We start from the raw sequence: 144,179 nt of genomic DNA, 5'->3' as shown, positions 1-144,179 counted from the left end.
AAAGCCAGAAAACTGTTCTTCTTCCCCACCCCACCCTCTCCAAGGTTATTGTTTTAGTCATAAGCAAATTTGGGCAGATTCAGTTGATTAAAACTCATTTGACTAATCATGAAACGGCCCTCGCTGCAAAGGAAGTGAGAGCACGTGAAGCATGTACCCACTCCAACCTTTGGCTCTTAGAATCATAGAATAGTAGGGTTGGAAGGGGCCTACAAGGCCATCGAGTCCAACCCCCTGCTCAATGCAGGAATCCAAGTCAGAGCATCCCTGACAGATGGCTGTCCAGCCTCGTCTTGAATGCCTCCAGTGTGGGAGAGCCCATCACCTCCCTAGGTCATTGGTTCCGTTGTCGTCTTGCTCTAACAGTCAGGAAGTTTTTCCTGATGTTCATCCGGAATCTGGCTTCCTGTCACTTGAGCCCATTATCCCGTGTCCTGCACTCTGGGATGATCGAGAAGAGATCCTGGCCTTCCTCTCTATGACAACATTCAAGTGCTTGAAGAGCGCTATCCTATCTCCCCTCAGTCTTCTCTTCTCAAGGCTAAACATGCCCAGTTCTTTCAGTCTCTCTTCATAGGGCTTTGTTTCCAGTCCCATGATCATCTTTGTTGCCCTCCTCTGAACCGTCTCCAGTTTGATCAGATTCGTCTGGCAGGATTTGTTCTTGACAAATCCATGTTGGCTTCGAGTAATGACTGCATTGTTTTCAAGGTGCTTACAGATGGATTGCTTTATCATCTTGTCCAGAATTTTCCCAGGGATTGATGTCAGACTGACTGGTCTGTACTTCCCAGGTTCCTCCTATTTACCCTTTTTGAAGATAGGGACAACATTAGCCCTCCTCCAGCCATCTGGCACTTCACCCGTCCTCCATGATTTCTCAAAGAGAATGGACAGTGGTTCTGAGAGTTCTTCTGCCAGTTCCTTTATTACTGTAGGATGCAGTTCATCTGGCCCTGGAGATTTGAACTCATTCAAAGTAATTAGGTTTAAACCTAGGGAGGTGATGGGCTCTTCCACACTGGAGGCATTCAAGAGGCTGGACAGCCATCTGTCAGGTATGCTCTGACTTGGATTCCTGCATTGAGCAGGGGGTTGGACTCGATGGCCTTGTAGGCCCCTTCCAACCCTACTATTCTATGATTCTATGATTCTAGGTGTTCCTTGATCAATTAGGCTCTTCCTTTCTGTATATTTCATGCAGGACATGGAACACAAGACTGAAGCCCAAACCACATGTGATGTAGAAAATCCATGACCATGATCAGATCTCCTGACTTTAAAATAAAATTTCAAAAACTTGCCAGGAATAGAGCTGGGGGAAGGAATGTTTTCCATACTGAAATTGGCCCCACTCCAAACCTGCTATTCTAGGGTGGCCAAATGTCCTACTTTACAAAGGAGAGTCCTCCATTTTGGAGAGGTGGAAGAGGACAGTTCTCTCTTAAAGGTGTCTTCTGTTTGATGGGCTGTCCAGTGCAAGTCTGATTTAAAGATAAAGAATCATGAGGAGGGAGAGCACGGAGGCGCCTTGATGCTGCTGATCAACCATTAGCACCTGGACAGAAGACTGAGCGGGCACACAGCTCACCTAGTCAATCTTCTCCACTATGGTGAGATGTCTTGTATTCCTATTTAAATGATAGTTATTATTCTAAATCTGCACCTATACATATAACTTCGCATATGAAGATATTATGCGAATCAGTGTCCTTTTTTGTCCTCTTTTAGGGTGATGCATTTCCTCTTTTTTCATGATGTCTAAGTGGCCACCCTATGCTATTTGTCCATTGAGGGGGGGTAGAAAGACAGATATAACTGTACCACATTACCAGGCCTGTCTTTTTCTCCCATTGGGGCTAACTGCTCGGTGAGGTGGGGTGAATTTAGACTGAAGAAACAGCACAGAAAGAAAGAGTTAAATACCACTTCTCCCCATGCCGCTTTTGAAGTATGTCCCAGAATGGCTTTGAAATAAAGAAAAGACCATGGATTTTCCCATCTTGGATCTCCCACACCATGGTTAGTTTGGTCCCTAGCAGAAGGGAGGCTCAGCCCTTTATTTCCATAAGGAGACACACAGTAGCTTGCTGGCTGGACATCTCCTCGTGGGAAGTAGGGGAGCGGTCGTGGTAGACTTTTCAGGACCCAAGAACCATTCTCTGCCCTCTTACGACAGTAGACATCTGTCCACATGACACAGCCCTACCAGTCACAGGGTTTGTACGATATGCATAGGAACCTAGGAAGCTGCCTTATACCGAGTCAGACCATGGGTCCATCTAGCCCAGTACCATCCACACTGACCTGCAGCAACAATCCAGAGTTTCAGGCAGGAGTATTTCCAGGCCTACCTGGAGATGCCAGGGATTGAACCTGAGACGTTCTGCGTGCAATGCAGGTGCTCTATCACTGAGCCACAGCTCCTCTCCTTACTTCCATTGATACTTAAGTGGACTTGGTTTCCTAGTCATGTGCAGTCCCGATTCTTGCCTTGCTCACTCTGGTCCTGCATTCCGGTTCACCCTCTGATCCTCACTGATAGCCCTGGCAACTCACGCTAACATTTTAATCTGATGTCTCCCAAAACAGCAGACAGAGAGAGAGAGAGAGAGAGAGAGAGAGAGAGGCAGTGATTTAGCAGGAATAGGTCCCAGGAAATAAGGGTGTTCCCCTAGTAAACAAGGCAAGTTGGAGGGTATTTCATGGAATTTGAGAAGTTAACTATGGGCATTTCCAGTACAGCAGGACAGGCATTGCTCCCAAATGCCCAGCAGTGGTGGATTTGTTTGTTTGTTTATTGTTCTGGAGCAATTGCACCTCAGAAATGTGATAAGCAGGAGGGGGGAAAGGAACTGGATTTGGGAACGGTTAACTTGAAATGCTATACTTGAACAGCCAAGTCACACTGGCTGATAGTACATGCAGTTCTATACTGGGCCTGTTTATTTGGCTTTCCAAAAAAAAAGAAAAGGAAATAGCCTGCTTGGGTACTAGCATCATAAAACAATTCCATAAGCATTTCAGTCTATTAATCCCATGGTATCTGCACATTTTCCACAGTTAAATATAAAACTGTAATTAAAATCAAACAAAGGCATTTTAATTAAATTTAGCAGGCAGCAACGGCGTTTCTAGGCTGAGTTCGCATGTGCCTTTTCTACAGAACTTTCTAAGCAAAAGGTTAGCATGTGTTGGCATACTTCTCCCCAAACCAGGGCCCATTTCTGTAATAATGCCGCCATGTCTGCAAATTCATGGGTCTGTCTGCCTCCTCCGAGTGGTACAGTTAGCTCATTGTAGACTCTGGACTAAATGGTCTTGTGGGGCAGCTCTTAAGATGGTCATGTGTATTACTGCACAATGTGTTAACCCAGGCCTGCTGCATTCAGGACCCCGCCCATTCATTATGGGGCCCTGTTCATTATGGGGCAGTGACACTGCCTCCAACACCACCTCTTCCTCAATGAATTCACCAGCATGGACAGGGGAGGGATGCTCAGAAAGCTGAGAAGGAAGGGAAGATTATAGTCTGTGTTTGGGGACATCTGTACCTTTTCTCGAGGAAGAGTCTCTCCCCTATGCTCAATTGCCTTGCCTTGCAGCAGTAAGGCAAAGACCCTCTAGCATCAGCAACCAAAGACCAATCTTCTCCTTCTTCACCCACCCCCCTTTGAACATTCCATGTTTGGCCATACTTCAGAATTCAAACATTCACATAGGGCATCTTTTTGGTTATACAATGCACATGATCACGGAAGGGGTAAAAATAAGTGGTGCGGTGCTGAATCCTACCCCTTATTTTCAGGAACTTTCCCTGTGAAAGAGGCATTATTTTTTCTGTCTCTGTATTTGCAAGAAGTGGCAGACAATACCAGTGACCTGATTCAAAGCAAAACATAGCTAAATTGGATGCGAGGGCCCTTGGTTTCAGATCAGCACTGTGACTCATTCTGATTCATGGTTCCACATCAGTACAAAAAAATGCCAAGGATGCTGAAATCCTTGATCACTTTTAATCTTTCAACCTCATCTACTATGGTGAGTAAAATATTCCTTGAATACCTGTTTTATTCCCATATTGGTCATAGCAAAAATGCAAAACTACAATACATAATGATTGATGGCACAACTAATCTCTTACAGATGGTTACAGCAGGCAAGAAGATGGGGTGGGGGTGTCAAACAGAAATAGTTATCATTACAGCCATCTGTAACTGACAATATGAGGTTCAATCAAGATCCAAGCACAAGGTTTAAATAACACAAAAGCATAAGCTGCTGGCTTCAGTCATACTTCTAGATTTCCGTTAACTAAGAAAAAGTCAGTATTCTAATGATCTGACCAATTTTCCTTATCTAAGAACAACTAGAGAAGAAATTTGTTTCTGACTGATACATGAATGGGGCATAAGATCCTCAGTTTCAAGCATCATATGGAACATAGGCTAATCTGCTTTCCAGAACAACTATTCTCAAGCTCTTCTCAATATGTAGTAAACAATTTTGCCAAGATAAACCTCTAAGTATTTCTGGTATTTGTACATGGTGAGCTATGAGGAAGTTGTATTACTACCTCTTAAGACCACATCCCATTGGATGGCAGTGTCAAAGATGCTAGACCAGGGGTCCCCCAACTTTGGGGGGCCCATAGGCACATTTGGAATTTTGAAAGAATGTTGTGGGTGCAACATCACCACATGGCTACCATGGGCCATGCTCATTTGCAAAATGGCTGCTGTAGTGGGCGTCGCCAGGCACAAAACACCCATTTCTCAGAAGATGAACAGGTGAGGCTGAGTACAAGGCAGAGGTGGGGTCTGAACTCCAAAATACAAAAACATTCCTTTGAAGCTACAGTTTTCTTTTCCAACAGAATGCCCAGACGCCCGGAGAGAAGAGAAGGAAACACACACACACACAGAGAGAGAGAGAGAGAACATTCCAGAAAGAAGGGGGAGGATAAAAAATAACCCACAGACACACTAATCCAGAGAGGGAAAGACCACAAATATGTTCTGTCCTCTGCCTTTCTTCCTCAGCCCCCGAATCAGGTGGCTGCACCCTTTCCTCTCCCGTTTTCTCTCTGTATCTTTTTCTTTAAACAATTTCACAAGATGTTTTCCCTCCTGGATACTCTGCTTCCTGCTCAGGTGCTGATTTCAGTCTGGAAAAGTATACAGTTGAGAGGAGAACTGGGAAAGAGTGATATCCTTTCCCACTTCCTGTCTCAACTCTATATATTATCGCAGACTGGATGGGTAGTTCAGGTGGTGATTTTAGCTCGGAAAAGTACATCAACGGGTGAGAAGCAATGGAAAAGAGCAAGACTCTTAGATTAAAACTTCCGCACCCATCTGATGAGGTGGAAAGGGAGAAGGAAATTGGCATTAATGACAGTCATAATAACCATTATCATTATAGAACCATATATTCTATAAAAATAGAATAACACTGTTTTTAAAAAAGAAGTTATTTCAAGAGTAAGCTGTGATTACTTTTGCAGTTGCCTTTCTACAGTATGGCCATAAACTGTATGTAATGCCCTCGAAATAAAACACCCGCAATCCTACTCGAGGGGAGGGGGGTTGTCTCTTCTACTTCTGTGCCTCCAGATTCTTATCTTTTTTTTATTAAGTGGTCTATAATATCAATTATCTAACTGCAGAAAGAAATCCCCCGGGTGAGACATTTACATTGCTGCTACAGTAGGACTTGCTTCCTGTGGTGCAGTCCCATGCGACCCTGTTTGCCTGCCTGTCAAACTTTTACACTGTCTTCCTATGTCAAGCACACAGCATGGTATTCTATATCTAAATTAAGGGTGATATATCTCACAAAGCTACAGGCGCAGTGAATCACCACAAACCACAATCCCCAAACTTCTGTTTTAGACAAGAAGATATCCGTCATGAAAAAAAAACCACGCCAATGGCCATAATCAACTAAACATACGTCCCATTACTAAAGATGGCCGCCATTACTAGCAGTCTGAGTGCCAGGGGAATTACACCAGGATGCCAGGGACAACTAGTCTGACGTTATTCTTAAGAAGTGCTGTTGCCACCGAGATACGGTACCGAGTGCCAATCAACACTTTCCTGACTACCTGGCCACAGTGCCACCTCCAGGTTTTTCAGGGCCCTTGAGCCACCCTCAATGGGCCTCCTCCCTCAGTGAGTCCACCTTCTCACTGCCATTGTCACCAGCTGCTGTTGCTCCTCGTTGCTCCATGGGCAACTCCTGCTCCTCTTTCTCACCACCATGGTTGTCTGGGCCAGAGCGAGAGGCAGGTGAACAAGCAGGTTGCAGGGGTGGAGAGGAAAAACAAGTCCAGGCGGCTCTTGTCAATGGGCCCCTGGCCAGCTTGTAGGCCCTCTGCAGGTGCCTCCAAATGGCTAGATGCTGGCCTTGTCTGGCCACTTCAAGGCAATTTGTCCTCACCACAGGCAATTGGCTGCTTACAAACCTCACCCATTCCTGCAGCCTTGAGTCTCTCTAAAGCTGCATTTAGACCAGGGTTTGGCACTACGAGAATGAACCTGAAAGCACCCTGTGCCCACGTACCTGCACCGTGGTTTCAGATCCTGGTGCCTGGGCAAGCTACGGTTTGTGCAAAGCATAGTGTGCCGTGTTTTGATGTAGTGGCAAGCTACGGTTTGTCAACAAACAAGGAGTAAGCTGCACATGAGACAGGAGAGAATGTGCAGGCCTCTTCATGTAGGTTTGTGTGTCTTTCTTTGAAGAAGAAGCAATTCTTGGTTGTTACTGGTCGGTGTTGTTACTGAACCTCTTGATAGTGTTTCCGTTACTAAATGAAAAAGTATCAGCAAAGAATATTCTTCTGGGGGAATTAAATTTGGACCAGGGTGATTTCACAGGTTTATACATGCATGGTTGCCATGGAGTTTTCTTCAAGCTCGCCTGATTCATTGGTTTACCATGTATGGCAACACCACCTAAGACACTGTTATATATGTGCCACTATCTGAACTTCTGTATGATGATCCATAGTCTTAAAAATGTGACAGAGGTGGGAATTTGAGACAAAATGGTGGTATAGAGAACAGGCATACTGTATTTTCTATTGGTAAGCCAACGTTTTAAAAAGAGAAAATGTGGATTTCCTCATTGCTAATTGATTCTACTTGATGGACTATGACAGGCGTATAAATACTATAGAGCAGAGCTTTCCAAACTTTTCATGTTGGTGACACACTTTTTAGACATGCATCATTTCATGACACAGTAATTCAGTTTTACTAGCAAACTGGAGGTTAAACTAACCCGTTATAAGAGATACAGACACATACATAAATTGTAATAACGAAATGTATGGGGACACAACATATCTCATGAAAACCTTTCATTTATATTTTTAAAAATATATGATTTGTAAGATAATAACATACATTGTTGTCATTTATGAGTAACAGTGTGTAAATATGTGCAAGAATTAAAAAAAAGTTGAATAACACCAATAACTACTTACCATTTTAATGGGATGTATGAGGTTGATGGGATGAACACAGCTTTTCAATATTTGGTGGAAAATTAGATAAAGACACTCGCATTTAGTCATCAAGCATTTTTAAGCTTCCACGTTTCAGTGTCTTTAAGTTTGCCATCATTGAAAAGGATACTTCAGAAATGTATGTAGTAGAAAACTGCAAAAGAATTTTTAACGCTTTTTTAGCTATATTTGGATGCATTTTTGAAATGCGAATCCAAAAGCTGTCTAAGTCACTAGGTTTTAGCATTAACTAAATATGAAAATAACAGGACTGTTTTTAGCGCTTATCTTTCTGTTTTTTCTTATGAAAATAACAGCACCTGCGGTCCACTCCCACAGTGATAAAGTGAGATAAAGAAAGGAATCAGGACCAGGAGAAAATGTGAAAAATAAACAAAATTAACTAAAGTATTTACAATACATATAAGGACACATAGGTCCAGGTAGGAGCTCAGCTGCAAAAACACATGAAGTAGAGAAGCAAAAGTCCAACAAAAATGGTGTAAATATATATGTCTCACTACAAGGCTATATTGCTGCAAATATTTGCAATGTCCAGAGTCCAGTTCCAGCACTCTCCAGTGGTACACTGCCGGTGGGTGGTCAATCCACGATTACAGCAGAGTAAAAATAAAAATAAATGGCAGAAATCAAATTATAAGTGCCACGTGGTGGGTGGCTTGCTGTTTGCCACATTGGGTTTGGGAGGGTGGCCTCCCTTCAGCCAGCAGCAGGTGGGTTGACTGGGCGACAGCCTGCAGCTGCGCTCACCCGGGTGATTGGAGCACGCTGATTCCAAGGCTTCTGGCCTCCACTGAGCTCCGTTCTGATTGGCCAAGCTGGCGGACAGCCCACTCAGTGCTGTCGCAGTCCAGGACCTCCAGGGGACTCCTCCAATCAGAACAGCCGAGAGTTGGGGGTGGTGTAACTCAAAACTAATTGCTCCGTTAAAGGAGTCTCCAATGAGAATTCCGAATTCTCCACGCTCCTCGTGGAGCCAGCGTTACCACAGTCCTCGCCGTACCACTCCAACACTGCCAATCATGTGCGTCCTACGTCAAGACGCCACACAATCCTAAAACAATATTTTAAATTGTTTTATTGTGTGTTGTTTGGTTTTAATTTTTGTGAACCGCCCAGAGAGCTTCGGCTATTGGGCGGTATAGAAACAAACAAACAAACAAACAAATAAATAAATAAAGCAGCTAATGTTAAAGCAGCTACGCCTAGGCTGCTAAGGCTAAGCTGCTTTAACATTAGCTGCTTTAGGAAGTTCTGGGGGAGGGGCCAAGGGAAGGAAACGCAAGTAAGGGAGCTCCGCGGTGCCCTTCCGCACAATTTTCTGCATTTCGCGCGACACACCGACACACTGCCGCCGACACACTAATGTGTCGCAGCACACAGTGTGGAAAGCTCTGCTGTAGAGTTTGCTTAATGATGGGGGAGGGTTTCTAACTGGAACATTTCTTTATATGTGTGATCACACACACACCAACTCATTAGCTGGCAATGAAATAAGTTGCATAACAGCATAATATTGAAACTGCACCATTAAAGAAAAACCTTATGAAATCTACACCAACACATATACACACGAACAATTGTATATCCACTTCTAGAATGCCCAGATATTTCAGGAAAAGCACCAAAAAGGGACAGTGAGACAGTATCTTAGACAAACCCACGTTCAAAATGCTGAAAGTCATCTTCCAAGTTGCACAGTTCTCTTCTTCAGGCCTACAGCACCAAAAAAAAAAAAGAGTTTGGTGTTGCACAAAAGCTTACTTTCCTTATTTTGAACATCTTTTTAATTGGTTCAAATGGATCACCCCACTTGCTCTACATTTCTGTCACAGCTGGGGTTAGTCTCTGAGACCAATGTGGCTTCAGGGGAAAGTAATACCTTGGACATCCAGGCCAGACTACTACAATTGACTCTACATGGGACTGCCTTCAAAGACAGTTTGGGAACTTAGAATAGTCATAGAATAGTTGGGTTGGAAGGGGCATACAGGGCCATCGAGTCCAACTTCAACTCATGCAAAATGTAGCTACCCAAGTATTGGTTTAGGCTAGGTGGTTTGGTCATGGGTAAGGTGCCCATGTGTCCTACTTTACAGAGGACCATCCTCTATTTGAAGATGAGCTCTATTTAAAGGGCTGTGCTCTCCATATCTGCTTTGAAGATAAAGCTGCATAAGAAGGGAGAGCAACGGGGGCCTTAAACTTGCCCATCAGCAGGTATCACCTGGACAGCAAACTGAGCAGGCACACAGATCACCTGATCCCAGTCTTCCCCCACTATAGTGAGATTTACTGTATTTCTGTTGAAATTACCTTCATTATTTCTAAATTGGCATCTATACGTATCAGTTAACATATGCACATTTCATGAAAACCACATAACTGGCTATCCTAATCACGTGACACTTCTATTGTACAAGTTGCACTGGATGCCAATGTCAAAAATAGTTTAGGGCCAGGTTACCAAAATGTCCAAAACGGTTGGGGCCAGGTTACCTGAAGGACCACCTTCATATCAACCTGCCTGCGCTCTGAGATTGGTGGCCTTTGTAGCAGTGGCCCCACACCAAAGTAACTCTGTTCCAGTTGAGATACGCCAGTTTCCATCATTGCAGGCCTTCAGGCAAGTCCCCCAACCCCATTTGATCACTGTTCCTTTCTTAGGATGATTAAATAATAACTTATATAAGTCTTCTTGTATTTAATAAAATTTTACTTGTTTTACTATATATATAATCCCACATGTCAGTTTAATGTATGAATGCTACCAAATAGAAAAGTCGATTTTCCTGTTACTACTCCTGTTTTGGCTAAAGGAAACCAGTTAACCTATTGGATGTCTTCTTCACACGAAGTAAGAGGGGGCTGAAGCATTGGGATTCAGTGAAGACAATTGGCCAAAGCTGAGGCAGACATCCTGGGTTGTTGTTGTTGTTGTTTCAATTTCAACAGGTAGAAACTGGAGGAAGAATAATCCAGAGCAGCAACATCACAAGCTAAATTAATTCAGGATTTTTAATTGGGTCACTATGGTGATGGCTTAGTATGAATTATTTATATGATTTTATTGTTCTTATTGTGCCGAGAGAGTCATTTGTTAAGTGTGAATGCTGGATCTTATTATCTATATTATTATGGTGTCTTATTTGTGTTTTTCAGTTTATTGTTGACATATAATAAATGTATATGTTGGAAGCTGCCTTGGGAGAGTTGCATCCTAAAAAGCAGCCTACAGATATTTTAAATAAACAAACAAGTAAATAAAGATTAATTGCTGTGCTTTGATAAATTGTTGCTGTTCATTTTAAGGGAGGTGTAATGTGGTTTTTGATTTGATGGTTTTACATATTGTGGACTTTTTAATATATACACTGCCTTGTGAGGGCAACATGTCCTGAAAAGTGGTTTAGAAATCCCTTCCAGTGCAATCATATGCATGTGTACTCAAGAATAAGATGTATTGATTTCAATGGGGCTTACTCCCAAGTAATTGGCCATAGAACTTCAGCATTAATAACTAAATGTAAAAGGGGAGTTGTCCTTTCTGTCACCCTGAAATTTGACCACAACATTTTTCCTATTGAATGGGTTGCTGTCTCCAAAGTACCACTCTGGAGCCTTGCTATATGCATTTCTAATTTTTAAGTCCTCAAAAGCTATGCACTCTGGGTTACTCCTAATGAAGCCAATGTAAGCTATTAATGAGTCACTTAATCCCTTCTCTCTGAGTGGATGCTAATGTTCACTTCAGTAAGACAATCAATGATAATAAGTTTACATTCTCTCTGGGGTTACATTATTCAACCCCTCACCACTTTTGCCTTCCCCCCATCCCTACTGAATACGTGCACTGTTTGGCACGATCTCTCGGTACCTTATTAAATCCTATTTGCTTTCATGAGGCTGCAGGACCTATGAGAGATCCCCTGCTTGGAAATCAAAGTTTCTCTTCATGGAGCTGCAAGCGGTTGCTGTCATTTGAAATTAGATGTGTGTTGCTTACAATTTTGTTTTGTTTTTTCTAGAGAAACAATTTTGTTTTGTTCCGTTTTGGTGTTCTTCAGATTTTTGTAATGGGTTTCATCAGCTTTTTCAGGCCATGGTTACAGGAGGAGAAAGGCCTCAAGACGGTTGCTCTGACACTTCCCAATCTCAACTTGCGAGTCTTCTAAAATTGGGTGGTATTCTTTCTTTTTCTTTTTTACTTCTCCTTCCTTCCTTCCTTCATTCATTCATTTAGTCTGTCTAGCCCTCAAGCTTATGTGACACTTGCTCAAATGTCCTTGTCTCTTTTTAGCAGAGGCTGAAAACATCTGGAAAAGAACATCATGTACAGAAATGTTTTAATATTTGAAGTTTTGAGATTAGTCACCAAGGAGCCGAGAATAAACATGGGGGGTTGAAAGCCTGAACAAAAGGTGTAAGGCACTCATAGAAGCCAGAGCACTGGATAAAAATATCTTCCTCTTTAAAAGAAAGAAAGAAAGAAAGAAAGAAAGAAAGAAAGAAAGAAAGAAAAGATGAGAAGGTTTTAGTTGGGTAGTGTTTTTTTTCTTCTTCTTCCTCTTACTTTCTCCCTTTAGATCAGGTCTACAATGCAGCTTCCTCATGGTTTCTCAGAACTTTAGGTCACAAAACTTTCCATGAGTTTTGAACAGTGGAGGTTGGTGGTTCCGATGTCAGTGGGGCTGTGACTACACCCCGGGTTTCAGTCAGAACCAGCCAGAACTATAAAGGAGCTATCCAGGGTGCTGAACCCTAAACCAAAAACGGGCTCAGCCCCTTGGATAGCTCCTTTAGAGTTCTAACTGATTCTGACTGAAACCCAGAGTGGATTCACAGCCCCACTGACATCAGCGCCACCAGCCTCCACTGGTTTTAATGCCCCCAAGAAGTAGTCCTGAAATTGGGACCAAAATGGTCACCCTAGCTGAGCTAGGGCTTTGCAGCCCTCACCCCAATTAAAAATCATACCCCATTATCTAAACCCCTCTACTTTATACATGAGACCTGCATTTAAACACATGTGTTTGCCTTGAGTTATTAGGTCAGGGGAGGCATGGGACCCTTGATTTTCTTTATGCACTTGTTTAAGACACTTGAATCCCACCTTTTGCCCTCAAAGACTCCGAAGGGAGTACATAACAGCAGTTAAAACAGACTTTCACAATAAAGTAACAACATAAGGAAGAGCAATGAAAACCACCAAACGAAGCCAGTTAAGACCAAGCAAAACAGAAGGAGTAAAACTCCGTTCAGACCAAAGGCCTGCCAGAAAGGAAAAAAACATGTTTTCACACTGCTTTCATACTTTGCCTACAGGCCTGCAAAGAGGGAGCCAGGTGGCCTCTAGAATCCTGAACTAGAAATGGGTATACAGTATCTGTAAATTTCCATTTTTCTCAGTTTCTCATTTTTCCAGTCTTAAGTGTGGCTCATCCTGAACGTTGAGCATTTTTTCAAAAATGATTGCATGAAAATATTGTGGATTTTGTGCGTGTTTCTCCAAATACATGCATTGTTGCACACTATTTTGCTGAATGTACACATTTTTGCAAACAATTTTCCTAATATAATGCATTTTAAAATATGATTATCAGTAACATACACATTTGTGTGTGCACTTTTCCCAAATATATGCATTTTGTATGCTTTTTTTGTCTTGGAGAAAAGTGCAAATTTTGAAGAGTAAAGTGTGAAAATAGGTGAGTTCGTATTAAAATGGAACCTAAATAAATCCCCTCCCCCACCCTGAACCAAAACCATCATATTGTATCTACACACTGAAAGCTGAGTATAAACCAGGGATGCCAAAAATCATTTCGGGGGCCAAAGGACAAAAGGGGTGGAACCAAAGGCAAAAGGGCGGAGTCAAAGAAAACACTAGCTTAAGAGAGCAATCCTATGCCCCCCAGACAGCATCTGTGGGGTCATAGGATAGTTCGGTTTCCTGGCTCCAACCTCGGAGCCAGGAAACCACACTCCCTGCCCCTCCTCTTCCCCCTCCTAGCCAGCACAGAAAGAACTGCACCAGCTGTGTCTCTGTGCTTGAGACAGAAGTGCGGAGACAGGGAAAAGGGGTGTTCTCAGGGGAGGGGAGCAGAGGGGAGGGGAGGGGAAGAGACTGGGGTGGCGGTGATATGGCATATCCCAAGGTCTCCCCAAGTCTCCTTTCCTCCCCTGCCAAGACACCACCGCTGGACAGCCAAAATTGCCTGTGTAGGAGAAATGCAGGATGGCTGGAGTGTGGAGGCAACAATTTCCCCTTCCCACGCTGCACAGGATATTCAGCAGCCTCCAAGTGTGGAGGCTGCCAGCTCTCCAGATAGGATTGCACCCTAAACCTCTTATTGCCAGTATCTCTTAGAAGAGGCATTTGGACCTTTTAGGATGTGGGTGGGGTGTGTGCAAAAGCCAGAAAACCACCAAATGATCAATGGCCTGGGGAAAGGGGGCGTGGCCAGGGGAAGGGGCATGGCCATCTCTGGGACCCCAGAAAGCCAGACTGGAACCCCCAGGTGGGTGGATTTCACCCATGGGCCTAAGTGTTCAACACTTCTGGTATAAACTGATAGCATCAGTGCTTTGCAACCACCCTGTTCTTTGAAGGCAAGTGCAAGGAATCCATGAGTATGTATGCCAGCACCTTCCTCTCCATTCACAGGTGCTCCTAAGGGGTGTTGCCCCTTCTCCCTCTCATTCGCACCTTAACTGGGCATGGATCAACTTTTTTTTTTAGTGCCAAGTTAAGCTTTCAGCAACTGAATGCACTTTCTAACAGCAAAGCAATGCGGCATTATGCGCTCTGGCTGTTTAATCACAAAATCTCATTACTGAAGATAAACAGTGCATATTAATAGCAAACCCAACGATTTCTTAGGCGACGTATTACTCCAGCAGTAGAGTATTTTCATTTCCAAATTCTAGAAGAAATCATTAAAATTCAAGAGGTAATTAAAATAAAACTGTTTATTATTATTATTCAGCAGCATGTGATAGGATTGGAGTTATCAGAAGGGGCGGGTCACTTTTTCAACACACCAAGAGTTTAATGCCAAATGTAATATAAAGTTTATAGCCGAGCCAAATCTGTTTTGCTCTCCTTTCTTTGCCATTTTCACCACCGCAGTGGTGACACCAAGGAGAGCTTTTCCCAGTAATTAAGCTGCTGGCTAATGGCTGCCATTTTTTAAAATCCAGAATCCAGCCAGGACAAATCACCACGCTGCCTCTACCCATAAGCTCCTCCCATTTCACCTGCACTTCCAGCCCCCCAAACTCCTCCTCCCCCATTTGGGGGATGCAAAATGGGTAGGGGCATTTTGGATAAGCAATATATAGGTGATATAGATATAGATATAGATATAGATATAGATATAGATATAGATATAGATATAGATATAGATATGCATATGCAGAGAGTGGGGGGGTATAAAGCGGCACAACATCAAAGCAACAAGGAGGCCCTGGATCCACTGTGGAAGGCAACAGGCTAAGAAAGATAGAAAGACTATCAACAGAGTATGTGTGTGTGTGTGTGTGTATGTGTGTGTGTGTATATATATATATATATATATATACACACACACACTAACTGTTTCGACTTACACCCTCAGTTTAGCTTAAAACGTATATTTTTAATACTCTGTTGTTAGTCTTTCTATCTTTCTCATATCATATATGCATGCATGCCACCTTTCAGCACCATGGTCTTTCCCATGGCTGGCTTACAATATAAAAACAATTCAGTATCAAACAATTCTAAAACCCTTTAACATTTCAACAATTTTAAAATAAGCCAGTTGAAATAAAATATGATTTCAAATATCTAGTAATACAATTATCATTCACCCATACCTTCAACTCTCCGGGGTGGGGGGGACTATAGTCCAGACTTCCCCAACAGGGTACCCTCCAGATATTTTGGATTACAATTTCCATCAGCCTCAGCCAGCAAGGCCAATGCTTGGGAGTGATCATGTTACATGCTACTTATAGCTGATTTAAACATTACCCCATTGCACAGACCTTATTAGGAAGAATGAGATACCAACAAGTGTATTTGCAGTTAACACATGGACAGACCCTTATGCTATGTTTAGCATCCAAGGCCCTTCTCCAAGCGCCTCCGCCGAGGGTGGCATAAAGAAGAAGGCCTTCTCAGTGGTCCCCCCGCCCCAATTATGGAATGATCTCCCCGATGAGGCCCACCTGGTGCCAACACTGTTATCTTTTGGCACCAGATTAAAAAATGCCCTCTTCTCTTAGGCATTTGGCGGAATATAATGAGTTTTTAATCCGGTCCTGGATTGTCTTTGGCTGAATGTTTAAAAAATGTTTTTAGATATATGTTGTCTGTGTGTGTGCTGTCTGTTTATATGTTTTTATGTAAATAGTTTTTGTACTTTGTATGAAGTATTTTAATGTGTTTTTTAAAAAATTGTGAACTGGTCTGAGAGCTTCTGCTATGGGGCGGTATAGAAATATAACACATGAAATGAAATGAATGTAACTTTTATTGAAGAAATTTCACACAAAGGGATTTTTTTAAAAAAAACAGTGCAAAGGGAGGAAGGGGGTTGCCCAAACTCCCTGCAATATAGACAGGAACCAAATGATTAGTGATGTAGACCGCCACCACCCCTTACGTCCACCTTAGCCTGGGCCAGGGGACTCTCAGGCCTTATGGAACACCCCCAGGGCCTGGAAATAGGGGTCCAATGCCGCTATTTCAAGCTCTAGGCCTGAAACGTTAAACAGTAGCAAGTAACCAAGCAGAACAACACTCCAGATTTAGTATTAAGGCTTACTTGTGTTAGAAAAAGGAGACTCCATAACCATTGGCGTCTCAAGTTACGTAAGAGCCCGAGTGGCGGGAAAATATAGGCGGAGCAAAAAGGGAATCATACTGACGCACTCATGACTAACGGCTTGGTAAGCTGATAGTGACTGTTTATTGGATATTAACTTAGTGAGCCGATGTACTAACTGTTTCATTGGTTACTGGTGAGAACAATAGAAGCGATATGATATAAAAGGCTTTTGCACACGTGTCTCGGGGTCCAGACTGCTCTGCACCCGTTTTGCAAAACGTTCAATAAAATAGTGTTGGATCCACTGCTGCCTGCCTGGCATTCTTTTCTTCTAAACCGAAAGCAAGGACTTTTTATCTAACACTTGGAAGGAAGCACACACAACCATTGAGATAGAGATTAAGTTTATTTCCCTTATTTAAGGAGTCTCTTTGATTGTCTCTGGCTGGTTGTTTTAAATTGTTTTCCATATATGTTGTTGCTGTGTGCGCCACTTGTTCTGTCATTACAGGAATGTTTTTATGTGTTATATAATGTAGTTCTTGTTTTGAACTGTGGCAGCTCCTGTAGAGCTGGGAGTAGCAACCGTGGGTGTAGCTTCTGCTAAGTTCTACACTTCTGTGTGTGTGATGAAAGAACAGTTGTGTTTGAGGCCTGTTGATTCTTGCAGTCATTCCTACTACCTATGCAACAGTATTTTAATACTGTTACTGGTTTAAAAAAAGAAGAAGAAAAGAATTGTGAACAGCCCAGAGAGCTATGGGGCGGTATAGAAATATAATAAATGAAATTAATGAAATGAAAATGCAGATTTAAAAAGAAACATGTAATATTTTTTATTATGATGATTATGTAAAATGGTTCTTGGCTGCCTTTCAGGACAGAAGCCCTCCCAAGCAAACGTTCAACAATAAAACACGTAAAACTGATACAATATTAAAAGCGATTAAAAAAACCCAAAAAAACCTCAGTAGGAACACAATAAAAATAGCAATAAAAGCCAACAACAAAACCAGCGATAAAACCAGCCACAAAAACACCAACAAGAGCTATTTTTGTATCAAGAGAAGGCCAGAGTAAAATAAGATACAAACATCCTGCCCACAAAGGAAGCTTCTGCAGTCTCGAGCCATCACAATATTCTAGCACCCTTCTTCTGTTGCAGGGGCCTCAGAGATTCTGCAGTGAGGTATCTCTGGAGGTGCAGACTGAGTTAAGAATTGAGCCAGTGTGGTATTGGGGGGTGGGGGGCAGAAGCAAGACAGATCTGGTGGTACAGCTCTGGATGATGTGCAATGGATCAGCATGGAGCAACTCCTAATCAGCATGGATTGACTCCCAATGGATGGATCGATCCATGGATCGGCATGGATTGACTCCCAGTGGATCGGCATGGATTGACTCCTGTGGATCAACTCCCAATCGCTTAACAGTAGCAATTTCAACAATTCTGTGCCACAGCTGGCCTTGAGCATCTCTACACCAGCCTAAAATCCCGCATTTTAAACGGGGCTTTCTGCTTCCGTTTTAAATGCAGGATCATGATGGACTCCCTTTACATGTGCTTCCCTTTACACGCCCTTCCCCCTCTCCTTTTCCCCCTTATCTGAATCTTCCATATGTTTCATTGGTCTAGCTCCTCTTATTGTGGATTTTCCTCTTTTCTCTTTCCTCTTTTCATGGAGGGAACTCAAGCACAATAATTTGATAGCTCATTATCTCCGATTTTTTTAATAAAATCAATGGAATAAAGATCATTTAGACATCCTGGAGGTTGATGACATCATCTGAAGGGCCCACAAACTTCCGTGAGTAACCAGTCTCAATAGCAGGATAAAAGCTCCATGTGCAGAAGTCCCTTGTGTTCATCACAAGAGCAGTATTACTTGGTTGCCTTTGATCAGGGCTGGATCCAGATTTAGGCATGCGCTACTGGGCTGGCAGAAGCAGAACCTCCGCCTCCCCACAGTAGCTTCTGCAGCCCCCTGAAACTGTTACACAAAGGGTTGGGGGCTCTTGCTAAGCGGTGTTACAGAATGGAAGGGGGGAATCCCTGAAAATTGGCCAGAGGCACTTTTCATGAGCAGAGCCGCCTACTGCCCACAGAAGGCAGTTCCTGGATCCCTTCCCCAGTTCTTTATGCAGCTCTACTAGCCAGTTCTAGAGGCTGGTATAGGAAAGAATCTCTGAAATGTAGTAAGTCCAACATGGATTTGTGAAAGGGCTGATATTTTAGTTGATGGAATATGTGTTTTAATTGAGGAATGGATTAAATCTGCATGAATGTAATGCACATTCGCCTTGGGGGCCTGGAAAGTCCAAAGTGATCTAAAGGGAAGAGAATAGTGAGGTTAGAGGCTGGGAGGGAGGGGGAAACAACAAGGCAAAGGGGTAGAGAAAGAGCAAGGCTAGAGGCTAGGGGAGAAGAAACAGTGAACTAAAGAGCTGGGGGGAATAGTGAGGCTAGAAGCTGGGCGGGAAGGGGAAATAGCAAGGCACACAGGCAGAGGGGAGTGAGGGAACAAAGCTTGAGGCTGGAAAGGGAGAGAAAGACTTCCCTAACTTTTTCTAAGGTTTTTATTTTTAAACTTCTCCTGAAGTGGAAAGTTTTGTGGGCACTGTTGGAGGCCCCTGCAGGCACCATGTTGGAGCCTCCTTGTCTAAAGGTCAAGACTCTGCCAGCTGCCAGATGGAGAAGTGCCCACCTGAGGAATAGGGTTTCTCATGAGGAAAGGTCTATTCATGAGCAAAGCCTTGCTCATGAGCAGACCTTTCCTCTGCCTGCAGCTGTGCTCTGGGTGGGGCTCTGAAGGCTCAGGCTTAAAAGCCTTCAGGTCCAGATGCTTGGTGCTGGAACAATGTCTCAGTACTAGTTCCCTGGTTTCTACTTTGTATTTCTTGGCTCTTCTCTGGACCTCCCTGTGTTTGACTTTGGACTGCATGCTTACCTTGTTTTTGGACTTGACCCTGATTGGATCCCTGGAACTCTGTCCCAGTAACCTTGTAAGCAAGACAAATGATGTAAGCTCATATCACTACATCTAGAGGAAGCTTTCTATTTTGTGTGAGAAATAGGGCAAAAAATACCGTTATTATCATGTTGCCTGTTCCCATCATTTTTAACGCGTCTATTTAATGCGTTCAGTTTAAATAAAAAATGTCTGTCTGATCAATCAGGAACATTGTTTGAACTGCCCAAAAGGTTTTTTAAAATTGAATGAATCAAACCAGTTAATAACTAAACTTTCCAACCCTAATTATTAATAATCCTTGGAGTTACATGTGCCTTCAAAAGAGTGTATGTTTATGATGCTACATAAACAATAAGAAGAAGAAAAAGCTATGCTTCCTTCATTTTTGGCCCCAGACTATCACTCTTGGTCCCCATTTCTCATATTCTGCAAGGGATAAAGCAATCTAATTGGCTGCAAGCTACCACTACTTCTCATGATGGGCAAACTGGCCCTCTCAAAATGTTGCTTATGCTTTCCCTAAGTAACTGAGTTTAGACTGTGCTACAAGTATTCCCACCCTTCAAGGTAAAATTGACCAGACCTATCATATACTAATTACTCTTTGTGGAGATGGGGGGGTGCTCTTCCTGAATCCTAAAAAGGATGAATCCAAAAAAAAAAAAAATCCTTTAAAAATCCTAAAAAGTAGACTGGGGCTCACATGCTGAACCTTTTTTTTATCTGTACACCGCCCTGAGATCTTAATGATATAGGGCGGGATAGAGATGTTTAATTAAATAAATAAATAACCCTAGAATTCACACACTGAAATCCTAAAATTCACACACTGAATCCTAAAAAGGTATGCTTTCTTCATTTTTGGCCCCAGACTATTGGTCCACATTTCTCATATTCTGTATAGGATAAAGCAATGTAATTGGCCTCAAACTACCATCACTTAATGAGTTGCAAATTGTCCCTCTCAAAATGTTGCTTATACATCCCCTGAATAACCAAGTTTAGACTGTGCTACAAGTATTCCCACTGTTCAAGGTAAAATTGACCAGACCTATCGTATACTAATTATTCATTGCGTGTTGTGGGGGGGCAGGGGTTGCTCATTCTGAATCCTAAATATTAGAGGGGAAGGAAATTGCAGTTATCACCATTCTTCTTTGGAACATCGTATCCTCTTCTTTGTCTCTGTGATTGCCTTCATTGTTTGAAATATAGGCATCTCCATTTCCTTCCTTTCTTTCCACCTGTAACTCAGTGACCCTCCATGAGCTTAACAAAGCATCGGAGCCATGAGAAGAACTGGTATATGAGGAAGAGCCTTGAAACATAATCCAACATTACTGGAGGAAAAAGTGTTGGTTACCAATCGGTACGTTGACCTCCTTTCCTAGTCCCCCGCTGGAGTTGTGGAGTCCACTGGAGCAACATCCAGATGCAGAAACCTTGGTTTGAATCCAGAGATGCCCTTCCGTGAGTGGAAGGCCTCTTTGACAAACAAAATGGCTTTTCCTGACTTACCCCAAGACCTTTGCATGAGAACGGACTAAAACCCAGCACTGTGCTTCTCATAGGGTCAAACTACACCTTAAGTCAATTGTATAGCATGTAGATGAGCCTATTCATTTTTTATTTTTTTTTACTCAGGAGGAAGTTGACTCCAGTTGACACTTTTTGCTATGTTTGATTTTCATGCCAGGGGTGGGGGGAGTGGAATTTTGAGAAGCAAATGAAGGGGGGAAGGTTTAATTCTGCATTCCAGTTGTACACTGGTCCCAATCAGATCTGCAGGTACTTCCACATGAGTAAAAAAAAATAGAATCAGCAACATACTGCACAGTTAATGTAAGGTGCAGTTTGCCCTGTTTGCCCAAGGCATTGCAAAATCTCATGCACAACATCTCAAGATGCATTAGGCACTGTGTAATTCTTACACAAGGTCTTCTTGTACAAGATCTACTAGCGCAAGGCATTGGACAACTCAGGAACCAGGTCTTGCACAACATCTCTCAAGATATGCCTGTGCCTAGTCTGTGTTGTGCAAAGTCCTCTGCTCCATCTTGTGCAACGAGTTCTATGAAACAGCTTAGAATTTCTTCCAGCGGTGTATCTCTGGATCCAACCATTTACATCTGAAGTTGGGAAGAAAATGCTGTGTTAACCAGCTTAGGAGGAGGACACTGATGAGTGTCTGTTTAACACTGAAAAGCAAGAGGATTACTTTGCCAAGGGGAGATATTGTCCCTCCTCACTTTGGTGCACTTACTGCTCTTGCGTTTGTTCCCCATTTGCGGTGCTTCTGAAATGCACTACTGGGTCCCTCCTTTCTCTTACTGTTGTTTCTCCCCCAGTCCTTAGCAACTGTGTGCAAATTGGCCTACATGCAGCCTCGTCTTATCAATTTCCTTGTATGTTACCTACTCCACTTTGGCACTCCAGTTGACAGCTGCAACATGCAAGGACATTGACAAGGCAAAACTACACATATCGGAGAGACAAAAGTGCACTCTTGCGCACTTGTGAAAGGAGGAGGAAAATGTTGTGTTTTTTTAAACTTATGAACACATCTGTGAAGCACCAAGTTCTTTTTTCTTTTTCTTTTTTAAGGTGAAGAACAAAAAGGAGTAGTGATCAGAGCAAGGAAGGGGTTGGGGCTAGGAGACAAGATACATTATGCTGCAAAGGAGCCTGAGATATGTGCTGGAGCTGGCTGGAGGACTGAGGCAGAAGGAGGGGGGAAACACAGCAAGCCTGATCGTCTGTCAGGCATACTGTGGGTTGTTCAGCTAACAACCAACCCCCCATGGTTTATTCACATGACATGTGAACCAGCCAAATGTCATTACTGGAAGCCTGACCTACAACTCCTCCTCCCTCCCTTGGAAGGAACAGCCTGGAATCTGGATTATAGCACCAACTTCCAGGGACCAAAAAAGAAGGTCCCGCACCCACGTACATGCACACCAACATTATTTATTATTAAATCATAAAGCACTTAAGATATATGAAGTTCTGTATGCAGGTTAAAAACAAGAGAATCCCTATTCAAAGGCTTATATGCTAAAAGATACCACACAAAAGGAAAAAGCAATTGGGACGGAAAAGGAAAACAAAGAAACTCTGCTAATATCCAAGATTCCAGTTCACAATCTTGGGAAGCTACATATAAGAACAAAACCATCTGCATTTTCCCTACAGAATGATTTTCCATCATTTCCTGGAACACTGTACACTCAAACCGCAGCTGTTTTAGTTGAGAACTAGATGGCCTTTGCATCCATCTGCAACTGCCCATGCCCTAATGTACCTTGGAGATCGCAAATTCAAAAATTATTTACGTATCATAACAGCAAGGTGGACGGTAAGACTTGGGCTAGGAGGAGCCTGGGGATCAACAACCTGCTCACCCATGGCGCTCACCAACTCTCAGTCTAGCCTACCTCACAGGACTACTTCAGACGATGCCTCATTCAGTTGTGGAACTCTCCGCCACAAGATGCAAAGATGGCCATCAGCTTAAATGGCTATAAAACAGGGGTGTTGAACCTCTTTCAGACCAGGGGCTGTATTCTATTTCCGAGAAGCTCTCTGGGGCCATATTCCAGTGGTGGGAGAGGCAAAAGGCAAAAAGGGGTGGGGCCAACAATCCTAGCATATTTTCACTTAACGCTGTTATTTCTAGTACCTAAGCCTTAGGAGAGGCATTTGAAGTTTGAATCATTTCAGAATGGAGGGGAAAACTGTACAAAAACCTGCAGAGCACCACATGATCAGTGTTTGCTTGGAAGGGGGTCTAGTGGTGTTCTGACTTTCTGAATGGAGACTTGTGGCAGATTGGACTGTTGAATAGAATAAACTTACAAACGAGGCCTGCAAACCAGCTGCATGCTCTTGCAAAACATACAAATCAACTTACAAAACAAACACACATACTTACAAAATGAGGCCTGCCAGCCGGCTACATACTCCATTACATTCTAGCCAGCCACACCCAAAAGTCAGCTCTCCCAGGGGCTGGCCTCCTGGGTCATAGCTGTTCCTCTTAAAGGGCCCATGTACTAGATATTCAACTGGGTGCATACATTACATTCTCCCCTCAATTAAACATGAAATAAATGAGTAATGTTTCCTATAACTAAGGTGAGATACAGCTCCAGTTCTAAAATGTGACATAGTCTTTCCACTCTTTGGGCTTGAGTCTTCTTCCATATTTTGAGTGGGTATGGCTTGTATTTTCCAGTGCCTCTGGAGGATGGTATGATAACAGTTCTCTCTGTGATTCTGGGGCTATTTCTTCCTCCTGGCCATTGGAGGATTCTTCTGGGGCACTCAAGTTGGTTGTGGTTCCATCCATCTTGGCTGTTTCCTTCATCCCATTTACCAGTTCAGCTGCAGGGGCAAGTTTCAGGTGTCTGTAGTTTCACCTTGGGGACTATCCACTTTCAGTTTGTACTTTATATGACCTAGGCTGCTCTGGGGCATCAGTAACTCCTCCAAGGTGTCATTGCCCATGTTGGCTTCATATCATCACATTCAAACTCCCAAGTCAACACTTTGGCACTTTTGTCATAGTAAGATTTCTGTTTCCCCTTTTACTTACAGCTTTGTTTCACCCTGTGATGGTCAGGAGGGTTTGTTGGCTCTAGGAGGATATCTTTGGCAGGTATCCTGGAAGGGAATCCTTCTGCTCATTAACATTTAAGCAGGCGAGTACCCTGAATTCAATGGGTGTGTTGCGGTAGTTCAGCAACCCAACATAAGGGTTCTGGCCACCTTTCTTAGCCTTGGTTAATATTTGCTTTGCTATCTGTACATATTTCTCTGCTAGGCCAAAGGATTGTGGGTAATATGGACTGCTGGTGGTGTGGATGAAGTCCCAGTCATTTGGAAATCAGTGAGAGTCTTCTGATGTGCATTGGGGCCCATTTCCTAAAAATAATTTGTCATAAATGCCATGTCTTGATAGTGCTGCCTTCATTTGTTTTATTTCAGCACTGGATGAGGTGTCGTTCAGCTCTGTGATTTAAAAATAGCGACTGTAGTAATCAACTCTTAGCACATTATGCCTCCCAACCAGTTCAAATAGATCTGTGGCCAATTGTTGCCAAGCTTTGGTGGGTGATTCCTGAATTATCATGAGCTCTTGGCAATTTTGTTTTTGTTGGTCTGTCCTTATGGTTCCATAGGCCTCATTATTTTCTTTTTCTTTGCCCTGTATGGCAGCTATTAATATTGGTAGATCCTCAGTGCTGGGTTCTTCATTGTGCATGTGTTGTGCAACTGTGTGTACTGTATTTCCTCTGCCTCTTTGTGTATTTAGGCAGCATGTCTGTGCAAAGTGATTTGCTTTGCAGCAACTCATGCATATTTGTCCTTGAGCTGGGCACAGAACTCCCTTGGCATGTTGCAGTGCACATCTTCTACAGACCTGCAGGGCTTCTTTTCTTGCTGTATATTTTTCTTTTGCTACAACTTGTACAGTTATATCCTTGCCTCTCTGTTGTATTGCATCCATATTTGAGTGGTGGTTATTAAGCATTTTCATTTGTGCTTTAGATGTTTCATGTGCTCTGACTATTTTTATGGCTTTTTCTATTGTGAGCTTGTCCTCCATGAGTAGCATTTCCTATATGTCTCCTGAGAGTGATCCTATCAGTATTCTACCTTTTAGCATATCATCCCCCTCTATAAAGGCAAAGTCTTTGAGGATTGGTTGCAGCTGGGTTATCCATTCATCAATAGTTTTTCTTATGCCCTGGTTTCTCTCAGAAAAAAAACTTTCCTCAATATGGAGATGTGTTTTCTTGGCATGGATTCACAGCCCCACTGAAATCAGAGCCACTGGCCTCCGCTGATCAATGGCTACATGGAACTTCCATATTCAGAATCGGTCTACTTCTGAATAACAGTTATGGCGGGTAGGGGAGCAAACAACACACGTAGGTTGTTGTCTTCGTGCTTGCTCATTGGCTTCCTGGAAGTATCTACCTAGCAGCTGTATGAAACAATTTGCTAGATTAGATGAAGATTTGATCTCATCCAGTTATTGATATGACAAATTCATTTCAATTTGTTTTGACCATGATTTACACAGTTTGCACCTTCCAAACTGAATCTGCAGCTGAACCCAATACATTTCTAAGCTTGCAATGTGATTCATGGACCAAAAACGTTGTGTTCGACAACATTGCATACATATGAAAAATGCTCATTAAAACAATATAATTTTGGGGGATGCGCACAAACACACTTTAATCAGTGGGAGAAGAATGCATACATTTCAAAGACGCTCACAGTTTATGCATACATTTGGGGAAATATGCATGGATTTTCTCAGTTTAATATGGACCCAGGTCAGAACAAGCTTTGAGGAGAACTTCGGAGAATTTCAGCATGCTTGAGTTTTGCTGATTTGCACATCCCTAGAACCAGCAGGACTGCTCTTATGAAATGACAGGGCTGCTTTGGAGATATGATATGACAGGGCTGCTTTGAGATGTGATATGACATGGCTGCTTTCAGGGGGTGGGGTATAGAGAATTGTCTGCACTGCATGGAGATCCTTGAAATAATAATGCATTAAAATAAAAAGAGTAGGAGACCAGTGCATGACTGGGAGAAGAAGGGGACTAAGATCTCTTTTGGTGTCCTGTGTGCAAGCATGTACAACCCTGCAGGGCACATCCACCATTGGCACAGGACAAGACAATTGGACAAAGGTTTGGGGGCGAGGTGGGGGGGAACCACTTACCATTTTGTGGTGGTGGCTCCTTAACTTTTTAAGTGGTTTTTAAACATTAAAGTCCTTTAAAAAAAAATAGGAGCAACAAAAAGTGAGGATGGGTCTATTTACAAAAGGGGGGAAATGACAACTTTTTTTAAGGGGTTTTTGAAGTTAAAGAGTTGCTTCTGAAAAATAGGAAGACTCTCTCACCCTGAAACATTTGGAAACGTCCCACCCCGAATTCCTCCCCCCATCCCAAAGGAAAAAAATGTTGAAATGCCCATCTCCAAATGGGGTGGCAGATTTGGAAGGGTGATTTTGCAACATCCCTATAATAAACTTTAGCATTGAATGTATTCATCCATTCGCTAGTTAAAATGGCATGTGTATGCTTCTGAAAACCCAGATTCATCTGCATGGGAAGAGCCCAGGTAAACAACTATGTCATATATTGACAGTCCAATCTTGTGGCTTGTTCAGATCGAGACGATCCCAGGTTCAGGAGTTGCACTCTTCTGTTGGCTGCAGACCAAGTAGTGAAGCTTTAGGCCAGGGAGAGGAGTGCAAAGGGAAAACCCGCCATGTGGGGAAAGGGGTAAACATCCCGCCACCAGCTGCTGCTTCTCCCTTCCATATCATCCGGGCCTTTTAGGTGTGCAGTGACCTAGATCTCCTGCCGAATGTCTCACTTGTCCTGCCATCTTAGTATTTCTACCTCCCTGCAAAGCCTAAGTTTACTACAAGATCCGTTGGTGTAATTCTCATCTAAAAAATGTAGCTTCCTTGTTGATCCAGCTTGCAGTCCCTAGAAAGCTGTACCACTACTTCCTGCCAGCTTGTTTTCTCCACTTCCTCTCATTTCTTTCTCAGGACCTTGCTAGAACTATTTTGTTTCGGTGATCATGGAAACACAATGAGATTTCACCCTACCAAGCACATTTCACAGAGCAATACATTGTACTTTGACTGTATAAATAAGCAAGCCTGTTCTCAAAAGGCACTTTGCTGACATTTATTTTAATGTGCCAGGTTAAAAAAAAAAAACACCTTGCTGACATTTTTCCTCCCCAAACGAAACAAACAAAAACAGTTAACTGGAACCCTACTTTAAAGCCTAGCTTCCATGAATGGGCTGCAACCCAGGAACAGGGCCAGCATCATGAATAGGCATAGTCGGGCACCTGCCAAGGCCCCACGTCCCAGCAGGGGCCCACTGACAAGAGCTCCCTGGACTTGTTCCTCCTCCTCTTCACCCATGCAACCTGCTTGTTCACCTGCCTCTTGCTCTGGCCCTGACAATAGTGGTGGTGAAAAGGAGAAGCAAGAGATGGAGATACCATCTTCAATGGCTCTCTGCCTGTCAAGCAATAATGAGAAAGAAGAGAAGGAGCAACAGTAGTTGGAGACAATGGTGGTGAGAAGGTAGGCTCATTCAAAGAGGGGGCCCATTGAGGTTGTCGCGCCCCAGGGACCCTGCAAACCTAAAGCTGGCACTGCCTAGAAAACTGCAGGTGACTACCCATAGATTCTTATTGTAATCAGTGCCAGCTCCGGGTTTTTGAGTGCTGTTGGGCAAGACACCCTCAATGGGTCCCCTCCCTCAGTGAGTCCGCCTTCTCACTACCACTGTCTCCAACTGCTATTGCTCCTCATCCTCTCTCTTCATTGCTACCACTTGCTTGACAGGGAGAGAGTAAGTGAGTAAGTGGGCCATGGTATCTACTGCTCCTCTGTCAGGGTTGTATCTGAGCCCATAGAGTCCCAAGGCAGCTCTAATTCTGAGGAGGAGATACAATTCATGAGGGGGAGGAACTCTCTCAGACTTCAGAGGCACAGCTGGAGGGGGAGCCCCCCCCTGCTCACATCCCTGGGAGCGACAGTGACCCAGGCATGGAGAGGGAGGGACAACTTGAGCTTTTAGACGTGAGGTGCAGGCACAAGTGAGAGATTGCAGGAGCCAAGCTTAGGCACTCAGCCCGATTGGCTCGACGTCAACAGCTGCACCCAGAAGCATCACGGGAGAGGGGGAGATCTTCCCCTCCCACCCCTTAAGTTCAGAGAGTTGCTGCGTTTTTCCCAAACGGAGATCAACTGATGTCCTAACCCTAGAAAACCCTAGATGGCTGTTCCTTTGAGTCTCAGGCAATTAGCATCTGTATGCTTCATTAGGATGAATGGAATTAAAGCCTTGGAAAGCAGCCCTTTTGTCTGAGTGTTGATTCTGGCTATTGGAGGATTCAGTAGGCAACAGGGGCAATGTGACATCCTCCCACCTTCATTACTTGGGCCAGAGCGAGAGACAAGTGAGCAAGCAGGTTATAATAGTGAAGAAGAGAAGCAACGCCAGGCGGCCCTTACCAGTGGGCCCCTGCTGGGGTGTGAGCCCTTGGCAGGTGCCCATCCATACCTATCTTTGATGCCGACTCTGATTACAATGCCATGGAAGCATTCTGAATAGTCTCATTACAGAGAAGGGCATCAGCACATAGGAAACAACAGTATCCTAGGGTGGATGAGTGCCCTACTTTACAGAGGACCATCCTCTATTTGAAGGGCTGTCCAGGCCAAAGCCTATTTAAAGATAAAGACCTGCAAGAAAGGATGGAGCAAAATGGGCCTTGAAGTTGCCCATCAAGAGTGAGCACCTGGATAACAGCTGGCTAGCAGGCACAACCATCACCTGGTCACTGCCTTCCCCACTACAGTCAGATGTGCTGCATTTCTATTTAAGTTATAGTGCTTTACAGTAATTCTTTGCATCTATAAATATTAGCATATGGAGATGTTACGCAAGTCTGTGTCCTCTTCTGTCCTCTCTGTTGTTGTTGATGATGATGATGCCTAAGTGGCTATACTATATGCCTAAGAGGACCAGGTGTTTTGCTGGACCTGTAACTTAAGTGGCCTGAGCTTTTGTTCTGGATTGCTCTCTCTGTGTGTTAGAGAAACTCTCCTCTTGTCAGAGGCCTGAGTCATGGGGGCAGCTCTTCTGGGCAGTTTAGAGTCCACTCTAAGTGGATAATTTCAGCCTCTCATGCCTGTGAACTTGGATGAAACAGGGACGGCGATTTGAGAACGTTTTATGTTCTGGAAAATTTCACTGCCCTGTTCTGTTTCCATTGTCAACAAAGATCACCAACTCCCATTGTTTGCTCATGTTATTTCAGGGAGATGACAATCAAAGCGGTATTCCCAAACATACATCCTAAGGGTCCTATCGGGGCCAGTGACCCGTTTGGGCCTGGTTGAGAGAGGTTTGTTAATTGTTCCACACAGAACATGGAGAAGCCCGAAGGGGAGGCCTCGGCACGGTTGCAAAGGCAGCCCTCCTCTCACCCCATGCTGGGCAGTGATTTGTGTTCATGTGGCAGCTAAAATTTGTGTCCCATGGGCGTGGGCAAATTGCCCCTAGAAAACAGAGGGTGTAGCCACAGTCCTGGGATGTTTCTTTTTACATATGGCTCCGTTCTCTGTAATAGCATGGACAAAGGTGGCTATGTGTCCTATGAAGATAGTCCTCTATTGGAAGGGTATTCAGAGGACACCTCTGTTGGAAGGTGTCCTTTACTGAAAGGGCTGTCCACCCAAAGACCCTTATGAAGTCTACACCAACACATACACAGACATATGATTTTATATCCTCTACTAGGATGACCAAGACATTTCAGGAAAAGCACAGAAAAGGGACAATGAGGCAGTATCTTAGACAAACCAATGTTCAAAATGCTGAAAGTCATCTTCCAAGTTGCACAGATCTTTTCTTCAGGCCTATGGCACCAAAAAAGAGTTCTGTGTCACACAAATGCTTACTTTCCTCATTTTTAACATGTTTTTATTAACTCAAATGGATCACTTCACTAGCTCTACATTTCTGTCAGAACAAGGTTAGTCTGAAACCAATGTAGCTTAAGGGAAAGTAATACCATGGACATCCAGACCAGACTACTACAATTCATTCTATGTGGGACTGCCTTTAAAGACAGTTTGGCAACTTCAAGTCATGCAAAATGTGGCTACCTGAGTACTGGTTTGGGCTAAATGATTGGATCATGTGTGGGGGGCCATGTGTCCTAATTTACAGAGGACAGTCCTCTGTTGGAAGGGCTTGCAGAGGACAGTCCTCTATTTGAAGATGACCTCTATTTAAAGGGCTGCCCTGTCCAAATCTCCTTTAAAGATAAAGCAGCATAAGAAAGGAGAGCAACAGGGGCCTTAACCTTGCCCATCAACAGGTATCACCTGGACAGCAAACTGAGCAGGCACACAGGTCACCTTGTCACAGTCCTCTCACACTGTTGTGTCTCTATTTAAATTACATTCATTATTTCTAAATTTGCATCAATACATATCAGTTAGCATATGCAAATTTTATGCAAATCAGTTTCCTTTGGTGACATGTAACTGGCCATCCTACGCCTGGCCTGGCCTACTCCATGTGGAGAAGCTCCCAAACTGCTCATCTCTACTGCTAGATTTGTACAGATCTCTAAGCTGCTGACTCCTTCAGCTGGTCTTCACAGCAGTATGTATCACTGCATAGTCAGATAACAGTTCCAGAAGATTTCATGACTCCTTAGAAGGGAAACTGAGTATCCAATTCATGTGCCAGAAAATAATGTTTTGTTGTTGACATGCAACATAATTACTGATCATTCTACAGGCCAGTTTAAGCCTGCACTGGTTTTAACCTATTAACGGTGCCGTCCCCAGGATTTTGAGGGTCCTTGGGCAAAACACCCTCCTCAATGGGCTCCCTACCCGAGTCCACCTTCTCACTGCCCTTGTCAGCAGCTGCTGTTGCTAGTCTTCACCCTCGTTCTCATCATTGCTACCACGCACTTGATTGACAGGCAGAGAGACAGTAAATAGGGAATGGCATCTCCTGCTCCTCCTTCTCACCAACTCTGGGCCAGACCGAAAGGCAGCTGAACAAGCAGGTTGCGATGGTGAAGAGGAGGAGCAAGTCCAGGGGGCTCTTGTCAGTTGGTCTGTGTTGGGGTGGGTGGGCAAGTGCCCAACCATACCTACACTTAATACCAGCTCAGACTTGTAAAGCCTTAACAGCTTTGGACATGGTTTGCTTTCTTCCATATGTTCTTCCTGTTCTGTTCAATATCTGAGGCCCTGCTCTAGGTTCCACAGCTGCACGAGATAATGGTGGGCCAGCCACTAGGAGGAGGACCTTTCTAGCAGTGGCCCCCCACTTTGTGGAATACTCTCTTGAGGGACATTTTTCAGGCCCCAACACTTTATCCTTTTACATGCCTGGCCAAAATATGGCTCTTCTAGAAGGCTTTTTGTTGACTGTTCTCTTAGATTTGTTTTGTCTGTTTTTTATACTATTTCTCCATGATTGATGTTTTGCGATTATCCCCCCCCCCTCCCAAATCATGTGGCGGGAGGGAGTAATTGTATGCTGGGCATGTTTTATGTATTTTATGAAATATTTATGTATAATATGATGCTTTTATGATTTAAGCAGCTTTGGGTTCACTTGTGAAAAAAGGCAGGTTGTGAGTTTTAAATAACTCTCTGTTTCCCCCTGCTATGGAGCTGGCAATACTATCACAAAGTACTGCGTCAGCTGAACTATCCCCTTAAGGATCGCCTGCTCGCGTATGAACCTACTCATGCACAGTGACATAACAGTAAGTTTTGAAGTGGAGGCATGAGAGTCCGCATAGCCACTCCCTCAAGGAGAGTCCAAAAATGAAGGCCACTGTGTTGAGCCATATCAACAAACCAGTTCAAGCAGTTTGCATCTTCACCAGGAGTTATAAAGCTCCTGGGTCTTGACTGCCCATTCAAGAACAATCTACTGCAAAATACTTTGCAATACAACAAGGAACAATATATTGTTGCTGGGAAAATTCATTTCCTGCTAGCTACTGTGGGAATTGCAGCTAAACTGAGAAGAAACGGAATTCTCAGGTGGGTGACAGATAATGTCAGCATCCCTGCTAATATAGAAGTGTCGGTGCTGCATCTTTGTGAGCCCTGGTTCCACTACACCCTACTCATGCACTCTGATGTCCCACCATTGTCAGAGGTATGGCCACTGGTGCACCTAGACTACAGAATGTCCTGCCTTGGGAAGTCCATTTTGGCTTCTTCTCTGTTGACATTTTGGCTGACTGGGCTCTTTCAATAAATCTCAATAAACCTGCCATTGCACTCATGTCCTGCTTGTGGTTTTCCTGTGTGCAGCTGGTTGGCCACTGTGTGAACAGAATGCTGGGCTAGATGGACCCTTGGTCTGATCCAGCAGGGCTCTTCTTATGTTCTTACCTTCAGGCTTAATTCTGAATTTATTTTATTGTATAGTTTGGTTGTTGAATTATTGATCATTTTATGTGTTTATCTGTCTTCTTGGTTGTGGTTTTGACTTGTTTTTGTTTTCTGATTGTCTTCCTTGTTAGTTTATACCAGTCTTCCTCAATCTGGTGCCCTCCACCTGTGTTGACCAGGCTGGTTTGGGATTATGTGTATTGTAGTCCAACACAGCTGGAGGGCACCAGGTTGGAGAAGGAGGCTTGGTATGCTTAGCTGCCTTGGGTGAAGTCTACTCAGTGAAAGACAGAGGAAAATTAACTTTATAAAATGATTCTTCTTTATGACTCTAACTGGAATGGTTTGAGATTCAGCCATGTGGAAAAACCCCACACATCACTCTGGGGATGTATCAATTGATCCTTGAAGACATTCTCATGGAAAACTTTGTAAATTTGGAAGCATAATATATCTAGGTGGACCAAAGAGAAGGTGCAAGCAAGCTATTTCACTGAGGTCTCTAGTTATTTTATTGCCCTACTCTAACACAATAAAGTATTTTTCTTTCTGCTTATCCTGAGGCTTTTCTCCCCGCTTTAAAGAAGTTTTAGATTCACTTAAAATGTAGAGTTTGGATTCACATAAAATGTAGACATACTAAAGCCGAAGGCAGCACTTTTAAATTTAAAATCAAGGTTATGTTTTTCAGTGAGTAGAAGGAAGCCAAAACAAAATGAGTTTGCAACCTTCAGGGGCTTGTCAAGTTATACTTGCAATTTTGCACTGAACGGTGGAGAAAATAGAATTGGTCTCTTCCTATGTTTGCAAGAAGACATTAATCCTTCTTGAGATTTTATACTGTAGCCTAGCGTTTGTCAAACTGTCTACTTCTAGGCAACATTATCAATGCCCATCTTCTGAGAGAGCGTTGTAGTGGTAAATATTGAACTGCAGAAGCTCAACACACACACATGCAAAATGTACCCACTTTCTTAAGAGCAGCATGACTGCAACCCTATGCATAGCTATCATTGTATCTGGTCAGTGTTTGGATGGGAGACTGCTTGGGTACTACGCGTATGCTACTGTGACTTCCATGTTGAAAGAAAGGTGAGATAGCAATTTGAACCACCCAGAGAGCTTCGGCAATCAGGTGGTATAGAAATGTAATAAACGAAATGAAATGAATATAATTGATTAATAAAATCTCTTCCATTGAAATCAAGTGAATACACATCCTTGGTTTTGGCTGGATCATGTCCTGTGTCAAAATAAGATATCAAGTTGGAACCAGACTAAGTTAGTCACATTTAAGTCAGTAATGACTAAGGATTGTATCCAATGTTAGTCCTACTTAGAGTAGGCCCATTGAAATGAATGGGACTTAAGCTAGCCCATTCATTTCAATGGGTTGACTCTAAGTAGGACTATCCTTAGATAGAACCCCAAGGCTTAAATCCTGTACCCACTTACCTGGGAATGATCCCCATTTAATTCAATTGGACTTACTTCTGAGTTAGACATGGAAAAGATTGTGCAGTTGCTTTCAGCACTGATTTCAATGGGACCTTATTGGTCTGGATCTCCAACCTATCATTAGCAAGATTACGCTACCTCATACAAGGAGCTTTGGCAAATTCTTGTGGCGTGGAGTTTTGTGATTTATCCTGGCCTTTAACAGCAAAACATTGCTGATAAGCAAGTGCGCGTCCTCCATGACAGATTGCGCTGGAACTTTCTCTAACCAGCTTCCTGTTTCCTTTGGTCTGAGTGTGCTGAGTAATATTTGCATTTTCCCTATAAACGCACACACGCGCGCACACATATCTTCCTCTTGAGGTAGACATTCCTATTGAACTTGCCTCCTGGTTGACATTAAACAGTCATTTCCTGAAGGTTTTTTTTTCTTCTTTTGTCTTTTTAGTAACACAGACTATCATTAAAAAAAACCCATCAACCCTGATTGTTGCCAACAGGGGAACATTACAGTTCCTTGCGCGCTCTTAAATTCCAATTATGCTTATTTTGTGAATTGCAAACTATATATAGATACACACACACCTGACTAGAAACATTTGTCTGTGTTTGTTTCATTTCTATGTCACCCGATGTAGGGATGTACGAAAGTCACTTACCTGGTCTCGCAGCTTGCTTCGCGGTGGGGGGAAGGCGCTTCGCTTCTCCCCCCGAAGTTCAGGCTGGGGGGGGAGGTTTCCCGCCTCGCCCGGCCGAAATTCAGGCTGGGGGGGAGGCTTCCCGCCTCGCCCGGCCGAAATTCAGGCCGGGGAGAAGCGCCCCGTCTCCCCGGTCGCGAACTTCAAAAGTAAAAAAAAAACAAAAAAAAACGCCCCGTGATAGGCTACGTAACGATTTACGTAGCCTATCATGGCTAGATCTGCAAAGTCAGCCGTGATAGGCTACGTTAATCGTCACGTAGCCTATCACGGGTGACTTAAAAAAAAAAAAGCGCGTACGCAAATGGCGGCCCCCATAGAGAGCTATATGCGTTGCCCTTATTTCCGCCGTAGTCTACGTAAATCTTTATGTAGACTACAGGGACCAAATAAGGAACGCGAATGGCGGCTCCCTATGGGGGCCGCCATTAGCGTACGCTTTTTTTTTTATAAAGTCACCCGTGATAGGCTACATGATGATTAACGTAGCCTATCACGGCTGACTTTGCAAATCTAGCTGTGATAGGCTACGTTAATCGTTACGTAGCCTATCACAGGGGCGTGTTGTTTTTTTTAACTTTTCTTGTAATGGCGGCGGCGGCGGCAGTTGGTCGAAAGACCGGCTGCCGCCCCCGCCCCTGACGAAGACCTGCCAAACTGCCGCCGGGACCCGCCGCCGGGACCCGCCGCCAGGAGCGACATTCGTGAAAGGTAAGTCCCATCCCGGGGGGGGGGCGGGGGTGGAGAATTTCTCCCCGAACAACCTTCGGAGGACCAAATGCATTGGCACTCGGCCCCCCGAAGTTTCGGGGAGAAATTCTCCCCCATCCCTAGAAGCTTTCTGAGCTTAGAGATCTGTACACATCCAGCAGTAGAGTTTAGAAGTTTGAGAGGTTCTCCACACAGAGTAGGCCAGGCCATGCTTAGGGTGGCCAGTTACACATAGAGCTGTGCACAGATGGCCTCTCAGAATTCCCCACCTTATTTGTGGGCAGAGAAATTTGGGAGATAATTTCACCGAATTTCTCCAGGGAAAGGAGAAATTCTCAATAGTTTCTCACAGGTGGGGCTCCCCACTGGCAGGGCTTCTAGCACAACTTTTGCAATTTTGGGTAAGGGTTTGGGGGCGGGGTTGTGCTGCAACAGCATCAGCTGTGTTGGTAGGCTGGCCCCCATTTTGCATCCACCACAATGCAGGTGTGAGGTGGGTGGGTTGTGTGGTGTCACGCTCCAGGGATGAGGTGGGGTTAGTGCTTTGACAAAATCTGTCCTCCCATTTCTTGACATTTTTCTTCCCCCGTGAAAGGGGCTTCCACTGTTCTGTCTCATTCTCAGGACAGTCTATAATTGATGTTGAATTTCTTTTGGTGGTGTTTTTGAGCTTACCTGATCACAGCTAGCCTCCCAGGCTGCCTGCATTTCCTGATTCCTTCCGTGTTTAGGGGCAATATTGCTCTAAATACTGGATGCTATGGACAAACTACTGGAGAGTGCAGTTGGTTTCACAACCTATTTGCGAGCTTCCCAAAGAAAGTGGCCTCGGTCTGATCAAGCAAAGTAGATCTCAAAAATCTTTTGGGAGTCCCGATAACTTGATGCATTTTAGCTCCTTGTCCACATCACATTTACAATGAAAATGCTTGTGGCCAATCAATAGAAGACTGTGGAGCACCTAAGATTATTATTTTTCTGTTTCAATCTTGGCCATTTATTCTAACAGACAGTTTAGTCAATATCAGATTGCACTGCGAGGCGGCAGCTTTTATTGCCTTTTTTAAATCACTTGCAGACATTGATTTTTGTGTGTCGTGCTATTGTTATCTTCCAGTATAATGCAAGAATGCCCAGATTTAAACATGAAGATTACAGGCTTGGGTGTTGTTGTTGTTGTTTTTTTAAAGATTTATACATTGCTTTCCAGGTATGTAGTGTAATGCTTTGACATGGCTGGGTTTGAAAAGAACCCTTGTCCCTTGCAAATTTCTGTTCTTAAAACACTGGAATTTTGAGCCAGTCCATCTCGAAGTATGTGATTTCTTGGATTGCGTTCTGAGTTAGCTCAAAAACATCTCTGTAATCTATTTATTGGCAGCCCCATTTTAAATATTTGTGCCAGTGTATGTGCCTGAGAACCTAACCACTCTCTTGCTAGACTGTTGGACTAAGACTGGGAGACCCAGGTTCAAATCCCTGCTCATCTATAGAGCTTACTGGGTGAATTTTGTATACTGTTTTAAGCAGTGTTGTTTTAAGCTGTGTTTTATTGGATTTTTTTTAAAAAAATGCTTTTAGTTCAAAGTTGTTTTTAGCTATATATTTGTATATATTGTCCATATGTTTTTTTGTAAATGGTTTTTAAACTTTGTATATTGTATTTTAAAGTTTTAACTTTTGTAAACTGCCCAGAGAGCTTCGGCTATGGGGCAGTATAGAAATGTTAATAATAAGAATAAGAATAATATTGTCATCACTTTCACATAAGGAAACCAGCCCTGGGATCCATCTTTTGGATTCACAGTTAACTATCTGCAAGGCCTTTGATGTGGCATCCTAAGCATCTTAACTCAGAAGTAAGTCTTATTTGTGTTCAATGGGGCTTACTCCCAGTTAAGTGTGCTTGAGATTGCAGCCTCAAAGTCTTATTCCTGATATTTTGTGTTCCATTTCCTGGAATTAACTATTCTTCCTCTGTGTAGAAACACAGACATCATTTTATTCATTCATTCATTCATTCATTCATTTCATTTCTATACCGCCCAATAGCCGAAGCTCTCTGGGCGGTTCACAAAAATTAAAACCAAACAACACACAATAAAACAATTTAAAATATATAGAACATTAAAACCACAATATAACAATACAACCACAATAAAACCTAGCAGCAGTGCAGGAGTTTAAAATACAGATTTAAAACAGCAAAGATAAAAATTTAGAAAGCTAAAATGCTAAAATGCCTGGGAAAATAAAAAGGTCTTCACTTGGCGCCGAAAGGAATACAATGTAGGCGCCAGGCGAACCTCACTAGGGAGCTCATTCCAGAGCCGGGGTGCCACAACAGAAAAAGCCCTCCTCCTAGTAGCCACCCGCCTCACTTCCTTTGGCAGGGGCTCACGGAGAAGGGCCGCTGATGATGATCTTAAGGTCCGGGCAGGCACATATGGGAGGAGGCGATCCTTCAGGTAACCTGGCCCCAAGCCGTTAAGGGCTTTGAATGTTAACACCAGCACTTTGAATCGGGCCCGGAAATGGACTGGCAGCCAGTGCAGCTGGAAAAGTACTGGCGTAATATGAGCTCGCAGGCCAGTCCCTGTTAACAATCTTGCTGCCCTATAACACCTTTAGATGCATTACATATTCATATTCATATACATATTCATAACACCTTTAGATGCATTACATATTCATCCTCCCACTATTTTTTAATCTGAATCAATATTAGCCATAAAAGTAAAACTCTTTCTAATAAATTGAGCTCTTAATGCCAAGACAAATAACTGAAGCGTACACTTTCACAGGCGTACGATATCCTCCAATTATTGGGAAGTACCTGTGACAGGGCTGGCCCTACCATTAGGCAGAGTGAGGCGGTTGCCTCAAGGAACAGATGCTGGGTGGTCTGGAGGGGGCAGCAGTGGCAGCCTCCTGGCTGTTCCCTTCCATAGGAGGAGAGAGCTGTATGTTCCACTCATCCTGTCCTACCCCCTTAGGATAGCCTGCTGCCCTCACATGGGGTGGATGTTGTCCCATCACCAGTGTTGAAGTAAGATTCAGCTGCCAGACCAGTTAGCTTCAGTAGGTGGAATGGGGGCTCCATTTTGTCCCTTGCCTCAGGCAGCAAAATGTCTTGGGCCAGCACTGACTTCTGAGCAAATGTTCGCAGAATTCTAGCTTTAAGGGACGAACCACTGAAACAAAACATATGGAACTGCTTTAAACTAAGTCAGCCTGTTGGGCCATCTTGCCCAGTTCTGTCTTCTCTTCTTGGGCATATTGGATGAGACTTACCACCAGATCCAGCTATTGTATGGAGGGGCGCATGAGCATACCTGCTCTCCCAGCTAGCCACAGGGATGGAACCTCTGCATAAAGCCTCTGCTGATGATCAAAGAGAAGAGCTTTTCTTTGCATGGAGAGGGGGCAGGTCCTGGAGAAGAAAGTGATGGGCAAGATATGGAATCCCTGCAGACTCCCCATGCTAGTGACTTTTTTTTTTTTGCATATTTTGGGCAGAGGGAGTCTGCAATTTGCACGGATGTCTGAGCGATTTGCACAAATTATAACCAAATTTGCGCAATTTACAGCCAAATTTGCACAAATTGTACAAATTCAGCCATAATTTGTGCAAATTCAGCTGTAATTTGTGCAAATTCAGCCGTAATTTGCAGAGATTGCTCAGAACTTTGCACAAATTGCAAAACTTTCCTCCCCAAATATGCAAAGCTCTAGGAAAAATCCACAAACTGACTCAACGAGCTACAGATCAAATCAGGCACTACAGCAGGAACCGAAACGAAGTCTGGGGGGCCGAACCTAGGAAAATTAGTTGAAATCCACCCCAAATGGATTTATTTATTTACAATATTTGTATACCGCTCCATATCTAGAACAGATTTTGGAGAGGTGAACACAAGAGATAAAACAGTAATAGGATAAAAAGGCTAAAACACCAGATTAAAATTATGCTATAAAACAGAATACCACTAGAAACCATGACTGGTCATTTAAGGAATGCTTCCTGGAACAGTGTTATTTTCAGGAGGTGCCAGAAACAACACAGTGTCGGTGCCTGCCTGACCTCCAGGGGCAGGGAATCCCAAGGAAAGAGGGTCACCACACTGAAGGCTCTTCTCCTGGTGGACTCCAATTGGGCCATTTGTAACCACCAGAAGCATGACCTCAGGGACCAGGCAGGTTGGTAAGGGATAGGGATCTCTCTCAGGTATCCTGGTCCCAAACTGCTTAGGGCTCTGTACACTAGTACTAAAGCCTTAAACCTGTCCTGGTAGCAAATAGGCAACCAGTGCAATCGTCTCAGCAAGGGAGTTACATGATGGAAAGGGGCAGCTCCCAAGAAGAGTCAAGCCATTTTGTTCTGCACTAGCGGAGCAGCCTTAAGGGAAGCCCCACACTGCCCCCACATTTCTCCAACCCTTTGTCTGACCTATGCACATAGCCAAGTTCACAAGGTCCATTTCCGGGTTGTTGTTTTTCCCCAGGGTATCAACTGTGCAATTTTGGCCTAGGCAGACATCCCATCAGTATTTGGACATGGGGGGTGGGGAGGAAGAGGGTAGGCAGGGCTACACAAAGGGTTGGATTGGGATGTAAGAGTTGTCCAGTTCTGCCCCTGACTGGCTTTGGTTTCCCTAAGGGTCTTAGACAAGGATCTTTCCCTACCCAGTATCCAGACCTGGCATCAACACCTAGCATACTAAGATTGCTGCCAGGGCCTATGTACCTCATGCAGACCTCTATCCTGCGTGGGTCTCCCTCCTGTGGTGGGTAGCACGGTCCGGAAACTTCAGCTGGTCCAAAACAGGGCAGTGAGATTGTTAACAGGGACTGGCCAACGAGATCACATTACACCAGTACTTTTCCAGCTGCACTGGCTGCCAGTCCATGTCCAGGCCCGATTCAAAGTGCTAGTATTAACATTCAAAGCCCTAAATGGCTTGAACCAGGTTGTCTGAAGGATCGCCTCCTCCCCTATGTACCTGCCTGGACCCTAAGATCATCTTCAGGGATCCTTCTCCAGGACCCCTGCCAAAAGAGGTAAGGCAGGTGGCGACCAGGAAAAAGGCATCTTCTGCTGTGGCACCCCAGTTGTGGAACAAACTCCCTAGAGAGATTCGCCTGCACTTTTGTCGTATTCTTTCTGGCACCAGGTCAATTTTCCCCAAGCATTTTTGGCATTCCAGTTTTTTTAGCACAGTGGTCTTAAATCTGCTGTTGTGTTTTAAATATCTGCACTGCTGCTAGGTTTGACTCTGGTTGTATTTTTATTCTGTAGTTTTAATTTATTATATTTTATATGGTATATTCTGTTATCTTTTGGGGCTTTTAATTTTATGAACCGCCCAGAAAACTTTGGCTATTGGGAGGTATAAAAACAAAATAAAGAAATGATCATGCTCCTCCACGTACTGGCAATTGGTGGAAGCACTACAGCTGATCTCCTCGCTCCCATTGAGCGACCAGCATATGTCCTATGGCAGGAGCGGGGAACTTCTTTGAGCCCCAGAGTCGAATCTGATTTCAGAGAAGCTCGGGGGGGGGGGCTCATTCCAGTGGTGGGAGGGGCCAAAGGCAATGGGGAGTGGCGAAAGGCAAAAAGGTGGGGCCAAAATGCCACCTTATTTTAGCATTATATTTACTTATTATATTTCTATACTGGCTGTGAAAGATTGCTGACACTAGTCCCAACAACCCTGCAAGGTAGGACAAGCCAAACCTGCCCACAAATCCCCCACAATAACCCAATAGCCTTCCACCCAGGCTGATAGGCACTAAAATTAGCACTGAAGTTATGCAGAACACACCACACCAATGTGAAGTTGGGGAAACATTTATTAGAAGAAAAGGGGTGATTGGGGAAAGGAATGGGAGAGGTGGTAGGTTGTACAGGAAATTACAAGCAGGATTACCGCAAACAGAACACCCAGGAACACCGAGAGCCTTTATATGCTTGTTGTTGTTGTTAAGTCGTTAAGTCGTGTCCGACTCTTCGTGACCCCCCAAGCAAAATAACAAAGCTAACTAGTCTACCCTATACATACCAAAGTATGGGCGTTCCAGGATAGTTCCCAGCCATCAACACATCCAGGAGCCATCAGGACAAAGGAAGATGACCCACCTCTTCCTCAGTCCCCTATTTGAGGCCCGGCCCTAGCAGCTCAGGGCAGAATTCGTGTAACCAGTCAAAGCTCAGCCCCAGGGCGGACCACCCTCACCTCAGAAGAGCCAGGATCTTCCCATGAGGTACAGCTGTTATCTCTTTCCCAATTAACACAGACTGAGCTTGACCTTGAGCAGCAGGGCCAGGGAGCTGCTAGATAACAACAGCTCCAGGCGGTTATCTCGGACTTGACAGCCTGGCTTATTCTCATGGCAGAGAGCAGGCCTTCATTTTTGACACTGCCCAATAGCCAAAGCTTGCTGGGCTGTTCACAATTATTAAAACCATAAAATACAAGATGATAAAGTACAATATAAAAGTTTAAAACTACCAAAGCATAAAATAATAATAATAATAATGATGATGACCAAACAGAACCTAGCAGCAGTGCAAAGGTTTAAAATACGGTACCAGAGTTAAACCAGAAACTGAAAGACTAAAATGCCTGGGAGAATAAAAATGTCTTCACCTGGCACCCAAAACAGCACAATGTAGGTACCAGGCGAGCCTCTCTAGGAAGCTCATTCCACAACTGGGGTGCCACAGCAGAAAGGGCCCATTTTTTAGCAGCCACCCACCTGGAGAAGGACCGTTGAAGATGATCATAGGGTCCAGGGAAGTGTATCTGGGAGAAGACGATCCTTCAGGCAACCCGGCCCCAAGATGGTTTAGGGCTTTGAATGTTAATACCAGTGTAACCAACTGGTATATTTTTCTTTAGGAATGCTGAGTGGGAATATTCCTGCACATGTTCAGTAAAGGTGTGAGATAGGGAATGGCCACCATTTTAGTCCGTTACCAAGAAGAAGCTTGCTTTCTCTTCTCTGTAGGACCCTGAATCCTTGAGGCAGGGCTGTCTTAACAAGTTGTTCCTGTGTTTTGGCCTATTGCTGTGAGAAGATTGCTGTGGACCTGGAGTGAACTGAGCAGAGACTGTTTTCTTTCTTTGGCCAGCAGAAAAATCAAGCTTCAAGGAGAAGTTTCATTTATATTTTTGCTGTGGACTCAAGCTGAAAGACAGAACTTTGGGAGGGCTGTGCTCCGTTTTATTGTTTTGGTGATAAGTGAATTGTTATGCATGTAAAATTAGTACATGTGCATTATTACTGTTTTTAGTTAAGGAATTAACATGATATATGTGTACAAGGCCTTTGCTGTGAGTCCCTTTAGGGACCCTGAAGAAAAGCGTTACCCCAGCACCTTGAATTGGGCCTGGAAATGCACTGGCGACCATTTAAACTCTTACTGCCAGCAACTCAGCCTTAGGAGAGGCATTTCGACTTCCTAGAATGGGAAAGGCAGATGCACAGAAGCTAGGAAACTACCCAGCAATTGGTGGTTTGGAGAAAGGGGATGGGGAAGGGGGCACAGCCATCTGGGGAGCCCTGGAGGACCACATTGGGGGCAGGATTTGTCTCCTGGGCCTGGGGTTCCCTATCCCTGCTCCATGGGAACCAAACATCCACTCAGCACCGGCTGGCCATCATTTAAATTTCCCCCCAGTGCAATGCCCCACGAAGCATCACATCAAGTCAGGTGCTCCTCAGCATTGCCTTGTGGGAAATTAAAATGGGAGTTGCGTGGCATAGATAACAGGCAAGCGCTGCTTGGCTTCTATAGGAAGAACATCTGTGCCGCTGGGTAAGCACATGGGCAGGGGGCTATCAGTGATGGTGGCAAGCAGGCCAATTGGCAATGGTGACCCAGTCTAGCCTGGCACGGGCCCTACTGAAACTCTTTTAACTGGAGATCCCATGTGTAATAGATGTTTATGTTGTTGCCACCTAGCGCTTAAAAGGCAAACGTGTTTCTTTTAGAAACGTTGGAATTGAGCATGCTCCAGGCCTGTGCTTTTGGTGTATGGGTTCTAAGATGGATGCCAAACTCTAGAAAGAAAGACCGAGAAATAAATTGGTTATTGTTTCACTTTACTGGTGTAGGCTACCTACGTTACACCATGGATTGGCTTTCTGTGCACAAAGCATATGAACCACCACTGATCCATGATAAAAAGTGGCATAAAGTCTGCATAAAATAAAAATAGTTCCTGAATCATAATGTTCAGTGTTGTGTCTTTCTATAACTTGCAGGGTGATGAAGTGTGTGTGTGTGTGTGTTTTAATATCCAGCAGTTCAATACTTTATCAATTGACCCGCAAGAGCATGTAATTCATAGCATTCTGCATTACTGATTCCGGTCCCCTATCTAAAAGGAAGCAAGCATTTTTCCACTGTTTTCTCATTCCCACTTCGAGTCTAATTTTGCAAGAAAAAAATTGAATCTCTCCTCGCAAATGTGGCTCCTAACGGAAAATTGGCTGCTGGCTTTTGCAGCTGAAAGATGGAGCATATTTTAAATATATCTATTGATTTTGATAAGTCATTCTGTGTTTATGTTCTCTCTGTCTAGCATGACAAACAGTTTAAACATCAAACTAGTGTTGTGCTGAAAATTTTCCCACATTTTTTCAACCATTCTCATTCAATGTGATAGAAGAGAAATGGATTTTGAAAAGAAATTTAATGGTGAAGAAATTTCAAAGAACGTCTCATAGGTTGGGTTTGGGTTTCTTGGGCTTACCTTACTTAGGAGGTAGCCAAGGAGAGAGTACAAGTGTCCTGTTTTTCATTGTACAGTCATCTCTCTGGCCACCTGTAGCATCCTCAGCTTAGAATCATAGAACAGTAGGGTTGGAAGGGGCCTACAAGGCCATCGAGTCCAACCCCCTGCTCACTGCAGGAATCCAAGTCAGAGCATCCCTGACAGGTGGCTGTCCAGCCTCGTCTTGAACGCCTCCAGTGTGGGAGAGCCCACCACCTCCCTAGGTAATGGGTTCCATTGTCGTATTGCTCTGTCAGGACGTTCAGGATTGAGCTCTGCGGTACCCCACTCATTAACTCTCCCCAGTTTGAGAAGGACCCATTGATAAGCACTTTTTGAGTCCGATTCTGTAGCCAACTGTGGATCCACCGGATCATTGTTTCATCTAGCCCACTTTGAGCTAGTTTGCTTATCAGGAGATCATGGGACACTTTGTCGAAAGCTTTGCCTAAGTCAAGGTATATTATGTCTACAGCATTCCCATGGTCCACAAGGGAGGTTACTTGATCAAAAAAATGAGATCAGATGTGTCTGGCAGGATTTGTTCTTGACAAATCCATGTGGGCTTCAAGTAATCACTGCATTGTTTTCAAGCTGCTTCCAGATGGATTGCTTTATCAACTGCTCCAGAATTTTCCCAGGGATTGATGTCAGACTGACTGGTCTGTAGTTCCCAGGTTCTTCCTTTTTACCCTTTAGGGACAACATTAGCTCTCCTCCAGTCATCTGGCACTTCCCCCGTCCTCCATGATTTCTCAAAGAGAATAGACAGAGGTTCTGAGAGTTCTTCTGCCAGTTCCTTTATTACTCTAGGATGCAGCTCATCTGGCCCTGGAGATTTGAACTCATTCAAAGGAATTAGGTGTTCCTTGACCATATGCCTATTGATCTCAAGCTGCAATCCTGCCCATTCAGCCTGTACTTCGCCATTGCCAGGGGGGTCATAGACCCTCTTTTGGAGAAGACTGAGCCAAAGTAGGAATTGAGCACCTCTGCCTTTTCTTTGTCATGTTATCATTTTGCCATCCTTATTTAATAGCTGAACCACCATTTCTTTCCTCTGCCTTTTACTATGCATGTAGCTGAAGAAAGCCTTTTTGTTGTTTTTAGCATCCCTCGCTAACCTCAGCTCGTTCTCAGCTTCAGCCTTCCTGACGTCATCCCTACAATTCTGTGCTACCTGCCTGTACTCTTCCTTTGTAGCTTGGCCTTCTTTCCACTTCCTATATGTGTCCTTTTTTGTTTTCAGGTCATCTCTAAGCTTTTTGTGAAGCCACATGGGCTTCTTCTGTTGTCTTCCACCTTTTCTTCTTGTTGGAATGGTTTGTAATTGTGCCTTGAGAATTTCCTTTTTTAAACACTCCCACCCATCTTGGACTCCTTTTCTCATTAGAGTTGCTTGCCATGGGACCTTACTGATAATTGTTCTGAGTTTATTAAAATCAGCCTTCCTAAAATCCAGTACGCGTTTGACTACACTTGGCTTTTGCTTCCCTTAGAACCAAGAACTCAAGTACAACATGGTCGCTTTCCTCCAGAGTTCCTGTAACTGCTACTTTATCCACTAAGTCATCTCTGTTGGTTAGGATCAAGTCAGGTATAGCTGATCCTCTAGTTCCTTCCTCTACTTTCTGTAGGAGGAAATTATCCACCACACAAGTCAGGAATTTCCTGGAGGGGCCATGTTTTGCAGAATTTGTCTCCCAACAAATATCAGGGAAATTGAAGTCCCCCATTACTACTACATCATGCTTCCTTGAAACATTGGCTATTTGCTTTTCAAAAGTTTCATCCTCGTCTTCTCCTTGATTGGGTGGCTGGTAGTAGACTCCGACCACCAGGTTCCTTTTATTCTTTGATCCAGATGCTCTCGATGGGGCTACCAAGCTCATCCTCCTGTATTTCTGTGCAGAGATATGTATTTTTCACATATAGTGCAATCCCACCTCCCTTTCTGTTCCTCCTGTTCTTTCTGAACAAGTTATATCCTTCAATTGCTGTATTCCAGTCATGAGAGTCATCCCACCAAGTCTCAGTTATACCTATCAAGTCATAATTTCCCTCTTGTATTAAGAATTCACGTTCATTCTGTTTGTTTCCCATACTCTGGGCATTAGTATATAGACAATGAAGACCATGTGCTTCATAGTCTGGCTTTCTTCCTACATGTTTCTGAAGACTATCATTGGGTGCTATTAGAGCTGTTCTCTCCGTTGCGGTACATGAGCCTTCGTTCATTTTTACCCCCAACTTTACATCTCCCTTCCCCGTAGGATTCAGTTTAAAGCCCTCCTGATGAAGTTCTTCATGCTGTGGCCAAACACATTCTTCCCATCCTTTGTGAGGTGCAACCTGTCCTTTGCCAACAGCCCATCTTCCAGGAAGTATCGCCCGTGGTCCCAGAATCCAAATCTCTCGCATCGGCACCACCTGCGTAGCCAATCATTCACCCAGAGTATTTTTCTTTCCCTTTCTAGCCCTCTTCTAAGTACTGGAAGGATGGATGAGAAAACTATCTGGGCCCCAAAGTTCTTGAGTTTCCTTCCCAAAGCTTCAAAGTCTGACGTGGTTTCTTCGTAGCTCCGCTTGGCAGTATCATTTGTTCCCACATGGATGAGAAGAAAGGGATACCTGTCAGTGGGCTTAATGAGTGCAGGCAACCTTTCAGTCACGTCTCTAATCCGTCCTCCCAGGAGACAACATACCTGGCAAGTCCACGGGTCTTCGCGACATGCTTGGGTCTCGATCCCATGCAGCAAGGAGTCTCCCACTACTACTACTTTTCTCTTCTTGTTGTAGGCCTGGATTTCATCGCCTCTGCTTGACTGACCTTCAGCCTCTTGCTCACTCTCATGCAGGTTCCCCTGTAGTTCTTCCTCTGCAGGCTGTCCTCCAGTCTCATCCTCAAGTACCTGGAATCGGTTCCACAGCTCCACTGCTTCCACTGGTGCAGAGCGGCGTCTAGTTCTTCTCCTCCTGTCACCCTTTTCCAAGGAGTATCCTCTACTGCATTTTTCCTTACCTCAGCATTTCCCACTTCTGCCTCAGCTTGCTGTTGCTCTTCAAGCTTCTGGTCTTCACTTTGCTGCTGTAGTTCCCTCATTCTGTCGAAGAATGCTTCGTGTTCTCTTATTCCCCGGAGGGTCAACAGTCGCCGCTCAAGTCCACTTACTTTTTCTTCCAGCAGTGTGATCAACTTGCACTTGTTGCAGGTGTAGGCCATGTTGTTCTCAGGCAAGAAAACAAACATTGCACACACCTTGCAGGTCACCACCACTGGAGAGTCTTGTCCTTCCATAGCCCCTTTTCCCTTTTTGTGTCTAGCTTTCTGATTGTTCTAGATTAGCCTGTGCCTGCTCCTCTACTCAGTAGAGGTTAAAAGCAGAGTCCCACTGGTGTGGAAGTGTGTGTTACAAGACAAATAAATGAAAAAAAAATGCTTCCTCAATGCACCATGAGGTAATTCCTCCCATAGGGCTTTTTCAGATCAGGACACGCAGGCAGCCTGGAAGGTTAATTGTGATTAGGTAGGGGTGCACGAAAGCCACTTACCTGGTCTCGCAGCTTGCTTCGCGGTGGGGGGGAGGCGCTTCGCTGCTCCCCCCCAAAGTTCAGGCCGGGGGGGGGGAGGCTTCCCGCCTCGCCTGGCCGAAATTCAGGCTGGGGGGGAGGCTTCCTGCCTCGCCGGCCGAAATTCAGGCTGGGGAGGAGGTGCCTCGCCTCGCCCGGCTGCGAAATAAAAAGTTAAAAAAAAAACACGCCCCCGTGATAGGCTACGTGACAATTTACGTAGCCTATCACGGCTAGATCTGCAAAGTCAGCCGTGATAGGCTACGTTAATCGTCACGTAGCCCATCACGGGTGACTTTAAAAAAAAAAAAGCGCGTACGCAAATCGCGGCCCCCATAGGGAGCCGCCATTCGCGTTCCTTATTTGGTCGCTGTAGTCTATGTAAATCTTTATGTAGACTACAGCGAAAATAAGGGCAACGCAATAGCGTTGCCCTTATTTTCGCCGTAGTCTACATAATCTTTGCAAATCTAGCCGTGATAGGCTACGTTAATCGTCACGTAGCCTATCACGGGGGCGTGTTGTTGTTTTTTTACTTTTATTGGAATGGCAGCGGCGGCAGCCGGTCGAAAGACCGGCTGCTGCCCCCGCCTCTGACGAAGACCTGCCGAACCGCCATCAGGACCCGCCGCCGGGAGGGACATTCAGGAAAGGTAAGTCCCATCCCGGGGCGGGGTGCGGGGGGGTGCGGAGAATTTCTCCCCAAAACTACTTCGGGGGGCCGAATACGTTGGCACTCGGCCCCCCGAAGTTTCGGGGAGAAATTCTCCCCCATCCCTATGATTAGGTAAGCTCAAAAACACCACAAACAGAAAATATAAACACCCTGAGAATGAGGCAGAACAATGGAAGCCTCTTTCATGTGGAGAAAACTTTCAGGCGATTGGAGGACAGGTTTTGGCAGAGTATTAACTCCTCCTCAATCCTGGAACTGGACACAACACTGCCCCCACCTGCATTATGGTGGATGCAAACTGGGGGCCAGCCTGGCAAGACAGTTGATGCTGTTGCAGCATGGAAACACCCAAAACCCTTAGGAAAAAAGAAAGAAGCTGTGCTACAAGCCCTGCCCATGGGGAGACCTACCGAGGAGGAAAGGTTGAGAATTTCTCTCCCCCCGCCACCACGAGAAATTAGGTGAAATTCTCTCCCAAATTTCTCTGCCCACAAATAAGGTGGAGAATTTCAAGAGGCCACACGTGCACAGCTCTACATCAAACTACACCTCTTTCAATCATGTTGCACTAGATCCAAAATTTGAACTCTCCCCCTGCCCTTTGGGAGGGGTCAAAACATGATCAATTTAGCTAAATTTACCTGCTTTCATTGGCCTCTGGTTTGACTGGTATCGTTCGTTCCTTTTGCTGCTGATGCTTCTTCCACGTTTGTTTCTGGTTACATTCATCTGTAACTTTAGTATGGCCTATATGACTAAAGCAAATAAAGTGACATTAGTAGTTCTTGGAGAATATCTCCCCCTCCTCCCTTGATCCCCACCCCCATATTGTTGTTCAGTCGTGTCCGACTCTTCGTGACCCCATCCCTCACAAGAATAGAATCATGTGAGGGAGATCAGGGATGAATATACTAGCTCTGCCATCTTCTGTGATGGATAATTGTTGGGGAATTTTTTAAAAAATGTGGTTTTGTTGCTGTAATTGGTTGTATACTTGTTTGTCTTTAGGCTGTTATGTATTTTACAATTTTATTTATTTATTTTACTGAAATTCTTGTATCACCTTTTCAGCAAATGCATCTAAAAGAGCAGCAGGAGGAAGAGGAGACAGAAATGATAATTTGAAACTACTAAAACAGGGGTAGGCAAGATGTGGCCCTTGGCTTAATTACATATTTGTCTCAGCCTCATTTCAAAAGCCTTTTGCGCCTAATCAGTTCAGTCGTCCTGTAAGAGTGATCTGTCCCTCCCCCGGCAGCCCACTGAGCAGGGAAGGAGAAAAGGAGAAGGAAAGAAGGGGGTTCCAGAAAGAGAAAGAAAGAGAAAGAGGGATGACATAAAGAGGGAGAGAAGGGGGTGTCATAAAGAGAGAGAAGGGGCGGAGAGAGAGACTTGATGCAAGACTGTACTATAGATTTTAAATGCTGTCTCTTTCATTTAGGGTAAAATTAGATGAAGCTTGAGGACACCCATTTCCAGTTATTTCATGTTTTACAAAGGGGTTACGGGAAATGTGAAAGATTCTTGAGGAGAAATTGAACTGCTAGAGAATCAGGCCATAGAGGATCAAGCATTAAAGAGCCTCATAAAACCACCCACCCATTAAAACTCTGTCAAAGCTCACATCCTGTCCCCATCCATGTTGACTTGGAAAATAATCCTCTTTCATTTTTTGTTTCCAAGAAAGAAGGCTTAAAGTTGCAGTCAGGCAGCCTGATCCTAAGGTCAGGACTTCAAGGAAGTGCAACCTGGATTCCAGCGCTAAGGTGAGAAGAGGTTGTTGCTCTTTACAAGCCAGGTGCATTCCAGTCCGCCTGGGGTGGGGTGTGGAATAAAGTATGAACCATTTTCTCTATTATATGCAGCTGAAGTTGCAGGGTAAGATCCTTTAGGATGATAGGAGTGTAGGTTATATATTTGCGAGCACAGCTCTACAGTGGTGTGTGTGTGTGTGTGTGTGTGTGTGTGAGGGGGGGGCATCAGAAAGAGAGAGATGGGGGAGAAGTGGGTGTCAGAGTTCGAGAGAGAGAAGGGGTGTCAGAGAGAGAGAGAGAGAGAGATCAGAAAGAGAGGGAGAGAGGGGTGTGTGTGTGTGTGAGAGAGAGAGAGAGAGAGAGAGAGAGGAAGTGGCAGAAACAGAGATGGGAACCCACCTACTTTTGGCTCTGGCCACCTCTGGCATGCAGTCCTGACACCTTGCCTCCATGGGAACATGGACCTCAACAGAAAAAAAAAGGTTCCCTACCCTGTACTAAAACATCCAGTCCTAAAAATACCATCTGAATTAAAACAAGCCACAACTAAAGTAACACTGATTTCAATCCAGCTGGCCAAGTCATAAACAAACAGATAAGCAGCAAGAAATTCTTAGCTTCCTGTAAGAGATATTAAAAGGCCACCACTTCACATTAAAATGCTGGCAGGGAGGTTTCCTCCCTCAGCAAGCAATTAAACGAACAAAACCCTACTGAAAATTCCTATCTCTGTGTGCCCCAGTTAATATCAAATCTACCCCCAAAAGGAGTGTGGGTAGAGTGTGGATACAGAACACAACTCAGGAAGGCAATCCCTGAAAGGTGTCCCTGGATCCAACTATTATTTTAACGTAGCATGCATTTCAAAGTCTGTATCCAAAATTTACACAGTTTATCTGAAAATAAATGGTATTTACTGCCAAGGTGATGAAGAGGGTTCAGGAAGATCATGGCTATTTTATTTTACAAATTTTACATGGACATCTTTATCTGTAAATTTGTGTACAGTTGTTTATATTGTATTATATTCCAAACTTACTGTTCTTTGGTTTTCACAATGACCATCTCTTGTTACCTTTTCCATCACCATGCAGTTGATATTACAATTCTCCTAGCTGCTTTGTGCACTTTTATGTGATGGAGTAAGATCTACTTACTGTAATATATTTGCATTAGTTATAATTCTGTATATTGTTTTACTTACAAACTAACAGAAGACTCCTCTTTTTTGCAGTTTCTTGCTGATCAGGGTGCTGCTTCTTTCCTGTCGCTTTCCCTCTATTTCCGATGTCATGGCAGTGATTGCTGTGGCTTACATAGCCAAAAAAGCACCACCCACTTAGAGAGGAAGCTATCAGCAGGCTTGGGGAAACCCCAAGGTTTGCAGAAGTGTGATAAATATTTTTAGGAACCCCCCAGAACAGCCTAATGAACATGTTCAGTGGTCACAGAACGTCTGTTGCCAGGAAGGGGGATGGAAAACCAGCGAGGAGAACGTAACAGAGTGGCTGGAATCCTGAGCAGGGAGGATTCCATGCTGCAACATTTTGTTGCAGGTCTCACTTGTAGAACCTCTCGGAGTCCTAAATCTTCTTTAATGATGTCCTTTTGTGAAACACCTCCCTACGCCTATACGAAGGACAGGAATTTGTCTCTGGATGCTGTATTCCTGCCTTTCCTAATCTGGTGCCCTCTAGACGTTTCGGACTTCAGCTCCCAGCATACTTGACCACTGGCCGTGCTGGCTGGGGCTGATGGAGATTGTAGTCCAAAACTTCTAGAAGGCACCAGATTAGGGAAGGCAGGAATACAGTGTCTGTCTTCAAACTTCTGGAAGGCACAAGGTTATGGAAGACTGTTGTAGTCAAAGGTTGATTCTCTTCCATTTTTGTTTCAAGCATGCCCTCTGGTGGCTGTATTTGAGAAAGAGTTAATAGTTACGATTTCAATTTGTATATAGTTTACAAGGCCAGAACGAACAAGTAACAAGTACTTGTTGATGCCTGCAGCAATGGTGGGTGTGCTAGATGCTGTGCTCCTTTAAAATCTATCTAGGACATGGGAAATCAATTTTTAATGTACTTTGTAGAGTTTTGCCTCTTGTAGACTTGTATTCTCCTACAAATCTAGTCAAATCCTGGTCTTGCCTTAACTACTTAGGGCGAAATATAGGAACTTATACCAAATTACAACCATCGCTTTATCTAGTTTGGTATTGTCTACACTGACTTGGACCACTGTTCTGCTTTCAGTTGGGAATCTTTCCCAGCCCTACTTGGGGAAGCTGAGGAATGAACCTGAGACCTTCTTGTATGCACAACAGGTGCTCTACCACTGAGCTATGCCCGTTCCCCACACCAGATGCCCTATTTCATTTCCCTCCAACCTGGTGCCCTCCAGATGTGTCAGATTCAGGATGTACAGATTCGTCTGTTCCAGTGGGGAATCTGTGGGGGGGGAGGCGATCCGTTCCTGCCCCTGGAATCCTCGCGGAGCGGCTCCACTGTGCGAGGATTCTGCAGAGCCGAGGGCCACCCCGTTCCGCCGTCCGCATGCCCTAGATTCCCGTTTTTTCCCCAGCTCCCCGAACTTATGTAAATAATTCCGTAAGTACTGCCGAAAAATCCTTTTCGCGCGCACAGTGTCGGTCTCCGTAAGCCTCGGGTCATAGGGAAAATGCCTATTTGTTTTCGTAAAAAGGGTAAAGCCATTCGAGGGGATTCCCCATGTAACTTCGGGTCACCTGACCTCACCGGACCTCACCTCCACAGACAATAAACAGAAAAGATGGAAGATTTCCGTGGACTTAGCAACTCAGCCCCAGTGGAAGAAAGCCTTGTGTCACAGGGAAAGTGCCTATTTATTATCATAAAAAGGGTAAAACTGTTCGCGTTCTTCTTCCATTTCTGATTTATGGATTTCTTTTCGTGATTATTTTTGTAAAATCTGCCGCTCGGTGGACAAAAAGAAGGGTCCGCGTGAGCTCCGGTCCGGGTTGACCAGGCCGCCCCATTACAAGGAGGATTCCGCGGACTGCATTTGTCAGAATTCGATCCGATTTAAAATTCATGCGGAATTCTCCGACATCTCGTCAGACTACAAACTCCGACCTTCCCCAGCCAGCATGGTGCTGGCTGTTGGTAGTCCAACCCATCTGGAGGGGATTGGGTTGGGTAAGGCTGCCTGAGGCCATGCCAAGGAACGTAGCTGCTTGGAACTTGTTGAAGCACCTGACTGGAGTCCCTGCTTCCCAAAGCAAACTGGTTACGGTTACGAAGAGCCAGGCTTGCAGTTGCAATTGCCTTGAGTTTTCCTCTGCCGATGCTGGCATTTGGCAGCACTCAGTGCCCGGATGGGGCTATCTTGGGGAGAGTTTCCCTGCAGCTGCCAGTGACGGTCAGTGAGACCAAGGTGGAATATGCACCACAGGGATGCTGATCCCCATAGATTCCATGATGTGTAGCACAGCCTTCCCCAAGTTGGTGCCTTCCAGATGTGTTGGACTTCAGATCTCAGCATCTCCTAGCCAGGATGGTCACATTTAAACCCCCCTCTGTTCTCTTAACTCCACACTGCCTGCTGATAGGAGGCTGCCTTAAACTAAGCCTTTCTAGCTCAGTATTGTCTACACCAGGGATGGGCCACCTGTTGTTCTCCAGATGTTTGGCCTACAACTCCCATCAGCCCTAGCCAGCATAGCCAATGGTGAGGGATCACACCAAAATAGCAGGACCACCACAAATGGCCCACTCCTGCATCTACGCTGATTAGCAGTGTCTCTCCAGGGTTTCTGACAGTCTTTCTGATCTCTTCTTGGAGATAGGACCAGGGATTTTTTTTGCATGCAAAAAAGCATGTGCTCTTCCTTAGCCTCCAACTGAATCAAAGTAACACAATCCCTCATGCTTTTACTTCAGTGGGGAATAAACAAAATTTAAGTCCTCATCAGATGTTCAGTGATTCATTTACAACCCATAGAGTTTCTGTTGAATCAAAATTGGAACAGGAATCCTAGCTCAGAATAAGGGGTTCACTTTAATTTTTAACGAAGTTAAAATTTAACTTCACTACCACTTTTGACTTTGATCAGGCTTCTGTACTTGGCCACATTCATTAACTGGGACACAGCGTACAGACTCGAGGTCCAATTTCTTTAAGATTTCTGTCCACTGTACCACACTGAAGATAAACAGAACCGTATTTCTATTCATCACCATGAGTTTCTCCTCACACTATTTTACCCCTTTGTACCTCTTCACGTAACAAAACGTAACTTCCTTCAGAAGACATGCTGTATCGGTGGTGCTCAGGGCTACGAGATCACACACAGGTTGTGCACCTGTGCTAGTGCACAACCGTGCTAACTGTGCTAGTGAGGAGCAGAGAGAGGTTTTGTGAGATCAAAGGAAAGAATGAATGCATGTTCTTCATTTACAAGTTCAGTTCTTCTGCCATGCTATTTTCCATTATCATGCAATAGTCCAGGATCAACATTCCCTTCCTCTGCCATGGTCCAACTTGTGTTGTACTTAAGAATATAAGAGCCGTGTTGGATCAGATGAAAGGCCTATTGAGTCCAGTATTCTGCTTGCACAGCACCCAACCAGATGCCCATGGGAAGCCCACAAGCAGGACATGAATGCAACAGCACCCTCTCGCTTGTGTTTTCCGGCAACCAGCATACAGAGGGCATACCGACTAGTAGCCTTGAATTTGCCAAATCTCCTTTTAAAGTCCTGCAAGCTGGTGGCCATCACTACTTCTTGTGCTAGCAGATTCTGTAGTTTTAACTATGCGCTGTGTGAATTAGTCCTTCCTTTGATCTGTCCTGAATCTCCCACCATTCAACTTCATGGGATGACCCTGGCTTCTAGTATTATGAAAGAGGGAGAAAAATTTCTTTCTCTTTCTGCCATTTGTTTATCCATTCAGTATTAAGACTAACATCATCATATCCCCTTATCAAATGTGCACATTACAATTCAACTAGAAGTGATAAAATTGTGCCAAATAAACTAGAACTCAACAACCACCTCAGACAGAACTCTTAACCTTGCCTAGGAAGTCAAAATAATAGCAGGTAATAAAAGGATTCTAGATTTCAGTGCCAAACATTGCTAAAGATTGCTTGTATCAATCATTTGTACACAGAGGGCACAATCCTGCAGGTCAGTTGCACTGAAGTCTCATTGAAGGCAATGGAAATAACAAACTCTTACTGATTTCCATAGGGCTTGTGGTCCAATCCTTGGAGAAGTCTTGCCAAATGTTTCGTATTCCCATGCAAGTGTGTGTGGGATTGTAGCATTGGTGATGACTAAATTTTGGCGGGTAGTGTCTATGGTATGCACCCTAATTACAGCAGTAGTGTTGAATCAGAGCAGTTTAAAATCACACATACCTTCAAGGACTGAAGTGCAAGGGCCTCCTACAGAATGTGGCCTTTCCACAAACCATCGAATGAACTGTGTATATTCCCAAGTATTATTTTCAGGTACTCTCTCTTGATGAACTTGGTAAATATATTATAATTTGTGGGGAAGGGGACAGGAGAGAGGAGACACAACCACATCTCCAACTGAAGAAGTATATAGACCAATCATGATTGCATAACATCTCTACTTTAAATTATTAACCCAATTAGTGCTTTATTCACATTTTAAAAACTTGTACAATTTATTACAAATATAAAACAGTGCAGTTTTCCATACATTATCCCAATTCTGAGACAAACACTTAAAAGACATGGAAAAAGCTTAAATTTTTATAAACATAACATTTGCACCATTCACACTCTTTTTCTTCCTCTACCCTTGATTCAAAAAGATCAAACTTACAACATACTGTAGGTTTATTTTTATTCAAAAAGTTACTTGTCTCAAGACATAAATACAAATCAGAAAACAGTACAATTAGGACAATAGAATGTGGAGGACAACAGGTTAAGGTAAATATATAAAACATTTTTAGTTTGAAAACATAAAGCTGTAAGAACTGCTTTCACAAAGAAACACTCCTTCAAGAGTAAGAAAAAATCAACTTAAGTTTAAAATCATATATACAGTCCTCTCAGCAGTTCTATTTAAATGCAGTGGTGTGAAGAAGGAAAGAAAGTAATATAGGCAGTACTTTTAGACATGATAGTATTTATGCAAAATGGAGTTAGGCAGATCTGGCTCTGTGTTTGTTAACCCATTGTTTTCCAAAATAATTATGTTATCATGATCCCTTAGAGAACCTATGGTTTATGGCTACCACAGCCCAAGGTTTGATTTGTTGAATGAATAAGAGGCCTTTTTTATATTTGCTTATTTGAGGAAATTATTGTATTGCAAGCGTATTAAGGCGCATGGAATGATTAGAAATAATATACCTCAAGAACTGAGAGAAAACTGACAAAAAATATACATATGTAATATAAGTTAACATTTCCTTTAAGTGATGTCTAGCTGCCTAAGCCTTGCAGAGTAAGTTGATGTCAAAATGGCATAGATCCATGTGTATGTTTGTTTTGTTTAGAATGATTGAAATTTAATTATGAAAGAAGTTGTGAAATGAAGTTTAAAGCTTAGCTTTCAAAGATTATTATGGGGGTATTGATGAATTTCTATTATCCAATTTAATTTACATACAGAGGAAATGTACTGTAACCTGTTAGAAGTATCATTAACCTGAAGACTGCTTGCAAAGACAGAGATAGATAAAACAATATAAAATACAAATTTAAAAATCATTTTAAAGCATGAATTCTCATGCTTATCTATTTTTAAACATTGTTAAACTTTCAATATATTTCTGAAACCTCATAATTTTTAAGTTGGAATTTAAAAGTAAGAAAAAACTAAACAAACTGCGCAATTATAAAATCAGCACCAATTTATATATATATTTATATATATATACTTTATTTAAAATTTAGACCCCTATTCCCACACTCTAATAAGCTGTATATTTTTTTGTTTAGAATTTTTTTCTGCAAACATACTACAATAAGCTTCTTTATTTGGAGACAAAATACAGTGGCACTACCGGAAGGAATTTCACAACATTACATTTTTCTTAAAGGACAAGCAAACTCTCAGGGCTGTTAATGGGTAAGCAGGATTGATCTCAGTGCTTTCTGGCAGTTTATGGTTCCTGGATATTTCATGAATATGCAATAAGGAAGAGTTGGGATGTTTTGCGCTTGTTGTTAAGATTCTAAAATAGCTTTTGAGTAAAATAATCATCTTGCAATTTTATTACTTTCTATGATTATCATAACTGAAACAAAACTTCTGTTGAAGCTACAATTCTGGTTGCAGGATTAAAAGCACCTCACCAAAAAAATGCTTTAACTCTCTCTCCTAGTTCTACAAATGCCATTGTTTGAAATGAAGCCATCCCATTATTTCAGCTCATGATTTCAAACAATAATCTAAAAGTCATGATAATTTGAATTTATCCAACAGATTATAAAGAGGGAGGCTTGAAAATATACCATGCATCTCCTCAATGGAGAGGAATTTCAAAAAAGGTGATATTTACTATGATTTGGAATAAACTAATATTACATAAATAAAATACTGGTTTGCCAACAGAAACTATAGCTTATCCTCAAGTTGTTTACTTGTCCTTTATATATCAGGCAAACAAAACTGCCCCGTCAATGTACTGGATCTTGTAAGCACATCATTCTCCTTAGAGAAAAAAAATCTTGCTCAGAATATCACTGTATCTACCACAATTTTTTATTTTAAAAATCTCCTCTTCCACATTAGAAAATGACTTCACCACGGAGTTATTCATTGTACTGGTATTAAAACATTGATACCCCAAGAACCTAGAAGAGAGGGGAAAATGTGTATGTTTAAAATGTCAAGCTAAGTTTTTATCAACGTCTATATTACTACACAGAGAATACCAAGTATATAGGAAAGCACCAAGTGATGGCAATAGCCCTTTTTCTTTAATACAAAATTGGTTAATGGGAATATGCAAAAAGATGCAAATATAGTTGATGCAACTTCATGTTGATGCTATTTCAGTTAATTGTGGTGCAAACTTAATAATGCAAATATAAATCTGGTCAGCTGAACTGGACAGAGGGATAAATATTTAACATGAACTTGTGAATACAGCAATCAGGTCATTGTTGTTGTTGTTGTTCAGTCATTAAGTCGTGTCCAACTCTTCGTGACCCCATGGACCATAGCACACCAGGCCTTCCTGTCCTCCGCTCTCTCCCGGAGCGTGCTCAAGTTCATAATCAGGTCATTAGAAGCTACCATTTTTTATTTCACCAACTGTAGTTGTATTTATTAAAATCCTTTAAGTTTAGAGAAGTCACGGGCAACCTGGGAATCCAACTGCATTTCTTTATATGATGCCCTACTTCATTTTCATATAGGCCCTCTTTAACCAACTGTTTTGTTCCTAGAACCTATACTGCAAACAATGGAATCAAACATATGACTTGCGGGAGAGAAGTTGAATGAAAGTAAACTAAATGTTAGGATTTCTTCTGAAACTAACAAGTCAACATATTAACAAGTATAGCTACCGTAGGACTTTGGTCAAGTAATTTCATTTCTGCTGCCATCATGTGGTGCCATGAAGGAACTGCAGCTACTTTTCCAACTTAAAACAAAAGTGCTTGACTAAATTTCTCCTGGGAATAATTTGTCAATAAGGAGGGAAAACAAGGTGCACATTTTAAAAACAGGGTTATGCTTCAAACAAAATACTGTAAAGAGTGCTCCATTCATTATGGATTGACTCACTGTTGGACCCTTTTAGCAGTCAGCAACTAGCTGAAGTTAGTTGGAAATTTTTAAAAAAATTTAAGGACTATCTTCAAAGGTTTTTCTCATCTCCTAATTGGACTTATTATGACCTACTCATATATGAACAAAACATGAGACCAACAATGTTCTAGGTATATATGCCTTTTTACATTGAAACGAGTTCAATGGTGGGAGTCCCTTAAAATAAAAAAGCTTTTGCTATTCTAATGTTATCCTGGTTCCACAGATTTTGGGAAGCATAACCATCAAAATTTGTGGTTGCCATTACTCCACTTCTCCTCCGAATAGAGGGAAGTGCAGGGTTTGCCATGATGAGCTTCAGAGGCAGCAGAACTGCAAAATGAGGGCAAGAACAATCCCTTCAACCTGTTGCAATCTCTGGAGGAAGGTGGGGGACTATTCATTTCATGGCAAACTTCAAGCCCACTTGGAGCACCTCTGGAATGTTGCATGACTGCAGAGTTTATTCCCTGGCACCCTCTGAGCTCCAACCTTAGGAGAAAGACGGGATTGTCACACTCGCCAGAGGGTGGAAGTAATGCTTGCTTAGGCAAGCAAATTTGTGGACCACTGAATATTATAAATAAATATTTTAGTTCACCCAACTCATCACACCACACTTACAGATTCATCCATGATTGATGCGGGATCAAAGAAATCCGGCTTGAGCTCTGTTCTTTCCCTCCTGTTCTTTGATGGTGGCTAAAAAGCAAACCAAATATCATATTAGGTATTAATTTATCTATGTGATTTGACTTGACAAAATATCAAGCATAGCCACCCTTGAAACAAATACTTTTACAATTCTTGATTAAACCACAAACCAGACACTGATTAAAATCTGGAATGTATCTGTTTGTATCTGTTTAGTTCAGGCTTAGCTAATAACAGCAACATTTATATTTGATTCCTAAAACCTGCTGTGGAAGAATCAGTATAATAGTATAGCCATCTTATGAAAGCAGATAAAACCTTTGCCCAGATAGAAGCAACTGATTTTTCTTACTAGATCTATATCCATGGTATCGAAATCCATGCCTTCGTTGAGATCCTCAATGCGCCCTTCGGATGACATCATAACGTCTTCAACAATTGGCTCCTCATCATCCTCCATTAGGCTTGTGCCACGTCGACTAAAGAATATTTAAACATTAATACAGAATTTTACATAGTCGTGTAATATATCCACATGTCATATCAGAAATCCCTTGGTGTATAGCATCAAGTTACTTAGATAAAGTAAAATTGGTAATAACATTTTTACAAGCAGGGACCTGCAACAAAATGTTACATCGTGGAGTGCTTCTGTTCAGCATTCCAGCCACTCCATTCCATCCCCCATCTCATATTACTTCCCCTGCCTTTAATAGTCAATTAGCATTCTGTGCCCACCCATCATCTTTGGTCATCATTGGAATGATTAAGGGTTATTGCCCACCCCCTGCATTAGGGTGTTTCCTCTCCATGTTGGTTTTTGTTTGAAGGGAGGGAACTCTTGTGCTCAATCCCAGCTACTTTAAAATATTGTAATTCTCTACTGATTTCTAGAGGTAGCTCTCACTTCTGTTCCTTGGGACATCTAAACATAGCTTTTCTGTGTGAACAAAGAAATGACTATTCAGACAATATAACAGTTCTCTCTGGACGTTTTTATAACTTTGTGTCTCTTCCCCCATTCTCCTTTTCCAGCTACTGCATTTTATTCCCCCTCACATCTGATAGTCAGTTTTCCCACCTCTCACTCAACATTCTGTTCTGCTGTGTCCTCACTGGGCTGTCTGGGGTGGGTGGGTGTTCTTAAGTTTTTTTGTATCCCTGTAAACCTCGGGGTTACCCCAAGCCTGCTGATACTTTCTTCTTATGCAGGGGGGGTGGAGTCTAGCCTACATTTGCGCAAGACCACAGCCTTGAATTCGAAATAGAAGGAATTCATCAAAAAGATGGTGATCTATTTGGAACTGTATCTCCATGCAGGTGAAAGTGATAGATGCCTAACCTTTACTTAATATTATGTTTGCAACATAAATTAACTAAACAATTCATTAAAGAGATATCTTGCATCAAGGCTGAGCACTAGCAGCATCTTCAGAGTAAGAGTATTCAGAAGACTCCACCCTAGTACCTAGACCAATCCTCCATCTGAACATCCTGAGCAAGCACATAACACATCATTGTCAAGCAACTATGATAAGGAATTCAGGATTTTTTCTGGAGGACTGCTTCAGGCAAAATAAAGCAGCAATGGCATTCAAAAGATTTGTTTTGTTTGCACAACCAATATACGGTGCTGGTTTAGAAATGACCATCCAGTACTCCAGCAAAAGGCAAAATGTGCTTGAGCATGGCTCACATTCTCCTTAGTTCTCCCCCATCTATCCTGCTATAGCACTGGAACTGGTGCAACTGCAATTTTTCCTGCCTTCCTATCCCACCAGCACAAGTGAGCTATTTTGCTGACATATGGTTGTGCCCAGTGTGGCAGCAATGTACCCCTTGCTCATCATTCTGGGGGGGAAAAAACATAACGCGTTGAGAATGGCTGGTCTAGCATCTTCCCATTTGGCATTCGGAGAGCCTTGTATCTGGGAGGAAAAATGAGTCTAAAGCCCCCATGGGAGCTAGTTTCACAGTTCCTTGGATTTCTGTATGAAGGAACTTGGAACACAATTAGGGGTGAAGAATATGTATGCCAGTGAAGAGCAAGCAAAATTGATATTTTTGGTAACTGCTAATTGTACTTACATGGCATGCTGCAAGTTAGTTCTGAGTTTCACGTAGTTCATCGCCGCTCTCTCCTGCTGTTGCCTGGCTGCTTCTTCTTGCTGCCTTTGAGCCAACATCCATGTTACCTGTGTACTTGAAAGAAAAATATTATTCTTTAAAACATGGATAGACCAAATATTTGAGCAGTGGCAATACAGCACACAGATTTAAAATGTGTATATAAAAGGTGTATATACTTGTAGTCGATTGGAGGTTGATGGTGTTCAGCTTGCATTGGATAGACACCCATGTAACTCTCTTCAGGCCGCAATCTTTTGGGTTCCCTCATGATGGTGGAAGTAAGCTGCGGCGTCTGCATCATGACGGGCGTGTGCATTGTCTGCTCCCTGTTCATCCACATGCTATCACTGCTGCTGCTTTCCTCAGCTAGGGACATAACAGCTTCAGATTAATTCATAACCCTTGTGCTTTAATATACTCAACAGAAATATAGAGACAGAATGTGTTGTATCACATCTGTAAACTGTACAGGGAACTAATACAATACCCAGCTGGATGCTATATTCTTTTATATAAATATGTATATCAAACAAAAGCAAACTAGCTACACTAATCATTTCCCTTTATGGCTTATCTATCACCTTCCTAGTCAAAGCATTCCCAACAAGCAAGTTTAACTTTAACAATTTTAACTTTTGCTATTTTGATGCTATGCTGAAGTCTGCTGCCCACTCTTTGAGACTGGGTCCTCCCCAGATCAACACACCCATTTCAGATACTGTGTTTCCCAGAATCTAAAGCATGATTTGGAGATCAGTAATGTGCCAGAGATTCATATGTTATTGTCCCCCCTGCCCTATGCGTGGATTCCCATCTCCCTTTTTTTATTTGCTTACCATGACTTCTGTCATACTTCAGGCAAACTATGGTTAGCGCTCACCAGCACTGCCTCCAAACCATGGTTTGCAAAACCACTTTAATCATACCTTCAAATCTTGGTTTGCAGGAAATTCCTGGCAGGCACTAACCACAGTTTGGCTGAAGTCTCTTAGATGCAAACCAGGAAGGGAGAATGGAACATGTGAGCCTGTGCCTTGAAGTGTAAGAAACATGCCATCTGAACTGAACCAAAGTTGAGTTGAAAGTTTTCTTATTTTATATGAGTCCTATCTAGTGGATCCCAGATCCCCAGCATCTGTTGTCACAGAAAGAAAGAAAGAAAGAAAGAAAGAAAGAAAGAAAGAAAGAAAAGGGTGGGAGGAAAAAAGCTCTAGGAACAGACTCTGTGGTTCCTGTCATAGACAGCTCATTCCTAGAGAGGTCCCTGAAGTGCTTGAAGGTTCCTGTCTACTTCCTAGGATGCTCTAGGAATGAGGCTTCCGTGGCAGCAACCACTGAGCCTATTCATAGAGTGATCCTTCCTCTTTTGGGGGTTGATTGGAACAGCTGCTGTTGGTTCAAACCTAAGGTCTGTTAGTGCAGGAGTGATGTGTGTGCACGTGACAGAGTGGTGTGTGTGTGCGTACATGTGCAGCCCCCACCAACCTGATGTAGCCTTTAGGGTCAAAACATTTGTGCATCTGCACATCAACACCCCCAAGTTAAAAGCCAGACACACTGTTCTAAAAAGAACGAATAAATCCAAACCTTCAGGTAGTTTCCGCTTCCCTGTGGCTGGCTTTGTTTTCTTGTTCCTTACTGTAGACCCACGATTACTGATTCCACTAATGACTGACATAGTATCATCATCACCCCCAGCTAGCAAAGAGTTCCTGTAAGACATGAGTGGCAGCCACACATCTTCTCTTCGGAGTGACATCTGAAAAGTCATGAACTTCTCCAGGTAAACATACCTTCAAAAAGGAGCAAGCAGTTACTGTTAGTGCACACTGGATGCATTTTTTTAGAAATGAATGAATCATAAAACCCGGTTCTTTTCATTTCAAAATTCTAAAGATGGGGCAGAATCCAACGGGGTGCTTACATCCCTGCTGATTCTCTTGCACTGTGTAGACTCTGTTGCGCAAGCGACTGGTCCCTCCAATTCTGCTTCTGCAACCGAGATTTAGCCCTGAAACGAGCAGAAATGCTCATTTCTCGATTGGGATAGGTCAGCAAAGCGAGGTCAGCAAACCGGCTACATTCCAGAAATGAGTGTTTTCACTCATTTCCAGTTGCCCGGAAGTGCTAAATCTTGGTTCTGCAAGCAGTGGGCGCTGCTTGTGGATGGGAATTGGCAGAGTGTAAGAGAATCAGCAAAGGTGTAAGCAAGGGTCCCATAGGAGTCTGCCCATGGATGATAATTAAGTTTTTGGCATGTGTGATTCCTCTCCCCACCACAGTAACAAAAACTATTGGCAGTCATAGCTATGTCCATATATTAAATTTGTCAACACAAACATATATATTGTGTGAACCAACCCTTAAGTCTCCCCTGTGTCCTAGGCGCTCTTACGTCTGTCCCTTCGCTACCAAAATTGTACAAAGCTAGAAAAGACTGCTGAATTGGCCTCAACCTGGAATACAACAGCAACCTAAGACACAAACAGCCTTCTATGACTAGAATGGAATTCGGGCTTTGGAACCATCACCAAGTTCTCCTCCAGAATTCTTGGCAGAAACACTATTCTTATTCCAGGCCTAAATCATGGACAATCTATTTGCCCATCCTGTTTCAATATTAGTATCTAACGTAGTCTTAGGCCCTAAGAAACTCGCAGTGCTGAAGTTCGTTCATCGACAAGATTACGAAACAATTCTATAAAAATATATCACGCACCATGATCATATTTTTTTGAAGTTCAACACTTACTCATCACAACACTAAACACCTAGTTTAGGAGAGTCATATGGGACAATTAGCAAGCAAACAAGTGTTGTAAAACTTGATTCCACATTAAACCTCAGCTGTACTCACACAATCATATGATATATATACACACACGCATAGCAAATAATTATTCTTAGTCACAATTGTATGTTTTCTAAGAAATTCCAAATATCAAGAACGTGCATAAAGTACTTACACAGTTTTTTTGTCTTGCCTGAGAAGTTTGGAAGAGAACTCGCTCAATATATCAAGGAAAGCCAAATTTAAAGGTGGATGGCTCTCACCTTGTGGATTAGGCTCTTTAAACGCAAACTCAATGCCATCCCTGAAAACAATCAGGAATCAACGTTTTTATAAAGAACAAAAGAATAGAAAGCGTACGGTAATATCTTTCTGATATGAAGTCTCTAGATACATCAAATGCTGTGAAATTCGCACTTCAAAGGGCAAAGAGTATTACGTTTAACAAGTATAACGTACACATTTGGGTTGGATTCAGACTAAGTCATGCTTGGGACCATAACCATTGAAATCAATGGGACTTAAGGTAGTTGTGATTAAGTCCCACTGATTTCAATGGGTCTACTCTTAAGTATGAGCACGTCTGGATCCAAACCATTATTCTCCAATTCCACTGAAACATTTTAAATTAAACAAATATTTGAAAGGCTTCTTTCTCAATTCTTTTTGAATTTTCACTGCACAGAATTACACATTTCTTTTTGGTAGTATGTGTGCTTTATTTATTTATTACATTTATATCCCATCTTTTTTCCTCGTTAAGGAACCCAAGGTGGAATACATAATCCTCCTCTCCACTTTATCCTCACAACAACCCTGTGAGATAGGTTGGGCTGAGAGTCTGTGACTGGCCTGAAGTCACCCAATGAGCTTCCCTGGCTGAATGGGGACTAGAACCTGGTTCTCCCGACTCCCAGTCCAACACTCTAGCTACTACACCATGCTGGCTCTTCCTTATACAGAGTCAAACCTACTGAGCCATCTGGCCCAGTACAGTGTAACTCTGACTGAGGTGGCTCTCTAGGTCAGCCTTCTCCAACCATGTGCCCTCCAGGTTCGAACTACCACTCCCATCAGCCCCAACCAGCATGGCCAATCGTCAGGAATGCTGAGTTGCAATCAAAAACATCTGCAGGGCACGAGGTTGGTTAAGACTGCTCTAAGGAAGAATTCCTCTCCATTTCTTGCTACCCGACATTAAACCGGTGATAACTGGGATCTCCTTCATGCAAAACATGTGCTCTACCACTGAGCTACAGCCTTTCCAGCTAAAGTAATTTCACACGTACCACTGCCTCTGCCCCTCATAGGCTCAACTGGACGTGAACCTAGAAAGTTCCAGCTCAGCAGAGAAAGTCAAACACTCACTGCCACCAAGGTTTGTGTGTGATGTCACTACTAAAAATCACAGTAAGGTACAGTCAGGGCCAGAAATATTGGAACAAGGATAACTGTTTTGACAGTTGGTCTCTGTACATCACCACATTGAAGGTGAAAGGAAACACACCCAGATGGGAGCGAAGTCAGAACTTGCAGCTGTAATTCAAGGGGTTTGACAAAAGTGGGGCACTAACCATTCAGGAAGGACAGCCAGTGGCATACACACACACCCCCATCATTGGTGGCTCAGACGTAATGGAACAAACCAACATCATTTCAAATTTAAGGGTTGCCTTTAATACCTGGATGAAAATCCTTTGCAGTCAATGATTGCCTGAAGTCTGGAACCCATGGACATGACCAAATGCTGAGTTTTCTTCTTCGAGATGCTTTGCCAGGCCTTTACTGCAGCTGCCTTCAGCTGCTGCTTGTTTGTGGGTCTTTCTGCCTTCAGTCTTGTCTTCAGGAAGTGAAACGCATGCTCTATTGGGTTGAGATCAGGTGACTGACTTGGCTATTGAAGAACATCCCACTTCTTTGCCTTGAGAAACTCTTGGGTAGCTTTTGCTGTATGTTTTGGGTTGTTATCCATCTGCAATATGAAACGGCGTCCTATCGATTGGCAGCATTCGGCAGAATCTGAGCAGAATGTATAGCTCTATACACTTCAGAATTCATCCTGCTGCTTTGATCAGCAGTCAGGTCATCAATAAACACCAGTGACCCGGTTCCACTGGCAGCCATACATGCCCATGCCATAACACTGACTTCCACTATGTTTGACAGATGATGTGGTATGCTTTGGATCATGAACTGTTCCTTTCCTTCTCCATACTTTTCTCTTCCCATCATTCTGGTACAAGTTAATCTTGGTTTCATCAGTCCAAAGAATCTCATTCCAGAACTAGGCAGGCTTTCTTAGGTGTTTGCTGGCAAAGGCTAATCTGGCCTTTCGGTTCTTGAGCATTACCAGTGGTTTGCACCTTGTTGTGAAGCCTCTGTATTTACATTCATAAAGCCGTCTCTTGACAGTAGATGATAACAATGACATGCCTGCTCCGCAAGAGCGTTCTTGACCTGGCTAGATGTTGTGAAAGGGTTCCTCTTCACCATGAGCAGAATTCTGCGGTCATCCACTTTAGTTGTCTTCCGTGGTCTGCCAGGCCTTTTGCTGTTGCTGGCTTGCCAGTTAAGTCCTTCTTGTTCAGGATGTTCCACACTGTTGCATTGGCCACTGTTTTTGCTCTCTCTCTGATGGGTTTATTTTGTTTCCTCAGCCTAATGATGGCCTCCTTCACTCGCATGGACACCTCTTTGGATCTCATGTTGGGAGTTCCAGTGAACAGCTACCAAATGCAAATGTGACACTCAGAACCACCGTCAGGCCTTTAATCTGCTTGATTGGTCATGGGGTCACCCAGGAAACAGGCCACACCTGGCCATGCAGCTGCTTGTCAGCCATTTGTTCCATTACTTATGAGCCATCAACGATGGGGGCGTGCGCATGCCACTGGCTGTACTTCCTGAATGGTTAGTGCCCTGCTTCTGTCAAACCCCTTGAATTACAGCTGAAAGTCCTGACTTTGCTCCCATCTGGGTGTGTTTCCTTTCAACTTCAATGTGGTGGTGTACAGAGGCCAACTGCCAAAACAGTTATCCTTGTTCCAATATTTCTGGCCCTGACTGTATGTTGGCATGAACTTCATATAGGCTGAGTTGCCCTGAACATACCCAGCCTTCTGTACGCCTGCCCTTGAAATGACCAATTTATCTGGTATGAACTTTGAGCTTTCCCCACCATTTTGGAAGCCTTATGCGTGTTGTAGCTACACTTATAACTAGTGTTAGCATATTGTAATAGGTACTTTAATGCAAGTATTGACTGCTAACCCACAAGCTGAGCAAATTATTTTTAAGTTACTTGCCAATTTAAACTGCACTATTTATTTTGGACTTCCTTTCTCCTGCTGGAAATCATGAAAACAGGAAATTGGTTGCATTTGTCAACTCACAAAAAGCTATGCAGTTATTTATGACACAAAGAAAAGTTTGGCAATTACTTGTGTAACATAGCAATGGCTTCTCTTGTTTTCAGTTGATCCAGTCCGAATGTTAAAGCAAATCGTCGCGCTAATTCCTTTATGCCACTGAATGTTGGTGACGATCTGTCAAAATTATACCCATTTTCTTGAATCATTTCATTGAAAAGCTGCATGAGGGAAATAATTTTCAGTCTTAATACAATTTTGGTATGACTTAAAGCAGTATTTCCAAATAAAGTTAATGTTTGCTCTCTGTGCATCATTCCTTTGAATTGTGCCCTGAAACAGACAGGTTGCCAGTGAAATTGTTCTAACAAGGGACTCATGTGCTCCCTGCAACCAAGCTGGCTGCAGCATTCTAGACCAGCTGAAGTTTCCAAACAGTTTTCAAAGGCAGCTCCATGTAGAGCACGTTACAATAGTCCCAATGGGATGTAACTAAGGCATGCATGACTGTGGCCAGATCAGACATCTCTAGGAACAGGTGCAGTTAGTGTGCTAGCCTCAGCTGTTCAAAGACACCCCTGGCCACTGCCGAAACCTGAACATCCTGGACTAGTTCTACAACATACATGAGCTACAGAACTCAGCACAGAAGAACTGGGCTTAATGAACTTAGGGCATCAATCTTAATAAATTAGGAACCAGAACTACCAAAGGGTACGTTGTAGGGCTTGGTGCCCATAACAAATGTCACTAAAGACTAGCTTGGATAACATCTTGGCCTCAGGACCTGAGGAGAGATCGGGGGGGGGGGGGGCGGGGGGGAGATTGAGTTCACACAAACCCTCCCTATGGGGAGAAGAAAACAAATGAATCACGAAATAGTTGAATGTAAAATCTCTAGTTCACTTGAACTCATGATTTTCCAATTCATTGGTTACACTTCTCCCTGCAGTCAAGGAGAGCAGGAGCAGAGTGTGCAACATTGCTTCTGATGCATCTTTCATCACATGTATAGTACTAGCCCCTAAGTTAAAGGTGGTACACCTTCACAATGATCCACTGGATCAAGGAATTTGAAGCCACAGGTAGGATTTTAGTACTGAGATATTTAATATGCACATTCTATTGAAGAATCTCTAAGGGAGTGATCCTATGGCCCCTGAGTAACTGTCCCAGGGACCACAGGGTATTTCAGAGGTTCCCCTCCAAGGCTGTAGACACTGCTATGACCTTGGAAGGGGAAATCCAAACAGGGATTGTTTCTCACCGCCTCTTGCGGTGCTGCAGAAAGAACCGCAGGGGCCTCTTCACTTGAGGTTGGAGCTCTGACCTCAGGTGAGGATGCAAATGAGGGGGAAAGGGGCGGGGTGGCACTGAGGGTATGCAACATCCCAAAACTCCCAGCTCCTGTGACTCCACTACATGTGCTCAAAAGTGAGTCCAGTAAAAAAGGAACAGAAAGGAGGCTGGAGAGATGAAGATCATCTCCCTTGCTCCTTCTGCTCTACCAGACATCCGCCAGCACAGCATTGGATTTTTGGAGTACTTCAACATCAGAGTGCTCCTTCAGAAAAGATAGGGTTGCTCTGTTAATTGCTTAAATACTTTTTAATAATTTTCATAGGAAATCTGAATTGTTTGTTACATCATCAATTAGATTTGTAGGATATCAAACAACTTCTGTGTATGTCTTTTCTGTTATATTATTTCAAGATTTGTAACAATGCTGAACAAATAAAACACATAAATCTGTCATAAAATACATTGTAGAAAACAATAAAAATGTTCAAGGAGTTTATGGAAAGGACTTTTTTTAAAAAAAGAAGTTAAAATGGCATTGTTGTTCTGCATTAGAAGACAGAAATTGTCAAAGTTTAATGGAGTACGTTTGCCAGGTTTGAGCAGTGACATTCTTTAAATACTTTAGAGATCTCTAATGTCATGTGCTATTTGGCAAATACTACTAAATTATGTAAGCAATTAAGAAATTCTTCATAGCATGTGGAATTTATTCAATAACATGAGTTGGCCTAGTTCTTCTATTTTTAAATAAGAAGGCCTATCTTTAACCAGCATCCAGAGTAGCTACAAGGAAATACTTACCTGTTGTAAACTGAGAATCAGAGTCTTTGCACACTGGATTTTGTCTATTTGCCTTGTTTTACTCATTGTTTCTTTGATAATATCTCCATAGTCATTGTAATACTACAAAGAAGGGAAAAATACACACACAAAATAGCTTGATTTAAGTTTGCAGAGGAAAAATATTTGCTGTAAGCATGGTTTAGTGTAAAAAAAGCACCTTTAAGAAATACTAGAACAAAACTAAAATAAATTCATTTAACTACCACTTCCTCCTGAGGGAACAAGTGCTACCCAGGGCCAAGGCCAAACTCACATACTATCAATGGAAGAGAGAACTGTGAATAATTAAAATGCATGTCACCCTCCCACATTTCAGAATATCTGGAATCCTGATGATTACCTTCATATATTGCTTAAAAATATCTGCAGCAGTATTCATTTCCACCACAGTATATACAATAAGTTTACAAAAAGCTGCAAGTAAATTTCTTCTTTTGTGCAAAGCTTCAATCTTACTAGCTTCATCATCCTGCTGTCCATCTAAAAAACAAAAGAGGGTGTATAGTAGTGTTAAGGAATCTAGATTTGTACACAGCTTCTTTTATCAGCTGGACCCTTACAAATATTCTTATCCTATGCTGTGGTAAGTGCTATTGAAGGTAACGTACCACAGCAGAAACAAGAGTGAGAATCAGATGCTCTCCTAGTTCATTTCTTATAGCAGCACAAGCTTTCTTTCTTTCTTTCTTTCTTTCTTTCTTTCTTTCTTTCTTTCTTTCTTTCTTTCTCATACCGTATGCCTAAAGAATCCCTAGAGCAGCTTCCCCCAACCTGGTGCTCTTCAAATGTTTTGGACTACAACTTCTATCAGGCCCAGCCAGCATGGCCAATTGTTAAACATGACACCTGGAGGGCACCGTGTTGGGGAAAGCTGTCCTAGAACTATCTTTTTAAGGGAGACCAAAGCAGGCCCTCCACACAAAGCCAGAACATTTTAAGTGTGAGCCTCAAAGCAAACACGTTCCTGTAGTTTTGATTCTGTAACCAGGTAAGAGTAAAAATTAAGGCCTAGTTCTCACTGAACTGGTAAGCCCAAGCTATGTTGTAACTCTCCAGACTGCAGATGACAGATGGAATGCTCTCTCATGAGAAAAAGCCTTACACATTGAAAGCTATCTTTTTAAGGGAAGAGTAGAGTAAGCTGGGGAAGGGCAAGCTCTCCTCAAAGTGGACCAAGTCCCATTGCTACAAACATCACTCCCCTCCAGTTAGGCAACTTTGAAGAGAGGTGCTCCCCTCAGGCCTGTATTTGGCACTGTGGCCTCCAGTTGCTGATTCCTACCCCTGAGTACTGTAAAAGTGGATACTATCTCCCAAATCCAGTGACTTAGAAAAAACAAAGGGGAAGCCTAGCCACAAAATGTAGTTACAGATATCAAAATGACTAGAAGATAGTTTTCACAGCCTCATACCTGCACTGTTACTATCATCATCCTGGTCAATGAAGACATGATCAAGAATAAAGCTCAGTAGTTCAGACTGCAACGAAGAATCGGGAGTGTAAACTAGTGGCTCTAACATGTCACGTCCTCCTGACATAATCTGATGGCTGAAGATCATTAGTACATCACACAAAATAGTGAAGGCCTGAAAAATAAAGTAGCGATAGGGATCATAATTATTTTTAACATTAAGTGTAAAGCTTACCACAAGTCAAACAGAAAACAAAACCTAACCCTATAGAAAGGTCATGAAAGGTAAAAGATCATGGGATATTGTATAACTGGCTGAAATTTTTGTAATAAAAGTTACCTCAACAATATATAACTTTCACTTTCCTAGGTTTCTGAGACACCAGAAGAGCACAGATCTATTCTCTCACTTAATTATTCCATTATGTTGGTATCCATTATGTGCTCTCCCCGACACAAGTGTAGAAAATGAAGAATGATTTCTTACTTGAAATGTATATTCTTCCAATCACTAACATATAAAACAAAGGCCAAGTACTCAAACAGTGACTAACCTGTTCTTTAACAGCTGTATTTACATTGGTAAGATAGTGCTGGCAGATTTGACAGAACACCCTCATCTGCTTCTTTAAGCGTAGAAGGTCCTCCTTTAAAATAAAACAATGCTAAACTGTAAGCAAATTCATTCTGAATCACATTTGCTTGCCGAAGAGAAATGTATAATTTCTAAGAAACTGAGAACTTATAATAAAATAGAAATGATCTATAAAAATAGAAGTAGGAACAAGAGCAGTGGCATAAATTGCCCGTTACACTTGCAGCCTGTTCATTATTTGGCCTCTGGAATTGTACCCAGTGTGAGCTGGAAGTGGGCCTCAGGCTTATGCACTCCCTTCCTCTGCTCTCCTCAATGCAGAGAAGTTAGCAACTGAAAAGAGATCTCCTATATCTGAATGAGGGGCCGTGCTGGCCCAAGGCAATAAATCCATCTTCCGCTGAAACTTCAGAGGTCAGGATGGCTGAAGGGCCACCTTCTCTCCCTCTTCCCTTTCACCCCTGCCTATGATACTGGTAGGCATTTCAAGTAAAAACAAAAGCGGCTTACATGGCAGCACACCATAATGACAGTTTTTCAATCTGTTTCCATTCACAGAAACTATAAATTGCCAGTACCATCAGAACAGTAATTACCTTTGTAGAACTGCTCTCAGTAACTTTTGCTAGCTGCCAAAGGATTACATAGTGAGTACACTGCAGTGCATGAATAACAATCTGTGTTTAAGAAATAAGAAAAATAGTTTAAAAAACAAAGAACTATAATTTGTTTTATTAAACGTGTTTTATTATTGTTTACACAAACCTGTTCAGGCATGTCTCCATTCTCAATGCCTGTTTTTAATAACTTGTAGTTACAACTGAACAAGTCCCATCTTGATAGATCATGAGCACTGAAAATAGAAAGGAAGTGAACAGCTGATTTTCACTACATTTTTTTCTTCACTTTGTAACACGCAAAGTGTTACAAAGTGCTCCTGTGGCACATTGCAAGAAGCAACTTTCATCAGACAAGCACCCAAATGACTGCTCTTGTTACAGAGCTATGCATGTTACCACCAGAGTTTCACCATGCTTAGCATGGCATTAAGCCATGGCGCGTGCGCACGCGCACACACACACTCATTCACGTACAGCTTTCTGTGGCTAAACAGTACTAACCACAGAGATAGCACAAAGGCTCTCTTGCTCTCTCTCTAATATTAAATAATTAATAACCGCTTAATGCAGAAAGACAGGAGGAAGAGTTGTGACATGTGGAACAGAAAATAAGCAAAATTCCTCCTCAGTACATATTTACATGGCTGGTGAAATTATTGCAGCACCTCAAAGATTACGGCTGCTTATATATTTTTAAAGGATTGCACTTTTGAATTATAGTTGCCCAATGAGCTGTCCATGAATGGAAAGTAAATTTTAATTTAAATACGAAGAAATGGATAGGTTGTTCCTCTACTTACTTATGAAAAGCAGTGATTCGCTTTAATGTTGATAAGACCTGATAAGCATCATCTTCATCAGGCTCTTCGCCCTATTTAAAAAAAGGTTACACTATTGTAATCAAAGCAGGTAATTTCAAGGAGTGGAAAATGAGGTTTTTGCTTTACATCAAGACTAAAGAGTACCCTCAAAACTAAGGACAGCTATCAATACTTTCCATTTCAGGCCAGCTATGCAATACTTTTACCTATGAGGCCTACACCCTAATAAATTCTTGCCATTGGTTGGGGCTTTTTGTTGTTACAAGACAGAATGAGAAGCAATTGCAAAATAACTTCTGCTTCCATCTTCTACTGCCTCTTTCAAAGCATAAGAAGTCCCACATTAGAGATGCACGAGTTGTTGGGGGGGGGGGGTTGCACCCTACAAGAAGCTTCTTGCCATATGCTCTGGCAATTAGAATTCTAGCTTGAATGCCAACACCACAATAAGAAATGTAAAAAAACCTAGAAGAGACATGCCTCTTGCAGAAAATCTTCAAGAAGTCTGTTGAATTTGTCTGCTAGTTCATCTATTAGCTGACTTCTTGCAATGTCCACTCTGTTAAAGATTGTGAACTCTTCATTACAGAGCGCATGATATGTCTTAGAGCAAGCTTCCAAAACATCTGTGTCTGTGTGCTTTTCTACAATATCCCGGATCTGTCGTAATAAGGCATCCAAATGCTACAGAAAACAAACACAAAAATATTAATCAGGCAACACAAGCAAAAAGGTACTCTGGTGCATTTGATAAAGATGAAAACTACCCCCAAAAGTACTTCTTTCAGGCTCCTCCTTTAAAAAAAAAAAAAGCAAGTTTTAAAAAACAGGGATAGGCAACTTTTTGGGCCCTGTGGACACATCTGGCAATTTCAGAAACTGTCCTGGGTACCACCACAACGTAGAATAAAGCACCGGCCTTCAGCCACCTGCCATCTTCATTTCCTAAGAATGTGTCTGAGTCCCACATGTGGCCCAAGGCATTAATGGGAAAAGAAGACGGGAGCAGCTAGAAGCCTTCACTTTGCTTTGAAGTGATCCCAGCTGCCAGTAAGAAACTTTGTTATTTCAAAAAAATAAAAAGGGTAAGGGGACCTTAGCAGGGGCCAAGAAAGGCATGTTGGTGCCCACAAGCCCCATGTTGCCTGCTTCTGGTTTAAAATGCTATGGCATTAAATGCACCTAATTGCTGCGATATTAGCACACTCCTTTGAAACCATTTATTCCATAGCTGAAGCCACAATAGCAGCACTCCCTACTGAGGAAAGGGAACCCACTAATGACCACATTTATACAATTAGCAGTCTAAATGCAGGAAGATCATTTGTTCAGATTTTATCCCCTTTAATTCTGCTAAACTAGTAAATTTGCTTACCTTTTCTAATCTCCCTGTTGTGTAGATTTCCAAATCAAAATATTGTGGCAACTGCAACAAATTGGTGACTTTCTCAGCATCTACAGAATACTGCAGAAATTGAGAAAAAAATTAAACCCAAGCATTTTTCAATTAAGTTAAAACATGTCCCATATAATCCACAATTCCAAAGATGAGCTTCATTAAGAAATGCAAAACGCTCAATATTAGGCAGCATGATAATAAAATTAATGAAGTACATTCTCTAAACGCAATCAATAATTTTTTGTTTTAGATTTAAAAGCTTCGTATGCTGCTTCAAGTGCTAGGAGCAGGAGAGAATTTTGTGGGAAGGGCTGCAGCTCAGTGTAAGAGCACATGCTTTGCATGCAAAAGGTTCAATTCCCGCCATCTCCAGGTAGGGCTAGGAAAAACTCCTGTCTGAAATCCTGGAGAGCTGCTGATAATCAGTGTAAACCATACTGAGATAGAATGTCCAATGTTCTGACTTGGTATAATGCATCTTCCTACATAATTACAACCTAAATTGTGAACTATAAATACAAAAATGAAGTCAAACTCACTTTTGCCAATAGCTGAGGGAGTGCAACAGCAAAAAGTTCTGTGATCCTTGTCCTGTCATCCAACTGTGTTTTTTTCTCCTTTGCTGTAAGCACCTAAGTTTTGAGAGTGTAAGGAGTGTCATAACTGAAGGAGTGATAACATCAACACATATCTAGTGCAACCCATGTCAGCAAGTTACAAAAATGTAATTTGTAGCAGGTAAATTTACCTCAGCTAAGCAAAATGCCTGAACTACATCCTTATACCCACACATGCCCAATTGTGTGGAGGGAATCTGGTAGAGATACCACAATGGTTGAATTGATTCATTCAAATGTTTTTACTTAAATGCCCAATTTTTAGCAATGGGGAAAAAATCAGTTTTTCAACAGCCATCAGATTTATCCTACATAAGGTTCTTGCAATGAAAAAAATACCATGATTGGTTAGTGCCAAAAAATGTTTTCAGAATTCCAGGACCTGAACTGGTTCATTCTTGTTTGTGAGACAAAAGATACATGCTAAAAATGGGATATTTTCATTATGTAGTGTAAGCATGAGTTTTGCTTCCATTCAGCACATATGCCTTACAGTTACTACTGATTTAACATTGTAATATTTCAATGAACGTGAAAAGTTAAAGGCTTTTGGGTACAATGAAGTTGTGTTTGCATTATGGAACCTTTTGATGTGTGTTTGAACAATGCGACATTACTGGTGTTGTGGAGTACGCTACTTTCAAGTCACTGGCCCCACAACCAAATAAACTGGCGAACTACCAAAACAGCTCATCATTAGTCAGAAAGCCTCATTAAAACCAGTAACTCGGAAAATAAATTTAACTTTACTGTCCATAATATAAATTTCCAAAAACAGAACAAAAACACACATACCCGCTTTCCTGTGCCTCTTCCTACAGGGGGATGACATTCAGCTGCTTGTCTAATGGTACACAGCATTATTTCAATTAGTGCACTTTCCTGTTTGTCTGTTAAAGCTGTAATTATTAAAAAAAAAAAAAAAGGTGTCAAAGTATTTCAGGTCATTTTTCCTAAATTCGTACCCGTTTATGAAGGCTCAGACACAAGTCATAAGGTTTTTCCACTAGTTATGTTACTAAACCTTTAAACTTGCAACTAGCACATCAGATTTTGCTGCTACTACCACATCAGGATTAAGCAGAAAACATGCTCACAGAAGGAATATGTAAAACTGACAGTCTGAATTCAGGTTTGGAAGCAATATCAATATTTTCAGATTTTTGCATTATAATCATGTTTGCATTTGAATGGTCTAAAAATAAATAGTATACTGAGAGTTTTACATCTGATGAAATAAATGTGGTAGCAAGAATTAAAAACAGGAGCATCTTTTAATTCAAACTACTGATTTTGCTTGAAAATGATTTCAAATGTTTTAGAGAAATATCAAAGAGAATGTTTCAGTATAAATTTGAAAAACACTACTCTTCCAACCTAATACCAATACAGGAAAACTGAGGGCCAAACCAGACAAATGCAGGATTACTAAGTATATGCTCACTGGCTTGGCTATAAAGTGGAGAGCAGGTTAACTTCTTACAAGAAAAGAATCACACAAGGCTGACTACAATGCCCCGCCCCACCCCTGGGTCCAACGCTCTGCCACTTTAAAGACGTTTTTCCCCAAAATTGAATGTGAGCTGACTGGAAGGAGACCTCTTAAAGCAGCAGACCACAGGGAGGTAAGGCTGGGTTTCACTCCCCTTCACCATTTGATTTCTATTGTAAAAAGATAACCCCCACCCTCACCTTTTAGCCAAAATGGCAAGCATGTTTAATAAACACACACAAGTCTAGTTTGGCACTGAGTTGAAGACAATAGAAGAAATTCAACAGATTTTGGCTACACCCTATGCCAGCCTTCCCCACCATGATGTCCGCCAAATGTTTTGGACTTCAACTCCCATAAGCTCCAGCCAGCATGGCCAATGATCAAGCATGCTGGGAGTTGTAGTCCAAAACATCTAGAGGGCATCAGGTTGGGGAGGGCTGCCCTATGCATACTAACTTGGCATACTAACCCATAAATCAGAGCAGGCCTTGTTTCCAAGTCTATATGCATAGGATTGGGCTGTTAGAATGCAACAGACATATGGAGTATTACAACCAGTGGCTGCGATCCAGACTGCTGTGCACAAAAGGGGCTTCCCTTTCTCTTCCATGAGAAAGGAAACTTCTGCATGTTCAGTGGAGAAATGCCCCTCCCTGCCAGACTATACAATCTTCATATTAAAATGGCTTGTGCTTAAAAATACAGTGAAATCTTACGTTCTTCTCCATTGAGTGGCTCCTCCAACAGAAGACTATTCATACATTCCCAGTCCTTCAAGAGGTCAGTTGCACAATCCCACATGCTGTCCACCAAGTAAGCAGCATGCTCATGTAACTAAAAAAGATTCAGCTGTATTTAACATTTTAACTCATGAAAACTAGTATGTACACCCCAGTAGCTACCAAAAAGCCCTATTGTTGTCATTGCTGCAACAGAGGCAAACACTGCTTGTCCCTACAGTTTATCATTTTAAAGGGGGAGAAAAAACATACACTGAAGAAAACAATGGGCAATATGCCAAGAAAGTGTTTATTACTTGCTTACAGTTACTATCAAGCCTTAGAACTTTAAATGGTACATTTAAGCACCCTGAACTCTTGGTTTACTTGTTCATTAATGTGTACTACATTTCAACTGGAATTACAAGCCAAATCACTTTATTTTACAGATCAAATAGTAGCAAAAGTCTCAAACAACCCCAAGTGAGCCAACTCCTGTTCTCCCTGCATGCTGCTAATATCAAAATTGTCAACGCCGAACAGAGCAGGCAATAACCACATAGGGAGAGATTTGGAGGCTCCTATAAATACGTGCACAGAAGAGCAAAGGAAATGTAGCCTAAGAGTTCAACATTCCTTGCCATGTTGCTTATATTCATACTATTAACAGACTTTCACCCACTTTTCAAAAATTTAAACCTCAAAGAAATCCGGGTGGCCAAAATATCTGCACATGCCTCTTCCTGGCTACATACAGTTGCACAATCATCAAAACTATCTGTTCTCCAATAAAGGAAACAACCCTTCTAATGAAAGATTTTAAAAGGAGGCCCTAGTTAAAGAGAACATCACACAGATATATAAAAAGAACTGGTGCCAAAGTGTTATATCTGCTCTACTAAGCAAATTAGAATACTTTGCAGACTCAGAGGTACTTCTTCTTAAGCCGAAGAAAGTCTTGAATTTGCCTGGGTATCCATTTAAGACAGAAACCATATAACAAACATTTCTGTTAACTATAATTCTATGAATTAAAGATACTCAGACTTACCTCACTTTCCAAAAAGAAAAATACTAATGTCTTGACAAGGTTAGCATTTGGACCTTGTCTTCCCCTTCTTTTAAGAATTCCATCTTCTTCAGGATCTCTGCGACTGAAAAGCCTTTCAAGCAAGAAAAAAACCCATTTATTTTCTATTAAGACACCAAAAACGGCAGCATATGTACTTACTACTGGTTTAGATCCCCTTTTCAAGAGCAACAATGAGCTATTAGAAAGGGAAAATTTATTCTTTTCAATGTATCAACGTGGAATCTGCACATTTTCATGAGGCCAAAACAAATGCTGCGACATCGTCTTAGTATCATCATTTTAATTCTTCTTGATCAACATTTGTATGCTATACTAAGTATAGTTAATATAGTATGCTAACATTCACTCTTTATCCAAGACATAACATTGTTCAATCGAGGTATCTCACCAAACCATGATTTATGCTCACCATGGTTTATGTTTCCAAAAGTACAGGTAAACCATAGTTCCAAGTTGCTTGCCTGCTTTCTTTTGCCATCTGCTCAGCACTTCAATCTGCAGTGGGCTCCAGAGACGGAACAATACTGATAACTATGGTGTGGTAATTCAATCATGATGCCAAACCATAGTTGGTACAAACCACTTCAAACCCGGGTTTACAATAGCTGGTTTGAAAACGATGATTTGTCAATTCAGACATCACACCCATAGTTAGGTGCAATGTCTGAAAGGAGCCATAGAGATGAAATGCCATCAGGATATTCTTATTCTCCACTTGCTAGGGTCATAAGAACTCACCATCTTCTTCAATAACGTGAAATGTTGAACAATCAATCTAGTCTGGGAAATTACTGTTTGACTACCTGACTGGATAAACTGTAGCCCCTCTAATACAGAAAGCCTCATCTTGTTGGAACTGATAGTTCCACAGCCCTGAGATTTCTTGCTCAGGTGGAACTTGGAAAACAAAAATCAATTATGGGGGAGGGGAGAAGTTTCTATTTTTGGAAGCAATTACACTGGATCTGATGATTGCTACCCTCACCATGTGCACGAAGGGACTTTATTTAAAATAGACCTTGTATGCTAACTATTTATTATTTATTTAAAATATATGTATACTGCTCCATATCCAAAACAGATTTCAGAGCAGTGAACACAAAAGATAAAACAGTAAAAGAATAAAAGATCAAAACACCACCATTAAAACCATGCTTTTTAAAAAAACAGAATGCCAATAGAAACCATGACTGGTCAATTAAGGAACGCTTCCTGGAACAGTGCTGTTTTCAGGAGGTGCCAGAAACAACACAGTGTTGGTGCCTGCCTGAACTCCAGGGGCAGGGAGTTCCAACGACAGGGGGCCATCACACTAAATACTCTTCTCCTGGTGGACTCCAGTCTACAGCAAGTATGATGCATTTCAAAAATGGCACCTATACAAAATATTCCTTACTTTTTATACAGAAATTCTCCTGCTGCTACAGCTACTGGCCGATGAGCTGAGTAAACCAGATGGTAGACATTTTCACAGTCTTCTGCAGTCAGAACTTCTTCACTACTCCTAGAAATGCAAACAAAAATTGCACCCAGAATACTAAGGAGGAAATAAGGAAAGAAATTCAAAATGCCCTTCTTTTTTATTGTCAGCAATAAAAGACAAGCATCCTCCTGGTTTGAAGTGTTATATTTTAGTTATCTAGGGTTGCTCATAAGTTAGTTTAGATCTGTTTTGCTTTTTGTATGTACAATTGAATTTAAGGCATTAGCATGACAATTTATAGACGTGTCTTTTCTAGTAAGTGTAACTACATTTTCCAATTACTTTACATCAGTGACTCCGCAATCTCAGATTAATTAGAGTATGAGAACTCCAAATGGAAATGAGCATCTAAATATTTCCACAATACATACAATTAAAGAACAACAACAACAAAATACTTTGTCCTGACAAGATTTATTTAACTGATTTGTGCCCTATTTGCATACCACCTTTACCAGACTTGGATTCCAGGACCATTTATAAAGTTAATATATCACATAATAAAAACAACCAGCAGATAAAAGCAAAGCAATTAGCAAGATTTTAAAGGCTTGAATTCTTTAAAAAGTCTTCACTTGGCACCTAAAAATACCCCATGTTGGCACTAGGCAAGTCTCTCTGGGGAAGGTGTTGCATAGACAGGGTGCCAGGGTGAGCCTCTCCCTAGCTATCACCTACTCAAAGCAGCTATTTATGTATTATGATTTCTAGGCTGCATTTCAGGATAACATTCCCAGAGTGGCAGTGTAGAATCAATAATTAAAAAGCAAATATAAAACCACAGAAACAAGAATAAAAACAATGCAGTCCAACAGAGCTGTACAACAAAACATGTTGAAATGCCTGGGCAAACATCATTGCCTGGGTCCATAAGGTTTGGTGGAGCTTCCATGGGGATGGCAGTCCATATAGAGTGCCATGAGCAAATGCAAGCAGCTGAGGGAAGAATCAAACTTAGCTATCAACTTTTACTGTAGGTCCCTTATTTATACTGGTGTTCATAACCCAAAAAGTTTGCGCCAATTCACAAATTTAAAAAAGCCACCTAACAAAAATACCAATAAAATATTACAACACCACCACCCCCGCACACACACGCACACACACTGAAAACCACCAAACAATTGAACAGTTAAACAGCAGTGAATACAAAAAAGCAGCAGTACAATTGGGTATAGAACAGAAAGTCAAGATCTTAACCAGCTATCTCTAAAGGCTTTCTGAATTTTTAAAAACCAGTTTTAAAACATTTTCAAAAAGGCAGCAAGAAGGAAGGTGGAACGATCTCTCAAAAGAGAGTTCCAATGCATTGGGGCTGCTACCAAAAAAGCCCTGCTCCCAATGAAAGTCAATCTTGCCTCCACTTAAAATTAGGAGCGGACTAACTGCCAGAGACTTGTATGGGAAGAGATGTTGCCATTATGATTTGTTATAATATTATAACAAATCATAATGGCAACATCTCTTCCCATTATGACATATATTATGTCAGAACTGTTTTGATCTAAATGTTTTGTGCAATTTGCTATTCATCTGAGACCTTCCTCCGCCTGTCCCCATCATCTGAGGTTATACAGCTGATGACTGGGGGGAGAGAGAGAGAGAGAGAGAGCGCCTATTCTCCATAGCTACCAGATACAGTAGGGTATATTCAAAACATGATTTATACTGTGGGAAATGGGCCAAGCTCCCACAAGACATGGCTTTTTAAAAACTCTTATAATTCGCAATAAAAACTTTCATTTACAAGGGTAAATCAGGTGACTGCTAACTGCTTGATGTCTGCAGCTACTCAGAAATTTAGGCAAACAGAGGCTGCAGCAAAGTTTTCCACTTGGCTAGAGAATTCAGATGACCTCAAGTTTGGTTGTCCCGCTGTTCATTACAGAAAATATATACATGGAGATTGATACCTGAAAAAGGTCCACAAGAACTTAGGCTGTTGACAGAATACTAGGAATCTCAACATTCATTTTGAAAAATATTTCTGGCCCTAGCAGCTGTGGCGAAGTACTTGAAAACCTGCTCAAAGAGCCTCTTGGCATCATACTTTGGCTTGTCCAAAAGTAAGTGAACTTTCAGCAACATACATAGTATAAACTCATATGTAAGGGACATTTTGATCTAGTTTTAACTCTTTCAAAATATACTATGTTCTGAAAAGAAGTACCATAAAAGAAATGTGCCATGTTCAAAGTTTTATATTACATGTAAACAAAATGTACAAATTAACTCCACTTGTTTATATTACTGACTAGTCTGAAATACTTACTGTAAAACAAGAGTAAGTAGTTTTATTGCTTGTACTGCAACATCATATTCTTTGTCAAGAGTCATAGACACAATTCTATCCTAATGGAAGGAAAAACACAATTTGTAAAATGGAAACTTAAAAAAATGGCAAACTGGTATGTAATTTTAAAAGAAAGAGAATACTAACCTTGAACCGACTAGTGAAGAGTTCCAATTTGGAATTAAGTTCTTTATTATAGTACAGCCCTTGCAAAGCTGTAAGACATTTGAGTCTTACTTCCCCTTGCTAAAAAGAAAGAGGAAATAGAATAGCAAACACATGTGGAACCTTAAAATATTACTTTTAATATCACACCGTATTAATTAGACTGAATAGCTCTACATCTGTATCAGAATTAAAAACTCTGGTTTTTTCATTGTTCTTGGTTTTTTATTATTGTATTACAACAACAAACACTAATCAATAGTTCTCCTGATCAGAACAAATGTACTCTATCCCCAGTAAGAGTATATGGAAAGGGCCATTTGAAGACAGATGATCTCAAGTACCTGTGAGGAGTTTTAAAGGTTAAAAACCGGCACTTGATCTCAAAAACAGATCAGCACCCAGTGAAATGTGGGGTTAAATAAATACTTCTTAAGTATAAACCAAACATTATCATTCCCAATGAATTCAAAAATACGTCAGGCATGTTTCACTCTTATTCCTCCTGAAATGTAAAGCAATATATTTTACTTTTCTTCAGCATTTCCCCATTTCATTTAAAACTAGGAGATGGTTCCAATCGATGTTATTTAAAAAAAAATAGATATATTAAATTGATTTTGTTGTTTTATCTTCTCAGTTACTAATTTGGAATACCTTTAAAAATAGGAGCAACTAGCACACAGCACTACGGATGTCAGAGAAATCCGCTGCAGATTCAAATGAGGCTGGATTCTTTGGAATCCGGCCTCAGGAATCTGCAGCGGATCATGACCACTTACCTCTGCTCCAGGAGGACTGGAGGTGGAACGGCACTCGGCTGCTTCTTCCAGCCAGAGCCGTTCGCCTCCTCCCTGCCCCTGCCAATTGCCATGTCTTAAAAAGAAAAAAAAAGGCAATCAGGAGGATGTGCCCATAGACTTACACGCAAATAGAGTCATGAACCACTTATAAATCTATGTGTCCACAGACTTATATGCAAGATTCACCGCTCTATTTTGCGTATACGTCTATGGGCACATGCGAGCAGCAGGATGTGCCCATAGACTTATACACAAAATAGAGCAGTTCATGATGGGTATAAGTCTATGGGCGCATCCTTCTGATCGCCTTAAAACAACAACAAAAAAGACCTTTTTTAAAGGCAATTGGCAGGAACAGGGAGGAGGAGAACGGCTCTGGCTGGCAGGAGGGAAGCTAAGTGCCCGCAAGCCAGCCCCCCGCCCCCCCGAATCCGAGCGGAGCAGAACTGCTCTGGAGGATTCCGGGGGGAAGAACGGATCACCTCCCCCCTGCAACAGATTCCCCACCGGAACAGACAGTGGGGAATCCGTACACCCCTACACAGCACCTTACCTTGTCATGCATTGTCCAACCCACGTATTTTAAATAGCTGTCATTGAGAAAGGCGTCACTATACATTTTCATCCAAATCCCAATTTCTTCAATACAGATTGCTCTTATTTCAGCGATTGCATCCCTGGAATGAGGTGAAATGTAAAGAAATCCAGACGTGTGATGAAGAAAATAGGAACATAAGAAGCTGCCTTATACAGAGTCAGACCATTGGTCCATGTAGCCCTGTACTGTTGATGCTGACTGGCAGCAGCTCTCCAGGTTTTCAGGCAGGAAGTTTTCCAGCTCTATCTGGAGATGCCACAGGATTTCTCAGTTTCTGGGAACTGAGGTTACTGCCCCCTTGCAGCCAGCACAGTTCTCTCCATCCCAGCTACATCTCCACGCTCAGAAATGACGAAAGAGATGACGAAAAGGGGGTGGTCCCAGGTAGGAGACCGCGGGAGCCACTTTATGCAGCTTCCTATGTGCCACACAGCCCCTTTCCCTCCCCCTTCCCGAAGCCGCAGCTAGGCAGCCGAAATCAGCCATCTAGCCAAAAATGCAGGGCAGCCTACGTCCTACGGCCACCTTGAATTGGATATGTGGCAGCCTCCAACTTCAGAGGCTGCCAACTACTGCAATAGGATTGCGCCCTAAATGGTTATATAAAACTGAGCAACTGAACTCACCGGTATCTATGAACAAATACACCTTTAAAAATCGCATTCATCATATTTTCTATTTCATCCTGATTTTCTTGAAGCTGAAAAACAGAAGTGCCAAATAATGGAAATGTTCAGGCAATAAATAATTTGTTTAAATATTTGACTACTGACAATAATTTTATCCCCGGTGAAAGTTATTAAGATTGCAGAGACTCAGCAAAATATTTAAGTGTGCACATACCATACAGCAATGTACTCCATTTTAATCTGATAGTCTAAATACCATACAACAGGGATCGACAGTGTAACCGAATGAGGCACCCAACCCCTCCCAATTGTTTTATTTTGTGTGTGTTTTTAATGTCTTCCCAGCACCTGGGATAGCTTCAAATTGAAGCAAGAGCCTCCAGCTGCCACCTTCATTTCCCATGAATGCCTCTAGGCCTCATATGTGGGTGGACCCAGAGGCATTCTCAGCAAGTAAAGATGGCAGTGCTGGAAGCCAGTGCTATGCTGTAAAGCATTCCTGGCAGCCCCAAAAGGAAAAGCAACACAAGAGTGACATCCGCACCACCACCGCTGCTGCATGATATGCTGGGGATGGGAGCCATGGGGGCAGCACAGAGGTTGGAGGAGTGCAAGGAGGGCAGTACAGGAGTGTTTTGTGTGTGTATGTGTGTGTGTGTGTTTGTATTCTGTGTGGGGTGGGTGATTGGTGATGCCCACAATCCTTTCTTAATCATAATGTGTCCACTGGCCCAAAACGGTTGGAGACCCCTGCCATACATCATGATACTGACTTGAACATAGCATTGCGAAAATTATTTTAAAAGTATGCACTTGTGGTAAGCAATTGCTGCTTATGTGTTACAATGAAAAGAAGTCCCAAAATTATCTTAAAACTATTAATGTTTATAATTACAATAATTAAACACCGAAGCCAGAAGATAAGTTTACAAGTGTGTACCTACTGGAGGATACATTGCATTTAAGCAATGCAAAACTTATGCACATTGGTGGACTGATGGCCCACCATACTTTCAGTATACTCACTTTTCTGAGCACGCACAGAAGCCCCTAGTCATCTAGTCTATACAACTGGACAGAAGCCTGAAGAGTGGAAGGGGGAGGCATACTTTGGACACCTTCCCATATGGGAAAGGAGGGGGGGGATTAAACAGCCGCTGGTTCAGTTAAGAGCTTCTTTGGGCCCAGCTCCAACAGAAAGTCAACTTGGAGGGAATCTTTACCTGGCCTTAGTTAGTCCTGAGGTGTGGTGCAAGGGAAGAACTGCCTGCTCACCTATTACTGTGGTTTTTCAAGCAGTCATCTGTGCATTCACACACATATGGGTTCTGCACCTCTGGAGAGCATCATTCAGAATGCTATAGAGTTAAGGAACTTGAAGGTGAATGCCCCACCCTGTCGTCTCTGTGCATGTCCAGGCTGTGGCTTCTGCCTTCTCACTCAGTTCCCAAGGCCAATGCAGTGGCCAATGGGAAGAAACCAAGCAAAAAAATTACTCCTGTGCGGGGGTGTAGGGCAGGTTGTGTGAATAAAGGATGGTCCAGCCAAAGGATGTATCTTGCTTAGACCAAACATCCAGGTGGTAATACCATACAAACATGGATGGAGTAGACCACATTGCTGCTCAGAACAGTTCATGGAGAGGTACTCCATGTGATAGAGCCATAGATGTACCAACTGCTCCCACCAAGTGTGTCTGTAGTGGCTCGAGAGATGGTAGCTTCATCAGTTCGAAGCAAAGAGAAATTGTTTCAGTGATTCATTTAGCGAGGCACTGAAGACAAGATGGGAAAACTCCTCCAAGGACCCTGGTAGCAGACAAAAAGGCATTGCAACTTCCAGAAGGAAGTATGGTGGTTCACGTGGAAAGCCAGTGCATGTTGAACATCCAAGGAATGAAGAGCCATCTTCGCAGAATGTGGGGAGGACAATATCCTGGCCCAGGTGAAATGGGGACACCATCTTAAGAAAAAACATTGCATCCAGGTGAAGCACCATGTTATCCTTATGAAAGTATAGAAGGGCCATGTGCAGGGCAGCAACTTCTCCTGCTCAACAGAAAGATGGTCTTTAGTGTCAATAATATGAAACCTTAGCAGTGGCTAAGGGTTCAAAGGGTTTGCTTCTCAATCTCATAAACACCATAGAGAGGTTCTAAGCTGGGGCTTTCGGTAGTAAAGGAGGATAGAGGTTGTGTAAACCTTTTGGGAACCTCTTGACAAAATGGTTGGCAGGTATACCTTCAGGGAGAAAAGGGCAGGTCTTAAAGTTTTCAGGTGTAAGAGGAGACGCAGAAACAGTTGAATCAAACAGTGAACAGGGTCACCCCCTACAACAAATGCAGCAAAGCAGGACTACTTATCCGGGTATGAATTGTGTGTGGATTTTTCTACCTCCTAGAGGTTTTCTACCTCCCCCACACCCCAGGCCACATTTGTATTCTGTTGAGGGGAAGGTTTAGAGAGGATGAATGTGCAATGCCATTTGGTTCAGGACAGGAAAGTCCAGGAGTTGGCTGTTCCTCTTGGTATGGAACAGGAGACTGGATGACTGGGGCAGCTTTCAGTAGCAGCAGTGGGACAAGAGAAGAAAGGCTGGGAACCAAGGCTGTTTTGGCTACCATGGGATAATGAGAATGGTGTCCGTGTTTTTGTCTCGTCTGATTTTCATGATGACCTTGGTCAGTAGCAGGATGGGAGGGAACATGTAGATGAAGAGACAGGTTGAGGAAGAACGGTATCTAGGTGTGTATGAAGCCTGTTTTTGTTGGGACCCCACTGGTGAAATGGCAGCTCTGTGACTGGACAAGCTTCTGTACCATGGGTGGGCTCTGGAGAAAAAAAGGCTGTTGGTATCCCAGGCCCATCTTCCGGGTGGTCCTAAACTTCTGAACTTGGTCTAGGGAGTCATCTATTTTAAGAGTTGAATAGGCCCTCCCCATCAAAGGGTAGATCCTCTTCCCAAGTACAGGATTGTTTGGTTAGCCCAGGTGAGCAGAGCCAGGCATGTCTACATAACGCTACAGCACCAGCCATCGATTTTGAACTGCAATCTGCAAGGAGGTCAAATCAGTCAATACTAAAGGAAATCAACCCTGAGTGCTCATTGGAAGGACGGATACTGAAGCTGAAGCTCAAATATTTTGGCCACCTAATGTGAAGAGAAAACTCTCTGGAAAAGACTGAAGGCAAAAGGAGAAGGGGACGGCAGAGGATTAGATGCTGGGAAAGACTGAAGGCAAAAGGAGAAGGGGACGGCAGAGGATTAGATGGCTAGATAGCATCACCGATGCAATGAATATGAACTTGAGCACACTCTAGGAGAGAGCGCAGGACAGGAAGGCCTGGCGTGCTATGGTCCATGGGGTCACGAAGAGTCGGACACGACTGAACAACAACATGTGGCAAGAGGTGTTAATTTGCTGTTGAGACAGGCGACAGGTTTAAGACTGAAAGATCTTGGTGAGCTCCTTCTTGCTCGAAGATGGGGGATCGTTTTGTCCAGAGAAAGAAATGGCAATGCACTTTGCAGGCATGGTAGCTGACCATTCATAGGACCAAGGCTGAAGTGGAATGAAATTACTGACTGGTGGAGTCAAGTTTCCAACCTTCACTGTTGCCAGGGGCAGAATGTGTTTTTTTTCCCCTCCATATATTTGCTTTGGGCAGCCTCCAATATAATGGAATTGCCTTCCAAGTCTCAAAATATAAACTCACAGTCGTCTTCCTGCATATGTTACATGTTCTCGAGATGCTTGGCTGTGGGTGCCATGGAGGACTGTTTTGCTCATGAGCCCTTAGTTGCTTGTACTAAAACAGGCAACATGGGGATGGCCACTGGGCTGTAGGTGCCTGCGTGCACATACTGGAACACGGGTTCCTTAATTAGTGCCTTGAATCCCTTCACCTTGAGGCCCAACATTGTTGCCATATGGAGGGACTGCTCCATGTTGACTTGAGAGTCTTCAACAGGAGATTCTGAGCCCAGATCACAGATAATCAGGTCCACAGAAGATACAAATGGAGTTGATAACATGGAAACTGAGCCAGACTTATAGGTGTTTCCATCTGGAAATGTTGTGGCAGAGATGACTGAAGGAGCAGGTGGTTGCATGATGTGGGCTGTAGAACTTGCTGATGGTAGGGATGAGAATGAAGTACTCAGAGCCAAGGTCAGTCCCAGAACTGAGACCAAAGACTAAATAGTGATTAATGTGAGAGCCACGGTAAAGGAAGGCAGGAACACCATGGTCACAGGAGCTGAAGGGAGCACCAGTACAAGGGTCAGTACTGCGTATGTTTGAATGCTGAGTCATGGTTCCATGGGGGATGGTTTCAAGATAGCCAGGGTGGGCATGTAATTGTGGGATTCGTGACAAAGAAAAAGAAAATAGAGCAAAATAAAATAGTTCAAAATTCTTAGAAAACTGAGAATCACAGAGAATGCTCCTAATCAAGGTGTCCACTCTGGCAGCTGAAAAGAAACTAGGTGAGAAGGCAGGAGCCACATCCTGGACATGTACACTGAGGGTAGAGTGGGGATTCCCACCTTCAAGCTCCTGCTCTAGAATGTTCCAGACCATGTCCTGCACAGGCACAAAACCTATGTGTGTGTAATGCACAGAGACCACAAAGAAGAGTCACTTTAACTGGCTCCCAAAAGTTCTTAGCCAAGTGAGGTCACCCACAAGAGAAAGAATTAGAGAAGGAATGAATGCCCTTTGTAGCCAACTAGGAAATGCACAGGTTGGAAAAGTTACCTATCTACAGTATTCATGCTGCAGAAGGTTTTAAAATAATGCTGTAGCCTTAGTAAAGAAAATTTCTTCTTAGTAAAATAATCACTGTTGCATTTCTATTTCTTTTGGATCTGAGGCTTTCAACGACCCAGTTCGCACAATTAAACAACCCATGGTTTGTTAACCCTGGGTTATTTGGGAGCACACAGGAGTGAGCAAGCTAGCTCCTGACCACTTCCCCACTTCCAGTGCACTGAACAACTCAGGTATGCCTCTGGGTCCTTACCCATGATATGCAAACCCAGGACTCTGGGTTGTTGAGGGAGAAACAACCCAGAATTTGAACCCATGGTTTCTTCTTGGGTTCAAACTCTGGACTGTTTCACCCTCAACAACTCATATTTCTACACATCACAGAGAACAACCCAGGAACAGGAGTGACCCTGGGTTGTTTAGTGCACGAGAAGAGGCAAACGGTCGGGAGCCAGTACGCTCATGCCCACATGCTCTCGAACGATCTATGGTTAATAAACTATGGATTGTTTGATCATGCAAACCAGGTCAATGGCTATTTCACACTCCCAAACAACCCATGGTTAACAAGCCATGGGTTGTTTGTGAGCATGAGTGTTCTGGCTCCCACATGGCCATGTCAATTCCTCGGTTGTTTAACCCAGGAATTGGTGTCATGAGCAAACTACGTCAATATGTATCAACTTGTCTTGATGGCTAAAAAATGACAGGGTGAATTTTACATTCAACTAACAGCATACCTCCTTTTGAATCGAAACATACAGAAACACATTCAGTAAAATGTTTTAAATATTTCACATATCAATTAGAATGTACATTATGTAATTTTTTTTTCAAAACTAATTTTCAGCAAACATGATTCTCCTAGTTGCCTCACTTATCCAACAACAACTAAAGTAGCTGACAAAGGCTCTAACCTCCTTCCTTTTTTGTAGCAGGAGTTCCAGTCTATCATTAGCTCGTTTTCCAATTATTTTATTTCGTTCTGCTTCATACTGTCGTTGTGTATTGTCCATATTAATGCTCAGATTTAATGCCACATTCACTAATGCAGTCATCAGTTTCATAGCTAAAAAGTACCAAGAGAGAAAGTGCCATATTACGTGATTTTTTTTTATAAAAAAGAAATTAATGAGGCTGATAAATGACATGAGAAACATGGAAATGAAACCACCCTAATACAATGAAAACAAACTGTTCAACATTAAGAGGTTTTGAATGCTTAATTTAAAAATGTGAAAGCTGTTTACACCCAGACAATATTGGGCTTGAGAGACTACTGCCTTGACTGGGTTCTTTATATCTACCAACCTATCACAGGAGGGTTAGCTGAAAATGATAAAAACAAATGAAGTATAAATCAGTAAGAATGATTACAGAACAAGCTTATGAAGAATTTATATAGACTTTTCATATGCTCTCATTGTACAATCATTGGGATGGATCAAAATGTGTCCTCCCACTTGTGTAAAGCAGCTGCCATTCACTGAAAAGCAGCTTTACACCTCACAGTATAGCCTTGTGCAAGAAAATGGAAACTAAATCTAAAAATGTTCTGCTGCTTGCACAAGGGTTTGTGCAACCTCACATGCAAGAGGAAATATAAGAACTGCTACAGAATCCACTTACTATAGCATTACGCAAAGTTGCGTGCAAGATCTTCCACAAGCATTTGTAGAACAGTGCAAGTAGCTGTCCAACTCATGGTTCTTTTATTAAAGAGTCATTCACTATTCAGTATTTCTACTCCCAAGACAGCTATCAAGTGATATTAAATAGCTAAAACAATAAATTAACATATCAAAAATAACCGAGGAAATACACTGGGTTGGATCCAGACTAAGGTAATCAACACTTGCATCCCAATTATATCAAGGGATTAAGTTGGATTTGGATCCAGCCATTAAAACTGCAGACACAATAATAGCATAGGATAGCAACAGCAAAGTAAACCAATTCAAATGATATTTTAAAAATGATCTTTGCCTGATACCGAGAAGACACTGGAATGGTTGCTAAGCAAGCCTCCTTGGGAAGAGCATTCCAGAGACAAGGCATCACATCCTAAAAGTCCCTCACGCCAATTGCCACTTTCCTGGGCTCCTGGAGAAGGACCTCTGAAGATTATCTCAGTATGTGGTCAGGTTCTGACTGGGATTATTCCCACATTAAGGAAGGGGAACAGGGTCTTAGACACCGAAACTTGTTCTATACCAACAACAATGTTCCCATTTTGGCTTATCCCAGCCTTCTAAATCACATTCCTTCCAAATTCAATAAAATATAGAAGAACATAAATACTTACTATTATTTATTACAATAGGATGCCTTTGAAAATTAAAAATAAAATGAATACTAATAATGAATGTTTACCTGCCAGTGTGCTAGTATGTCGAAATGCCCTGACTTGAGAGTCTGATAGTCCTGTAAGTAGCGAAATGACTGTGTCCATCATATATTCATCATATATGATACTATACTGACACTGCCGGACCAATACTCCAATGAACTCACAAAAGCTTGACTTAAATTTCTTCCACTGGGGACCAGCCATGGTAAGTGGATAATCCCCACTATCCTAGAATACAAAATATGTATATATTAGCAGCAATAAAATTATTTCATTTTAAAATATAGGACCATTACATTTAGATGACTTGAGGAACTAAAATATCAGGAGACATCTTATATATTTGAACATTCTTCAACACCCAGGTGATGTTTTTCACAACCCCTTCTTGGATATTTTTCATCCTTCTTTTATTATTGTTTTCAGTAAAGAAGAGATCCCAGATTTTATTTGCCCTACGTAGTGAAGCCAATAGTTCTGCTTGTGCCATGTACATAAAAAAATGTTGCAGAACCAAAACTCACAAGGCAGCAGGTGTATTTGCACATGTAAGAATTATAGTAATTACTCTGGAATAGTCTTGGGGAAAGAGGTTATTTTAAGAAAGCCACATAATCCAGAGATATTGAAAAGTAGTTTTTAAAAGGAAACTGGCCTTTTACAAAATAAAGCAGTTTTTATATAAATTACAAGAAGTCAGTGGGACATCCAGTTTCCCGCACAAGCAAACTGTGTTAATTTGTCCTCTTTAGCTCCTGAAAAGGTACCTGTTTAGAGCACACCTTTGGAGAGGAACTCTCCCTCGAGGCATAAATTTATAACTTCTTCAAATCAGATTATGGCTCATGTATATAGCAGTTTTAGTACCACTGTACTAGGAAATACTGCTAGATCCTTTAAAGGCAAGCAGTTGGAAATAGTCTTGAAAAAACATGAATGCAACATTTCTATAACTGCAACATTTCTACACATAAACAGCAGAATGACATATATATGAGTTACCAGATTATTAAATATTGCTCAAATATTCCATGTCCTTATTGTTTTACTTGTAAGAGTATTTCTAGATTAAGAGCAACGATTAAAAGTAAAGGACTAAACCCAATTTCATGCTAGTGGACTTTCTACTCTCTCCTCCTGCTGCACCCTTCCGTGCCACCTGAAAATCTGCTCTGGAGAGTCTCGCAGCCAGCCCCCTGGAGCAGATTTTCAGGGCATGTGGGGAGACATGGGTGAATCGCCCCCTCCCAATTCTGCTGATGAAACAGCAAAATGACACCACTCAATACAACCCAAAGAAAGCAGAGAAATGAAGACTTCAACGCTCCAATCAAACACCGTTAAAAGCAACAGTAAGAACCGGACATGGAACAACTGATTGGTTCAAAATTGGGAAAGGAGTACAACAAGGCTGTATATTGTCACTCTATTTAATTTATATGCAGAGTATATCATGAGAAATGCCGGGTTCGATGAATCACAGGTCGGAATTAAAATTGCCAGGAGAATTATCAACAACCTCAGATACGCAGACGATACCACCCTAATGGCGGAAAACGAAGAGGATCTAAAGAGCCTCTTGTTGAGGGTGAAAGTGGAGAGTGCAAAAGCTGGTTTGAAACTCGGCATTCAAAAAACTAAGATCATGGCATCTGGCCCCATCACTTCCTGGCATATAGAAGGGAAAGAAGTGGAAGCAGTGACAGATTTTATTTTCTTGGGCTCCAAGATCACCCGCAGATGGTGACTGTTGCCATGAAATTAAAAGACGTTTGCTCCTTGGGAGGAAAGCTATGGCAAATCTAGACAGCATAGTAAGAAGCAGAGACATCACCTTGCCGACAAAGGTCCGTCTAATCAAAGCTATGGTTTTCCCAGTAGCAACATATGGCTGTGAGAGCTGGACTGTATGGAAGGCTGAGCGCCGAAGAACTGATGCTTTTGAACTGTGGTGCTAGAGAAGACTCTTATGAGTCCCCTGGACTGCAAGGAGGTCAAATCAGTCCATCCTAAAGGAAATCAACCCTGAGTGCTCATTGGAAGGACAGATACTGAAGCTGAAGCTCAAATATTTTGGCCACCTAATGTGAAGAGAAAACTCCCTGGAATAGACCCTGATGCTGGGAAAGATTGAAGGCAAAAGGAGAAGGGGACGGCAGAGAATGAGATGGCTAGATAGCATCACCGATGCAATGAATATGAATTTGAGCACACTCCGGGAAAGAGCGGAGGACAGGAAGTCCTGGCATGCTATGGTCCATGGGGTCATGAAGAGTCGGACACGACTTAACGACTGAACAACAACAAAAGCATGTGGAATAAAAACATTTTTATTGCCCACCTAAAAACCATTAGGGATGGAACTAGTCTAACTACTTTCAGGAGGGAATTCTATAACCGGGGTACTGCAACAGAGAAGACTCTGTCTCAAGTTCCTACCATCTGAACCTCTTAGGTGGTGGGACAAAAAGCAGACCTCTGAAGATGATCATCACCTATGGCCAGGTTTGTAGGGGAGGAGGTAGTCTGTCAGGTATTCTGGTCCTAAATCATTTGGGGCTTTATAGGCAAGAAACAGCACCTTGAATTGACCCCAGAAATGAATAGGAAACTGTTGCAACTGACGTAAGACCAACATAAGTCTTACATCTGTGTTTTGGACACTGTGTTTTGCACCAGTTCAAGTTTCCAAATGCTCTTCAAGGACAGCCCTTGATAGTATATTATTGCTAAAGTTAGGCATCAAATACAATATTAAATCTAATAACGTCATGATCTATAAGGACCTTTAACAGAGCACTGGGTTAAGATTAATTTATCCCAATTTAGTAATCTATTTTCCCCATTAATGAACTATTTAACATTTGAAGAGCACATTCTATTTCAGATCAAATGTTTTATTATGGGTTGGGGCCTGACTTCTTACAAGTTCTTCAGACCACTTCTACTCATGCCCAATATTTCTTGCGTCATTGCTCCCATTAAAACATAACCATCCTTCAAAAGAGATATGCTAATGTCAGATATCTACGTGTTCTAACTGAAAGTCCATTTGCACTGTTTATATTACACCTTTGCAACCTGTGACCCTCCAGATGTTTTGGCCTAAAAATCCCATCATGCTTTACCTTTGGGTGTGTTGGCTAGGGCTGGTGGGAATTGTAGGCCAAAACATCTGGAGGGCCACACGTTTCCCACCACTGGTTTATAGCTATTAACTTCCCAACCCCACTATGTTACTACATTTCTTCAAACAATTCAAGATCTTAAATATATCACCACAAACATTTAAATCCTACAACATGACTTGGTGTATTTTACAAATGTATGCCATTTTTCTAAACATTTTAGAAAAACTTTAGTTTGATGCATTTTACCTCATCAAATTCTTCAGTCATTTTTCGAATTATTTCGGAATTTTGCATATGTCGAAACATCTCTGCTGTTACAACCCCTACAAGTTACAGATAGTGAATTAATACCATAAAATATCTCACACATAGCATGTGCAAAAAAACTTCTATATCAATTATGTAGGAACGCTGTAGATTGAAATCTGTCACTTAATGTTTGAAATATGTGTGTATATGAAGAATTATGTTAAGTTCTGTTTTACAGGGTGTTTTAGACACCACCATGCAAGCTGTTATATGGAGGGCAGCTAGCATTTTCTAGAATTTTTATATGCTTTATTGTGCACCCGCTCAACCTTTGGAAAGCCATTGTAGAAATATTTTAAATAAACAAACACCAGCACAATCATGAAATATGGCATACACATGCATGCCCGATCCAGGTCTGTAGTATGAGATTAAACCAGTTTCTTGGATTGGATGTAATGAGAAGCCGTGGTTTAACAAACCCCAGGTGTTTGCAACTGTGGCATGCAAGAGAAGGGATGAGAGAGCATGCAAACACAAGGCTTGCTCTCAGTCTAATAAACCATGGCTTATTGGACAGAAATCATTATGTGTGAACTGGGCCTATTTTCAAAGGATTAGCATTTAACATAAAACTGAAAATGCAGAAAGCTATTCCATTCTTTCTACCTCATCACTTAAAACAAAACCTGGGGGGTAGCGGGTGGGGGAAGAGTGAAGAGTTTATTGAAGCCATTTTTCACAAATCTTGAAAGCAAGTGTTTCTAAAGTTTAACTGTCTACTTGCTCAAATTTCTTATGGATACCAGAATTACTTTATCCTTCAAATTTTCCCCCACCATTCAAACATTTCCAAGCCAGTATTTCTGAGACCCCCATCCAGCAAATCTGAATTGACACCTGCATCTCCTATGAACTCTCTCCTGTGCCTCTTGATTGGAAAGAGGGGAGCAACTGGTACTCAGTAGCTACTCATTAGTTTGGGGTTAGTAGCTAACCCCAAACATGTATGTTGGGTCTGACTTATGGCATGACTCCTCCACCTGCCTGAAATTAATAAGAGACACTCCAAAAATAAATATTCCAATATTCAAAACTAATAAATTCTGCTCAGTTTGCTTTTTTAGTGGCAACTGTGATGAGATTTGTAATGTCACTGGAGGTGGGATGGACTAGATACTGTCTAATTCAAAAATTAGACCTGGATATAATATTGTACCCAATCACAAAACACTAGAGCCCTATTCAAATGTTCTGTACCCAAATAGAGCAAACATGTGAGGAGAGGGAGCATTCCTGCCCCGTCCACCCCCTCCCATTTCTGTTGCCTTGTACTCATGTGGAAGGTAACAGTCTGAAAAGGAGAGCCTCTTATATCCATGGAGGCTCTCCATGTGAGCTAGAATGCTGGAAAATCTACAGATACAGGAGGTTTTCCGCTTCAGACCGTCACCCTCCACAAGTACAAGGCAGTGGAAACAATGAAAGGAGGCAGGTGGGGCTGGAGTGCTCCTTCTCCTTGCATGTTTGCTCTTTTCTGGTACAAAATACCTGAATAGTGCTTAGCTTAATTCAGACTCATGCCAAACCCTAGTTTGCATCATCCTTAATTCAGAATCAAAACTATGAAATGAAAAAAAAAAAGAGAGATGGCAAGTGAGTTGCAAAAGCAGTGGGATACTGAAGAAGGGGAGCCCCACCTGTGGTAGGGAGGACAAAGAAGCCGTCTGCTATGGGGAGGAATGAGAATGTTTCAGGTGTGTATAGAAGTAAGCTGCACTTCCAAAAGTACACATCTTACCTTTGCATCCTGAACACTGAATAAAGAAGTTGATGAGATCAAGAAGCGCTATATCCCTGTCATGTTTATAGGATTCTATCCAGTCATCCACCACAGACTAGGAAAAATAATGAAGTATTTTAAGTACGTTACTTCGTACCTTTTCAGGATGGACACCCCCCCCCCCAAATTCTCATCTGTTTATCAAGCTTCCTGAACCACTTAGTCTAAAATGTATGTTGAGTATTAAGTTTCTACTTTTCTTTCAACTCTCAAAAATTGTTATCAGGAACCAGAAATTTAATTCTAGTTTTTCCCAAGCAAAAAGATATTGTAATTAAACATAACAAAAAAGGTTACTACTTCACTTGGTAGGTAAGAGCTAGGTGCAATAGGGAAATCTAAATGCTTGTGCACACAAGAGATTATTACAATTCGTTTGCAAGCAGCTTCAACTGGTGAGAGAGGAGGTAATTTTGAAAATCAAGTAAACAACTCTCACAGCTAGAGGAGAGCCTGTAGAACTGATGAATAAAAGAATAGGCTTGAAGGTGCCTTTCAACTCTCATAAGGAGCGTTTCTATTAGCTGAATGATATCTTTGGATCCAACCCATTATCTAGACACAAATCAACCTTATTTCCATTACCAAAAAATCAGAACTCTTAAGTAACACTGTAATCATATGCTCACTTACTTCTAGCCAAAGTCTCATTGATCTGAGTTGGGCATTCAAACAAATGTGTATGGGATTGGACTGCAAGTGTATTTCAAAAAGGCCTTTGCCATGGTCAACATGTGACCATTTAAAGTATATTGGCATGCAAGACCTTTGATATATTTTAAAAATGATTAAAAATTATTTAGTATATATAAATACTAGTTTTTTTCTACCAGTACTAAAATTTAGAATTTAGAAATTAAGTCTAAATCATTCTTCCAATAGTGATAGGATTTGCTTCATAAGCTGATTTCTTAAGAGGACAATACAGTACCATGGTTTAGAGTTACAGAAACAAATTGCAGCAAGCCTTGGGGTGGCACCCTCATAAAGGAAGAGTGGAGAAGCTTTTGTTTCCATTTTAGATTAACTCCAACTTGTTGTGACATTTGACCCCAGACAAACTGTGTGCAATCTTAACTACTGTTTGTTCAAACAAGCCAACTTCAAACCGTAGTTTATGAAGTTGGCTTCTTTCAACCAATGAATTAAGATTAACCACAGTTAAGGATTCAGATGACACTCTAAACTGAAGTTAATCTAAAACTGAAGTGGAAGCTTCCGATCTCCTCATGGGCAAAACCAGAGGAGAGGGGAGCACATAAACACACTCGTTGCAGCTCATTTTCATAGCGCCAAACCATAGTATTATGTCCAAATGCAAGCAATACATTATTTTATTAATTCCTTTATAATACTATGTTCCGTTCACAGTCACACAAAGTAGATATACATTTTAAATTTAGCATCAAGGATGTGCATGAGTGGACAACTCTTCTGACAGTTTCGATTTTAGAGGTGATAAAGACATTTTGCAGCCATTTATTTACACTACTTCAACATCCATTTTCAATTGCATAAAAAGTAATGTACCTGCATAGCGCTCTTGCCCATTTTAACAACTTCAAACAGCATCATGTTTTCCACACCATTCTGCTGGTGATGCCCATTCATTCGATTAGGACCACTAGGCTTCCCTCCTCCGTTTCCAACTTTCCCCTTCTCTCCTGTACCCTTTTTTCCCTTTTTACAGGTCTATATAAATATAAAAAGTAACGATATTCATTAGCAAATTATGAGGTGTAATAAAGGTACCATTTATACATGATGCTTTACTAGAGTTTTAATATTGCTATTTACTTTTTTATTGTTAATATTCTAACTTACTAAAATTCTGTTTTCGCAAATGTGTAGTTTGGCAGTGTGCATTTGTTGAAATCAAAGTTTAAACACAAAAGCTAAGACAGAAAGGATTACACGCCCTATTTTTGTCCTTTTAATGTTGTACACTGCTGTGGTATTTTTTTAATGTTCAGTGGTAAATAAATATATACAAATAAATATAACAGCTTTTTGGCCTTCTCATTGTAGTAGCAGCCCTTTCCCAGCAAAAGTGCCTTTAAAGATCTGGGATATGCAGAACCTTAATTCCGTTCAGTGAAAAGAGCTTTCATCCGAAGAAAAAAATCAGCACCCCCCCCCCCCACCATACTTCTGGGTTGGATCCCGATTAATGCTGAGCCACATCTATATGGCGCTTTTACTCCAGTTCTACTCCACCCCCAAGTCAATCATGGCAGATGACACATGCTGCTTCCCATAGCTAGCCTGGCATTTCTTGCCCTAAATCCGTGGTTTTTTCACTCATTTTGTGATGGATTTTCCCATCACAGCAGCTTCACTGCAGCATGGGAGTCCGTGTGCTCCTCAGCTGGCTTCCACACAGGCTGATTGGCGGAAGGGAAAGCGGCATGGGACAGGGGTGGGGGGAGAGCAGAGGGGTAAACATGTCTACCTGGAAGTAACTCATTAAGTTCAGTTCCACATCACTGCCTCTAACTTTAAATAGACATTCAGCATGGGAGTGGTGGCGAGGGAGCCAGCTCTGCTGTTTTGAAGCTGTGCAGCTACAAAGGAGTACAGCTGAGAAATGGTGGAAGCCTGTTGATTTGAAGCTGTGCAGCTGAGAAAGGGTGGATGTTTTCCTAAACATGTACTCAGAAGCACTTCACTGAGCCTGTGTTGGGGGGAGGGGGCAGGAGCCTGTTGAATGGGCAGTTAATATACATCAAAGACTACATGCTAGTCGCTCTCCCTTTTCCCCAGCTCTGCACTCTCTGCTCTCAGTGCCTGCTCAGTCTCCAGTGGCAGAGGCTGCCTGCCCGCCTCAGAAATGTGCCTGTGTATGTGCGGATTTTGCCCAAATCGAAAAATATTCGCCCCCCCAAAATGTGGATTTCGCCCAAATCGCTTTACAAAGCAATTCCATTTAGATGGCCCCCTGGATGAACTGCACTGTTAGAAGTGAATTTTGCCATCCCCTCCTTCCCACAGCAACCCTTCCAGCCCTCTGAAAATGCTACACAGCCTCATGAGACACTGCTGAATGAGGTGAGCTGTGTTGAAGAAGAAGGATCCCCTCAAAATTGAGATGAGATTCCTTCCTCTCATGGAAGGCAGATCCTGGGTCCACTCCCCACCCCCATTACTACACCAAGCCTCTTCACATCGCAGTCACAGACTACAGCATAGATTTTTTAAAAATAAAATATATAAAAGATTAAATACTTTATCACCACCAGTGTTATTCATTATGAAGACTGAGAATGCCAAATATACATACCTTTCCTTTTCCTGGTTTCTGATTTTTTCCTTCAATATCTTCAAAGTCAGTATCTGAAGAAAAATGTGTTTCAGACTCCCTGAAAAGACATATTTTTACATCCTTGATCAGAATTGCTTTATTTAAAAACTATTTTATTTGAGACAACTACACTATTGCTTTGATACAAAACAGTGCACTCGAAACAAATTGAGCTCCCTGGAACATTTATTCCAATATGAACAGGAGGTACAGGGCTGGTCTCAGAATATGGTAGCATACCCCAGGTAGAATGATGACAACGGAAACTAGCTAACTCTGAATGCTAATATGTGATCAAAAATATTTCCTCTTCCTCACTCCCAGCTGCGAAATTTTAATATGTGACAAGAATATGAGGAATGTTTAATATAGCAATGCTCATATCCACACACTTCAATCTGGTACTTCGGTAACTTATATATCACTAATTCCCTTTTAGGAGCCACCAACAATAAAAAATGGAGGAAAGGTAGAAAAAGGAGAAAACATTTATCTGCATTCAGCTCATATAGCACAGAACTTGCAGACCACAGGGGAAAAAGAGAACTTAAAACATGTTTGCACTGCCTGTCAAATTCTGAAACAATTTTGTTCTTGTAAAGAAAAAGGTCTGTGGACATATTAAAATAATATTAATATATTAATATTAATATATTAATTAATAATAATTATTAACCCCCTGGAGGGGTTGGGCATTGGAGACACTGTACTGCAGTGGTTCCGGTCCTTCCTCTCCGGCAGGTACCAGAGGGTAGCACTGGGAGAGGAGGTTTCGGACCTGTGGCCACTTACTTATGGGGTGCCACAGGGTTCCATCCTCTCCCCGATGCTATTTAACATCTATGTGAAGCCGCTGGGGGCTATCATCAGGAGGTTTGGGGTGCAGTGTCATCAATATGCGGATGACACGCAGCTCTACCTCTCATTCAAATCTTCACCAAGGTTGGCCGTAGAATCCCTGTCCAAATGTCTGGAGACGGTGAGTGGCTGGATGGGGAGGAATAAGATGAAGCTGAACCCTGACAAGACCGAGGTACTTTTGGTGGGAGACAAGAGGAGGCTGGGGGATGCTGACCTGGTGTTGAATGGGGTACGGCTACCCTTGAAAGACCAGGTCCGCAGCCTGGGGGTCATTTTGGACTCCCAGCTGTCCATGGAGGCTCAGGTGTCAGCTGTGAGCCGGACAGCGCTGTATCAACTCCATCTGATACAGCGGCTGCGCCCCTTCCTTCCCAACCATCTGCTCCCATCGGTAGTACATGCTCTGGTCTCCTCTCGTTTAGACTACTGTAATGCGCTCTACGTGGGGTTACCCTTGAAGACGGTTCGGAAGCTGCAGCTGGTACAGAACGCGGCGGCTCGCCTGATTAAAGGCAGCCGCCGGCGAGATCACATCACTCCAGTGCTGAAGGAGTTGCACTGGTTACCAGTTGTTTTCTGGGCCAAATTCAAGGTGTTGGTTTTGACCTTTAAAACCCTATATGGTTCCGGCCCAGCCTATCTTAAGGAGCACCTCCAGCAACACCAGACAGGCCGCTTAACAAGATCAGCCTCAGATGGCCTTCTCTCTGTCCCATCAGCCAGGACAGCTAGACTGGTGGGGACGAGGGAGAGGGCCTTCTCTGTGGTGGCCCCCACTCTGTGGAACTCCCTCCCTAGGGAACTCCGTCATGCCCCCTCTTTAATGAGCTTCCGTCGTGCATTAAAAACGTGGTTGTTCAGGCAGGCATTTGGGGTGGGTTAGGGTATTTAAAAAAAAAAAAATTATGGTACAATTTTATTGTTTTAAATTGTTTTATGGTGGGTTGTACATCGCCCAGAGTGGCTGGGTGACCAGTCAGATGGGCGATTAATAAATTTAATAAATAAATAAATAAAAAATAAATAATCCACATTCTGTATCAATAAAATGAAATTCTACAACCAGAAAAAAGTTATATAAATGAAAGAAATTCGCATGTATCCACTTAATTTGGGTAATTTATTTTGATATCTCTTGTAAGTGAGAAATAATATGGATCCCGGATAATTCAATATCATCCAAGTTGTAGGATACATCCATTTCAGTTCATAGATAAAACCTCACTTAAGCTGCAATCCTAAACATTCTATGAAGTACGCTCCACTGAGCTCAACAGGCCTTACTTATGAGCAAACATGCATAGGACTATGCTGTCAGACAGAGGATGTTTTGTTTTACCCCCTAAAGTCTCACTTTTCACAATACTACCATACTTTCATGTAGGGGCATGTCCTTCTGTTTTACAGATGACATTTTCTACAATTTGAAAGAAGTCCATAAGGCACTAAAGGAAATTCACAGTAAAGTTGTAGAGAGAGTTTCCCTTCCTTTAATCTGAGATCAAATTAATTTCAGGAGAACAAATCAAACAGAGAACATAACTTAAAGGACAAATTAGGGCAGCCAGAGTATTTCTTTGATCATCTTTAGCAAATAAGGATTTAAAAAAACAAAACAGAACTCAGAGAAACAGGACATATTCATCAATCCAACTTGACCCAAATAAGATACTGCCTTAGCTACACTGCCCACCTTTTCTGAGAACGTTTGCACTGAACTCAAAATTATCTGAAAATATAAACTCAAAAGAATTGCTTATGGAACACAACTATAGTTTTAAAAAGTCACTATACCTTAAGAAATCATAATTACTTATAGCAACAAAACTTCACTAATGGCTAAATCATTCAGGCACATTTTAAACCAACATCATAACAACATCCACTGGTGATGAAACCATGCTTCTGTATTAATTTAAACCACAAACTAAGACAGATATATAATAGTCATTCAATCATAACTATTTGCAAAAAAGAGAGCTAAAATACGCTTTGTGGTTTTGTAATAAATTTTAGTTACTTACTGAAGCAGAGCAAAATTAGTTGTTGCTTCTTGAGCTGCTATCATTTCTTTATCATCTTCTGGAACACTACTGTATTAGAAATACATTCAAAAAGCAGTTGTAGATGCTAAGTGTACTTGGTTGTCACTTTCTTCTCTTTTTGTAGTGGCCTATACCTGTTAAAAACAAGCCCAAGGTTAACTCAAGTTACAAACCTGGTGATTTTGGTTGCCCTGATTGCTTCTTGCCGCTCCTTTAAAAATTAGCCCAAATTTTAATTAGTTATCTGTGAGAAGCAGTATGTAACTGGGATTGGCATAAATGCAGGAGAACTATCAATCCCAGAACCCTCTCTCCCACTCTTAGGGTGCAATCCTATGTATGTTTAGACCGAAAGAAGTCCTACATTTCCCAGCATGCCCCAGCCAGCATGGACTTTTTTCTGTCCAAACCTGCATAAGATCGCACCCTTAAGAACATAGTCCTCCAGATCACATCAAAGGTTCATATAATATAGAATCTTGTTTTCAAAGTGATCAACAAGATGCTTCTGGGATGCTAGATTAGATGGGAACAGTGACCTCTGAACATGCAAGTTTTATTTATTTATTTTTTAATCAATCAATCAATCAATCAATTGCCCATCTGGCTGGTCACTCAGCCACTCTGGGCGACGTACAATAATAGAAACAGTTTAAAACAATAAAATTCTACATTAAAAACATATTTCTAAAAATACCCTAACCCACCCCAAATGCCTGCCTGAACAACCACATTTTTAATGCGTGGCGGAAGCTCTGTCACCTTCAGAGGTGTGCTTCATGGGGATATGAGAACAGGACTTCCTGGTAACAGCACCCACATCGTGGACTCCCATCCAGAAAGAGAGGTTCAGCTGGTCTTCTATCTTGAGTTTTAGGAAGGCAGCAAAGACATGAATATGTCTAACCCCTTTCAAAGACATCTAAGCCAAGGGGTTATCACACCTTGTAGCATCATATTCTGGGTTAATTCTGTTCTAAGTGGAGAACTTCACTTTGTCCTGAGTCTATTGCCTATCCATTTCAATTAGTGCTCATGGATTTACGTAATTCTACTCTGAATTACGACAGGTAGAAACATTTTTCTCATATCCACTTTCTCCATACCATTCCTAGTTTAATTAATCTCAATTATTTTGCCCCAAGGAAGGTCCACTGATTGTTTTGCTTGTCCTTTTCTGAACCCTTTCCAGCACTGTAATATCCTTTTTCAGAAAGGCCAACCAGAACCATATACAGAATTCTAGAAGTGACCACACCACAGAATTATATAATGGCATTATGATACTGGTCATTTTATCTTCAATCACATTCCCATTAATCCCCAGTACTATTCATTTGAGAAAGTTTATAACCTGCCTTTCAGTCTGCAAGGTGATTTCCAGATTTAAAACACAAGAATACAATAAAATTATTCAGATAAAAATAAATATATCACATCAATTAAATCATCAAAACAGCAGCAAAAGAGGGGCATAAAACCGGATCAGTTTAAAAATATACTGCCACAATGGGAGGCTAAAAAAATTAAATGCACAACAGAATAAAGATGTCTTTGCTGCCTTCCTAAAACTCAAGATAGAGGACCAACTGAACCTCTCTTTCTGGGTGGGAGTCCACAATGCAGGTGCTGTTACCAGGAAGTCCTGTTCTCATGTCCCCACAAAGTGCACCAATGAAGGTGACAGAACGTGGAGCAGGGCCTCATATGCTAAAAGGAGTACATGAGCAGGTTCATGAGAGAGGAAGCAGCACTTCATAAAACATGGTCCCAGCTTGATTAGGTCTTTATCAGTAAATAATCAGCACTTTGAATTATGCCTGGAAACCAGTACAAATGACTATGAACTGATGTAGTTCATTTTGAGAAGCAAACATCAGGAACCACTCTGGTCCGTTACATTTTGCACCAGCTAAGGTCTGCCTGAACACTCTTCAATGGCAGCCCTACATATAGCATGTTGCAGTAGTTCCATTTGGATGTGACCAGGGTGTGAATGATAGTAGGCAGATCTAAAGGGTGCAGATTCAGATGAGCCAGAGCTAAGCGAAGGCACTCCTGGTCACAGCTGCCACCTGGACCTCCAAGGAGCAAGGAAAACCAACAGGAGAAGGCACCACAAGACGAAAGGAAAGCAAACAAGTGCATAAAGCACAAGGTACCCTAAAAAATATTATGGAAGAGTTTCACTTTCAGGAGTTTCACTTTCCTCCAGGAGCAAGGCCAATACAGGAAAACTCTCAAACTGCAAATCTCATTCTCAAATCGAAGTACAACCCTATCCACCACAGATTGTAACTCCAGGACCAGATTGGTTCTCCTACTGACTGAAAGCACTTCTGTTTTGTCTGTATTAAATCTCAGCTTATTAACCCACATCCAATCTATCACTGCATTAGACAACAGTTCAGGACCTCCACCGCTTCCTTGGCTTAAGAAGAAAAGGAAAGAGCTAAGTATCACATGCAAATTGATGACATCCAACTCCGTCTCCTGAAAACCTTCCTCACTAGTTTCATGTAAATGTTAAATAGCATTGGGGACCAAGATAGAACCTGAGGAACTGCAAAAACCAACAGTCATAGCATTGAGTAGCAGTCCCCAAGCACCACTTCCAGGGACCTACATGCAAAGTAGTACTGGGGCCCACTGTAAAACTATGCCCCAAGCGCTTCAGAGTCCATTTGGGTTTTTTACTATCCTGCATAGCTAGATTTCATATGCAAATGTGGCTACATCACTGCTCACCCTTGATTCCAGATCAGGCATGAACGTTAAAAAGCACCAGTACCAATGTTGGGAGACCCCACTGCTTATACCTCAACTGTGAAGCCTGTGTTTGTTCCTATCCTCTTTTCCCTATTCTTTAGCAAGTTACCAATCCACACAGAACTGATCTTTCTTATCTCCTTACTCAGATGCTTATGATGAGGGCTTTTGTCAAAAGCCTTTTAGAAGTGCATGCTGATAACTTCCACTGGATTCATACCTACATCTTAATTAACACCCTCAAAAATACTGTAGAAAGTTGGTAAGAATGAACTTTCCAATGCAGAAGCCATGCTGATTCTTCATGAGCAAGGCTTGTTTTTCCTGTGTGTTTCACCAACTGACCCAGGTCAAATGAATTTTCTGATCTCCCCTCCTCCATCCCCTAAAAAAAAAACACCCTGGTATTATGTTGACTATGTGAAGATGACTATTCTGGATAGAAGATGAACAATAAAGGTTAATAAAGATAAAGAAAAAAAGTGGTTCAGGCATGGCAATAAGTTCATTATTTTTTCAGTTTCTCCCTGTCCTCAAGTCATCCTTTTATGCATTTCCCATTTAGAAATATGCTTCTCTCTCTTTCGGTCTCTGTCTGTCTCTCTCTCTGCTTTATTGTCAACTTACATTTGTATTAAAAAGTTTGTGCTCCTTTGTATTTTTCTCATTTAGTCAAAACTTTCTAGTTTCCTTGACTCTGTTTACTCACCATGCTGGGCATCCTGTATGACTTGTTTGTACCTTTCCCACTTAAGAGATGCAAAGACCAGGGGGTAAAACCCAGAAAAAATATGTTGCTGTTGCAGACTTTCTCAATTTTCCCCAAAAACAAACTGGAAATTTTGTCAACACTGAAAAAGCCTCCTATAAAATATTATGGGATATTCCTGCTGCATCTGAATCTGTATCCTATAGTTGTCAATTTCATCTGGATGCTTATTAAGATCTATGGACTGCTTAGATCAATGTATGCATTTGAAATAGAAATGATGCACCATTTTCCCTTTTTCTTTTTCTTAAAGTTGTTATGAACAGTTTTTGTAAATGGATATGTTTGTTGTTTGTCACACACTATTTTTGGTTTTGGTTTTTCTATTGCTGTTTTTTAAAGACTTTAAAAAAAAACCTGGGAAAACCCCTTCTGTAAAATAATATGGAATAAGTGAAATGTTTTTTAAGACAAGGTTCACCCACTGAAAATGTGTGGTATGAAGATTGTTATGCAAGACGATCTACGGTATTATTAGAGACAAATATTTTCAAGGATATGTTTACTACTTAAATGTGACAAGTTTTGTGCACAAGTAATATCTTCTAATGTGTGTATGGTAACTATTTAAGAGTTCAATGTTGTTATAAAGTTCAATTCTATATTCAAATATGCCCATTCTTAGTACTGTGACTACATGAGACTGTTTCTGTTCAAATAATACATTTTCTTTTGTTTATTACAACAATTGTTTCTGTTTTCAAAGTTTATTTGTTCCAACTTTCTGAGATCATAAAAATGATACATGTATTAGGCAGCATAAGGTACAGCATTCTGCAGCTCTCGCTCTCTTATGTTGTGTATATCCACAATTTTGCTTGTACAAAACTAAGGATGCAATCCTATGGAGGTAGCCATCAGCCTCCGAACTCGGGAGACTGACGACTATCCAATGAAGGAGGGCTGGAGGCGATCCTTGCCGCTGTGCTCTGGCTGTCATGCATTTTTGGTTAGACAGGTGATTTCGCTTGTCTAGCCACAGCACGGGGGGGGGGGGCCACGGGGCATAGGAAGTTGTATAACACAGCTTCCACGGTTGCCTCGCCTAGGACCACCCCCTTTTCCCTGTCTCCACTTCAGAGCGCAATGACATAGCTGGCATGGAGAGAACAGCACCAGCTATGAGGGGACAGGGAGCGTGGTTTCTCCGGTGGGAGCCCTGGTTCTGACCTTGGAGCCCAGAAACCAAAGAATTCCTATGTTCCCAGACACTGTCTAGGGGACACAGAATTGCTCCCTAAGGCAATTATAATTGAGGCTGCAATCCTATGCACACTTATCTATGAGTAAACTCCACTAAACAGAGCAGTTCTTACTTCTGAGTAAACATACATAGAATTACTCTGTAAACTAAATAATCTGCCAAATAGTACAACGTTACATGCCATCTAACTTATAAATTATGTATTTTATGTTGTTAATGCTGTAAAATAAGCTTAAGTTTGATTTAAAAAATATATTGCCTATATTTAATTTTTTCCCCAAAAGTTGGTGCGCCCCCCCCCAAAAAAAAAAACCCCACAGGGAAAACTCCCATCCCCAGCTTCAAAATTCCTGGAAATTTTACATTTATATTGTCCTACCTCTCCCAGTCAGTGGTATATATTTTATCCAAGCTTTTATCACAGTGATTTGAATGACTTCCAAGTATCCTGAAGAGATTTGACTCTCCTGACTCTCCCATTCAACCTCCTTTTAACAACTCCCCTTGAGTAGTTTCTTCTCTTGAAATAACATGTGATCATGTTGGGAAACTTTCCACTTGTACATATGTTGAACTTGACAGCAGTGTGGTCCCTGCTAAATTATACATATCACACCAGAGCCCTGGCACTACTCAGGATTAAGTGGCTGGATGCTTTCTCTCTGAAGTCAGCTCCATAATCAACAATTCAAAGGCACAGTCATGTATCACTGCCTCTTTGTTGGAACCTAAATATACATTTACCTAGATAATGTGACGGTAAAGTCACCAATTATTACAATATTTTCTGGGGAGGCAATAATTTGGATGAGTTGGTTCCACTTCCACTTTACTGGATCCTCTTTGACATATAAAGAACCCCTTCCCTGTCCCTCCTGAAAGTTTTATACCCAGAGATAACCATATCCCAGTGATTTTGAGTGTTCTGCCAAGTGTCTAATGTGCCTACTATAACTATATTTTCTTTCACCAAATGCACAAATTCCCCATCTTGGCTTTGAAGCTGTTTGTGCATAATGCCTGTACATTGCATATCTATCAAAATATTCACTCTGTGTCCAATTTGTTATTTGGTCTCTTTAAAAGGCAGTCATTTGTTTCTGTATACTGATTGCCCTTTGAGGTCCTGAAATATTAACATTATAATCCCTAACAGAGACCTTGAAACAAGCTCCCCATCTTCTGCAATCTTTCCCCCAAAGTCTTGTTTTTTAAAATGTTCTGCAGCCTTTGTAATGTTAATAGCAGCAGTCTGGTTCCATTGCAGGCAAAAGAAGCTCATGTCTTTTATACAGGCGTGACTTAGAAGAGCACAGCCGTCATGACCTTTTTAGGTGCTAGCATCTAGAATTTTTATCACTGCTTAAATTTGTATTAATGCTGTATTAATTTCTGCCGTTTTTCTCTAGTTTACTGTTGTTGCAATGTTTCAAGTTTACAGTAATGTTACTGTAATGTTGCTGTATGTTTCAAGTTTAATAGTGAATTTTGATTATTAGCTGTCCTAAAAACTCTTATTGAAAAGGTGGTGTACACATTTTTAAAACAAGTACGTAACATAAATTTCTGTATGTAATAAGATGTTTGCTTTGCATAGTAAACATTACAGAAAGGAATCTGAAGAAGTAAAGAGCAAGAGACAAAAGCTGCAACCGGTACACATCAACCACTTGTATCAACTCTGTGTTCATGAATCTGTTGTCTAGCTGTGCTATGAGGAAGACAGGCTTTTTAACGAGAATTGCAACTATTGCCCAGAAGCAGAAAGCAGACATCTTAAGCCTGGAAGCATGCAGTTTAAGCCAAAAATAATAAATTTTAATCACTGTCAAATGAAATTGAAAACTAGATTTTTAATTTCAGACCTGAGTTCTAGAAGTGTAATTCCCTGGCAGGGAGAAAAAGCTAAATTTCAGACTGCCACTAAGTGATGCTAAAACATAATCAGCTTACTTTTAAAAATAAAATGTATCATGCTGAAAAGATCACTTGGTGGAGCTCTAGCCCAAAGCTAAATAAGACAGGTCACCCAGAGGTTGACCTAGCTATTTCTTGACAGGAAGTTTAAATAGAATTCCTAAGACAGAACATAATGAGTTAGATGTTTATTTTGCAATTCTCTAAATAAAATTATCCAGGTAAAGAACTCCTTTACTTTAATAATGCTGAACTTATCAAGAATATAATTATTTTGCCCCCAAATCAGCTTCTAATATTAACTATGGGGGTGGGGGGCAATTGTTTTGGGAAGGGGTTGGGGGGATTTCTTGGTAGTGATGTTACAAAATTTGATGATTTGTCCTTGTGTGGTGATGAAAATTGCTCATTAGTATATCTGAACCTTTATTATGTTTGTTAATTTTATAGGTAAGTATGTTTCAATTTTAACAGGAAAATTTATCCCCACAAATGAACTATATGATTCTATTTTTTTTATTTCTCATTTTCATTTCTGAAAAAAATGAATTCATTTGAGAATTATTATACTAAAGTTTTTTTATTTGAAAAACACACACACCTAAATCAAGTCTGGATGCATGCCTGTACATCACTTGGTGTATCTCTGCCAACTGGTTGCCATTGAAAAGAATTGTGACTTGGCACTGAGCAATATGAAAAGGGTTATCTGCAGCGAACAATCCATGATGGGCTCCAGTCACACATGCACATAATCACATGACTGCCACCTATGGTCATGTTTGGACTTAACGGTAAGCCAGATTTGCTGAGAATTCTGGCTTATCGTTCATTAGTGTGTGGTGCACGCTGCTCAATAGCCCCACTTGGCTCCAGCACCCAGTGGGAGCAGCTAAACTAACCAGAAAGTGGGGAGGCAAAAGCTTCCCATTATATCCAAACTTTTAACAAATCAAAGCCTGAAGCCAGGCTTTGAAGTTATTTTCCAGGTCCTAGTTTGTTGGGAGGCGGGGCCGAGGGGGCAACAAGTAGGGTATGAATGTACGAGGAAGCTTTTGCTTTCTCATTGGTTTTTGGTTAGTTTAGCCACTCCCACTGGTGGGAGGAGCCAAGCAGGGATTATTGAGAAACATGCACAAGCACACTGCCCATTACCATGAACCAGAATTCTCAGAACTGGTTTACCATTATATTCAAACTCTGTCTATGTGAACCAGGCCTTCTGTTGTTCAGTCGTTAAGTCGTGTCCGACTCTTCGTGACCCCATGGACCATAGCACACCAGGACTTCCTGTCCTCCGCTCTCTCCCAGAGTGTGCTCAAATTCATATTCATTGCATCGGTGATGCTATCTAGCCATCTCATCCTCTGCCATCCCCTTCTTTTGCCTTCAATCTTTCCCAGCATCAGGGTCTTTTCCAGTGACTTTTCTCTTCGCATTAGGTGGACAAAATATTTGAGCTTCAGCTTCAGTATCTGTCCTTCCAATGAGCACTCAGGGTTGATTTCCTTTAGGATTGATTGAGTTGAACTCCTTGCAGTCCAGGGGACTCGTAAGAGTCTTCTCCAGCACCACAGTTCGAAAGCGTCAATTCTTCGGCGCTCAGCCTTCCTTATAGGCCAGCTCTCACAGCCATACCCTACTACTGGGAAAACCATAGCTTTGATTATACAGACCTTTGTCGGCAAGGTGATGTCTCTGCTTCTTACTATGCTGTCTAGGTTTGCCATAGCTTTCCTCCCAAGGAGCAAGCGTCTTTTAATTTCATGGCTCCAGTCACTGTCTGCGGTGATCTTGGAGCCCAAGAAAGTAAAATCTGTCACTGCTTCCATTTCTTCCCCGTCCATATGCCAGGAAGTGATGGGGCCAGATGCCATGATCTTAGTTTTTTGAATGCCGAGTTTCAAACCAGCTTTTGCACTCTCCGCTTTCACCCTCAACAAGAGGTTCTTTAGATCCTCTTCGCTTTCTGCCATTAGGGTGGTATCGTCTGCGTATCTGAGGTTGTTGATAATTCTCCCGGCAATCTTAATTCTGACCTGTGATTCATCCAACTCGGCATTTCTCATGATGTAATCTGCATATAAGTTAAATAAGCAGGGTGACAATATGCAGCCTTGGCATACTCCTTCCCCAATTTTGAACCAATCAGTTGTTCCATGTCTGGTTCTTACTGTTGCTTCTTGACCCTCGTACAGGTTTCTCAGGAGACAGGTAAGGTGGTCTGGTACTCCCATCTCTTTCAGAATTTGCCACCGTTTGTTGTGATCCACACAATCAAAGGCTTTAGTGTAGTCAATGAAGCAAAAATAAACGTTTTTCTGGAATTCTCTTGCTTTCTCCATGATCCGGCGAATGTTGGCAATTTGATCTCTAGTTCCTCTGCCTCTTCGAAACCCCGCTTGTACTTCCGGTAGTTCTCAGTTCACATGCTGCTGAAGCCTAGCTTGTAGGATTTTGAGCATCACCTTGCTGGCAAGTGAAATGAGCGCAATTGTACGGTGGTTTGAACACTCTCTGGCATTGCCCTTCTTTGGAACTGGAATATAAACTGACCTTTTCCTAGGGGTGCACGAAAGTCACTTATCTGGTCTTGCAGCTTTTCGCGGTGGGAGGGGGAGGCGCTTCGCTGCTCCCCCCGCGAAGTTCAGGCCGGGCAGGGAGGCTTCCCGCCTCGCCCGGCCGAAATTCAGGCCGGGGGGGGAGGCTTCCTGCCTCGCCCGGCCGAAATTCAGGCCGGGGAGGAGGCGCCTCACCCAGCCGCGAAATTCAAAGTTTAAAAAAAAAAAACGCCCCCGTGATAGGCTACGTGACGATTTACGTAGCCTATCATGGCTGACTTTGCAAATCACGGCTGACTTTGCAAATCCCCCTATCACAGGGGCGTTGGTTTTTTTTTCTTTTATTGGAATGGCGGTGGCGGCAGCCGATCAAAAGAGCTGCCGCTCCCGCCCCGGACGAAGACCCGACGAACCGCCGGCTGGACCCGCCGCCGGGAGGGACATTCGCCAAAGTTAAGTCCCGTCCCGGGGGGGCGATGCGGGGGGGTGCAGAGAATTTCTCCCCGAAACTTGTTCAGGGGGCCGAACACGTTGGCGCTCGGCTCCCCGAAGTTTCGGGGAAAAATTCTCCGCCATCCCTACCTTTTCCAGTCTTGTGGCCACTGTTGAGTGTTCCGAATTTGTTGGCATATTGAGTGCAGCACTTTAACAGCATCTTTTAGGATTTTAAATAGCTCAGCTGAAAGACTGCCATCTCTGCTAGCTTTGTTGTTAGTAATGCTTCCTAAGGCCCATTTGACTTCACTCTCTAGGATGTCCGGCTCCAGTTCAGTGACCACACTATCATGGCTATCAGGGACATTCAGATCTTTCCTGTATAGTTCTTCTGTGTATTCTTTCCACCTCTTCTTAATCTCATCTGCTTCTGTTAGGTCCCTGACTTCTTTGTCCTTTATCATGCCCGTCTTTGCACAAAACATTCCCTTGAGATCTCCGATTTTCTTGAAAAGATCTCTAGTCTTTCCCCTTCTATTGTTTTCCTCGATTTCTTTGCATTGTTCATTTAAGAAGGCCTTCTTGTCTCTCCTTGCTATTCTCTGGAACTCTGCATTCAGTTGGGTATATCTTCCCCTTTCTCCCTTGCTTTTCAGTTCCCTTCTTTCCACAGCTACTTGTACAGCCTCATCAGACAGCCACTTTGCTTTCTTGCATTTCTTTTTCTTTGGGATGGATTGAGTTGCTGCCTCCTGAACAATGTTACGGACCTCCGTCCATAGTTCCTCAGACACTCTGTCTATTAGGTCTAATCCCTTAAATCTATTCATCACCTCCACTGTATATTCATAAGGGATATCAAATGAGTACTTAAAACTGAAACCTTCATGTGTAGCAAACATTACTGTTTAGGAAAAGCACACTGCAACAATCCAAGTTGAAGAATTACGAACGACTTTTGGTCTAATACAGATGTAGAAAAATCTCTTGAAAAATCTCACATAAATTCTCTTTTCATAAGTCATAACGTATGACAACTCCACCAGCACTAACCACAGTTAACATTAACCAGGTTTAGCTTTAACTGGGGTTTGCAAACCAGCTTCAAATAGTGTTTAGGTAGCCTTGTAAATAAGCCCACCAAAGTAACTTGGCATGTAAAAAAGGATTACTAGCCAGCTAAGGTATTAGTAACCTGTGCTTCCATGCTGGTCACAGAGAAGCCCCCTCCTCCACAGCCAGGATGGAAACACGGGTTATTAGCTTTTTAGAGTTTATTTTTGTTTTTTAACTATCGTGCTATTAAGGGGACTGGCAGAGGGATGGCATGATCTGTCCCTCCTGCCACTATGCCACATTTCTGTGCTGGTCATAGAGGGTGAGGGTTTCCTTGCTCTGCTAAGACGGAAACTGAGAGAGCTGGTGGAGGGACAAACTGACCTGTCCCTACTTTACCAGCCGTCTTCCTTCTTGCATATGGAATTCCATGCACTTGCCTGTATTGAATTCCTGGTCACCTATGGCAGCTAGGCAAGTTGCTAAATACAAGGATGTGTTTACAGCTAACCATAGATAGCATGGCTACAGTTACAATGCTACATCATGTTTAATGTTGTCAAGGAAAGGGTGGAATTTCACATGAGAGGGAAGGGCAATAATGGCTACTAGGCATGATGGCTATATATTTCCTCCAGTACTGGAGGGAATATACCTCTGTAAACTCACTGCTAGGAAACACGAGCGGGAAGGTGGTGTTGCACTCATGTCATACTTGTGTGCTTCCCACACGTAGCTGACTGGCCACCATGTGAACAGAATGCTGGTCTAGATAGACCTTTGGTCTAATTTAGCAAGACTCTTCTTATGCTATGTTCTTAAGATGGCAGATGAAGAAGCGTGTGACCCCACAATCTACACAGCAGCAGCTCAGAAGTGCCCTGCGCTTAGCATAGGGTTGGTCTGAGTCAACTATATGTTTAGTGGTTGCCCCACTCCACCTCAGACTGGAGGAAATGCACACCTATACACAACCTATGACAATTAACAGCAATTAAATTAGCACTGCATCTAATTTCTCAAAAAAAATCCTAACCTGTGTGCTGGCTGCTCTGAAGAGGAAGAAAGGAGGTACAGTGTCAGAACAGGCAGCACCTATCTTCGCTTTCACAACCAACAGTTACTAGGAATTTCAGGAAGCAGACAGTAACCTAACCAGAACAGGAATATTAAAGCAATTCTTTTTTAGTATTTTAACTTAAAATTTTCATTTTATTGTAGAAATTGTCTACATTCAGCCTCCAACCATAAATGTGTGAACAGTCAACTGAAAAGTATTCCATAGGTCACAATTATTGGCCTATCTTGTTTGGCATTTTATATAACTAAGGAGTACGAATAATTACTACTTGGGTAGATCCTTGTTTGATATCAGCTTGAAGTAAACATAGGTTCAAGCCTCTTCAGGAAAAAAGTTTTATCAAACATGATAGTAAGACATGCCAGCTCTGAGTTGAAATTCATCATGAATGAGTACAACTGAAAACAGGGCAGATCAGTTACAACTAAATCAACTGCCATTGCCTTCTTATGCATGTTTCCACAGAATTATATCCACCAGACTTCAATGCAGTTTACTCCCAAGTAAGTGGGCACAGGACTGTAGCCTTAGAGTAAAATCTTATGTAAATTTACTCGGGAGCCCAACATGTTAGATGAGGCTTACTCCTAGGTAAGCGTCATAGGACTGAGTCTTAGCCATAATTTTTACCCCTGGATTGTGGCCAACAATTATTTTGATCATGTAATTTACAGCTAGCAGCTGATTGCCTCACTATGCATACCACAGCCTTAAGGACAGTATTCAAAACATCACTGAGTATGTGAATTAATGGGGAAAAATTCTAAATTCAGACAGTGCACGCTTAGCAAGCTTAAAAGCTATAGATGCTTTAATGTCCTTTTATATGATGTGAAAATATAAATAACTGACAATGGCTTAATCATATATGTGTCAGAAAAAATTGAACAGCAGATCCTTAAATCAGCATGCTATAGTAAACCTCCTTGAAAATATACATGATAGTATTAAAAAAAGGGGGAAACTGGATATGGTTTACATACAAAACACACACATTTGTGTTCACAATGTACCCCAATCTTGTTATTGGTCACAATCCTAGCCATTTGACTTTAAGATTCGATTACATAGAGTACAATTGATGAATCCAGGCTGAAACTCATGTGTCAGCAAGGTTACTTACAAAGCCAAATATGTAAGCACTCGGCTACCCAGGCATACGTTCTGTATACATACAGATGAATTTCCAGATGTTCTACATATGCACTGTAGGTTGTGTATTGCATTAACTACACTGCCTCCTCTTCCTGTACCCCTCCTACTTAATCCAATCCCACTGCCTTGCACAATAGCATTTCTCTAAAACTTGCATACATTCCACCAATATGATTGCATACTCTTTCTGTACAGCATCCACCAAATACAAAACTTTACAGGCCAATCCCCCAGCAGCAGAGCTTTACTGATTTACTCATACATCAAAGAAGCTTTCTTCCATATTCCTATAAGGTAACCCTGCTGTCATGTGGAAAATGCATCCTTTGAAATATGCCCTTTTTAGTAGATGGAAAGAGGAAGGGAAAGAAAAGAAGCCTGATTGGAGAAAACATAATTATTTGACCAGAGCAGTTTTGTCTTAGTCAGAAGGCTCTAATATCTCTGCCTACTCAATCAAAAGACAGATGGTTGGGACGGAGTTGCCTTAGCACAAACCAGAAAGAAGAAATAAGCAGATCTGCACCGGATTAGCAAGTGCAAACTGGCCTTACAGCAAATTAGCTACAACAAATTCTTTTAAATATTAGTAGCAAAACAGTTTAGAACTCAAGCACTCTTCAGTGAAGTAAAGATCTCCAAATACTCACTTTGGTAAAATTAACAGCAACTCAACTGAACAGATTGTGTTTTACTACCACATGGGAAAGAGTCTCAGACGGGCAGAAACAAAAAAATTAATACATGCTTATATTACATATGACATACTATCATTATCAATACTACCAAATATAAATAAAATAGTAGAATAACTTGAGAAATCTGAAACCATGTACCCTATCAAGAACTCAGCAAGTCTTCCATGCTAAATAAACTACAAAGCACATGCGTTATTTCAAGGTGTAGATACGCGAAACTGTTTATATCATAACAGCCACCTACACACACAAAAACCACCAACACCATAGGTTGTGTACTTTTTAAAATTGTCTTATGGTTCCAATTAATCAATTATTTCTAGCCTATTATGTCTGGTAATAAAAAGTTATTTGGCTCAAAATACAGACCTAGGCTTATCATAAGCTTAATATTTCCCTAACTTGCTACACCCTTGTTCTGAATTAAACATCAAAAGAGGCAAGTCTACAATAAAATGTTGTCACATACCCCCTAATAGGAGTGCTCCTGTTCAGGGTCCCAGAAGGCAGCCATGCCTTTCTCCAGAATACTATAAACTAGAAGGGTCTGAAGCAGGCCAATTCATACCCCATTGTCGTTTTCCATTTTTCTTTTTCAACTGATACTCAACACTGCATGGCTATTGGAGGCCTCCAAGTATGCTTGGTTCTGACTGGACTGGGGCTTTGGGGCCCCTTTGGGTTTGTGCAGTTTTTTGGACTTCTGCATACCTCAGGGTGCACTCCCCCGCCTTCTCCTCCTTCCATGTGACCAGGAGGAGGAATAAAGTAGAATTCAGTTTTGCTTTAGCAGATTCCAGGCTTGTCATTACGTGCAAGCCAGGAATTGCAGTTTAAAAGAAACTCTAGTTTGCTTTTTATAAGCTATTAAAACAATGTAGAATTTGATACTGGCTTGCCTAGCAAATGACTAGAGTTTCTTTTAAACCACAACTCTGCGTTTGCCTGTAATAACAACTCACCAAAAATCTGCTGAAGTGAAACGGAATTCTGGTTTATTCTTCCTCCCAGTTATGTGGGAGAAGGGGAAGGGGCAGCACACAAGTCCAGGGCTTCATACGGTGGTACTAAAGCATGGTTGAATACTTGATGTTCTGCACAGCAGGTGTAGGCAATCTGGTGCCCTCTACATGTTTTGGACTACAACTACCATCAACAGCAGCCAATATGGCCAGTGGTCAGGGATGAAGGGAGCTGTAGGCCAAAGCATCTGGAGGGCACTAGATTGCCTACCCCTGCTTTACAGCAAACATCCTGCTCAGCCCCTGTTCCGCTCTGCATCTATCAGTGGGGCTTCCTTCTGCCTATCCATGTTCCCTCAAAAACCAATCACTCTGCACTGTCTCCATCCCAAGCAGCAAATTACTGCAACCAAGCACAACATGCTTAAAAGGGTAAGGAGGAGGAGGAAAGCAAACTAAGAAGTTACACGCAGCTAAGCAAATCGAGGGAGCATGCTCTCTCGGGGCATAGAAGTAGCAAAAGAGAGAAACAATGGCAGGGTGGGAAAAGGGAAAAAGTTGTGAGCAGTTTTGTAACTCACTTACTTTGAGTGATGAAGAGTTGTGTATATGACGAGTGCTGCTCTTTACCTCCCCACTCCCAATCTTAGAAGTCTTTTCAGTATTTTTAGCTACTTATGTTACATACTTGTACTCCTCGTTCTGTTCTGCCTAAATTCTGTGTGTCCCACTTTGTGGTCAGCTACTGCTTATTAAAGGGAGGTAAAGCAAAATGTTTTAGTGCTTTACAGATAATTTTCTTAAATCCTACTTATTTAAACTGTACGTGTGCTTTAAGGGAATGTGGGATTTATTATGTGCATGCGCACCAGTCAATATCAACTCTTAGGAAATCTTTATTTCCTCTTGGCAGGCTATTTTAACTCTTAACAGCAGTCTTGCTAGATCAGATCAAAACTTCATATTATCCACCATTCTGTCATGATCAGTGGCCATCAGACATCTCTGAAAAGCTCAAATGAAACGGAATATGATGTTCCTAGCAAACTGCTGTTTGTCCCCACATCTGGTACTCAGAGGCATACTGACTGTAAAGGTGATTCCATTTGACCATTAAAAGGAATTTTAAAGTCCATATTTGCAATATCTACCAATGTGGACCCCTACCTTCATTTTTGTCAACATTCTCAAATGAATTATGAAAAGGCTGGTGAAGCAAGGCTTCCTTCTGCAGAAGCCACACTTATTCTCCCTCACCAGAGTTTGTTCTTCTGTGTGCTTAACAGTTCTAGCTTTAATTACTTGGGGCAGAATTCTGGCTGATAGGTCTGCAATTTCCTAACTGCTGCTGGATTTAAAAAAAAAATAAATCAGCGTTACGTTGACTATTTTCCAGCAAAGCTGATTTTGGGGAAGAGTTGGGTTATTTTATTTAAAGGTAAACATTTCAGATTTGAATTCTTTGAGAACTCTTGGGTTAATGCCAACTCTACATTGTGTTCTGCATCATTTCCAGTAATGGTAGCTGTCTTGCATGTTTTATAGCTGAGAGTTCGCAATGTATAATATAGCATCTACCTTGCTGCTGCCAGTTCCCTCCCCAATAGTGGGACTATTTTGAAAAATATATATTTTCAAGGCTACAGTATGCATACCACCAAATTATGAACTTACACAAGATGTGCATTTGAAAACAGAACATTTTTAATCTAAACTCTCATTACATAAGCCAAAGCTTAATTGAAATCCTATACTTGGTTTTAAAGAAGTTGGAATCTTGGCCTGGGCCCTCAAAATCAGTCACAATGTGGTAAGAATCGAAATCAATAATAATAATAGAGGATGTCTGTCTGTCCGCACCACAGAACCAACACTCTGAAAGCTAAACACCTACAACTTGGCATGCAGGCTAAGTGGATGCTGGGGATGTGTACCTCGGGTCATTTTGTTTTTTAAATGCATTAATTTAAATTAAATTAAATGTGTTGATATGGTTGAACCTTGCATTAACATGTTCAGCCACTAGGGACAGACTTCCCTAACCTGCATATAGCTTTACAGTCCATACAATTTGAAGCCAGGGGAGATTAGCAGGCTGAGGGACAGAGTTCTACGCCTGCCTCCTCCTCCCTGCTGTGGGCAGTCCCCCCTCAGGGAAATGGAGTAGACAGACCCATCTCTCAGGGGGCTATAGTGGAACACCATGGTAAGGGCCATGCGTAGGGGCATTAGAAAGCATGGCTTCATTCAGACAGGGTGGGAACAATGTGTCCAACTGTGACAGCTGTGTGAGTTTGCTTGAAGACTTCACTGTATCAAACCAAGGGTGATTCCAATCCATGCAAAGCTGGGTCTAATCACTAGCAATAAATAACTGAAGGGAATTTGTGGGTGCCGAGGAAGGCTGTTTTTAACCAGAGGCCTGAGGAATTCAAATTCTGAATTCAGGTTTCCAGATTAACCACTTACATCAAGTGAAAAGACAAAAATTTAAGAGCTGGCATTAGAACTTTGGGAGCAGGGATGAGAGAAAAGTAACAAAATATGGCTGTAGAACTCTCCAGTTACATAACTAGCACCTGCCTAAAACCACTACTTAAATGATCAGTACTAAATCGAATTCTTTTCATGCCTGCCTTCAGCTTTGAGTAGTCTTCTATCCCATTACATAGTCACCATAAATTAGTTTTTCTAAAACTTATTTTCTTTAAAATATTTATAGACCATTTATTATCCAAGATCTTAAGAATAGGTTTCCAAAGAAAATAAACATAAAAATACATAAAAATAAAACATAAAAACAATTAAAATCCAAGGCAGTAAGATCCAGTGTTTAGTGATCGGGAAACACTCAAGAAAAAAAGATAAGACACCGAAAGCACAGAACTGTTGAGGGCTCCCACAGAACAGGGGAGAGGATTTCAGAAAGTAGGCACCACTATGGAGAAACCCCATTTCCGCGTGGCTGCTAAACCTATGGGTTATGACATGACCAACAGAACTTCCTCCAAATACCATAGTGATCTAGTGGGTCTATACAGGGGAAGACAGTCTTTCAGGTAACCTGATGCAAAGTTGTTTCAGGTTTTATATGTCAGTTGAACATGGCTCAGTAGCTATTAAGCAGCCAGCGTAATTCTTTCAGCACAGGTGTTAATACATGCACTCAGCACCCTGGCTGCTGCACTGTACGCTAGCTGCAGCTTCCAAACCAGTCTCAAGGGCAGCCCCAAGTAGAATGCACTTCAGTAATCCAAACGTGAGGTTACCAATGCATGAATCATCATGACCAAGCTATCCCAATCCAGGAAAGGCCATAGTTGATGTACCAAATGAAGTTGGTAATAGGGGCTCCTTGCCACACAGGCTAGCAGAGCATCTAATGACAATGGCAGATGATCTAGCAGCACCACAAGCTACATACCTATTCCTTCAGCCGGAGTGCAACCCTTTCAGAACAGGCTAATTTCTCAATTATCAGACTTGGGAACCCATTACCCACAGAGTGTCCATCTTATCAGGATTCAGTCTCAGTTTGTTGCTCCTTATCCAATCTGTAACTGTATCCAGGCAGTGGTTTAGGTCATACCTAGACTCCCCTACTTCAGAAGTAACAGAGAAATGGAGCTAGGTATCATCAACATACTGCTGACACCTCACTCGTTAGGCACAAAACAGCACCCTGTGGCACCCAAAAGCATAGCTACCAGGGTGCTGAAGTGTAGTCACCCAATGGTACTCTCTCAAATTAGCCCTGTGAGCAGAACAATTGCAAAACAGTGCCTTTTAAGGATGGCGGAGAATTCCGCCACAGACTCCAATGAATCTGGCCCCCTGGAGTCCATGGCAGAATGGACCACTCCCCTCCGCCACCCCGTGAAATTCTCCCTGGACAGATCCTACCTGCCGCCGGCCGGCCCGGCCGCTGCCCCCATCTGCAGCCGCAAATAGCATCCGCTACGCCATTTGCGTCGCTACTCTTTTCATAAAAGCTATGGCATTCCCCGTAGTAACCTATGGCTGCGAGAGGTGGACCATAAGGAAGGCTGAGCGAAAGAAGATAGATGCTTTTGAACTGTGGTGCTGGAGGAAAATTCTGAGAGTGCCTTGGACTGCAAGAAGATCAAACCAGTCCATACTCCAGGAAAGAAAGCCAGACAGCTCACTTGAGGGAATGATATTAAGGGCAAAACTGAAGTACTTTGGCCACATAATGAGAAGACAGGATACCCTGGAGAAGATGCTGATGCTAGGGAAAGTGGAAGGCAAAGGGAAGAGGGGCTGACCAAGGGCAAGGTGGATGGATGATATTCTGAAGGTGACGGACTCGACCTTGGGGGAGTTGGGGGTGGCGACGGCCGACAGGAAGCTCTGGCGTGGGCTGGTCCATGAAGTCACGAGGAGTCGGAAGCGACTGACCGAATAAACAACAAAAATCATGGCTAAAGCAGGGATGCAAATGGTTTCCGCTACGCTGGATGCCATTTGCGGCCGCAGACTGGCTGCGGACGGGCCCGGCTGGCGGCTCCGTGGACTACCTGCGGAGCGGAGCCGGCCAGGGAGCATTCCGGGGGGGAGGGAAGGGTCGCCTCCCCCCCACCGCAGACGCCCCCAACCAGAACGGTGAGTGAGGTTTGTACACCCCTAGTGCCTTTAATTCCCAACTCACAAAGATGGTCCAAGAGAATACTGTGTTCAAAGGTCTCAAAAGCAGTGTTGATAAAAAAACGACTTTTTAAAAATTGGATTTTTAAAAACTTTAATCGGTTTTCTTTTATTTAAATCAGATTTTGAAAGTTTCTTAAAACAATTAGTAAAAAAAAGAACCTAGGTCAAAGATGATATAATGAATACTAATTATACAACTTCTAATTATATTCTATGAATATATTAACAGCAGTTTATGGAAATGGAGACAGATAACTTAATCAGAGAAGTGATTTAAATCACGATTTAAATCAAATCAATTTAAATCAAATCAGCCCTGATCAAAAGCCACCAAGAGATTCAGTAAGAGTAACAGGTTCACAATCCTCCTGTACCTCTTCCAAAGAAGGTCATGCATCAGAGCTACCAAGGTAAATTCTGTCCCAAATCCAGGCCTGACCTGAGACTGAAATAGGTCCAGATAATCAGTCTGAACTGCCACTACCATCTCCGCATCTTTGCCCCACAAGAGGTATTAGTGACAGGGCAGTAGTTGTCAAACACTGCGGGGTCAAGCGAGGGCTTCTTCAGAAGCGGATGCAACACCACCTCCTTGTTGACACAGAAGGCCTCTCAGAGTTCCAATACACCAATAGTTAGGGTATATATCAACAATCCCCATACCATAGGAAAGCTATGCCAGACTGCTACTCGATAATGCAATGGAGGCAGCAACGAAGGCTTTCTTCATTGCCATGCAGTAGGTGCAATTATGCACTTTTTAACACATGTCAAGTCAATGTCACATCAAGTCCTATGCCCCTTGCACTCTAGCAGTCGTCCAACCTGTCTAATTGCTCTAAGCTCCCCAGAAAACCAAGGTTTCTTCTGAGCTCCACAGCATCAGAGAGGGCGGGCACTCAAGAACGATTCTGTCAATAGCCTGTTGTGTCTCACCATTCCTCCATGAGATTATCTATCATAATCCCTAGCTTTGGCTACTGGAAATACCCCACAACTTTCAGGAATCCATCAGATTCCAAAGGTCACTGGGAGTGGGCCATTTTAATAGGTCCCCCACCCCTTTAAGGAAGTACTGGTGCTGTGAGACAAAAATTCACCAGATAGTGGTTTGACCATGATCTCGCAGCAATTTCTACACTGCAACATCCAGACAACTTGACCCCCCTCGTGGCTCAAAGCGAAGATGAAATCAAGGAGTGATGTCCAACTGAGACAGATGGCCCACTTAAGGAGGCCTCCATAGTAGGTACATTGGGAGCCCCCAGAAACAAAGTCCTGGGGTTCTCCAACATCATGGTCAAGACTACCTTGGTCGGTTTGGTTGGGGAGGGTATTGGGCAGCAAAGGAAGCTCTATACCAACAGCATGCCCAATATGGCCCAATGCAAGGTACATTGCAAGGTACAATGCAAGGTACATGCAATTATCAGTGCAGGATGGATGAAATAATCCACCATTCTAACTGAAGTTATATTCCCTAAAATATGGAGTTTGAATTTGAATATTCTAGTGAAGATATGTGTGTATTCCCAGTCCCGTGAATAGGGTCCCATCACCACTTTAGCCATGGAAAATCACAACATCTGGCTGATGACTGGCTTCTCCCATGCTAACTCATAGGGACTAAGTCTGTGTAGGGACTAAGTCTGTGGAAAACTTTATATTTGAACATACTTGATATATGTCAGGATGACATCAAACTGACAGAAAAAATATTTTGTGAAAACAGCCTGAGACAGCTACAGTTTTGTAATTTTCTGTAGTGTAGTGTGTCATGTGACCATGACAGCAGGGCTTCTTGGTGTTGGTACGTACCCCACCGAAAAAGGTTCTCCCATGCAGTTTGGGAGGCAGAAGGTGTCGACAGTTTCAAATGCCCCCTGAGAATGCACTTCTTCACCCAAGCATTCTCTGGTTTGTAATTAATTACGTTTAATCATATGTTGCACCATCTTACTGCTCCTTGTATTGCTTTGTGCTGATAATGTAATTGGAATTGTTTTGTAATAATGTATTTTAAATGTGATTTTTAATATGTATATGTGAACAGCTTAGGAATCTTATTATATTAAGTGGTATATAAACACCACTAATAAATAAATAAATAAATAAACAAACAAACAAACTCTCATGACCGGAATACAGCAATTGAAGGATATAACTTGTTCAAAAAGAACAGGAGGAACAGAAAGGGAGGTGAAGTTGCACTATATGTGAAAAATACATATCTCTGCACAGAAATACAAGATGATGAGCTTGGTAGCCCTATCGAGAGCATCTGGATCAAAATAAATGGAGCAAAGAATAAAAGGAACCTGGTGGTCGGAGTCTACTACCGGCCACCCAATCAAGGAGAAGACGAGGATGAAACTTTTGAAAAGCAAATAGCCAATGTTTCAAGGAAGCATGATGTAGTAGTAATGGGGGACTTCAATTTCCCTGATATTTGTTGGGAGACAAATTCTGCAAAACATGGCCCCTCCAGGGAATTCCTGACTTGTGTGGTGGACAACTTCCTCCTACAGAAAGTACAGGAAGGAACTAGAGGATTGGCTATCCTTGACTTGATCCTAACAGATGACTTAGTGGATAAAGTAGCACTTACAGGAACTCTGGGGGAAAGTGACCATGTTATACTTGAGGTCTTTGTTCTAAGGGAAGCAAAAACAGAGTGTAGTCAAATGCGTACCCTGGTTTTTAGGAAAGCTGATTTTAATAAACTCAGAATAATGATCAGTAAAGGTCCCATGGCAAGCAACTCTAACGAGGAGTCCAAGATGGGTGGGAGCTTTTAAAAAAGGAAATTCTCAAGGCACAATTACCAACAATTCCAACAAGAAGCAAAGGTGGAAGACAACAGAAGAAGCCAATGTGGCTTCACAAAAAGCTTAGAGTTGACCTGAAAACAAAAAAGGACACATATAGGAAATTGAAAGAAGGCCAAGCAACAAAGGAAGAGTTGTCCAGTTCTGGGCATCACATTTTAAGAAGGATGCAAACAAACTGGAGAGGGTTCAGAGGAGGGCAACAAAGATGATCAGGGGACTGGAAACAAAGCCCTATGAAGAGAGACTGAAAGAACTGGGCATGTTTAGCCTTGAGAAGAGAAGACTGAGGGGAGATATGATAGCGCTCTTCAAGTACTTGATGGTTGTCACAGAGAGGGAGGCTAGGATCTCTTTGCAATCATCCCAGAGTGCAGGACACGGAATAATGGGCTCAAGTTACAGGAAGCCAGATTCCAGTTGAACATCAGGAAAAACTTCCTGACTGTTAGAGCAAGATGACAATGGAACCAATGACCTAGGGAGGTAGTGGGTTCTCCCACACTGGAGGCATTCAAGACGAGGCTGGACAGCCATCTGTCAGGGATGCTCTGACTTGGATTCCTGCATTGAGCAGGGGGGTGGACTCGATGGCCTTGTAGGCCCCATTCAACCCTACTATTCTATGATTCTATGAAATACAAATAAGTAAGTGCTGGCAAGACATCTAGGGAATTGGAACTAAATTTCCTGTAAACCAAAGATTAGAAAGACCTAAAAGCAGTATCATTCTTCTAAGTCAAAGTGCAACCTGTTGCCCTCCAGATGCTTTAAAGTACAACTCCCATCAGCCCCAGCTGGCATGGCCAATGATAAGGAATTATGGGAGATGTAGTCCAAAACATCTGGAGGAGACCAGGCTGACTACCCCTGCTTTAAGCTTAACCTACTGCACAAGGCTTTTCGGAGGATAACATCAAGGGGAGTACAGAACTATGCATGCCACCTTGAGCTCTTTAAAGAAAACGCAGGATGTAAGTGTAACAAACGAACTAAAACGTAAAAGCTGTATCATTAATAATTAATGTGCCTGGCAGTTCAATATCCACCCATTAATTATATAATAGTTAACTATAATTTCAAAATATAGAAATGTTATGAAAGTCTTAAATTTATTTTAGGCTATTTCTAAAAAGCTCACCGCAACATTAAATATAACAGATGTTTTCACTTCTAGTTCCCATGCATTATTTCTTGAAGGAGACCAAATTAATCTCAATGAAATAAATGAAAATGCTGGTATTTGCTAAGTTCTGTAATATTTCTGTAATTTCCAATTTGTCATTTGTACACTCCTGTGGTCTTCCTTCTAAAACTTTCATTCCTTACCAACACTGTCACCCCAATCCAGCTAAGGGCACTGAAGTGGAAGTAGGCTTCCACAAATATATCCCTAACTGCATGGGGAATTGCATGTACAAACAAGTACTGCACACATATTTCCTTCTCTTACCCAACAATGAAGGCTGTGCACAGGGAGCTTATTTAATAAGGTTAAAATTCCACAGAGCACCTGCAGGGGAGGAGGACTGGATACAGTCCTTTCCACTGTTCACCTTTTCCCAAACACTGGATCAGTAGGATTTTAGCCATTTTGAAAGGGATCTGCACATCTGTGAGCACTCTGTTGTATCAGCATGTGTATATTTTGCCTCCCAGCACATGAAGTTCTAGTGCAGCAGGAAGCCATCTGTTCCAACATAGTTTTTTTCAGCAGCAATGATCATAAATTTGCTTGCTGTCCATTAGCTGAAAGGAGGAGGTGGGGAGGGGAAAGTTGTGCAAATTGGTTGTAACAAATCGACTATAGAAATCATGACAACAAGTCATAGCTTCATTTGAAAGCAGCAGTTCCGCTTGAGATTTCTAACCTCCAGCAGGCTTAAATAGTGACCACCAAATGAGAAGAAAAGCCCTAAACAACCAGTAAAACCAAAACCAAATTTTGATACTGCTTGAAGAAAATGAGTTCCACAGTTTTAGGGCAACCACTAGTAAGATGTCTCTATGTGGCATGCAGAGACAGCACAATTAAGCAGGACTCTTGGTTATCTTACTGTTCACAACCACAACTGTCCCATTTAATAGTCTACTACAGCCTTACCCAACCTGGTGCCCTTCATATGTTTTGGACTACAACTCCCAGCATTCCTGACCACTGGCCATACTGGCTAGGGCTGATGGGAGTTGGTCCAAAACATCTGGAAGGGACCAAGGTGGGGAAGGCTGGGATGACAGTATTACAAGCACAGCTTCTCAGAGGTGATCAATCCAACTGAATCAAGGTGCTAAATGGAAGTGTTATCAAGAGACTAAAAATCAAGAACAAGAGAATCCCTCCAAAAGCAGAAGGTAGAAACTAACAGCAGTAAGCAACACAGGAAAGCAAAGTATACAGGAACACAATCCAACACTATCCTTCACACAAGGCCTGACAACTGTTCTTGAAGTATTTATACCTGTAAGCTCAGAAAGGTCCTGTGGGGACATCACTATCCTGTTACTCTGGGCATTGACTAATGCTACCTGTGAGGAGGTATCAGTATGCCTGGCTGGCAGACCAGGAAAAGCACCAGTGTATCAGAATACAGGATCCTAGTTTGATCCTATCATCTATCAGGATCAAGCCATAGTGGGTCCTGAATTTGGGGGATCTTGGCAGACATTCACCCTGTAAACCATCACAGAGCTGTACCCAAAGGGGAAAATCTGCAATATGGCCTACAGAACCTGTATGAGAATATCAATAGGCTAGAATAAATCATGTGGGAGGACTGACTTAAAAAAAAAAAATCCTGGCCAAGCCTCCTCTCTAATGTGACCAACAAGGGTTTTCAACATAGCACAAGGAAATCTATGTTATACTAATTCAGACCACTGCTCCATCTATCTCAGTATTGTCTACACTGACTGGCAGCAGTTCTTCAGAGTTTCAGACAGGAGTCTTTCCCTGTCCTACCTGGAGCTGCCAAGGATTGCCCCTGGGACCTTCTGTATGAAAACCATATCCTCTACCCCTGAGATATTACCCTTCTCATCTTGCTGCTGTTCCTTGCCAGATTTCCTTGCCTCACCCAATTTTGCCTTGTTTGTTGGACCACTACTGCACCATCTTGACATGAGGATTGGGCTATCAATGGATACTAGCTAGAGTGGCTATATAAGAGAGGTTTATTGCTGTCATGTCCTGCTGTAGCTTCCCGAGAAGCTTCTGGTTGCCCACTGTGAGAAACAAGATGCTGAACTAAATAGGCCTTTGGTCTGATCCAGCAGGGCTCTTCTGTTGTTACATCAGGAGCCACTGCCCCTGATATGAACACAGGTTGGATCCAGACTAAGGCTGCAACCCTATAACTGTTTGCCTGGGATTAAGCTCCACTAGAACTTATTTCTGAATATTATTATTTTATTATTTATTTCATTTCTATACCACCCAATAGCCGAAGCTCTCTGGGCAGTTCATAACATGCAAACAATTGCACTGTGAGGGCGCAATCCTACAGCTGCTAGACAGTGGCTAGATGGCCATAGGATTGGTCAGTTCCTGAAGAACCGCCTCCCCACCCCCGCTGCCTCATCAGTGGCACAGATTGTCCCTGGGCTCATAAGTGCAGGGTGGAGCAGGACAAAAGGGGGTGTTCCTGAGGGGCGGGGAGTGCAGAAATGCCGGTACAACGCTTCCTATGCATCGTCCGACCTTCTCCCCCCCACCCCCGTGGCTAGACAGCTGAAATCGGACGTCTGGCCATGAATGCAGGGTAGCTGGAGAGTGCAGGAGAAGTTCCCCTCCATGCTCCTCCCACTGTGCACTGAATAGGCAGTCACCACTGAGTTCGGAGGTGGCCGCCTTTCCTAATAGGATTGCTCCCTCCGACAGTCAGACCGTAGTCCCATTGAAATTAGTGTGTCAAGTTAGTCATAACTATGTCCTACTGATTTCAAAGGGATGAAAGTATGACAACTTTAGGCTAGATCCAACCCATAGAGCAGTAATGATCTCTGCAAAAATTCAGGAGTCAAGCCATTTAGGCATCTTCCAAAGGGCAGCCACAGAAAGAATGCAGGTGCTTTATGGAAAATTGTGTTGTAATACAGCATTGGTGGACAAGTTATCCGATTTACTACAATGCGAATTACTTGAAGGGGGAGAGGGGAAATTAGCTGAGACTTTGCAATCTTGTCCCAGTGCCATGTTTTCTTTTTAAAGAAGGTGAGATGAAACTCTGAATATATAAAAACTAAAGATCCTTCAACGCGCTCCGCTAAAGAAGTGAAGAATAAAAATGTGATGTTTCCTAGACATAAAAAAGTAATATTATTAAAGTACTGAAAAAAAAAATTGGTTTGAAACAGGTTTAAAATGTCAATAACTTTATCAATTCTTTATCAACACTTTGGAAATGTTTGGCACAGTCACTACTGATGGGAAAGGATCAGTCACTGGATGTTATCCGTACAGCTGCTCCAATGTACTGGCATACCAATAACTAAAGTTACACAGGTTCACCTCTTAGGTGTAATTAATGTTTTAAATGCATCTCTGCATTAACTGAAACATAGAGGTAGAAGTTCCATGTCTTCCAAGCTAAAGGAAGATGTGCTATCCTCTATGTAGCCTAGTCATTCCTCAAACTGTGTATACTGCTGTAATTGCAAACAAGTTTTGGAGAAGTATGAAGGGATTTGCATCCCTACACCTCCCTCCCTTTTCTAATCCTCTCCAATCTAGGCAGGGGAGAAGCACAAAGATGTAAACCCCTTTGTGCTTACCAATATTTTCTAAAGCTCTACCTGTGCTGCACTTTGAACTTCTGAGGCCCACACTGCTCTTTGACATTTTAAAATAAAAACTACCCTTTAGATAAAAGTTAAAGATACAGAGTCATAATTGTAATAAGGCACATATTTAGAGCAATCCTTATGCAAAGTCATGGGCCAGTAGTCAACAGGGCACAACAGGTAATGTAAATTATGTTGCGCTAGCATAAACTACTCTAGCACAACACCAACAGCATTAGCTGGCGCACTGAGATCCCAGGGATGTAATTTCCTGCAATGGAATTTACATTAGCAGTTGCACCCCACTGGATACTGCCCATGGTAAAGGTTTGCATTTCATGCATTCTCTTGGGTTCAAATCCAGCTGTTTTATGAATGCTATTGTTTCATGTCCCAATATACTATTATTCCCACAATTTCAGTTAACAATATAATGCCTGAATGTGCAGAAAATGCAAGTTGCCAACTGAACAGGTGTGCAAAAATGTACCTTCCAGTGCTTATCATTGTAAAAAGACATGATATTCTCCTTAGCTTCATGATATTGCCATTCTTCTGATAACTAACTTTCATGCATGTGATTACTAATGCCATTAAGATTACTTTCAGTATTCAGTAATAATCACTAGTTATTTTACTCCTGAGGTTTGGAAAAGGTGGCCTTTTTTACTCTATGCCAAACCTTAAGCAGGGTTAAAGTTGTAAAGTATTGAATATGCAAAAAGCAGTGCAACAATTAGTAAAGATTTCCCACATACTAAGTTGGAATAATTCCAACTGTAATTTTCCAGAAAGAACTGCAAAAATAGAAAGGAGCTCATTCCAAAGTACAACAATTCTGTTTAAAAATTTCACAAGGTACTGACAGGAGAATTCTGCAGAAAAAAAATCCAATGTTTATGATAAAGTTTACACCCGAAGTATGTTGGAAAACATAAAAACCAATCATTCCTTCTTTACTTTCCAACAATCTACAAACATCAGGATTGAACAGGCACCCACAAATGTACTCAGCAGTCAGTCAAGGGCAATTGCCCTGGCATTCTGGAGAGCAGCACAAAGGTCCTCTCCCCAGGGCTTCCATTTGCTCCGGAGCTTGGAGGGGTAAAGAAACAGGAGTCTTTTCCAAGTAGTAGGAGGAGAAACCCTTACTAGTTCTTACCTTCTCCATGTCACTGTAAATGACTGTAGACCTAGTCTTTCTTAGCTCTCTGCAGGTACCACAGGACTCAAGGGATGGGGTTGGTGGTAGCCACAAATAACGACTGGCTAGCAAGACAAACAAATGTTGTACAATCCCAGGACTGAATACGTAGTTTTCAGTCTCCTGTACATATCCCCCTTTACATATCCATTTTCACAGAAACACTGGCCATGGACTGACTTTGTACAGGAAAAAAGAAACCATAAAATCTAGAACCTCTTGCCTACTGCACATTACTTGGCCTTCCTTTAACTTTGTAAAGCAATATACGTTTAACATCCAAGCACAGAAATTAACAACTCTCCTTGTTGCCAACAACTTAATGCTGAGTCAGTATCTCCATAAGAACATAGAAATTACCACAATTCATCTAACTCAGCTTTGTCTTCCAATATCAACCAACCAGATACTCCAGAGAAGTAGATGAGGATATGACGATGATGTCCGTTTACTGCTGTCAGACTGTACAATCTATTAATCAAAGTGATGGAGGTCATGCTTACACCTTCCATGACTAATATCCCCAATAAAACCATCCTCCATATATTTGTATAATCATTTGATAACCATGGGCCTGTACCAAATTAGCTATGGTACCATCTGGTCTTGTTGTTATGGATACTTTTCAGCTTGTGCAGCCTGAAGATACTGACAGGCTGCTTGGAGGACTAAGGCTAACTACTTACTCTTGCTCCTCCTGGCTAGTGAAATCTGCGAGGGCTAGCCTTACAATATGGATATCAGAATTCTTCAGTATCTCACCAAGGGAGGGAGTAGTTCTAGTGGTCCTGAAGGAGGCAGTAATAAAACCACTGTTGAAGAAGCTGCGTCTGGCTATGGAGAATTATCATCCAGTTTCAAATCTAACATTTCTGCTTAAGGTCTTGGACCAGATGGTGTCATATCAACTCCAGGCAGTTTTGGATGACACTGAAAATTTAGATCCATTCCAATCTGGCTTCCAGCCTGGATTTGGGACAGAAACTGCTTTGGTTGCCCTCATGGATAACTTACTCCAGGGAATGGATGTGGTAAGTATGATCATACGGGTTCTGCTGGACCTCTGAGTGTCTTTTGATCCCATTGACCATGGTATCCTTCTGGATCACAACATCTCTATGGGATGGGGCTTGCAGGCATTGTGCTACAGTAGCTCCAGTCACTCCTCGGGGGATGAACCCAGAAGGTGGTGCAGAGGGACTTTTGTTCCACCCCTTAGCAACTGATATTTGGGTTGCCTCAAGGTTCTGTCTTTTCCCCCTATGTTTTTCAACATTTACATGAAACTGCTGGAAGAAGCCATCCTGAAGTTCAGGCTGAGGTGTCATCAGTAATCAGATGACACACAGCCATCTCTTTTCCACAATCTAATCTCATGGACAGGTGTCTTAGGGCAGTATGGGAGGCATGAGGTCTAACAAACCCGAAGCTTAATCTGGATAAATTGGAAGTACTGTGGATTAGGAAATCTGCTAAACTGGAGAGATTTAGTTCTGACTTTGGATGGGGTCACACTCACTCTGAATGTTCGGGTACAGAGTCTGGGAACGGTCCCAGACTTAGTGCTGGTGATGGAGGCACAGGAGGCATCAGATGCCAGGACTGCTTTTTAACAGCTTGGAGCCACAGCTGCCAAAGAAGCCTATCTAGAGAAAGCTGCCCTAGCCACAGTGACACATATCTTGGTTATGTCCACATTAGATTACTGTAATGTACCTGTACATGGGGCTGCCCTTGAAGCCTGTTCAGAAATGGCAGCTGCTACATAGTGCAGCAATTAGTAAGCTTGTGGGAGCTAGATCCTTGAATCATACTACACCTATTCGGTATCATTTCCATTGGCTGCATCAAGCCCCTAAAAGCTTACACCAGGGGTAGACATATCCCATAAACCCCAGCCATTATAGCCAATGGTCAGGGATTATGGGAACTGTAGTCCACTACATCTGGAGGGCACCAATTTGCCTACCCCTGTCTTATAGTATTCTGTGTGTTACAGGGGGTAGAATTGGGGAATGAGTGCTATGAGCTGCAGTATACATGTATCAGGAGAAATCACCCCCATATATAGCGATCTATCACCCCACGTATAACATCTATCTAGCATAACAGGGGAAGGCCCTCCGAGGTGAGGTGTCCTCCCCCTCTGTGTGAACTGCTCTGCAGAGGCCTGAACAAAGAGCACTGCATGTCTCATGTCCCATGCTAGCAAGAGCCCTGAACAGGGATACTCTTTCTAGAGAGTGAGGATACACTGCAATATTTTCTTGCAGATCCTGCTTGTTTATTTCAGTCACCAATTCTAATTGTGAGTTAGATAATAAAGGTTGGGTCAGACCGGACACTGTCCACTAACAATTCACACACTAGCCCCAGATAATGGAGCTTATTGTTTCTGTTTCCAGGAAGCAACTTGTTAGAGAGGCCTGAGCATTGATGAGACTTCAGAAGCAATAAGCCAACACTTACATCATCTAGACCAGCCTTCCCCAACGTGATGCCCTCCAGACATGTTTGGACAATAACGCCCAACATCTCCAGCCAGCATGGTGATCAGCATGCTGATCTATCCCCCACATTTCAGCGCAAGGCAAACTTTGAAGCAGGAAGAGATAGAGATGTGGAAGCCTGGAAAAACATTGGGGAAATTCAGAAAAAATGGTTTTGCTCCATTTTTTCCCCCCGAGGGCCATGCCGTTTTTGTTTTCCCCCTGAAAAACTGGACAAATTTAACAGCTTTGGATTATGAAATATTTTCCTTTAGAATTTAAAACAAAGTATTTATATATTGTTACCCAGCCTTTATTCCCCCCAAAATGATTTATAAAAACTATATAATAAGAACACTTTTATGATATGCACTTTGTGCATTCTTGACAGTGAATGTGCATTCTTGATAGCTTGTGTTTTGTTCTATAGAGCCTTGTGTTTCTGATGCTTGTAGCAGTTAATAAATGTAGTTCTAATCTATTCAGACAATAATTACAACTTTACTGCATTTACTTTTATAAGTTTTAAAATATAATGATAATTTTATGAGCAAACTAAGTCATACATAAAATAACTTAAGGAACAGAAAGGTTACTTTATGCTCCTAAAGCAACCTTTCCCAACCTGACGCCCTCTGGATGTTTTGGATTACAGTGCCCAGCATTCCTGACCATTGGCCATGCTTCCTGAGGCTGATGGGAGCTGAAGTCCAAAATATTTGGAGGGCACCAAGTTGGGGAAGGTTATCTTTAAAGCAACAAAGTGATTTTAGATCTGTAAAGAGCACTAAAAAAAGTATTGCTTATTTTTCCAGGAAACTTTTTTTCCCCATGGCCTCAAAATTTCCAGAAATTTTACATCTCTAGGAAGAGAATAGATAACCAACCTACCTACTAGGAAGGCAACAACTGTTGGTCTAAGAACTATGTGATGGAGGGAAGGCTTGAGTGTGACTTATCCTTTAATTCACCACCAGAGAACATGACACTAAGTCCATCTGTCAGGTAGGTTAGGCCAGGGCAATCCTGCCCTTAAATCCACCAAGGGGCTCCAATCTGTAGGGACTTGAAATCTTGGAGAAGGGTGAGGCCACAGTAAAATTGACAACCCCAAGTGGGACTGATTGCACAGAATAAATCACGGCAAAATAATCTACTACACCCTTCCCCGACCTGGGGCCCTCCAGATGTTTTGGACTTCACCTCCCATCAGCCCCAGCCTGCATAGCAAATGATCGGGAATTCTGGAAGTTGTCATCCAAAACATCTGGAAGTTGGGGAAGGCTGATCTACTTACTAAATAGAAAAACTATTTGGAGATGGATGCAGAAGACTGTCTTGACAGAAATAGGAATTCTAATTCATAATCCATTCCTGCATGCAAGCTGGTGAAATGTTTGAGAGGATTATAAAAATGTATAAACATCTATTTGTCAAATTGTGAATGGGTCACTCAAATTGAGAGAGGAGCTTAATAGTATTCTGCAGGGGCCATTTCTGCGCAAGATTTTAGTTAATGAAGCAGATAAATGAGCAGAGCGTACCCTTATTACTTTGGCAGGTGACCCAATCCTAATACAGTACAAATTATACGGCAGAATTATTTCATAAATAGAAGGACTTAGCCTAGAACTATGATAGAGCTCAGAATATTATCAAGTGCTTATTCACAAAAGGAAGAAAAACAAACAAAAATGGATTCTTGAAGTAGGAGTCAACGAATTCAGAAGTAGTGGAAAGGAAAGCCATGGCGGGGACTGTGAATCCTACTCTAAGTAAGATGAATTAATGTAACATGCTTCAAAAGATTTACACGAAATGTCAAAAGTCCAAGATGTATCACAGTCCAAGAAAATCTGACAGATAAATATGCATAGTAAGAACATGTGCCAAATGTACCTTAGCTGCTCAGTCAACAATCTCTCTCAACTATTACACCACATATCCATGTGAAATACACATCATCCACACAAACAATCCTTCCTCTGGAGGCTACCAATTTGTTGCAGCTTGATGAGAAAAAAAGTCAAACAGGCACCTGTTCACTTGCCTGTGATTAGGTCCAAGTGGAGACAATTCTTACTCTCTACAGGTAACCAGGGGAACAGTTCTTCAAGAACAGTTTAGGCAACCTTAATACCAATCATCACTCCACTGCTACAAAATAAAAGCATTCTTAAGACTGGCAGAAACAAGTGGCCAGTATGTTGCAATATCTGTTCGTTTAAAATAAAAACAGAAGAAAATTATCTTTTTCACATGGCTACTGCTATAGAACTCTTTTTGAATAATGCAAGATGAAGTGTACACTGCACTAACAACTTATGTTGCTATATATAATGTTTTTTCTGGGGCACTATATGTATGAGCCACAACTGACTGCAAGTTCAAATATACTGAGAAACATGGGGAGCACAAGGATATATTGAGGACAAACTGCAAAATGTTACAATGAAAAAGTGTAACATGCTTTTGCAAAGGATAACCTAGTTCCAGAAATACCATCTCAGTAGAGAATATTCTATGAGGAAGATGAAGGACCTGAGTATCCTAAGGTGATATCCATAACGAAAAAACTGCTTAAGCAAAATATTGTTGTTAAAACTATTTATCCTCTCTTATAGCTGAATATAGCTGCCCAGGTCTTTAAAGCAAGCAGTCTCGCATCCAAGGTGGCATTTGCTTGAACTTTTTATAGCCTAGCATGGCATTCTGCATTAAAAACCCTGAACCATCCTACTCAAGTAGAGGTGGCTGCTGGCTACATGAGTAACTCCCCACAGGTCAACTGCAAACACAACAGCCTGATTTGCACATAAGGATGACCCAGAGTATGGGTTGAGTATGAGTTGTACTGAATCATGGGTTGTCATTACATGAGAACTCTGTCCTATGGTTTAACTATAAGTTGTTAACCACAAATGACCCAGGAAGAGAACCCATGGTTTGTGGTTGGGTTGTGAAGACTAGGTTGTTTGTGGTTAACAACCCAGAGTTAAAGCATTGTGCAGGGTTTGCATATAACAACATATGATTCAACAACAACCCATACTCTGTGTTGTCGCTATGTGTGCAGGTCAACAGCTCATAGAAAAAAGTTTGAGGTAGCGGTTGTAGTGCTGATCTACACTGGGTGACCTTGAATAAAAAGAGTGGTCCATATAAACCACCAAAAGAACTTTGGCGGAAGCGTAAGATTTAAATAACTTAGAGAAAAAGGGAACTAGCATAACCAACCAGATCTACCACCAAGCATGGTGCCTTCCATACATGAAAGAAACATTTCTCACCGCACGCATATCAGCATGTGATTAATACATGCTTATGTGATCTTGCAACAGGCGTATTTTTTCACTGTAAATGTGACTAAATTGCGCAATCTCCCATCAGACCTACCACATATATTAGGAGAAGCAAAACAGATTTATTGAACAAACAACTGTAATTAAATTGCTAATCAGAAATTACCAATATTAAATATCCAATAGTAATCTTCAAGTAGTAATAAAGCAGTTACACTCATTTTCTGAAAAACTTTGATTAACTGGAGCATAACTTCGAAGACATTGAGCCTTCAGTTGAGGAAGGGGGATCTAAATGGCTTTTGCATATTTAAGCCTCTTTTTGTGTATGGAATCAAGGTGAAAATAATACTAATGGGAAAAGCGGTATTGGGGTCCTTACATTCTGTTTGGGGCACGGGAGATAAACTATCAGGGTTGCTTATATTTGCAGATCAATGTTCTGAAGCTGTATACCCTGCAGACAAGAACCATTTAAGCAGTACAACTGAACTAGGAGCCTTTCTGGCCGAAGACTGGGATAAAAAATAATAACACTCTAAATAAATAAATGATTCCCAAACACCAAACATCCTTTAGCAAGAATCTGTTCTTCTAGGACCTATAAACACAGAAAAATTCTACATGTATCATCAGCAATTTTATCTCTTCTTGGTGTGTGGACACTCACAAAATACAAAAAGGTAGCCATATTAGTCTGTTGCAGCAAAAACAACTAAGGTCACAATCCTACGCACGGGAAAATGTCCTACAACTCCCAGCATTCCTCAGCGAGCACTACTGACTGAGGAATGCTAGGAGTTGTAGGACTTTTTTTCTGTCTAAACATGCATAGGATTGCATCCTAAAAGTGGTACCCTAAAGACTAACCCATTCATTGTGGCATAAGCTTTGGTGGGCCGGATCCCACTTTGTCTGATACCATAATAAATGGGTTAGTCTCTAAGGTGACATCAAGCTCTGATTTGGCAAGTTATCCATGTCTTGGTCACATCACGCTTAAGATTATTGCAATGCTACTATAGGGCTATCCTCAAAGAGCATCCAGAAGCTTCAATTGGTGCAAAATGCAGCAGCTAGGCTGCTAACTGGTGCACAGTATCAAGAACATGTTAGTCTAATTGAAAGACTACCAACTGTTTTCTGGGCTCAATTCAAGGCATTGGCTTTAATCTTTAAAGCCCTAAATGGCTTAGGGCCTGGCTATCTAAAGGACTTCCAGTGAACCTCTCTGGTTATTAAGATCTGCAGGAGAAGCCCTTTTAAGGATGTTGTCACTTGCAGAGCCCTGTTTGATGGGCACATGTAAAAGGGCTTTCTCCTGTCACTCCCAAATTATGGAATGCAATCCCTTTGGAATTATGATAGGACCACACTCCCCCTACTTTTAGAAAAGGTGTCAAGATATCTTTTTAACTTGGTCTTTTAATTGTTTAGTGTTTTTTATTGCTGTTTTAACGTTTGTTGTTTTTCACATTGTTGTACACCATCTTGGTGGTTTTTAGAAAAAGCCAGTATAAAAATACTTTAAAAAATATTTTTTAATTACTATGCATGCCTACTCAGACGTGAGCGCCACTGAACTCAATCCGGCTTACATCCAGGTATGTGTGTACAGGATTGCAGCCCTACAGTACAATCCTGTGCATGTCTACTCAGAAGTAAGCCGCACTGAACTCAATGGTGCTTACTCTCAGGAAAGTGTGCAGAGCATTGCGGCCTTAGTTGTTTTTTATTCACAAAATAGTAATCAAATACGTCCAGAGAAGCCAGTAAGTCCCAGAGAATTACACAAACTGCTAATAACTTTTCAACACTTTGTCACAAACATCTCTGACACTACAGGCAGGACCAAGTGTTACGTAATTTCAAATATGACCTTGATTGAGGCAAAGATGGGGAACCTTTTTCCTACGAAGGGCCATTGATTTCTAGTTTTTTAAGAGAAGAGAAAGAAATGGAAAATGGAGGGGAGAAAGCCGAAGAGAGATAAAGGACAAAGAAAAATACACCGTGTAAAGTGGGTCATATTTCAGGTTGGGATAAAGACTGGTCCTGGGTCTTAAAATCAGGAATATTATTGCTCTGTTGAAGTAAAACCATGTCAACCTCCCGCCAGTTTCCTGAGCAACACTGAACTGTTTTGTAGTCAATATTCAGGACATAGGTCATTGTCCCCTTATTATATTAAGAGAAAGACAATGCATGACCACCATGTAAACCAGAGACACAAACTTTTACATTGTGGAACCAGCTATATTTCACTTGTAAGACACCCCAAATCTATAACCATCATGCAAAGCAGCCAAACACCTTATTTAAAGCCTTCTGCTATGTCCAACAGAGTGCTTTGACGCCAAGGCTAAAAATCAGAGTTGATGCTCCAGAAGGGCCCCAACAAGCATCTTCATTGGTGGCCCCAAGGTCTGGATTTCAATGCTTCTCCTTAAACAAGGTGCCTCCAGGGAGCAGTCAGTAATACCTGCACCACTTTGCAAGCAAATCGTAATGTTTTGCAGCAAGAGACGTTTGTGTGTTCAGAGCACACCCACTCATGTTTACGAACTCCAGGCCCCTTCCTCAAGAGCACTTAACCCCGCTGTGTTCTTGCCTAGGACAAGGAGCGTCGATGCCTTCTGCTAGCGAGGCTGACCAATCCGAGGACGGGGGGAGCGGGGATTTCTGCATAGATGAAAACACAGGCGGCTGCCGAGTAGGCCCCACCATCAAGAACTGCATGTGACGCACTTCTGTAACCTGACTCCCCACCCAGCCCCGCGGTGCTGACAAAAACCCTCCTTCCCACAAGAGAAGAGCAACGATAACGGAAGATGTAGCTCTGCAGGTCACCTCTGAAAATCCGCCACAGCCTTGAAGGGGAGGGGAACCGAGCCGGCATCTCCAGGGGAAAGGGGCCGAGTCAAGCCTCGGATAGAATGAAACAAACATGGGGTGTGGCAGCCAAATGCGCTTCCTCCTCTCCTCCTCTCCCCCCCCCCCCGCCTCCAACCCGCAGGAAGGAAACTACCGAATAAGGGCTACAGCCGCGGTGTGGAAAGCCTCGAGGGCTGCGCTCCGGGAGACTCACAATTTACCTAGAGCGACTGCCAAGTTGATCAATACCGTACCGTGCCCTGCCCCCCACTAGTAATGAAAGTGGATACAAGGAAATATTTTACTCGGATAGTAACAAGTCAACTGAAAAGGGCAAACGCACTGGCGGTAGAGCTAAGGCATCTTCCAAACCTGGGAGCAGCATGCCCCTGAGAAGTCAAATCCACGAAATGGACCCTGCCATCCTTCCTCAAGACCAAAACTAAGTAAGCCTAGACCCAAGGAAAATCGAATCAAGCTCCCCACTTAGGGCTACTTACATCCCCCTATTTTCAGTCCCCTCTCCACACACACGGACCCACCGGGTCACTAAAATGCCAGATCCCTCGGTGGAAGGGAAGTAAAACGTCTGGGAAAGCGGGACCACTTCCTACCTGGATAAGGGCTCAGTTTCTGTGAGAGATGAGAAGGGGGAGGGGGGCGACAGGCGAGTATCTAAAACAAAAGTGGCGCCAAAAAAAATCCCCAAACCATTAAACAGCCTCCTTCCGCCCCCTCTTCCCCTCCCACCCGGCCGCGACCCAGCGGGGCTCTCAGCAGCACACGGACTTCAAAAAATCACCGGGACATGGGTTTGGATCCCCCACCCCCACTTGAAACTGGCCACCCTAAACACAAAGGCGGGGAAGGCAAGACGAGGAGCGCAGGGCTACAATCCTAGGCACGTTGACTCGGGAGTAAACCCCACTGAATTCAGAGCAACTTATTTCCGAGTAAACATAGGAAATCGAGTTGCGAGTCCTTTCTCGCTAAAAGTGTCGGGAGGGAAATGGACAAAAAAGAAATCCCCTTACCACCACCAAGTTTCCCAAACAGCCCATGTTTACTATTGATGGGGAGAAAGCCCAAGCAAAGTTCCTGCCCTGCGTAGGGATCAGCGTCCATTCCTCCCCTCAAAAAATGCCCGTCCCTTTTCCAAAGTCACGAGGAGGGCAAAAAAAAAAGAGAAAAAGTTGCGGGCCTTTTCGGCCCAATCCCAGGCATGTGGGCTCACAACAACTTAACTCCCAGCAATTCCGGTGGGGCTTGCATGCGAATGTACACAGGATCACAGCCTTTAATTAAAAAGTACAGGTATACATGTTTTCCTTTCCCCCTCTCGTCTTTCCGCAGGGCCCTCTGCAGGGTGAAAAACACCCTTCCCAATCCTGGCCTGTCAAGTGCGTGGAGGTGTCGAAACCGTTCCCAACGGCCCTGCGTCCCCCTACTCAAAACTCGCCTCCCCTTGTTTACTCGAGGCCGAGCAGCCAGCCAGCCAGGCCGAGGAAAGTAAGGGAGGGGAGAACAGAAGAGGAAAATACGGGGGGGGGGGAGGAAAAGAGGCGAAAGTCGGAGCAGCGTTTCTAATAAGAACCCCCCTCCTCCAAACACCTTTCACCTCCCTATCCCCCCCCCGCGATGCACACCTTCCTCACCCCTCCCCAGTCACACAATTGCTCGAGTCCTCCATCTTGCCAGCAACCCCCTTTTCACACAAACACTACCGTAGCAGCCTCCCCCACTCTTTTTTCTCCTCCCCCCCTTTTCTCCTCCTCCCTCCTCTCAACTGGAGATCATGGGGGGGGGGGGCTGCGAGAGAGAGAGAGAGAGAGAGAGAAGGAACCGGAGCCAGGCTCCATTTTATTTGCGCCCAGCGGCGGGGCCTAGGCCTTTTCCCTCTCCCTCTGAAGCGGCGGGTTGCGGGGGGGGGGGGGATCGGGGAAGCGATTTCGAGCTGGAGTAAGTGGTGGTCGCGGGGCCGGGGGTCCCTTCGGGGCGCCGAGGCCCAGTCCCTCCCTTCCTTCCGTCCTTCCTCCCTCCGCCGCCTTCTTTCCCCCAGGGAGAGCCGCGAGCAGAGGCGGGCAGGCGGGCGGGCGGGCAGGCGAGCGTGTGTGTCTGTTTTCACCCCTCTCCCTCCGCCGCTCGCTCGCTCGCTCGCTCGCTCGGCCCCGCGTCCTCCATCTTGCCTGCGCTACGAGTTTCCCCTCAGACTCGAGCTGCTGAGGCCTGGCCTGGCCTGGCCTTACAGGCACACACATCGATCTCTCTCTCTCTCTATATATATATATATCTATATTTAAAATTCGTATTACCGGCGGCCGCTCCGGATCTCTCCCCTGCCCCCCCCCCACACACACACACACATCTGTGCGTATAAATATAGCGCGCGCTACTCCCCTCAGGATTTATTTTTTTAACTTCCTCCCGGAGAGCGCGCGAGCAAGCGAGCGAGGAAATTCAAAATAAAACTTCCAGAAGCTTCCCCGCCGCGATCGAACTTACCTCGCCCGGCCGGAGGCTTGAGAGGCCTGGACTGGCGCTGACGGCTCCTCGCACGGGTCTTGCGCGCCTTTTTTTTTTTTTTTTTTGAGGAGGGGGGGTGACTTTATTTCTCGCCGCCTCTCGAGCTCCGCTCCGCTCCCCCCCCTCTTTTCCTCTCACTTCCAAGGCCAACAACAACTCGGCTCGGGTCGACCCCTTACCTTCAAGGGCCCCCCCTCCCTCGGCGGGAAAATGCAAGGGGCCTAGCAAAGGCCGAGGAGGATGTGTGTGGTAGTAAAGGGGGGGGGTCTCTCGAGCGTGCGGGTTGAGAGCAGCAGCAGCAGCAGCGGCGGGGGGGGGCAAGGGAGCCAAACGGGCGGATTATTTAATTTGGCGGCGGCGGCGGCGGCGCTGGGGATTGTTTGGGGTGCTCGCAGCTCGGCGGCTGGCGAGCGAATGGAGGGCGCAGGCGCCACCTGGCGGCCACTGAGCACGCTCCGATCTGCTGGGCCTAGAGCGGCACCTGCCGGGCGGACTCGGCAACGCGGCGAACGGGGAGAAGGCCATATGCGCAGAACGGCTCCGTTTTCCATCCGGGCTGGAGGAGAACGGGGTAAACAAGGTGCCGCGCATGCGCGGCGGATGCAGCCCCCCCTTTTTTTTTTCTTTTGCTGCTTGCTCCTTCTCCGCCATCGCCACGCCCTCCCGTGCGCTACGTCACCGCTGCCGTGGAACCCGCCCCGGGCTGTTCCCCAGCGCGCGCGGGGGAGGCTCGAGTCGGCACGTAGCGCCCAGCGGAGGAGGAGCCCGCCGGCCGCGGTGGAAGCCGAGGCGGCCGGCGAGCGCGTGTCCCGCGCCCAGGGGGCCTTCGCGGCGCTCAGCTGCTGAGCGCCAGCCCTGGGCCGCGCCCAATTCCTCTCCGGTGGGTCTACTCTTAAGTAAGAGCAGCATGGGCTGCACAGCTCTCTGTCGCCTTGCTTGAGAGCAGGTCGCGCGGAACGCTGTAGGAGCCGCGTCTGAGGAAATGCGCCCAGCGTCCGGCGGCCCGGGCCGCTGCGATACTGTGTGCGCTGGCTCGGGTGTAAGCCCCGCCGCAGGCTTGCTTCCGAGGAAACGGCGGCAGGGTTTCCGCGGTCCCGTGCATGCTTGCTTAGGAGTAAAGCCCATGAAATTCAACAGGAGTTTCTTTTTTTTCCCCCATGTTAGTATGTTGTAGCAAAAACAGCAGGGTCTTGGGGCACCGTAGAGACTGAACAAGTTTGTTTCGGGAAAAGCTTTCGTAGTCGCTGCCCGCTCTGTTTGTGAGTAAACAGGCCTCGGTTCAGGCTGCGTGGCTGCTGCAATGCTATGCACGCTTTCTTGGGAGTAAGCCCCACTTCACGGCACAGGATTTGTTTTCGCGTAAACACGGGCGAGGTCCGGCTATCATGGATAAGATGGTTGCTGCAAGCAACAGGCTGCTGCCTATGCTTCCTTGGGAGCAAGCGCCATTGTACTCTGGAGGACTTGCTTCTGAGTATGACTGCTGCTGTCCTACGCATACCTGGTGAGAACAGGCCCACTAGTTACAGGAGAGTAACTTATTTTTGAGTGAACGGGCTAGGATTGGAAAGACGTGAAAGAACTGCAGGCAAGCAAGTAGTTGGACAGTGGTTGCTTGCATATGACAATTCATTTAAAAGAGACAGACCTCATCAAGTTATACTAGAACGTATTAATGGTTTTAGAAGAAAAACATAAAAAAAATATGGATCTCTACCAATGGTGGGCAGGGGAACCACTTCTAAAATAACTAG

At 42.6% G+C, this 144,179-nt stretch overlaps 1 protein-coding gene across 5 annotated transcripts; it reads right to left on the bottom strand.

Annotated features, from left to right (window-relative positions):
• Positions 1-56,946: 56,946 nt before the first annotated feature.
• STAG2 (STAG2 cohesin complex component) lies at positions 56,947-142,870 on the bottom strand. Of its 5 annotated transcripts, none has more exons than XM_084813799.1 (34): positions 142,405-142,870; positions 103,131-103,285; positions 100,225-100,303; positions 98,475-98,636; positions 96,903-96,999; positions 95,099-95,175; positions 91,745-91,949; positions 90,289-90,440; positions 84,598-84,671; positions 83,927-84,050; positions 82,553-82,651; positions 82,385-82,464; positions 80,026-80,133; positions 78,588-78,699; positions 77,534-77,651; positions 76,118-76,221; positions 75,245-75,337; positions 74,682-74,771; positions 73,787-73,990; positions 73,286-73,356; positions 72,631-72,718; positions 72,462-72,542; positions 71,825-71,917; positions 71,271-71,445; positions 70,199-70,338; positions 69,817-69,918; positions 67,786-67,934; positions 64,521-64,649; positions 63,142-63,347; positions 61,731-61,920; positions 61,513-61,626; positions 59,777-59,903; positions 59,395-59,472; positions 56,947-57,806 (listed from the first exon to the last, which is right to left on the bottom strand). In XM_084813799.1, exons 2-34 carry the CDS (start codon positions 103,172-103,174, stop codon positions 57,783-57,785), a joined length of 3,789 nt encoding a protein of 1,262 aa, XP_084669925.1. In that variant the 5' UTR covers positions 103,175-103,285; positions 142,405-142,870; the 3' UTR covers positions 56,947-57,782. The 5 variants fall into 5 exon arrangements, with proteins under 5 accessions (XP_084669925.1, XP_084669929.1, XP_084669928.1 ...); XM_084813803.1 differs by lacking the exon at positions 142,405-142,870 and adding an exon at positions 142,215-142,268; XM_084813802.1 differs by lacking the exon at positions 142,405-142,870 and adding an exon at positions 140,937-141,265.
• Positions 142,871-144,179: the final 1,309 nt, after the last annotated feature.

Source organism: Heloderma suspectum, chromosome 9, assembly GCF_057233095.1.
Source record: "Heloderma suspectum isolate Gila_16-S chromosome 9, 16-S_ref, whole genome shotgun sequence".
In the NCBI taxonomy this organism is placed as follows: domain Eukaryota; kingdom Metazoa; phylum Chordata; class Lepidosauria; order Squamata; family Helodermatidae; genus Heloderma; species Heloderma suspectum.
This window is presented reverse-complemented; position numbering and strand designations above follow the sequence as displayed.

Bases quoted from the DNA above. Each gene is read 5' to 3' on its own strand.
- STAG2 (XM_084813799.1), bottom strand. From the start codon at position 103,174: ATGATAGCAGCTCAAGAAGCAACAACTAATTTTGCTCTGCTTCA. The intron at 84,672-90,288 runs GTTAGAGCCTTT...TCTGTTTTTCAG, and splicing joins TGCTACAAAAAAGGAAGGAG to CTTCAAGAAAATCAGGATGA. The intron at 63,348-64,520 runs GTAAGTACTTTA...TCCTTTTTGAAG, and splicing joins AGGCAAGACAAAAAAACTGT to GTATGTTTACCTGGAGAAGT.